Raw genomic sequence first — 132,112 nt, forward strand, 5'->3', positions numbered from 1 at the left:
AAACCACCTTTACTTGCATAAAATTCTGATGAAATAGATGGTTCACCAGCCCTTTCCTATATAGAAGAGTAAAATTTTTCGCCTTTTCTGTTATATTATTACAGTCAATTGTAACACCTTTTTGTAACAGTCTTGTACCCACAAAAAACAGCATTTTCTGTACGAGAAACACATGGATCCCGTAGGCGATGCAAAGTTTTCACTGCCATGTGTGCAGCTACAGCTGATCAAATTTCAGATTCCATTTTCTTGAAATATCTCATCGTAGATTCATTGATTCTGTAATGGTGGACCACAGCAGCAACTGACTTACTTTAGCCAAGCATAGTTAATATATTTAATTTTTCTCATCAAGTTTTCTTTTTTTCGGCTTTTCAAAACATTATCAGTAGCACTAGAAAAATGAGCCATCCAAATGCACAACTCAAATTTTGTAAACAAAACACGTGAATGACAATTGTTGTGTTGCCAGAAAAAATTTCCAATAAAGGGGAAAAAAACCACGCAGGCCGACTGCACTTTTAAGCTGATAAATACTTTGGTGAATTGATTGCATCAAACTTAACATTAGGGAAGTGCAAAAAATTCACAATTATTTCACTGTTTCACAGGATATATTGGACATTATCAGCCAAATTTCTTTTTATGACAATTTTTTATACTTTAAAAACAATTTCACTGCTAATTTATGGTGAAGAAATTATGTAAATGTTTTAAAAATTTTATGGAATACTATATCTAGTACTATTTTGATTTTCATAACACACTGAAAAGGGCATTTGCGTAACTGGACGCAAGGTAAGTATTATTTGGTTTGTTCTAGATATGAGCAGTTCTACTGCATCACTACACTGCTGAAAAAGAGAGGAAAAAGATAACATAACAAAAAAATGAGACGATGTGGGGGGGGGGGATTAAGGAACATGATCATTATAACACGCACAGGATTCAAGGTTACTTATGTTTACTGTATGCATGTATATATTTCCACACATATATAACAGTTTAACATGCTCTCATCAACTTCCTACATCACTCTAATAACTTACTTTACATAAAAATCAATAAATATTCTGGTTCACATAACATACTTTTTCTTTCAATAAACAAATTTATCAAAACAATAATAAAAATACTGGCAACAGAAATATATAATTTTTTTACAGAAAAAAAAAAAACTGAATAAAATAAAAGATTACTCAAGGCATCTATTTCCTGAAAAATACTTGAGTGCAATTTTTTATCAATGTACACGATACATGAGGGTATCTAGTCCACACACACACAAAAAAAAGAATGTGTATTGCCACAGACTCGAGTATTTGGTTAAACTAGCACAACTAAATTACAATGCTTGAAAAAAAACAATTCAAGCATGACTCGTCATGACCACATCATCTTCCGGCACTTTTATTTCATCTTTTTTTTCAGTATCTGATTCCTCTATATCAGTTTTTTGTCGCCTGATACGTTTTTCTAAGTAAAAAAAATGGAAAAAAAATTAGTCATGAAAGATTTGTGATGAAATTTTGATGAAAATGATTGGAAATAGTTAACTAGGATGAGAACCAAATCAGCATTTCAGATCTCAGTCTTTGGGTCAAAGACATGTACGCGAGCATGAAGCTAGAACCAATACAGTTCTAAAAACAATATTTTAAAAAAACTGCCTAAAAACACCACTTCAAAAAACTTCTGAAATGAATTCAACAGCGCAACGAACAATACTAACATAAAACACATTTTGAATTCATTAATATCTTATAAAATATGATGAGGCATTCTACAATAATAATGTGCTGATTTCAATATCCTTGCATCACCTAACAAATAGGCTGAGCAATTTCTCTACAAAGTAATCCACCCCAATCAACATGAAGTGTGTCTGCAAATCCAATGTGTCTGTAGCCAAAAGAATGTTATGCTAAATAAAAAAAACAATAAAAAAACATCTTGGATTTTCATGTTTATTATTGCCTTGTAAATAACATATACAAAGTTCAATATTAAAATTTGTATTGTATATTAAGATATATTGTATTCATCACTATCTTTCTGGATTTCATTTATAAATTCCAAAATATGGCCAACATTTCATGGAGATCCACTAAATTTATAATGTGTACAAATTAATGCAAAGTAGAGGAGATTGCACGCATCCAAGACTAAATAATGATTAAATTTTTCTACAAATTTCTACCAAAGTGTAAGGAAAAATTCAGATTTATTAAGTTCCATAAATAAAAATGTGAAATAATATTTTACTTTACTACGACAATAATACACGAATACTCTGGTTTTTTAAAGAGGCAAATTTATAAATAAAATGTGATTTTTGACATTAGGAAAAATTAGGTGCAATTTTCCATTTATTATTTTTTTAGAATGTTTTTCATTACCATAGAGACACACAACTTTTCTTTCTTTATAAAACACACAGTAGAGTGATATGCTGCGTAGAGACATTGCAGCCTCCATCAACTTGCGCATGTCGTAAAGAAAATTGTGTCAGTGGTTGAAGGTGCTTTCTCTACAAGATAGATTATAATGCATTGTGAAGCAGGGGTCAACAACTGAACTTGACCAGTCCGTAACTATACCAAAGATAGACGCCAATAAAGAGAGTCCCTGCTATTTCACTTTCTCATGTATCATCACTAAATCTGCAAAAACATTACCCTGTCTTTCAACCCTTAAAGTAGCACAGCAGAAATCACTAATGACCCCCCCCCCCCCTTCAATAAGGCAAAACGTTTTTAATAGGGTATGTTTTGTTCTGATTTTCAGCAGGTGTATGCTAAGGAGTATAGGGAAAAGTCTTCCATCGAGAAATCCACTTTATAAAATATCTCAGGGGTGGAAAGTGACCAAGTCCATTTTGGAGCAGCAAAATATGGGATTCGGAGCAGATATTTATAAATTGGAGCAGTGAAATTGACAAGAATATTTTCGTTAACCCTCAACCCTTTTCAAAATAAAACTGCACTGCCTTTTGTTATCAAACATCTTTTTGTCAGCTTGATTTTTGTTTTTGGTGTTTTAGGCTTTTGACACCTTGTTTGAAAGAGCGGCTATCATAAAACTTTTTGCACCCATTCATTTAAGATGATTTTTGCTTACTGAGGGCACTATCTGCTGCCTTGAACAGCAGCACTTCAAATGAGCTAAAATAAGTTTTCAATGGAAAGAAACTTGGAAAGAAATTGTTGCAAAATGGGAGAGAAATCCGAAGAATCAACTCTATGTTTGTTGATTCAGCACTCATTATCTGGCGAGATTGGCGATCTGACGCTCGCTATTTGGCAAGATTGACAATTTAACGCTCGCTATTTGGCGAGATTGACGATTTAATGCTCGTTATTGGGCAACATTGGCGATTTAACGCTCGTTATTCGGCAAAGTTTCTAAACTAACATTCGTAATTCGGCGGACATGCGCTTTTTACTACCGGAATGAAAATTTTTTTCACGAAACATCGGGATTTAACACAATCACAATCAACTACAGTAATTTTTGCTGCTTCCAGTGACGACTTTTTTTTAAAAACGAAAACACTCGAATTTGCACTTTAAAGATGAAAGGCATTGCAAACCATCTTCAGTTCCACGATCACGGACAATATCGGGGTTTCGCGATGGAAAGCCCGATCAGGGGCCGATAGTTTAAGTATAGTGGAATAAAATAAGCTCTTCTCGTAAAGAAACGTTTCGTGGCTAGCAGGAACAAAAATTTTTTGGCGCCCTTTCTGAAATTCCGGGCATACTGAAGCAAAATTCGCTATTTGGAGCAGAAAAATGCGAAAATACGCTATTGGAGCAGGATGGCGCAAGATATTAGTTTTGGCGCAGTGCGGCGCAATTGCCGCAGAGTTCCCACCCCTGAATATCTGGACTTGTCATTGCTAAAATAACAGGCTTTTAAGGAGATATCTCATCAATTTTCACTTAAAGAGTTAAATGAACTAGTAGAACTGATGCTCTGTTTTATAATTTGCGCTTTTATAAACTTTCATAGCATAGATTTTTAAGGAAAAAATCAACAGGAAAAAATAGTCAATAAATTGAAATATTGGTTGCTGATCAATGTTATAGAAGTTCCTTACAGCATATCATGAACTATTTGCCACTGCTATTTATTACTAATACTTGTAGAACCACTGCAATATCTCACAAAATACAGTACAGAAGAAAGGCTTTGACTTGACTGTAGTCGTGCTTCATGAAGTGTTTTTTTTTCCTCAAATAATTATATATATGGCTCTTCATTAAGTTGGTGTGAAATTGTAAATTAAATAAAAAAAATTTCAGAGAAGAAATCTTTCAAAAATTTTCAAAATGAACAGCTATGTTATCTCTGCGTAATGCAGGAAGAAATATCAGGCTAGCCCTGATGGGGACAACAAACAGGTCATATAATCAATTTTTAATCAAGTACAGTCAAAACTGCCCATACTCGGGACAACTTTGAACTTCGCACTTAAAAATCAACCCTTCCATTGAAATTAAAAAAACACATTCTGAAGGGTGTCTAGGCCCTTTTGCACTGATAATTTGAACATTTTAGGTGTACATTTAGAATCTAAAAAAATATGGCATTTGTCTCAAGTTAGACATGGGTACCCATGCCTAACTTGGGACAATACAGTTTTTGTGTTTTGTCTTATTAAGTGCCTTAGTTTCAACTTTGGATCTGTTAAATCTTTTTAGAAAGAAGTCCTAAGACAACACCAGACTGAAAAAAGTTCAGAAATAATTTTATTCATAAAAAAATAACATCACAGCTTTTACGACAAAATCAGAGTGGTAATTCATCTCTAGTAAGAAAATATCAGACATCACCGCACAGATTTAAAAAAAATGAACTTAGGAAGTAAAAACCTCAAGAACTAGAAAAACTAAGTTGTGTAGCAACTTTGGCATACATTGAAGAACAAAGAACAAAACATTCAGATGTCTGAAAAGCTAGAGGACAAAAGTGTAGCCTCCGCGGCCGCTAAGAGGTTTCACAATCCTCTTTTATCTCATTTACTTCATCACTGTCATCAACCTCACAAAATGAGAACACATTTGTTTTACGCATGTAAGTTTTCATAAAACAGATTGTGAACAGCTGCTATGAACATTCCTATGTAATTTGTGATTCCATGTAATGTGCCTAACATGAGGACAGTACCCCAAGTTTAGACAAGCTTGACTTTTTTTCTACTGAAGTCAGGCTGTAGCTAACAATAATGATAATAAAAAAAAAGATTGAACCAGCATTTTATAGGGGAGACTTTACCTAACATTGCCGTAAATGAAGAGAAACAACGAAACTCTAAACTGCAACTTTGGAGAAGTTCATTTAAAAACTTAAGAATTTCAGGAAAACACATAAAAAACTTTTTCTCAACCAAAACACGTTCTACACTACTGAAACTATCATGAAATGTTAATACAACAACAAACAGATGTGATGACAGACTATAAATGTAATCTGCAACAACTGTCAAGGCTACCAACATGTTAAAACAAAAAGCCCCGAATCATCCCAAGTTAGGCCACTGTTTCACTTGACTGGTGTGTGCCAGTAGTCCTTCATTTGGAATAGTACCTTTACAAAATAATACATTTAGAGATTTTATATCTGCTCATTCCGCTAGATTGACCATTCAACAACTCAGTTCAGAAAAATTACTGATGTTAATTATCAGAAAAATGGCAAAAGTATGATGTCCCAAACCAATAACAGGATTATTCACGCTATCTAACAAAGAGGCTTGCATGACTACAGAAATATTTCAGACATGAGTGTATAAAAAAATTTTCACAATGCTAATTCGGAAGTTTTTAATGTTTATAGATATGAAATATCAAAAAGAATGAGTTTAAATTATTTCTTAACAGATGATTATGAATTGTCTTCATAAAGCAGGCATTAAGCATAGTCAAGAAATTGTACAATGATGATGATTTTAGACAGTATTAGCATGTTTTACCCAAATTCTGGGTGTATTTCCTGTGAAAATGTCCGGCCATTGAATTCAAGCATAATCTGTGTGTCACTGGATTGTTGCTAGATGTATTGTGACAATTATATAAGAGTGAAGAAATTTTCAGTTTATCAGAATCATCATCTATGTCCCATTGAGTATACTGTGACCATGGAAAGATGATTGTATAACCTTCATGAGGAAAAAAGAGGGTTCATTCTTCAGTAGGGGGAAAAATAAAATAAACCATCCTCCAATGTGTGTGTGTTTCAGCTAGAGTTCTTTTCCCTCCATTTCTTCACTAATGAAGAATAAACCCTCCCTTTTCGTGATGAAGGTCATACAAGGTAAGATGCCATCTTTCTGTGATCACACTATGTAAGTTCTGTTGGTGGCAAAAGGACCTATATCATATTAGGCAAGAAGTTGCAATATTCAATAGAGCATATCTTTATTATCATTAATCAAGTGGATGTTCCAAATAATAAGAGGTCAATTTTCCCACCACTTTGAATAAATTTGTAAAATGTAATGATATTTTTTTGAAGAAAAATCTTCTTAAAACCACTAAATTTTAAAATGCTGAGCTTTTTACTAGAAATGAAAATAAACTACTTCCATCCAAACAGTCAATTTTTCAAAACCATTTTATAACATTTTCTGCTTTTGAAATAAAATTTAAAAAAAAACTGGGACAAAAATAAAAAACAGCAAAATGTGATACGCATCACTATTTCATTCCAAGATTCATCTCATACATCATGTTTGAAAACTATAGCAAAAAATTATCACCTTTCCCGTTTTTTGGTGCATTGTTGCTACTGTTTGCATTCAATGGCTGGCTAATTGAGTTAGTCTTTTCCACATTTGTTGGTCTGCTAGCCTGTTGCTGTGAGTTTGTAGGCAAGGCTGGTAAAGACCTGGAAACTGCTGATCCCCCAGGCTGATTGCACAAATGAACTGCTGATGGTTCCCACACATTACCAATATTCTGCTGAATCAAAATCTCTGGCCCACCACCATATATGCTGTGAAGATATTTCCACATATCCTCTGACAGTGATACATAGTCAGAACCTGAGAAGTAAAAATTTTATGTGACAAAAAATAAACAATTTTCAACTTCATAATACAGTCAATTCTGAGTGAGTATAAAAAGAATGCATAATAACTGTATATAGAGAAGTCCAATGAGTCAAACTAACAGTAACTTGAAGATTTTAGTCACCCACTGAGCATTTGACTAATCAAGAATCAACTATATTTTAAAAACTTAAATATAGAAAAAAAATATTCAAGCATTTTAAATTTCCAATTCTTTAGAAACAAGTAAAATAAGTTTTAAGTCTCTTTGTGTAAAGTGTTTATGTTTTTGTTCATAAATAAGTGATACTAAGTAATTTAAGGACATTCAAGAAACTTTAAAACACAAATGTATGAAACACCACATCTGAAAGTAATCTAGTTCACTTTTTAGCTTGGAATACGGAAAAGTTTTTCATCACAATTTTTCTCCTTGCAAAATGCACATCTTCTTCAATCTACATTTCAGCTTCAATCTACATTTTGTGAGAATAACCCATGACATCATTCCTGATTCTTGCCCAACCAAATCCCAATTAAGCAATATATCGACCTTAAAATAAACAGATTCTACTGAAATTTCACTAAAATAAAACCAATTTATTAATGAAAATTTCAATGAGACACATAGGCCTGTAGCTATATCAGACTTACAAATATTTATTTCAAACTTCAATGATATTTTTAGAACTGTAAATCCTTGATAATAAAACCATGGCTTAACCCTTTCCCCAGCGTGGTGTCTCCATAGTGAGACCATCTGTTCACATTGTTTTTTCTGGGATTTGGAAAAATTGTCTGCCCTTCAAAGGGTTAACTAACTGAACAGCAAGATTTAAATTTAGCATACTCAAATTCATTTTCCTTTAAGACTAATTGTATATGACTATTAGGGTGGGTCACCGTTCTATGGAGATTTTTTTTAATTTCTATCCGGCACAGCATGAAAAGGGTGCCAAATGATGTCTTTATCTCAAATATAATTTTTTTTTAAATGGGTTATCTTCTACCTCAGGATTGCCTTTATAAAATACATATTTTGAAAAAAAGTTTTTGATGAATTGTTACAGTAAGGTTGTAAAAAAGTTTTAAACTGTGTGTGTATAAAACAAACACAAATTGCATGAATATCATTTATTTATTACAAGAAAAATTTTACAAAAAGGGTATTCATATCATTTAAAATAGTGAGAAAATTCTTCTTGCTATCAAATCTTGGCATAGCTTTTCGAGGCTGTTTGGTTTATTATGAAGCCTTCTCTCAGATTTTCTGCTCAAAGTGGCTGAAGCTTCTATCAGTCTTGACTGCCCTTTCGACAGCTTGTGTGTGACATGGCAGGCGTAGTAAAGGCAGTTGTCTTTTTGCTTTTTTGGGCAACAAACAGTTGGATGTCTTCCTCAGGTATGGATTTCAATATTGGTGGATCAAATATATATTCTTCTTCTACCAGTAAATGAGATCTATGTAAGATGATGCATAAAATTTTACAATAGGAAATTGAAACAGTCAGAGTCTATTTTTCTGAATGCTGTGGGCTTTCAAAACGTGACAGGATGCCAGTTCACTGATGTGCCGTTCAGAGTCAGTCAGCATTGCAATCAATAAACTTTCAGAGTGTGCAAAGTAACTGTTTCTTTGAGAATTACAGGATATATTTTGCCTTTCAGTTCGGTGGGCAAATACCTAGTTGTAACGATGAGTTTGAACAGGCAATGTGCTCCATCTTTGCAGGAAGGGCCAATTTTGATAGCAAACCAGGTTGGAGCATAAACCTTGATGACATACGTTGCAAGAATTACTAAGTCTGTGAGTGAGGAAATTCCATCGAAATATACAAACATAGAATTCGATTAGCACAAGTTAGCCATCGAGAATGAGACATTTTGCCTGCCAATTTATTTGCTTACATCCTTAGGAAATATGCCTGTTGAAACCGTTGTAATACGGGAAACTTGGGTAACTGTTGAAATACGTTGAAACAAAACAACCAGCCTTTTTTCACACATTTCTAGATCTTTGCCAATTCTCCCTGAAAATATTTTGGGTCCCGATGTGCTGCCCTCAATGTGTAGAAACAAGTGTTGGTACGGTAATTCATTCACATGCACTAGGCAGAATCCACTTTAATGGCTAATCTAACCTTTTTTCAAGCAGACGTATGACACCTCCAGATTTACAAACGTTCACATTATTTCCATCACACCCAACTGCCACTAAAGACTCCATAGATATTTCTAATTCCATGAAGAAATCAAAGATTGCTTGTTCTATGCATTTACATGTGCCAAACAGCTGGCATCTTTTTCTCATATAATTAAAGTTTTATCTTTCAGTTTGTCTAAGTATAAAGAAGGTGTGCTTTCTTTTGAGGCTCAAACTGTGATTTTTGCCTTAACATTTTTTCTTTTCAAAGTGTCCATTATTTTATTCATTGTAACAATATCTATGGTTCCGATCACCATTCTTCTAGTAGTTTGTTGATCTACAAGTAAGCTTTTTCTGTCTGACAGGCAATTTTTTGTGTCTGGGACAAATGCTCTCACCGATGTTCTTACACTTGCAAGATGAAATGTCAAACAATAATTTACTGGTACGGCGAAACTCTAACTTCTTCTTCAGTATTTTAGGGTGTGATTTTAAAGGATTTTTGCATTTCAGATGAGATACGCCTTCAACACCACTTTCAATCCTTTACGTTGGACAGTAGGAATGAAAGCTCTTCACCATATTTCTTCAATTTTTACCATGATAATGTCCTCCATCTTTTTGCACGTGGGTTCTGTATTAGTTGAATTATCACATTTTATCTTATGACAGTTCCACTCACAGAACTTCATAACATCTTCGTAGGTTGGTAACATATAGCATTTAATGTCACTTGAATCACCAAATAACGGACATTTCCACTTTGAACAAGTATGGTCCAGGATAAAAAATTGCACAAGAGCACAACACAACCTTGCCTCATTGCACTCGGAGTTATACTAGAAACATGGGCATGACACACACGCATAGACTCTCCTCCCACCTGTCCACCTCTTACCCCTAAAACATGATGTGGCTATGTTTGAAGAAAGTAACGTCAATTGGTCGGAACCCAAACTGAAACTTGCCTCGAAAAAAAAAAAGTCTATATTGATCCAGAGCCAGTTACACTTATCGGAATATTAAAAAGAATCATGTGTTATTTTCAGACCATTTAGGCACCTTTTTATTACTGTGCTTCTTAAAAAAGTAGAATTTTATTTTTTTTGACCCACCCTAATGACTATATACTTAAGGCTAGAAGATTATTTTCATTGATAACTTCATTGTTTCATCAAGGAAAAAGACTTTCAGGTCTGGCGAAGTTGAGAGAGAAAGAGAGAGAAAAACATCTCTCTCAAAACTTCATTGAAAAGAATTACCAATAGACACCAAAATAAGAAAACAGCCAAACTTACTGATTAAAAAATTAAATATTTACCTCGTTTTAGTATTGGTTGATTTCCTTTGATATAACATATCTGAGAACTGTCAATTGGACCTGGCGGTTCTGAATACAAGATTTAAAAAAAATTAACAATCTGAAAAGCAAAAATTGTTCAAGATATTCTGGTTATAGATAATTTAAGAAATAAGATTTGAAAACTTGACTTTTTTTCCAGTTAATATGAAATATGTTTAGTGATAAAATATAAATTAATCATTTCAAGCAGTGTTGTTTGGTTTTAGCCAAGTGGTTTTTTTTCAAAAAAATCAAAGTGGCCTAAAAATATTTTTTTTCTTTGAAAAATATCATATTGGTTCATTTGTTAGCCAAAATTTTTCATTTTTACCATATTTTATATCTTTGAGATACATTCTGATGGAATATATTGATGGGTATAAGATGCTATAAATGGTTTTTTTTCCCAAAAAGTCTCATAAAAGACTAATATATATTTTTTCATATAAAGTATCTTAATTATTTGAAGTTATATACAAAAGTTAAAATTTCTCATTTTCAACACATTTTCTAACCTTTGGCTACAATATGATGCTCTATATCTTTAGAAAATTCATGAATAATAATTATCTCACTGAGTTTCTCTTTTTGTTTTTAGCCTTCACAAAAAAGCAGCAATAGTAGTGATACCATCATGCTAGGGGCAAACACACACAGATGGTCTTATAATCCCATAAAGACTCCAGCTGCCCCTAAAGGACAAAGACCAGTGTACTAGTAGTTACTACATTTTACCCCATAGACATTTTTATTTTCTCTCCCATAAGTAGCAGCACATCTCATGGTGTATATCACCCAGTGTTAATATTCAATATTTCTTTTTATCCTTTCACCATTAAGCCCAATTAAGGTTCTACTGCATAGTAGTAAGTGATTTATGAAAAATAATCAGCTATATACAGAGTGATTATAATTAAAGTTTTGATTCCAAAACTATATAATAACTACTGGTCAGAATGACTTGAAAATTTGCATGGATACTTCAGAAGCAATGGAAATTTCTTTGGCAAAAGAAAAAAAGCGCGAGTAGATGATGCTGTACTTGGACCAATCTATTCTGTGCAACCACATCATTTCGGCACTTTCACAGCATCAGTGTGTGGATAGAACTTCTATCAAGATGCACATTGCAATATCAACAAAGCAGCTGCTGAAGACCCATTTTGACAGGATGCACCTTAACCCTTGCAACTACTGGCTGTGGGGGGTACCTCATAATGTTATGAACAGTGGTTCAATTGCAAACTTTGGTGAACTGAAAGCACATTCACGTCATTAACATGACATACCCTGATCTGTTGTTGAAAAAACATTTTTGTGCTTCCTCCTCATAGCCAGAACACGGTGGACAACATATTTAACATTTCTTAAGTTGTAGTTATTTGTTCAATTACTTTATTTTTGTGATGTTTCCATGAATTATGAAATCATGCAATGCTAATTAAGTTATAATTTTGCTCTGACAGGCCATCGTTTCCATTCTGCGAGCAAATTTCCCACGTGTTGAATGAGTACGGTGTTGTAAATTTTACATTTTAAAGTATTTTTTTCCCCTTTGCCAAGTAAAATTCCATTGCTTCAGAAATTTTCATGCAAATTTTGAAGTCATTCTGACAACGGTTCTTTTTTTATATATATAATCACACTGTATATCGTAAATCATCGCTAATTAATTGATATTATTTATGCTCCATATACATTATATTCACCTAATTTTTATCATAGTTTTTGCAAAATAGCTTCCTAATTAAGTGTAATGAAAAATAACTGGAGAAAACACCTTTATATCACATATGGTTAATAATAACATTAAGAGAGAATTTTCAAAAACAAAGTAATTCATTGAGTTAAACAAAAAATAATTAAATTGCAAAAGTTCATTTTTGTTGAAATGTAAGAAATATTTATAGATTAATTAATATAGGAATTGCAGGGGTGGGAAGGGATGAAGTCCATTTTGGAGCAATTTTCGGAGCAGCAAATATAGGATTTGGAGCAGTTTTAGAGCAAGAATGTATAAATTGGAGCAACAAAATTTCTGCTTAAAGTAAGGATGGGGGCGATTATTGATTCGGCCAAATACCGAATACTCGACTAATGCTTTGGCCGAATATCAATTTTCTTAAAATTCATCACAATTATAAATAAAATTGTTTTTTTAATTAAAAATGAAATTTGTAAGTGCCAATTAACTGACTTGAAAAATCTGTAATTTATCACGTGATGACACATTCCGCATCAAAGAAAACATGTCAAACAAATAAAAGGGAAGAACAAGGAATTTTTTTTTTAATTGCGACAGTGACCATATATAAATCCAGTTTTTCTGGAACACATTTTTTCCTGTCATGATATTTTTAGAAATAATTACCCAATTTGCTTACTTTAACCATCATATTTGGTGCAATTACCGATTTTTCTTACTTGAAATCCTGATTCCCATATTTTTCCTGAGAAAATGGAGTCAGCCTGAAATTGCAAGGACTGAAAGAGTATTTTTAGGGATTTTCTATTCAAACATAGCTCAATTTGATAAGACTTTTAGAGATTTTTCTATTTTCTATGAAGATACAAAAAATTGGAGGAATTAGATTTCCGACCGGAAGATTTTAATAAGACTGAAAAATCTGAAGGCTTCCGGGTAAATCAGAAGCATTGGCATCTATGTATTAGTTATTTCAAATGATTGATAAACTTTAATTATGAAATTATTTAAATAAATATTAAAAAATGCTAATTGAGGAATTTTTATTGCCATGATACTGACAATCAAATTTAATGATGATATGTTGTATTTCAATATTACTTACAGAATCAATTTTTTTTTATAAAAATGTTACAATTTGACATCTGATTAAGAAAAAATGTCACCAAATAATAACTCTCAACAAGTAATGCATTAAATTACGCATGCACCATATTTTCTTATTTTTCCCTTTTTAGATATTTCCCCTTTTTGCCTTTTTCTGTAGCTCAAAAAAAATCTTGTCTAGGTTATTCAGTTATAGTTATTCAGTTAGTGAACTTGTGTAATTTATGCTCACTTCCAACTTATATTGTAATATGACTCTTTTTCAGTTTCATGTTTTCACTGTCCTTAGAAATTCCCCCGACAACCTTTTCATAGGAAAGAATATGCACCACACAAAATGAAATATAATCAGTAAATTTTAAATTTGTGGAGAAAACTCAAATTAACATATTTTTTTAATTACTTTGATGTACTTAGATTTGTACAGATATTCAGCCGAACCAAATATTCAGCAAAAAGGCCAAATACAGAATAGTAGCAGAATATTCGTCCCGTCTCTTACTTACAAGAAAACAGCAATGAATTAAAGCAGTTTTTCCCATGGTGGGAGGGGAACAATAGAAGCTACAAGTATAACACAGGATCCTATGGGTTCACTTGAGTTAGGGGGCTATGAGAGAGAAAAATTCTGAAGGAGGGAAAAGTGGAACAAAAAGTTTGGGAAACTATGAATTAAAGCAACAATATTTGGGAAGAGCAGCAAAAATGAGGGGAAAAATATTTATTTAAAAGAAAGCAGCCATATTTTCTTGAATTCCAAACACCAATCCATTTAAGATAGCACACTTTTTGCTTACTGAGGGCACTATTTGCTATCTAGAACAGCAGTTTAAATGGGCTGAAAATTTTTCTATAAGTTTTCAATTTTTTTTATACTCAGAAAGAAATTTTTGTAAAATGGGAGAAAATTTTGAAAGAATCAACACAATGTTTGGCGATCTAGCACTTGTTATTTAGCTAGATTGGCGATTTATCACCCGCTTTCAGCAAAGTTGCTAAATTAGAATTTGTAATTTGGTGGACTCTCTCTTTTACACGCGGACTGAAAATTTATTTTTTCACAAAACCCCAGGATTTGATGCAATGACGACCAACTGTCGTAATTTATACTGCTTGCAGTGGCGACTTTTTTCTCTTTTTTTTGGAAACGGAAACTCTCACATTTGTGCTTTAAAGTTGAAAGACCATCGCAAACCATCTCCAGCAGTACAATTACAGATATTATCTGAGTTTCGCAATGGAAATCCCAATGAGAGGCTGCTAGTTTAAATAAGGGACCGCGGTTATCCCAATCAGATTTTCGAGGACAAAGTCGAGTGCAGAAATTTGCCGGAAAAATTCAAAAGTTGATTTTTTAAAAAATCGGCGGCATTCTAATTTCCAAATTTTTCTAGGCATTCAGCAACTCTTTCACCAAAAGATCAGATGGATTATTGGTTGGTATGTTAGTAGCTTTAAAAATTAAATATTTTTTGATTGAAAATGTTTGCTCAAATGTAAAAAATACCTCCGTAGTACTTGCAAAACGTAAAAAGCACACATGGCTAGTCCACAAGTTTTCCCCATACCTTCCCTGTACTTTGCAGTGTAGTCCAACTTCTTTCAAACAGCTACCTATTTATTTTCAAGGTCACGAGACAGTGCGACTACAGAACATGAGAAGAGGATAAGTAGTGCTGAAAAGTACAGACAAATAAAATACGCTCTTCTCGGAAAGAACCGTTTTGCGGCATGCAAAAAAAAAAATCGTTTCACATCTTTTTCCGAAATTCTGGGCATACTGAGGCAAAGTTCACTATTTTGGCTATTTGACGCAGAAAAATACAAAGATACACTATTGGAGCAGGATGGCGCCAGATGTTAATTTAAGATTTGTGTACGGTGCAAAGTTCCCACACCTGGAATTGTGTTAATTACATTAACAAACATTGTTTTAATTATTAGAAGTCAATGATTTCTCAAAAATTGTATTGTTTTAATGTTAATGCTATTTAAACCAGTTTTTTGGAATCAGGGTTTTTTTACCAACCCTGATTCCAATTAAGTTGCTAATTTATTTTTATAAGCATGACAACCCATAAATAATAAACTGATTAAATATCAATCAGCATACATTAAATTCCCACTGAGTGATAAAAATATTTTCAAGCATAAATACATACCTATATGAAAATACAGAAAAATTGTGAAAATATGAAAAACTTCATATAGTACCATTGTCTTTTCCTCGCACAAAATTTTCCCATAATTTGAACCATGCAGCACTGATTACATAAACGACTGTAGTTTTGTCTTGATTTTGAAATTCATTATTCATCTGTGATATAAATAAAAAGATATATTTAATATATATATTATTAATTATAGATAAAACAATTGATATGATTCAGTTACACTATATTTCATGAGAAATATTTCTCATTACTGCTAGTATTACTCACCATAACAAAAGTATCATGTTCAGTTTTACGGCGTTGGTTTAACGCATCTTGCTCTGCCTGACAAATCGGACAAAAATACAAGTGAGTGCAGGATGGACCACCACCAAAGCTGAAAAAAATTAAAATTCTCGAATATTTTTACAAATCTTAAAAGCAAGACATCACCAAAGCACAAGTAAAAGCAGACAATTAAATACAGAGAAATTAATTTTAAAATTACAACAAATCGGTCAAAGATGATGGAGCAGCACCTGGGCACCAGTTGCGACTGGGAATTCCAAATATCGCGCAGTATATACGTGTGGACTTACTCTCAACCAATGTGATCATAAAATACACCCATGTCCATAAATTAAGGATAATGCTCCGGCAAATAAAGGTTCAGAAACAAAACAAACGTTACTTATTCATAAAGCCCATTTATTAAACAAAAGATAAAGAACAAAAACGATGGTGTATGTATGATACCATTCATAAAAACTACGATTTTTGCTCCCTGGAGCAATTGTAAAAAATATCTCCTTTACAAAAACTTACTAGTACATGGTTGGTATGATGGTTAATACATTGTATGTCTCCCATGCGATGGAATACAGTCCGTACAACGCCTAGGCATGCTGAGTATCAAATTATCGATCTGATCTTGGGGAAGATCACTCCATTCAGCAAGCAATGATCTTCGAAGTTGCGGTACACATGTAGGAGATGGTTGACGGGCTGCAACTCGTCGGCCAAGCGTGTCCCACACATGCTCTATCGGATTCAAGTCAGGTGAGAATGCTGGCCATTCCATACGGGTTATATCCTCAGATTCAAGGCATTTGTTTACGATGTTTGCTAGGTGAGGACGGGCGTTGTCATCCATAAACACAAATTCTGCACCCATGGCACCCCTAAACATGTACATGTTGTTCCAGAATGATGTCCCGATAAATTTGGGCTTTCATGGTTCCGGTTTGAACATACAGATCTGTTCTGGAACCCAGTATAATTCCACCCCAAACGAGCAATGCTGCACCACCGTAACGGTGTCGTTCAATGATGTTGTCTTGGTGGTAACGGGTACCTGGCGTTCTCCATATGAAAGTCTGAAGTGAATCAGACTGCAAGCTAAAACCTGGACTTTTTTTGTATAAATTAAAACCAGGCAAAGTTTCTCATTTTTGTGATAAACCTGGACTCGTCGGAAAACATCACACAAGCCCACTGTGACGATGTCCACATTGCATGTTCTCTACTCCAGGCTAATAGCTGCAGACAGTGAGTTGCCGTGAGCGGAACACATCTGACAGGCCTGCGAGCATATAGACCAATATCTCCCAAATGTCTGTACACGGTTTGCCTTGAAACTGTGGTACCCGTGGCTGCAGATAGCTGACGAGACAGGTCGGATGCTGTGCTCCGTCTGCTTCTTTTGGCAGTTACTGCCAAATACCGGTCTTCATTCGGCGTTGTAACTCGGGGGCGACCTGCACTGTAACGTCTACTGACATTTCCGTTATCTTGGAATCGTTGCCAAAGCCTAGAGATGACACTTTGGGCAATTCCAAGTTCCTCGGATACTTCCATCTGAGTACACCCACATTCCAGGTGGCCGATAATTCTACCACGTAAAAAATCATCCACATGCGTCCTCTGTGTCATAACTATTTGCTTATGGCACTGAGCACCTTACAGAACTCTTGTGAACAATTTTACTTCTTTGCCACCATTCCTTATATACCCCCCTCTTACACTCTCGTCATTGTGACGTACTATCGGCATCATCTGGTGGCTTCCTGAAATTTGCATATCATTCTTGCAGATGCGTGTGATAATTCTACAGGTGAAATTTTTACTTTAGATTTCGATTTCCCATGTGATTCTCAATTATTTTTAATTTATGGACATGAGTGTACTTTTCAATAATAATGTCCTTATTAAAACACAATTATTATTCTTTAAATATTTGGGAGGGTCATTGAAATAGAGAGAAGAGAGAGAGAAACACTGCACACACTTCTGCAGAAAAGAAGGGATGATGATTAAAATCAACTTTGTTTGGATTCCAGCAAAATTCCTATAAGGCCGGCCGGTATTACACTATAAAAGTTTGATAAAATGTCCTATTATAAAACTTGAAAAATGCAGCCAATAAAGTCAACGGTTGCATTTTCTAGAATGTAACCAATAACCTTATTGATTAGATTTTTCAAGTTTTATAAAATGGATTTTATCAAACTTTTATAATGTAATACCGGCCTAAATCAGATATTGCACCTCTACTTGACCAAGAACTTGGCACGCCAAGCACCATTTAATCAAATAACCATATATACCTAGGAAATCAGCAAATATACAGTGAAAGTTCTTTAGTTCAATTCTGACAGACCACTGGAAACCAATCCAGACAAATGTATAAATACAGGCTCTGTCCAACATCAAATTAGTACTGAACATGCCACAGCTCAAACAAAAATTAGAGTGAAACCAAAATATGATCAGCCCAAGAATCTTTTATCTGGTTAACAAAAGCCTTACACGTTACAAATTTGTAAATTGTTCCTTCATTAGTCAAAATATCTACGTAGGTACTTGTGCATTATACATGCACACCTCTTTTCTGCCGAATAGTTATAAGTGATAATAAAAAACTTCAAGAAAAAAATCAAGGAACAACTTACGTGTCATGCAAATACTCCCACACAGCTTGAGGTAAAACTATACATAATTCTTCCACATATTGTGCTCGGTTAGGTGGAACACCTGGAAAAAAATCGTTAGGGCTTTTTTTTTATTATTCCTATTTAGCTTTTTCACTAAAAACAACTTAAATCTTGAAAACTTAAAACTATGCACAATAAAAAAAAATTATCCCAGAGGTTATCCTCTCAGCACATCTGTCATTTAACTATTTAAAAAAAGAAAATATGCACACAGAGCATTTGCATGTGAACAGCCCTCGAAATAATAAACACTAGCAAGGTGCTAAACATATACTGAAGTCAATTTTAAGTGAAATGTAAAAAGAATATTATAGTTGTTTCAAAATATGTTTAAAAAATATTTATGGAAGAACTTCAATGAGGGTTTAATATAAAGGATATAATAGGACCAAGAGGATTTTCACATTAGATTAAAGGAAATTCCACGCACACACACAAAAGATTTGAAAAATATCACTGTAGAGAAATTTATCATTGTATCAAGGACCTTGTACAGCTCACAATTGTTTCACAGTGTATCTGTGATGTAGTTAAAGACAATATAGGCTATATTTCCTCTCTATGAGGGATCAGCTTAAAAAATGCCATGTTCAGGGGTGCAAGCGCCCCTCATTCTATTTTGGAGCAGAAACTTTCATTTTTGGAGCAGAAATTTTGAAAATGGAGCAGAACTAAAAACTAACTGTATCTGCAATATAAGGAGTAATTTTTCCGTGAAATGCCAAAAGTTGTGGCAAAAATGGTTGGAACGAATAAATTCTTTATAAATTTCCTTCACAAATTAAAGCCTATTTAAATTTTTTCTGAAGTATCTTATCTGTCACTACTAAAACATGAATTACAGAAATGACGAATAAAAATTATTAGATTCTTTTCAAATTAAGCACCATGCATACTAAAAACCTATGCAGCAAGAATTTCTGCTGCTTGAACACCAAAATCTTAATCATCCTGATATGGCAAAAAAAAAAGTGCATGTAGAATATAATAAGGGTTTTCATGAAAAAAGTTAGCTTCTCACAGAATTTAAAGAAATGATTAAATTTAAAAGCGAAATGCAAAAAATGAGAAAAATATAAATACCTTATTTGCTTAAACAATTTCTCAACATAATAGCATGTTAATAAATTAAAAATGTTTTTTTCTGCTGTTTTTCTCAGCCTGAAGCCTGTTACAATATTTTCTATACGAATCACGAGTCGCTTTCAGAAGTTCAACATCTTAACACCAATTTTTTTCGAATTTTTCATGCCCTTGAACATAAGATTTTGTGTGTCTTATTCTTTTAAAGCATTGGAACGACAGATTTTTCGCTGTTCAAACAGACTTTGGTTAACACTGAACTCTCTTTCACTGTCTGCATTACCATGTGCTAAAGATAAAAAAAGCCTTCATCAAAACTGGCAAAATTTTGAACTTTGTGCTGCTTTCAAGGTTACAAAGTTTGAATATGTCTGCCCAATATCTATCTCTCTATTCTCTGAACTGATTTTACTTCTTGTAATTCTTTGCATTGTGGTGCAACCCATTCATCACTCATAATTGATAATTCTGTTGAACAGAAGCAAGAAAAATGACCCTATGAAGGTCAAACTTTGACATGGCCACAATAGCATCAACCCTATGCATGGACATGCAGAAGACAGAAGGACAAACCTAAAGACACACTACGGCAAAAGCACAGACAATTGTTTACTTTCCTGCACATACATGCATAACATTATCAAACTAACATGATGTCTCCTTAAAATCTTGATAGATATTGAAAATACTTTTCAGAAAATAATTATTTCAAAGCATACCTCCATGGGTGCAAAGAAAATCTGTATTTGTGATTGGACCTGGCTCAGCAAAGTTATTGAATTTGTTGATCCACTGCTTAGATATGTGAAACTGCAACAACCCCTGCTATAGAAATAAATATTTCAGAGGATATTTAGTTAGCATTTAAAATTTAATTACTCGCATATGGAAAATTCAGAAGAGCTTATGAGCATAGCAATCTACTGAACTGGAGTATAAAGAATTGAATGTTGTTGGGTGCCATTCACTACTGCAAAGGAAAAATAAAAAAATTTTTAAAAAAAAGGAAAGAAAAACATGACTCATAAAAAAAATTATGAATAAGAGCATGAAAACAGAGATTGATTTTAATGAACAAAAAAAGCTGTCAATCTTGAAAAAATAAAATCTAATAATGAAATTTTCCAATTCAAAAACAAGAAAGATTTAAAAACTGGAAATACTCACTGTAATTTCCTGCCTATAATCTGTAACTGCAAATTTAGCTGACTTGAGGCATAAAAGACTTCCTATAATCTGACTCCATATACTAATGTGTTAAACAAAAACATCACTAACCTTTTAATTTGAATGCACATAAAGCATGGTGAGATTTTCATTAGGTCTTGGGGTTGACATTCTAATAATGATCTGTATAGTCCATATTTCCAGAAAAAAATTACCCCAATTCATATAAACATTTAACCTTTCTTAATAAACTTGGAAAATATGAACTTCCCCCAAAAAATGTGTGGTATAACCAAATATGACAATTGGAAATAATAATTCTATCTTGTAAAATACAGGTGAAATAATCACCCTGACACTAATGCAATCTTGAGAATGAAAGGCGGTTGTTGGTGATATTTTTCTTTAAAAAGGTCTGTCCCTCTATTTGCCTTAGTTTAAGTCCTCCATTATTTAAAAAAAATGTTTTACACAATGGTTTTTAATATAGTAAACTCGCTGTATAGTAGATTGCCTGTCTGTGCATAGAAAAGTTGATATTATTTAATGGGTCTTTTTCACTATCTTCCAATAACCCACGATTTTTGATAATCCACCATAACCCTATAGTCTGATATGTGCTGAATTAGTGAGACTGCTATAATTATTCAGACAATAGTCTATAATTTGCACTAAGTGTGTCTGATTTTGTTTAACATATAATTTGCTGATTATAGACAGGAAATTATAGTAATTGGTTTACTATTCAGAAAATCGTCAATGAATAAGGAAAATACCAGGAAATAATAAAAAATTCCTAAGGTATTTCGAAACGGTACGAGTGTCGTCTTCAGAGGAGAGTATCACGCTGATCAAGTTTCCCACTTGGATTGAGTACCAAATCTTCAATCTCGGTTGCTCAGCGAAACGGAAAAACAATACGTCTGTTCAAGTCAAATGTTGTGGCAAGAATAAAGCGAAGCACCTGCGTGTAAGTCTTTTGCATGCATCTTTTTCTTGATTGGCTGCTTGCAAAATGGAGCTATCCGATCGGTCTATTCAAATTTTCTTTAAATTTCTGCTTCTAATGACATTCTAATGAATTTAAGCCATGGTGATGCAATTGGTGGTGTTGATTTACTGTTTGCTAATTTATTTTTGAAGGTCCGGATGTATGTGCCTTTGTAGAAGTCTAAATCGGTCGTGGATTTCACTTTGTGAAAAACTTTCGCTTCCTGAAATTTGAATCTATGGCTCTCTTGCCAGGAGTGAGCGGTGATGGTTGATTTTTTACAGTGAAATCCACGGCCGATTTAGACTTTTACGAAGACACATACAACCGGGCCTTCAAAAATAAATTAGTAGACAACAGTAAATCAACACCACCGATCGCATCGCCATGGTTTAAACTCATTATGAGTGGGAATTTAAAGAAAATCGGATAGTTCCATTTCGCAAGCAGCCAATCAGGTTGTTACAAAAGACTTACACTCAGGCACTTCGCTTCATTCTTGCCACAACATTTGACTTGAACAGATATCTTGTTTTTCCGTTCCGCTGAGCAACCGAGATTGAAGATTTGGTACTCAATCCAAGTAGAAAACTAGGTCAGCATGATACTCTTATCCTCTGAAGACGACACCCATAGCGTGTCCAAATGCATTAGGAATTTTTTAATATTTCCTGGTATTTGCCTTATTCATTGACGATTTTTTGAGTATTATTATGTAAAGACATCTGCTCTTCCAAGTTGTTTTTCTATTAACATACATACTTCATTTTTACTACGCTCCAACAATTCAACAGCTCTCTGCCTTTTTTTTACGATTTCTTCAGTTGATTTCCTGTAAATATTGTTTAAATATTTCATGTATAGATAAGTACATTATGTATAAAATAAAACTTAATTCATAACCATTTTTTTAATCAATCATTTTTTTAATTAATATTTAATTATCTACAGTGTTATTTATGACTTGCAACTTTAGTTCAATATTTAACCAAATAAAAGTTTAATATTCTGTTCAACACCAACAATGTTCTCCAGAACCTTGGCTTGATGAATTGATTTATATTGTATATAACAAATCACGTTAATGCATTTAAAGTTGTTTACTGGATAGTCTTGAAAACATTTTCCCATTTGGAAAAGTACTAAGCAGAATTTCAAATACAATGCATAAAAACTATTGAAATTATTTTACAGAAAAATATTATACAAATTCATGAGATAACATTGTGCTCTTCATTATGTCTGCAGCATGCATGTGTGCATGCAACATTTTCTCAAAACAGAAGTAAAGATTTATAGATGATACAAACTCATCAAATATAAACACAACAGTTTGATAAAAAAATAATGATAATGGTCACAAGAAATAAAAAACTTCTGTTTCCCATTAATGATAAGAATATCTTATCAATAACTGTGTAAAATGAATTATGCTGAATTATTACACTAGCTATACCTGGTGCTGCCCAGGTTTTCTATTACTGGGAGGACTAAAAAAAGTGACAAACCATTATATATGAAGGGATGAACTGTTATACATAATACTGGCAGCATTAAAGAAGTGAAAAACCACTGTAAAGGCATATGCATGTCTGAAAAACATTTTTGGGAACCACAGTGAACATTCCGAAAGTGATTGTTGGGGAAACCATTGTTGCACTACAGTTTCTTTGCCCATTTCGGCATTTGCCCAGCTATGTCAAACTTTAAAGTAGCCTATCGTTCAATCTGGGTCATGTTTGATATATATATGCAAAATTTGGCAACAATAGATCTAAAATTGTAGATTTGTATGGAGAACTTAAACACACAGAAAATTAATTTTGTATATATATAGAGTTAAGAACATTCCAAAATTATGTACATAGGTGTCATATCACATACAATTCATGTTACATGCCACTATACAGCATTGCTTAAACATCCAAAGTTGAAAACTCATCTTGGTGACCATGCACAGTTATGACAAACATCAAACAATTTATTGAAGGGGCAAACAACGTTACAAAGCAGAAGCTGCACACATGGCTTCTGATCATCAAAAGTGATTAATAGTAGTTTTTGTTGCACCATGCAAACTAATAAATATACAGTAAAAAATACCACAGTTTTTGTTGTTTTTTTCTGCAAAAAATGTCTCGTTTTCATCAGTTGCCTTGGATTTTGTCGCTGCGCCCACGTTACCTCGATGCTAATTTTCATTCTCCTGCTCAGTGTGACATTGTTTCTCATTGTATGAACATCACCCTGCGCATCTAGTCAAACAATTCTATGGGACGAAAGAATGTTTCCAGAGCCAGCAGCCCTTCGAAGAAAGCGGCCAGGAAAAGTTATTCTGAACAACTCTTTGAACAGCTTTCTTGTGACATGGGTCCACTGACTCTGAAGCTAGTTCTAGTGCCAAAAGAACAAGAAGGGAAGTGACTCCAGATAGTTCCTTGAAACCTAAGGTCCTTATGGAGGGGGATTCCAAAGCCTCCTAGATACAACTAGTACATCTATACCTATATAATCTATCTAGGAAGCTTTGGGGATTCCTCTTCCAAACAATAATATCAGCACCTCTCTCTCCCCCTCGCCATCTTCCATATGCAAAGAAGTCTTCAGAAAGGTATAAAAATTTAAATTCCATGTTAAATGTTCATTTATTCTTTATATCAGTCTTTTATATCCATTTTATATTAATTTCTTATTGTTTTCAGCATTAAAAACTATATTTATTCTCTATAAAATGTTTTTTGGTATTATTTTGGAGAGTCTATAACGAATTAATTGGACTTACATTGATTCATATGGAAATAAAATTGCATTAGTTTTCAACAGTTTCGGATTTCGCCAATTGTTTTTCGGACGGGTTATCAAAGAAAACCAAGGTATCACTGTATATTAATAAATTTCTATCTCTGGTACTGTTAGAATTTTGCTTAAAAAATTGTAATTTTTATCTAATAAACTGACTCCTCCGTCACCTGTCAAAACATTTTCTATATCTATGGATACCAACTCAACTTAAAATTATATGCTAACTTTTCTTCATAGCATTTTCTTTATTCTCTTTAAAAAGAGAAAATTAAAAAGAAAAATTGATCATGGACATAAATTGTACAAAACAAAATGCTCATATACCTGTAAAATAATACATAAGCTTCACAGTTTTGAACAACTTGTGGATCTACAGCAGTCACATATTGGTCATCAAATTCATACCACTGTTCATTGAGGCAGTTCAAAGCATATGCTGTATAATGACCAGCTAAGAAAAATAAAAGATGATAATAAAAAACATTTGCATACCAATAAAATTATGAACTGACATAACTTGCATGCTAATGAACAATAAATAGCATAATGTTCATTAATTTACAAGTTGAAAAATTATGTTTGAAAGTGTAGAAAAATAATGTATAAATTTTTTTAGAAGTTATTTATATTTGTATAAGATAAATTATTAACTCTTATTGTGGTCTTACTAAAGGTCAAATGACATAATTTAGCACAGTGGTTCCCAACCAGCAGTGTGGGAGAGCATTTTTGAACATAATATTTTGACTCATCTTCTGACTTCTGCTGACAAAAATGTCATACGAATTTTGTGTTGTAAAAGTTTCTTTCTCAATTAGCAATCACACTTGAAAAATACAATTATTTACTTCAACTATTTCATGGTTTGTTTACATTTGTACCTCACATTATAAGCATGTTGTGCTTAGATTTGAAACCGTCGTGTGTGAACACACGACTTAGGAAAAATGTCAAAAAATTCAGTCAAGTGTCAAAGAAACATTAATTTATAGTTGTGGCTAGAATCAATAAATGAAGAACTATTTTTAATGAATATTTGTTTACAAATCTCAAAAAATGTTAAGAAATAGTAACTTTCTTTAGTTTCGTTTTTTAATTAGCCAGAGTTTTGAATTTTAAAGCCAGAGTTAAATATTAGCCATTGCGGAAAAGGCATTAAACAATAAGTAAAAGGATTCATAGAAATTATTGATAATTAATGTAATCAATTGCAGAAAAAACCAATTTTCTAACAAATAAAAAATGTATTATCCAAGGGGGTGTGGAAATGTAAGTTGCATTGCTCTGGGAGTGTGGGAAGAAAAAAGGTTGGGAACCACTGGTTTTTAGCACAAATCAAAAAAAATAAACATTCTCTACCGATTTTTATTTTTGGGTAGATTTTTATTTCTAACTCTCACATATCAAACTAATTTCAACCACAAACTATTTTTATTTTCTATATCAGTATCACATGATACAGAAAAAAAAAATTTGTTACAAATATTTGGCGTTGGGTAGGGGAAAAGTGACAAAATTTTTTGAAAAAAATTGAACATTCATATGAGAAAAACTGTGAAAGAATTCAAACATTTAACACCATCTGTTCTACAGCAGACTATTTGATATTCATACATTGCAAGGCAGCTATCAAAATCAAAGAATATATTTTTAAGAAAAAAAAAAAGACAATTTAAATATATAAAGATATAAGAATCTAATTTGTTTTATTAAAAAGTTGATATTAAAAACATGGATGAAACAAAATATTAAAGAAATTATGAATATAGTATGTGACATGGTCATACATCATATAACCTTTCTTTCTTCTCTTAAAATTATCTAATATAAGGCGATACCTCAAGAACTAATTTTTTTTCATTGTTATACAGCAAATGGTTAGCCACTATTATAACCATGAATCAATCAAAAAACATTTACCACCAGAAACGTCCATTTCATATAAATTTAGTAGATATGACAAAAGGTATGGAAATCATCTTTATTTATAATGGTTTTTCTGTGTGTGTTCAACAGTGATGACTCATAGGAGCAGCAACAATGTACAACAAACCCCCTCAGAATAGTTTTTTCATTGAAAATATACCAACCACTCCCCTGGCCCCCAACCAGTGAATGCAATAAATGAGAAACAGAATTAAGTGACATACCATAAAGTTTTTCAGAAGAACCAAGGTCATGACCTGTAAAGAGAAGTTTTCGAGAAATAGATGGAGTTATGAAGATATGGTTATTTTTCCCTTAGGTACTCTGGAATTGACTTACGTAAAATGGAGTTCAGCAATTTAATTTTGTATCAGAGAAAACTTACACCAATACAATGTTGACATTATAGGGTGAAAACTTATAATGTACCACATAGGGATTTAATACTAGAGAATGAGTAACACAAATGTATCAACTTTTTTCATCCTGTTTAAATCCAATTTCCCAATGTCAACTTTGCGTAACCCCGAGTAGTCTATATATTTTATTTTGACAACAATATCAAAAATTCTTCAAGCACAAGCATGTGGTATGTAACAGCCCGTGTCCTTAAAAAATAGAAATGCTGATGGTCTTAGCATGGTCTCCCTGAAACAAAGCCTATCTGAAAAAACACTCATATTTATCAAGCAGTGAAATATACAGTGCAAGACATAATTATAAGACACTCTTAAATTTTAGTGAAATCACAAGAAGGAGCAAAGTAAAAAATATCAAAACTTTCAAGCTGTTTTATGATGGCAAAAAATAACTTTATACCGAATATTGAAATTTAGAATAAATATTTTCACATTATTTTATCGAAAAACAGAAAATGTAGTATGGACAGAATTATAAGACACCTACTGATTCTTGAGGGAAAAGTAAAATAAAATTCAAACAAATCACATATAAATTTACCAAAATGAATATTTTGTACAACCACCTGTTGTTAATGTAAAAACCATTTTACATTAGCATGCATTATCATGCCAAAGCAAAAATGCGATTTGGCATGAATTCAACCAAATCAATGAGTGTCACAAGAGACATCATTCCAAGCCTGTGATAGGGCGGCTTTTAGATGTTCGATGGAAGAAAATTGTCTCCTACCTGCGTATAGTGATCTGCAAAGGATGCCCCACAAGTTTTCCATGGGCTTGAGGTGAAGGGAATGAGCCGGTAATGCAAGAACATTGATGTTTTCTTTCTTAACCACTACTTTGTGTGACCTGACATGTGAATTTGGCACATTATCTTGTTGGAATATGCAATATTCACCTCAAAGAACTTCTTTATACTGTATATACCAAGTTGCTCCTGCAAAAGTTTTACGTAACTTTTTGAATTCATCCTTGAGGGCGGAAAAACTACATCGGTCTTTCCTTGGGCAGAAAATGCTTCCCCAAACCATCACTGAACTACCACCCATTTGACGGCTTATTAACTGAAGCATGGCAGACCTCAAAACATGCCAATATGAATAGAAACCATTTGGATCATCAAGATTGATTTTTTTTTCATTGGAGAACAGAGTAGAATACAACTGATGAGCCCAAGGCATGGTATGTTTTGCGAGAGTCAAATGATCCTTTTTGTGTTTCAAAGTTAATGGAGGTTTTTTCTTGACTTTCATTAATTTGATGTTACTTGTTACTTGACCTTAAAACTCTAGAAATTGTTCTCTGCAAGTACTGAAGTTGTAAGGAAGATTTTATATTTCTGGATGACATTTTGCTCCTTAATGCTAGAGCACAAACATTGCTCTTTGATGAGGTAGACAAGCATGGGGGACGCCCAGATTGTTTTTCTATAAAATCACATATTCGACGGTTTAAACAATTTGTGACGGCACATCGAGAGCATCCATTTCATTTGCTATATACACTGCTGGCCACCCAAATTGCAACACCAAGAAAGACAAGAGATATCGCAACAATATTTATTTTGTAGATAACATGTTGACCAAGCATCAAATGATTAAATTTATAGACTTCTGTGAAGTGTGGTTCCTGCCAAAATCAGTAGCCAGAGTAGCCGCCATTGTTGGAGATCACCGCTGCCACACGCCTCGGCATTGATTCAAAGAGACTTTGGATGTGTTCTTGGGGTACAGCAGACCAAGCAGCTTCCACGCGTTGCCAAAGTTGATCTGGTGTGGCAGCTGGGGATGTAATCTGGGTCAATAGTTGAGCAACCATGGACCACATGTTTTCTATCGGCGAAAGATCCGGAGAGCGAGCTGGCCAGGGAAGCAATTCAATCTGGCGATTGACGAAGAACCTTTGGACAATGCGTGCCACATGTGGTCGCGCATTATCCGGTTGAAATATGGCTGTGGGCAAGCCCTGAAGGTAAGGAAGGACAACTGGCTCCCTCCAACACCTCGGAGATGTAGCGCTGGATTTTTAAAGTACCGGCAATGCGTACTAGAGGAGTGCGAGAGTGATATCCAATACCGCCCCATACCATAATACCCGGTGCAGGACCAGTGTGGCGGTGCATAACGCAGCTGTTCAGCATCCTCTCTCCACAGTGTCTCCAGACTCGAATCCGACTATCGGGGTGTTGCAGACAGAAGCGTGACTCGTCAGTAAAGACAATTTCATTCCATTGTGCTGTCCACATCCTTCTTTCATCACACCATTGGCGGCGGAGACGTCTGTGGTTCTGCGTCAAGGGTAGACGAAGCAATGGACGTCTTGCGGACAGACCACTCTGCTGTAAACGGCATCGAATGGTACGCGCAGACACTGGATGATGCGGTACAGACTGAATGTGCTGTGCTATGGTTCGTGATGTGGCTTAGCGATCCGTCACTGCCATACGCACAATACGCCTGTCATCACGTGAAGTGGTGCACTGAGGTGGATGCGATCGAACACGTCGGTCCGTCGTACCCTCCTGCATCCAACAATCACATATCCGCATTACAGTTGTTTGGTTTCGTCCAACACGACTACCGATTTTCCTGAAAGATAATCCACAATCTCGGTAGGCCACTATCCTTCCTCTGTCGAACTCGGATACTTGATCAAAAGATGATCGCTGTTTTCTACAAGGCATAATTGATCGTTTTTTTGAAAAAACCACAAGAAAAACACAATTGCCGTACTTCAAATCGTCGAAATCTCCAAGCCTTAAATAGCGCTTTGAAGTGGCGCCACAGGCGCGCGTGATGTGCGTCTGCGCTGAAATTCTAATCATTTGCATATCTCACCTCCACTAATGCATGTTGTAAATTTCATATTATTTGCATGCTTCCTTCAGGGTGTTGCATTTACGGTGGCCAGCAGTGTATGTTTTAGAAAAACCAGTGACACGCAATAGACAAATTTCATGAATTTCACTTTTTTGCTGCACTGTACCATGTGGCATTTTTTGTACTGATGAGGTACTTGCAAAGAGGAAATATTTTCATTAGTTTGTTATCTAGTAATGTAGAAAAATGATTTGCATAAAGTGACGCAATGCTACACTATTTTAAAATGATGAAAATGAAAATGTCTTATATTTTTGTCCCACTAATTTCTTACTGGAATTCACAAAAATATTAAAATATCAAAAACTATTTCTCGGACATCCTTGTAATTTCACTCACAATTGTAAACAACATGACAGATACATGTACTTAGGTTTCATTATTGTGGGGGGAAATATTCTTTGTTTTTTTCACAAATATTTGTAGTGTCTTATAATTATGTCTCTCACTGTAGTACAACTAATAAAAAAAAAATGTGAGTGAATTAAACTTACAGCCAGCTGTTCCGTGATGGCATATAACTGCAGCAAGATCATAATTGGTAACAGAAGAAGGGCAAGCTGAGAAAGAAGAACTATTTGTGATTGAAATATTAAAACATTCAAAACTATTTGTGAATATTTCAGTCTAAAATAAACAGACAAATGGTGTGTTATGCATATTTTTTTAAAAAGTTGTTAGAAAATTTAAACTGAATTTGTGTGAAAAGTCATTCTAAATCACTCTACAGGTTGCAAAACTTTTTTTTCCTTCATAATAATTCAAAATTATAATCCCCAACTAAAATGAACAAAAGCAATCACTCCTCTTTCAAACATTTTACTAACAAATTATCTCTTTAATTTCATAGACATAAAGGATAATGGGCAACCACAGGAGATTGCTCTTTTAGACCAAAACACAAACATTATGACATCCTCAAAATTTCAAATTCTGTATACCTCTGTATTCCGCCTATTGCTGGGATATAAAAAAAAAACAACAGAGCTTCCTTTCTTGGATGTTTTAGTTAGCCCTTTGCAGTTTCCTGCCTCCAACAGGTTTTCCCACCTCCCTGCACAGAAATTAATGCTTTTATATCTAGAGGCATTAAGATCTCCCCCAGCAATGTCAGGTAAAATCTGAAGCTGCTTGATTTTGTTTTTCAAAAAATATATTCATTAACAAGTTAAAACATAAATAGACAAATACAGAATTTTTTTTTAAATCTTTGAATACAAAGTAAAATTTCTTAACATTAGAAAAAAATCTTACATTTGTGAAGAAATGGTGACATGTCAAGCCCTTCCAATGGAAAAGACACATAACTGCCTATTTTAGAAGAGAACATCACTTCATGGCGAAATCGTTTCAGGTGTATACATAGAACCTATAAGATGTGATAATATTCATTTATATGTATAATGAATTATTTGAAAATTATTAAATTAATGCAGAGGTTTATGATCATTTGTAACGCAGAACTAATTTTGAGAAAAACACAAAAGATAATAAAAAAAACAAAACCTATAGTTTATAGCAAATCCTGAAAATCCATTCTCCCATGCCAAAAGGTTGGAGCGTTAACCACTTGGAACGGAAACATTTTTTTTTCAGGCACCCGTATCTTGTACGGTTATCTTGGCATCCTCTCCCGCACCGAAGTGAAATTACACCTTTAATCAGGCAAGGCAAGGCAAGGGTGGCACCAGTTTCAAAATCATGAAATCTCCCGATGTCATTAGGTACAGTAATCAAATGTCTTATTGACCAGGATTATACAGTATTCTAGGTTGTTTTTAAAAGAACATTAGTGTCCTAGAAACAAACATTATAGATTCAATCTCAGTAAGTATACTTCACAATTCTGTGGTGTTTGGTCAGAACATAACTCCAAAATCACAGTTTTGAGATATAAGCATTTTTAATTTCATTCTCATTTTAAAAATCAGAAATCAAGTATACATACAAATACAAATGAAAATATCATACATTAGCATGTTTAGCCATATGCTCGTATCTGTGCATTTATCTCATTTCTAATTAGTTGTAATTAGCAAGAAATGGAGATATCTTGTTCTGACCAAATGTTGTGATGTGGTCAGAACATGATAACTCCAAGAATTTTTATTTTCAATCTTTGTTCTAAGTCACAATATTAACAAATAAACTTATTATATTACTAAATAACGCAATATTAACAACTAACAAATGAACATATTAAATATCAAAGTAAGACAAGTCATCAACACACACACATACATTTCAAATTTAAATTATGTTTATTCCTCTAAGAAAGGGTTATTATGCCAAAACTTTTTAAATTTCTCACCTTCCTCCTAAATAACAAGTGTTTTGCTTTATCATGTAGATTCTTCTTTGTTCGATGTCACTAACGTAAACAGAGGCATCCTCAGATGAATGAAGTTTTTGTTAGAATGTATGGTATAGAGCAGGGGTTCTCAACCGGTGGTGCTCCATGCTAAATAAATAAAAGAGGCCTACAAGGTTCTGTCATAAAAATTATGTACAAAAAAAAGCTCTTTGAGTCACACAGGGCTCCGCCATAAAAATTATATACTGGATAGGGCTCCGTGAGAGAGAAACAAGGTTGAGAACAGCAGGTATAGGGAATCAACAAATTGCAACAAAGAAAGAATGTCGTCATACTACTTCTTTTGAATTTTTACTGGTTCCTCATAAGCAATATGCAAACATACGTTATTTGCAGACAGTCTCGTCCTCTTCTCTTAATACTGCAAGTTCTGAAAAGTTCCCCATCCTTTAGTGAACATTTAAATTGGAATTCCCCAAAATTCTTGGTGACATGAATTCAGAAAATATTGTGCCAAATAATTGGTAGTTTCTCTATGTCCACCATTCTTCTCATGAAAAATTCTTCATAAGACTCGAAAATGAAAAGAAATCATTGTTTCATTTGGATCACAAAATGCTTTGCTGACATTCTGAAAGGCACCATCCAATCTTGAGGATTCATATGTGAAGGCGGTCACACTTTCTGTATGTGTCAATATGAGGCTTGTAGTGACCCTTTTTCAACTGTTTATTATACAAATACAAATACAACGCCACAACAGGCAAATTGCCCAACGAGGTGGCTGAGTTAAGAACATCATGGATCCCAAGCCCCTACCTACTACTGCTACCCACACATGCACCCCCCCCCCCGCCGCGGAACCCCTCAACGAATCGGTACATGCGGGAATGTGCGTGTACGTGTAGTGCTATCTGACGTAAAGTTTTTGTTTCTGTGTAATGCTTGTTATGTGTAGTGCTGTCATCTGCCCCCAGTTTTACAAACTATGAGTGAAGTGTTATGGTTGAATGATTTACCGTTGTAGGACTGTTGCTCTCTGTGGCGAGACTTTTTAACGGGGAGATCGGCTCGCATTTGCGCCTTGAAGTTGGGAACCACAGAAAACCAACTTCAGCCGACCACCACTGTGGGGTTCGAACCCGGATCCTCGCATCACGAGTCCGGCACTATAACCACTCGACCATCATTCTTTTTTATTGTTATTATTATTTATGTCAGTGTGGCAACATGTGTATTTTTATGTAGTCAAAGCTGACTATCACTATCGTTTTTTTTTCCATTCGGCTTCTCCGTACGTCTGCCACACGCTCCTGCTATTAAAGTTATAATGGTTGTATAAATTGTAAATAAAACATGTAAATAATTAACAATCGCTATATTCTACTTGTGAGCTAGCCTACCGAACGACGTCGCGCTTCCAACAGCGTAACAGTGGTGACCTGTTTTTTTTTTTGAACATGTGAGATGCAAGTTGCTGTTTCCCTTTCCCGACCACGTTGTTTGTGCTACGACCGTGAACTTGTGTTTTCGGCTACCGGCGTTTTACGGTTTCCGATGAAAACAGATGCTGTCATCACCTTCTGAAGATGTTGTCAAGCATACGGTAGGCTCTTTTTGAACTTCTCTTGATTTGTGTGTCGCAAACGCCACGATGTCAACGACTCAACCCGAATCGATGGAAATCAACCCAGTCGCAGTAAAAATGCCTCCGTTCTGGCGAAATCGCCCGGAATTGTGGTTCAAACAGAAAGAATCGCAATTTTTGCTCTCCAAAATTAGCGCTGACTCGACGAAATTCAACAATGTAATTACTAGTTTAGGTTTTTACTAGTTTTTTTTACTAGTAATTTACTAGTTTAGCAGGAACTCTCGGTCATTTTGGATATCTTAATGAATCCACCGGCTCAAAATAGCTATGATGCCCTGAAAGAGCGGTTGATATCCCAGTATGCCGATTCCGAATCTTCTAAGTTAAAGGCTCTTTTGCAAGGCCTAGTTTTGGGTGACAAGCGCCCGTCACGTTTGCTATTGGAGATGCGCGATTTAGCTGGCAAGCATTTTGATGATAAAGTTTTGAAAACCTTCGGTTACAACAATTGCCAGTAGCTGTTCAGCAGATATTAGCCATAAGCACTGACGACTTCCCGAAGCTTGCGGAGATAGCAGACGGCATATTGGGCGTTACCAAGCCCACTGAAGCCAGTTCAGTCCAGCCGTGTCCAATCGATACCAGATTAGATGAGATCTGCACTCACCTGTCTAGATTAGAAACTAAACCTCATGGTCAGCGTTTTCGTTATCGTTCGCGATCTAGGTCTCGCCAATCTCTCTCAGCGGGACAGACATCTCAAATTTACTGGTACCACAGGAAATTCAGAGAAAAAGCGCACAAAGGCACAGCGCCCTGCTCTTACAAGCACTCAAAAAACGAGTAGAGCATTCGTTGGGGGCGCACAGCGAAAATGCTAATATTGCATGTCGCCTATTTGTGTATGATCATAAAAACGGATTGTACTTCCTTGTTGATACTGGAGCATCGGTATCTGTGTTACCCGCTGAAAAATCTGAATTGTCAAACAAAACCAATTCCTTTCAGTTAACTGCTGCTAATGGCACTCAGATTCCTACATTTGGTACTAAGATACTGAACTTGGACTTTGGTCTGCATAAGAATTTTGTTTGGAAATTTGTTGTGGCCTCAATCAATAAGCCAATCCTAGGCGCTGATTTTCTTAGTCGATACAGCTTTTTGGTTGACATGAACAAATGTCGATTAGTTTCACAAGATTCAAAATTGTCCATATCCGGATCCAGGGCAGAAGTACCCTCCACAGGTGTGACATTTACTATGCATGATACTACTGATTATCATAAGCTGTTATCCAAATTTCCCGAATTGACTAAGATAAATTTCTCGACCAAGTCCGTTAAACATTACGTTACTCATTTTATCGAGACGACAGGGCCACCTGTGTTTGCCAAGGCCAGACGTTTGGCGCAGGACAAGCTTACTATCGCTAAACGTGAATTCGCTTACATGGAAAGTCAAGGTTGGTGTCTGCCCTCCAAAAGCAATTAGGCCAGCCCTTTGCACATGGTTGCGAAAGCAGATGGAGGATGGTGTTGTTGCGGGGATTATCGCATGTTAAATGCCAGAACGAAACCCGACCGCTACCCAATTCCACACGTGCATGACTTTGCTAATTTTCTCGCTGGAAAAACAATATTCAGTACCCTTGATTTGGTTAAAGCATACTACCAGATTCTGGTACAACCAGCACACATTGAGAAGACGGCAGTCATAACACCATTCGGACTATACGAGTTTCTTTACATGCCTTTCGGTTTGTGCAATGCCGGTCAAACACTGCAAAGATTCATGGACTCTGTACTTCAAGAATTTGACTTTTGTTTTCCTTACTTGGATGATGTACTTATCGCTTCGACGTCTCCAGAGGAACATCTCGTTCACTTAAGATGCATTTTCGAGAAATTCTCCGAATTCGGAATTGTCTTGAATATTGATAAGTGCATTTTCGGAAAATCTGAAATAGCATTTTTAGAACATACTGTGAGTGAGCATGGTATCAAACCATTGGAAAAGAACGTTGAAGCTATTCTGAACTATCCACAACCGCAGACCATTCAAGAGCTGTGCCGATTTCTCGGGATGCTTAATTTTTACAGACGCTTCATCCCAAACGGCGCGAAAAAGCAAATTTTGCTCAACGCGTATCTTAAAGATAGCAAAAGGCACGATAAACGTCTCATCCAATGGACTGAAGAATCCAAAAACACCTTTGAAAATTGCAAGACTGATTTGGCTAATATAACCCTTTTGTCATATCCACAACAAAATTCTGCGTTGGCACTGATGGTCGATGGATCCGACTTGGCGATTGGAGGTGCCCTACAACAACGAGTTGGAAATGACTGGCAACCCATCGCATTTTTCTCTCGTAAATTGTCAAAATCTGAGCAGAACTACAGTGCTTTCGACAGAGAACTATTAGCCATATACGCTGCTATAAAGCGTTTTTTATACCTATTAGAAGGATGGCACTTTATAATTTTTAGTGACCATAAACCATTGTCCTATGCCTTCAATCACATCAGTAAGAACAACTCAGCCAGGCAGATAAGGTATCTGGACTTTATATCGCAATACTCCACTGATATTCGTCATATATCTGGTGTTGAAAATGTTGTTGCTGACGCTTTTTCCCGTATCAGTTCGATCAAATTTCCTTCTCCTCTCGATTATAAGGAAATTGCCAAAGCTCAAAGGGAAGATGAAGAGTTGGAACAACTTCGCACTTCTACTAGCTTAGAGTTCAAACCCATGCTGATCAACAGCGAAATTGAAATTTTATGCGACGTTTTAACTGGAAAGGTTAGATCTTACATTCCTGAACCATTCAGACTTAAAGCATTCAGCACTGTTCACAACTTGAATCATCCTGGCAAACGAGCAACTGAAAACTTGCTCTGCAGTCGTTTTGTTTGGAAAGATATGAAAAAAGACTGTGCAGAATGGTGCAAGACTTGTCTTGTATGCCAAAAATCTAAAATCATCAAACACACCAAAGCGTCACTTGGAAAATTTCCGTTGTGTGATAAACGTTTTTGGACATGTGCACATAGACATTGTGGGACCACTCCCACCATCCCGTGGATTCCAGTACTGCCTAACAGTAGTGGATCGTTTCACTCGATGGCCGGAAGTTATTCCCATGGAGGACATGACAGCAGAAACTGTTGCAAGATGTTTCTTTTCAGGTTGGATCAGCCGTTTTGGTACCCCTGAAACCATCACTAGTGATCAAGGTCGACAGTTTGAAAGTTCCTTGTTTCGAGCCCTTGCTACAATTATTGGTATTAAAAGAATTCGTACTACACCATATCATCCGGCCGCAAATGGTTGTGTTGAACGTTTTCATCGTGACCTGAAGACAGTGTTACGCTGCCTCGAAACTGACCACTGGACCAACATGCTTCCTAGCGTTCTTCTAGGTATCCGCTCATGTGTAAAGGAGGACATCGGAGCTTCATCAGCAGAACTCGTCTATGGGACGCCACTTCGCTTACCTGGGGAGTTTTTCCAGCTCTCCAACGATGTTCCGCCCGATGAATTTGTGGAAACACTCCGCAACACTGTGTCGCAAATTCGTCCAGTTACTACAACCATACATGGCTCGCACAAAATCTTCTGGCATCCAGCTCTAGATGACTGTTCTCACGTTTTTGTGCGATGTGACGCAGTTAAACCCACTTCGCGGCCGCCTTATGATGGCCCTTACGCAGTCATCAGCAGAGGTGATAGACATTTCACATTGCAGTTCCTGGACCGCGTCACTACTATAAGTGTTGACAGACTGAAACCTGCCTTCTTAATGAAGCCAAAGGACATAATTTCGATCCCATGGAAGACTGTACCCTCAGGCCAAAAAGAAATGGAACTGCGTTCCGGAAAGAAAGTGTGTTTCAACTTATAATTCGTCGAGAGCCTATGATCCTCACGACTGGGAGGGGGTCATGTAGTGACCCTTTTTCAACTGTTTATTATCATTCTTTTTTATTGTTATTATTATTTATGTCAGTGTGGCAACATGTGTATTTTTATGTAGTCAAAGCCGACTATCATTATTGTTTTTTTTCCATTCGGCTTCTCCGTACGTCTGCCACACGCTCCTGCTATTAAAGTTATAATGGTTGTATAAATTGTAAATAAAACATGTAAATAATTAACAATCGCTATATTCTACTTGTGAGCTAGCCTACCGAACGACGTCGCGCTTCCAACAGCGTAACAGTGGTGACCTGTTTTTTTTTTTGAACATGTGAGATGCAAGTTGCTGTTTCCCTTTCCCGACCACGTTGTTTGTGCTACGACCGTGAACTTGTGTTTTCGGCTACCGGCGTTTTACGGTTTCCGATGAAAACAGATGCTGTCATCACCTTCTGAAGATGTTGTCAAGCATACGGTAGGCTCTTTTTGAACTTCTCTTGATTTGTGTGTCGCAAACGCCACGATGTCAACGACTCAACCCGAATCGATGGAAATCAACCCAGTCGCAGTAAAAATGCCTCCGTTCTGGCGAAATCGCCCGGAATTGTGGTTCAAACAGAACGAATCGCAATTTTTGCCTACCGAACGACGTCGCGCCTCCAACAGCATAACAGGTTTCTTAAATTTAAGGTTACATTCTAAAAATACCTTTTTATAAACTGATTTACTAACTAGAGGTGATTTGCCTTCAGTTTCCAATTTGTTCTTGTACAAATCATACATTTTCTCCAGATTGAGATCATTGCCAAGGTAGAGTTCAGATGAGTGTCTTCGACAATAGTGGCTCTCATAAGCCGGGAAACTCTAAGATATGCTGACGCACGTAAGTGATATCTGCTTCAGAACGTTTAATAGCAGGGGGATGGTTCCCACACTGATCTTTAAGTATGATTCCACTGAAAGATGCCTTCTTCTGTTTCACTAATTCATTTAGAAAACGTTGTGTTTCTCCAAATATGGCAAGAAAACATTTCTTATACACATACTCCAATTCTGGACCCATTTTCTTCTACATTATATTGAACTGTGATTTCCCTTTTGGATGTGTTACTTGTCTTTGTTCTTGATTTCATCTTTATTTCTAGAAGGCCTCCAATATAGCTTCTTCGCTCATATCGAGAAAGGAGTTTCCTGTATTCTGTATAAATTTCTTCTCTTATGTTCAAATTAATTTTATCCTTCCATTTGTTTTTGCACCCTTCTAATTCTCATAGGCCTTGCTGGATGGACCTTGCCAGCAGATGTAGTAAATTCTTCTCCTGTAACCAATCTTCTGTGCTCGTCTCAACTTTCTTTGCATTGGTCCAAACCCTTTTTTTCGTTTCTTAAAGGCAGCTAAGTCAAGCATTCTGCCACCCTCTATTTCTATCATGGTCTCTTGAGATGTGATAGAACAGACCCTATTCTCTCAGTATCGTAAGCTTGTGACAATACATTACTGGCTTTTTACGTCTTCTTCTTGCACTTTTTAATTATTTCAAAATAGTCTTCAGAGGTATCATCAGCGCTTGGTTGAAACGTTATGTAACGTTTGAAACGTTATGTAATTATCGTCACTTACTTCACCATCTGAATCCAAGAACAATGACGGAAGTATTTTTGCATTACTTGTGTTTGCACAAGAGCGAACAGCTCTATTTACTTCTCTATGTTTTTCATTTTGCAGGAACTGTTTTTGTCTGGACTCCTAGAAAATAAAAAGTACATAAATAATAGAGCATTCTCCTGTTTCTAATGTTATAGGCCTATTAGAATAATAAAGTACTGGTCTAAAATTATTACATAATAATAATAATTATTATTATTATTACTATTAGTAGTAATTAATTTGGTTTTTAATATTATTTCTGATTAACTGCGAACAGAATATTAAGCTATTTATCCACTTAGAAATGTGTAATCTTTAATATGAAAACGGAATGTGATTCTGTTTTGTTATTTTTAATATTAGTAATGAAAGAAAACAGAAACTTACCGATTGTTGCTTTGTGGTTTTTTTTTCAATGTAGTTACTACCATTCTTTTACCACAAGAAAGGAAACTCATTGTTAATGTTAAAACTGACTACAACATTTACCACTAAAAACCACTGTTATGATCAACGAACCTGCCGCTATTAAATGAAAACGCACGGTTTAAAAATAATACAAAACAGTTTATTTAAACATGAGTACGCTCGTGCAGAGCACACAAGGAAAAGACAGACTTCAGCAACACTAATTCTGGCGACATTGGCATTAACTTCATAAAATTATTGAAAAAAAAATCATTGGCATTAACTTTAATGCAAGTGAGTGTGTGTGTCAATGTTGCCAAGAATTATTTTCATTTGAATTTTTGTAGCACTGCATCAATGTATCAAACAAAGGTTTTGAACTTATATTTTATATGGTTCAAACATAACTCCCTATTATTGTCTTCACTCGAATAATACTATATAGAAAATGATTTGGTCAGTACATGACAAGTGCACATGTCACGTTCTGACCAAATCTAAGATAGCAGGTTCAGATCACTGCTATAGAGAAGGCTGTGTAGTGTTAGATATATCATAAATATACCAAACGAAAGAGGAATTTTTTTATATAGTGTGGTACTTTTAGCTCAAAAAGTAATTTTTTGGAGTTATCATGTTCTGACGAAACACCACAGCATTGCTGATATTTGTGATCCAAATCATAACTCATGTTTCCATTACATTAAAAATATTTTTTTTCACATGGTAGAGACATGTAAGAATAGTTTGACTGTGAAAAATAATTTATTATCAGTATCTTAGAATCAATGCTCCCACTCAAAAATTAGAAAAAGTTAGACTGAGAGATCCTTAGACAACATAATCATAGCATAATTTAAAAAAAAAAAAAAAATCACTAAAAAAATTATCTTTTTATAGAGTTATTTCAGTATCCTATAAGATTGACCAGAGCCAAAGCAAAATGACAGAAAGAACTTCATAACAAAAACAATTTTTGGCCAGAACAGTGTACTAGCAACCACACATAATTCTTTTCTGTCTCTCCTCACACAAAATATATTACATTCTTTTTTGAAGTCTTTTACAGTCCAGTGTGTCAACTCTCTTCGACAATGCACAGCAAATTATGAAGACCTGCAAGTTTTTCAAGAATGATGCTCTTTCGAGACCACTTTCAAAAGCACAGTGCACAATGTGTAAATTACAAGGGCGAAAGTAAATAAGTCAAGGTGAACAGGATGGTTTTACTGAGTTATCCATTCTTTATTTAAAGGGATTTACATTTTACTGTTCAATGCCAGTGTAATCATTTTTGACAAATGAAGCACTTTCATTACTAGCTATTTACAGAGCTTTGTAAATATTGTTTATGTCCCTGCATGCCCTAAAAATGCCGAAGATAATTGAGTGTTATTGGGTAGCATCAGAATCACAAAACCTAGAATAAGTCTATGAATCCAACTGCTTTGTTTGCAAACTGTTGTTTTGCCTATACACAAAATGTGCACCACAAATGTGATGAATGTTAGTTACTTTCCTTACCATGAAGTAGTAAATACAAAGTTATTTTTTCCCTCCAGGAGACATGTTTCTAATGACTACTCTACTTGTTGAACCCTCAAACTAAGCAAAAGAAAAATTAATAAACCAAAAGGTTCACATACAATCCCCAAATAACCTGAAAAATGATATAATTTGTTTTAGTAGAATCATTAACTACAATCTACTACTTTTGTATTATTTGGCAATATAACGATGATTCCCTCCTCAATAAAAATCTATTCACAAATTTTTTGACAGAATTGGGTAGAAAAGTAGGACAAACACTAGAAATAAAGATAAAAGTAAGACAAGCAATTTGGGAAATTTGCCTGTTGTGGCGTTGTGTTTGTATTTGTGAGCCATGCAAAATCAGTTTGAAACACTTTAGAATTTTTTGCCGGAGCTGTCGCTGATTAATACAAATACAACAAATACAAATACAACGCCACAACAGGCAAATTGCCCAACAAGGTGGCTGACTTAAGAACATCATGGATCCCCAAGCCATTTTTTGGAGGCCCTACCTACTACTGCTACACCACACATGCACCCCCCCCCCCCCGCGGAACCCCCAAACGAACCCCTAACGAATCGGTACACGCGGGAATGTGCGTGTACGTGTAGTGCAACCTGACGTAACGTTTTGTTTCTGTGTAATGCTTGTTATGTGTAGTGCTGTCATCCGCCCCCAGTTTTTCTAACTATGAGTGAAGTGTTATGGTTGAATGATTTACCGTTGTAGGACTGTTGCTCTCTGTGGCGAGACTTTTTAACGGGGAGATCGGCTTGCATTTGCGCCTTGAAGTTGGGAACCACAGAAAACCAACTTCAGCCGACCACCACTGTGGGGTTCGAACCTGGATCCTCGCATCACGAGTCCGGCACTATAACCACTCGACCCCCACAGCGGCACAATCCGCGATTTTATCATATTCATATAACTAAGATATTCACCTTCAACTCGTTGCTCGCGAGCAACACAGTGCTCCATGAAGGACCCAGAGTGGTTGACGCTTGTGTCAAATTTTGTGCTCGCGAGCACTTGATCAACGTTCCAGTTAAACAACTATGGTTATACATTAGTTACATTAGTTAAATACATTAGTTACTGAGTGATGAAATTAATAATAATTCACAAATCTGACCTCTGGCAATTCAAGAACTTTGGAAAATTTTATTCCATTGCGCAGCTTCTTGCATTTCTCACAACTGTACATGTTATCACCTTTCAATTCATCAGCAGAAAAAAAAGCTGCAAGACAGTCTTGGAGACTCACTGCTGGACCCAAAAACCAGCTACTCGATCATCAAAATTTAAAGAAATAACAGAACATTTAAAAACATAAAACATCAATAACAAACTAAAATTTCAATATGCAAAAAAAGAACAATCAACAAAAGGGATTTTAAACTAAATCTTTCATTTGATCTCAAAAGTATTGCAGAAACTTCAACCAATAACAAAAAAAACTCAAACTTAAGTTTCTCCTATCATGCAAGATTTCCTATGTACAATCTGCAGATACAAATTGTTCTATTTTGAAGGGAAAAAATTTATAAAACTGCAACAGCATAAAATCTGCATATGCAAGTTTCATTCACTAATGATGAAAACTTAAGAAATGAGAGGGGTTATTTTTCATGTTTTTATAGAAAAAAAATATCAATTTTTCTCTCTCTCTACTCAAATCTCTGAAACATTATATTTTAGTAATTAAATTTTTCAATATTTATTCCATACCAACAACTAAAGGATGAAAAAACTGCATATAATGCACGGCAATGTATAATACACATTCTGATGCCATATAATTTCCCGATTATATGCAAGAAAATATAATACAGTCACAATGCTCGTTATAACGACCCCACATTATAGCGACCATTCCATTGCAATGACCGGTAGGATAAGTCCCAAATGTTTTCATATAATGACTATCGTGTATGTTTTTCTTTCAATTCAATGACCCTTCCAATGTAACAGTTTTTGATGAGACTGGGGGGGTCGTTATATCAAGCGGCAACTGTAGTTTGTGAAAAAAAGCAGAAACAACTTCATTCTTTTGAGGTCTTTCTCTCTCCCAGAACTTCTCATCTCTTTTCTTCAACTTAATTACTATAAGTATAATCAGAGGGCATGACATAATGTGTATGGTATCCATAGTCAATGTGGATCATATGTTAAATTCCCTTCCATTATATAGATATATTACAGCTAACATAATAACTATATCACATCATAATTATTCTATCCAATAAATCTTGATGGGTTTGGCAGTAAAAGGCTTGTGATTTTCACCAATAACGTTATTTTCCAATTTTTGAAGATCTTTGTTAGAAAGTCTAGCAGTTGATCAACACCCTCAAATCCAAGAAATTTTGCTGTAATAGATTGAGTTGGCAAGCTCACTGCCATGTTCAAAATTACTGGAATCAGAAACTCCAGGCCAAATTTTCTTCCAGAGTCCCTTCGTATAGAACTTTTTAACTTCTCCCCTTGCCTTTCTAATTTTGTCAGCAACAACTTTTACATTATAGAATAGTTCCTTGAAAATTCTTGCACTAAAATTTAAACTTTGCACTCACTAGCCTTAAGAATGTTCTGTGGAGAAAACAATGTTTTAAAGTCGCAATAACACAGACATAATGAGAGATGTTGTGTTTGGTGGTAATAATTAGTTAAAGTAAAACTAGTTACTAAATTTTTTTAACCAGCTCTCTGAATTTTTTTTAAATAATTTTTTTTAAGATTACATGGCAAAAATAAGCAAAAATTAAAAAGGCACTTGTATGTGCTTTTTAAATGTGCTTGATGAATTAGACATTACTAATAGTATTGACAGTCAATCTACTATTTTTTTTAACCATCACATGTAAATTAATATATAAATGAACAAAATTTTTTTACATGAAAAATCCACCTAAAAACGAGATTAAAAAAAAATCAATACTTATAAATGGCCAAACCTGAACATCCAGTTGAAGAGCCAACTAAACCAACCCTGATTACTATAAACATCTGTACAGGTGGCACTGCCAATTCCCTTCTGTTGATTTCCTTGTGAAGCATGCAGCATATGCAAATGGTCTCTCGTAGGAATAGGAAGAGACAAATCCTGGAATGTTTCCTTTGTCATAGAAACCTTTGATGGATAAATTTTAATTTCAATGATTTAAAAAAAACAGATGATAAAAGAAAGTTATTTTTTATCAGTGCTACATGAACACACAGTTTAAATTAAAATATAGTTAGCACTTGTTTTACCAAACTTTTACGAGCTGGAACAATCAGTTATTACATGGAAAAGACGTTCACAGAAATACAGGGCTCCCATTATTCAAAAAATTGGAAAAAGCAGGACTAAAAAGTAAGGATGGGAAGGGTAACCCCCCCCCCCCTCCGTAGACAACATATAGCATAATTTAAAGGAAAAAATTCATTAAAAAAATTTTATTTAAAAAAAAAATTTAAGTACATTTTTTTTCATAGCACTATTTCAATATCCTATAAGATTGACTCAAGTTAAAGCAAAATGACCGAAATGACGGCAACAAAAACAATTTTTGGCCAAAATCGCAAACTGGCAACCAAAGAACAAAGAATTCTCTCTCTCCTCACAATGTATATTACATTCCTTTTTTGGATCTTCCACAGTCCAGTCTGTCAACTCTCTTCGACAATATACAGAAAATTATGAAGACCTACATTTTTTAAGAATGATGCTCTCTTACAGACCACTTTTAAAATCACAGTGCAAAATGTGTAAATTACAAGATCCAATGTAAATAAGTCAAAATGAGCCAGATGGTTTTACTGTGTTATCATCCCTTTTTTAAAGAGGTTCTGTTTACATTTTACTGTTCAATACCAGCGTAATCATTTTTGAAAAATGAAACTTTGCTTCCTGATCTTTGCTGAGTATTGTAAACCTTCAAGGAAACAGTAATTTTCCGGATATTATGCTGAGGTGAGCTCGGAAAGAAAAGTCATCGGCGGAGACGTGATGACTTTTCTTTCCGAGCTCACCTCAGCATAATATCCGGAAAATTACTGTTTCCTTGATATCTCTGGCTGAGAAAAAAGCCATCTACATTGTAAACATTGTTTATGACTCTGCATGCCCTAAAATACAGAAGACAAGTGAATGCTATTGGGTAGAATCACAATCACCAAACCTATAATAGGCCTATGTATCCAACTTCTTTGTAATGCAAACTGTTGTTTCCCCTACACACAGAATGTGCAACATAATTTTGAGCTATGAATGTTAGTTACTGTCCGAGATCATAAAAAAAGTATATAAATGCAAAGTTATTTTTTCCAAAATGTACAACCAGAAGCACTTTTTAAAAACAATACAATTAAAAGATAAACATGAGAATAAAAAAAACAGTCTGAATTAAGGTGTTTTATAGAGATATCCACATTAGCTACAAATTTCAAGGTGTTTTGAATTCTAGCAAATGTTTTCATTGCTTTCAGTAAAACAGCGAGTATGTGCTTAGATGGAATGAAGGAATATATGAGTCAGTAAGTAGGAACTAATTTTTTAAATTATCGTCATCACTTTTATTTATTTTTATCATCTGCTCCTTCCAAGATGGCTATTAAAACAAAGTATATTAAAACAAAAAATATCAAGTCCTTTAAACAAACAACTTTAACACAAGAAATGTTAAACATGTTATCCACCGTAATCTGGCTGAGAGGTGTAAAATGCTTATTCAACTACGAATCAAAGTATGTTATGGTAATGATGTGTGGATGTGCTTTCAATTCACCAAAGTTTGTAATCTGACCACTGCACATGACATTTTGGGGTAACCTTGAAGCCAAAAGTTGCAAGGGTTATATGTGTAGTAGCGTATTCACATTGTATTCAGGTGAACATGGCAGCCAGGTATTGTATTATATTGTTGTTGTCAAAATGGTTCTTTAGCAGCTGCTTCATTGGTGTTGCAATGTGCATCTTGATGAAAGGTGTGCTAACCACTAAATTAAAAAAAAAATTTAGGTGCCAGCCAAATTTGTTAAGAGCGAAGCACGTTTACCCCAAGAAAAACAATACTGAGGAATGTGTCCCCCTGGGACGACTTTATGACCAATTCTCATGTTGGAAGACACATTATTACGAAATCAAAAAAACTAATTGTCTCATACTTGCATCATTTCAGCAATGATGCATATAAAATTTTAGGTGCCAAAACTGATTTTCTAGTCACTCTGGCATATGCGATTTGTCCAGGCCTGCTATTCACACACTGATGCTGTTGAAGTGCCAAAATGATATGGTTGCGCAAAATAGATTATACCGCTGGCCAAGTACAGCATGATCTACTTGTATATTTTGAAGGTTTTTTTTTCTTTTGCGAAAGAAAATTCCATTGCTTCATGCAATGGATCCATGCAAATTTTCAAGCCATTCTGACCAGCAGTTCTTATTTGTGTTGTAGAATCAGAAGTTTAATTATAATCACCCAGCATATAACTGATTATTTTTCATAAATCACTTACTACTGTACATCCGAACCAACGGTGACCCAGTCCATATTCCAAGGAATTTCTAACTGAAAATGTTTTGGACAGGGATCACCAGCCACTTCACGAACAGCCCAATTTTTGGCTTTTACTACTGTACAGTAGAACCTTGATTAACTTAGTAAGGTAGGGGTAGTGTCGAAAATAAGTAAAAAATTATAATGCAATATTAAGCCTGTTGGTGATACACAGTACGAGATGTGCTGCTTCCTATGGAAAGAACATTAAAATGTCTGTGAGGTAATGTAACCACTAGTACACTGGTTATCCTTTTCACCTGCCTTTAGCATGACAGTGAAGTCACTACTATTGCTGCTTCTTTGTGAAGGGGGGAAAAAAGCCTGTAAAATAATACCACCACCACCACATGTATGATGCAATTCTCATTCATGAATTTGTTCAAGATAGAGCATCGGAATATAGCGCAAAGTTAGAAAATTCAGTAAGAATGAGAAATTTTGATACTGTATATAATTTTCAACTGAGATACTTAATATGAAAGAAAATTTATATTCAGATCACTTTTATGAGATTTTTTGAAAAAAACCACTTGTATCATCTTACACCATTTAAGGATATACCATCAGAATGTACCTCAAGAATAGAAAATGAGGTAAGAATTAAACATTTTGGCTAATAATGAACCAATACGATATTTTTCAGGGGAAAAAATTATATTTAGCCCATTTTTATGTGGGTTTTTTTAAAAAACCCCACTTGATTAAAACCAGCATGGTTTAAACCAAACAACCGATTTGCTGGATACACTTTTTTTTTATCCCTATAAAACAATGACAACTGACAAATCCCAGGCAGCATGATGATGCTGCCAAAAATAGATGCTGGTGCTTATAATGAAACTTTCTACATGTGGTTACTAAATTGGTTTCTGAGGGCAACAAAAAATTCTCAGACTTTACATCAACGTGTGTACCAACATAAAAAAAAAGTCAATAAGCCCTGGAAAAAAAAATTATTTTGTGCCATTTTCCTCAAGAAAATTTCTTTGGCTCCTAAAAGATCTGGCTGGTGCCTAAATTGTTTTCAATCATCAAGCCTTTCTGTAAAACATGACAACAAATAAGCATTTTTTTGAGTGTTCAAATCTGCTCATACATGACATTCAATTTTACAAGTTACTACTTGCAATACAGTAGAATAATCAGACAAATTATTATATCAATGAACTTTAACAAAAAACTGCAATATCTAACAGTCGAAACATGTGAGAAATATGGAAATATTGCTTCAGAATCATTACAATGGAAATGATAGCAGTTTCAACTAATTGAATTCCCATATATAAAACATTTACATCATAGGCAAGAAGATTCGGATGAGCTGTAACTACCTTCAGATACAAAATCTTGAACCAGGAAAGAAATAATGTTGCAATTATCTTACTGTTTTATAACTTATGCGTAATCAAGTTTGTTGCATTACTTGGATATGTGTGTTTGCCAAACATGGAATCTCATAGACGCTCTTGTATATGCACGTTAAATGGAGTTAACATAAGTAGTGGATTGAAAATTAGTTTCATGTGAAAATTTATACATATCGATAAAAATTGATATACTTGAAAACTTTTGAATTTTCACAGGTGTCACACTTACTCCATTGCATATTTTTATAAAGGGTAAGTGTGGCACCCCAGTTTATTTCCTTAATAAAAATTTAAAAAATGAAACCAATCATATACTAGTATATAGATAAAATTGAACAGTATTTTTTTTTTTTTGGTATAATAATTTTTTTTTTAATGAAAAATATTAGAATTTGAATAAGCAAACTCTGAATTAGAACATTAAATTATTTGGTAGTATCATTTTGGTGTAACAAAAATGAATATGCTTATATGACATGATGTCGCTCTTTACTTGTAATGCAATATATACAGAAAGCTGGATGTTGTGAAGATATTTTTTACTATGTTGATTTTTTAAGGAAAGGAAAAAACTCATCTCTGGCCTCTACCGGGAGTCGAACCCGGGTCCCTTGTTTGCCAGACAAGTGCTCTCACCACTAAGCTACTAGAGTCTATGAGCTATTAGTTGATCGTGTCAGACTGTCCATTGCATGGTCCCGTTTGGCATATATACGCTCCAATGAAGGAAAATCTCTATCTCCTCTGTAGCTTAGCGGTGAGAGCACTCATATGGCACACGAGGGACCCAGGTTCAACTCCCGGTAGAGGCAGAGATGAGTTTTTTTCCTTCCTTAAAAAATCAACATCTCAAAAAATAAACATCTTGACAACATCCAGCTTTCTGTATATCTTGCATGAATATGTTTAATTGTGCCACTTTTATTGTACCACATAAAGACTTTAAAACTTACGAAAAAGTGAAATATGTTTGATACCTAGCTACAACACATTATTTTATCATTATTTCCCAATTAATATTTTCCATCGAATATTACAAACCTCAACAATCATTAACATTCACATAAAAACTTGTATTATGAAATATTTTGGGCTATTAAAATACAGCGGAACTTTGGTTAACAAGCAATTTGCATAATGAGCAAAAATTGTGAACAAATTTTGACTTGGTTAACGAGTGATTGTTTGCATTTGAGCAAAAATTTTGAGTTTATTTATTTTCACATCACAACGGAGCTGATGGTTTTTGCTTTCGCCCACACATGTTATGGAATTCGAGGTATAATATTCTCCCCTACGGCCTCCGGTAAGTGTGCCTCAACTGGAAAATTAACACACGTGCAGTATGAATATTTACGATATGAGACTAGATGTAACATAGCAGCAATGCGGGGAAGACCATGGACTGGAGGTGCATGAGGATGGCATTCAAGAACTACTTGTGAAAAATGTCTAGAAGTTGACAGTAGATGAATTTATGGATCTCTTTTTCATGCACCAGCAAGAGTTTATGGACAGTATCTCGCCTGAGGAAGAGAGAAGTAAGGAGGAGTCCCTCACATAAAATGAAATTATAGAGATGTGTAGTGTGTTTGAATCTTTGCAAAACTCTGCAGAGAAGAACCACCCAAATAAAACTCTGTAGCAATGTGCAAGCTCTCCAACAAACACTGCAATTTACCATTTCCCAGAAATCCTAAAACAGAGGCAAAAGTAAGACTCATTGGATAAGGTTCTTTTTAAAAGTCATACAAAAAGAATAAGTGCACAAAACAGTGAGCCTTTTATTTTGTTTATGATATTAATATTAAAGTTATCACACTTCATGGAAATTACGTTAGCACAAAGTAATTGTTATTCTAATACAAAACACAAACTCTGATTTACGTGGAAGGACTCAAAAGTGTGGGTGAAAGCAAAAACCATCAGCTCTGTTGTGATAACGTGAAAATAAATTTAAAAAAGCACAAATTTTTGCTCATAATGAAAACACCCCCTTAAACTCATCCTATACGATAGTCCTTCCCTCTCTCTCATCGTTTAGAACAAGTTAATTTGTAAACATTTATCCTATCGTATGTTTATTGATGGTGTTGTTTGCATAATATATATTTTATTGCATTATGTATAATTATTGATTGAATGCCGTTTTTGTTAGCCATTCTTATGTGAATGATTAATTGCAGAATGAATTATCCATGTTTCCATTATTTCCTATAGGGAAGTTTAACTCGCATAACGAGCTATTGACGAGCACGTTGGCGGAACAAATTAAGCTCGTTAACTGAAGTTCTACTGTATGATCAAAATATGCTGTATCGTGGTTGTGTATCACATTAAAAACAATTTATCAAATACCCCAGATCTATGTTATGCTATGAGAAAATAATTTTTTTTTTTTAATTTTCATTTTTATTAACATTCATACAAAGATTATAAAATAGTAATTATACACTATACTTACTGTATCACAGGTAAGGCATTGCACCGAGCTGAGAATTTTCCCATCAAATGTATCTGATATTATGCTACGGTATTGGAGCGGTTTCTTTCGCCTTGTAGATGAGTATGAACCAACAATGCTATGAGGCGATATATTCTGCCTTTGCATTTGTGAAATGCATTGTCTTCCGGTAAAACTATTGTGGTTGCACTTTGCACAGTCAGACGAGTAATTTTCAAAGCTACATAATGTCCCAGATGGTGACTTTCTATCTGATGAACCATCGGTGAAAACTGATGAATGATTATAAGGTAAGCCAGAATCAGAACCACCACTATATATTGGAGGTCCACCTTCAGCAGCTACCAGAGCCTGCCTTTGAGCAAAGTTACTGCACTCTTTCATCTCTTTGTCCATTTCGGAAGTTTTTGGTCGATTGTTACTCTGGAATGACTGATGTTCAGCACAGTGATTTCCAGCATGAAAGCTATTTTTCATGGCTTCGTCTTGAAAACAAAACGATTCTGGAATATCATTAGAATCGCCTATACATGAGCTTTTTTCACTGCTTAACCCAGAATCACAAGTCTCAAATTCTGCATCAGACTGACTAGAATCTTCAGATATTCCAATAGCTGCTTCTCCATGGCAAGTGTCATATTCATTGTGGCTCTCTGATAACGGAGAGGATACCCCGGGAATTTCAACAACTGTCTCTTTCAACTCTTCATGAAGCTGGTCCATGAAGCATCGCAAAAACTCCTGAGCATCCTTGAAAAAGAAAAGAAAAAAGACACTACTAAAAAATATTGACATCACATTGAGAATGATAATAACTATCAAAAGCATAGGGTATACAATGCTCATCTACTAAAATTTCATCAAAAAAAAATCAACATAGTGATCCACAACATGATACTGTAGACCAGTGGTTCTCAACTGGTGCTCTGCGGAGCCTTTGTGGTTTCATGCGCACTTCTTAGAGGCTCCATGGTCGCTTGAGCAAAACAAATCAGTAAATTTTATAAATTAAAAAAGTAGGCCTATGGGGCTTCTGTTACGATATAAAAGTGAAGGTTTTATAATAGCCGGTTATGCCAAAAGCATGAAGAAAATTGTAGTTGACTTCTTGGCAACATGTTTAGAAGAATGGTTCCTATAAATATAATTGATGTCGAAGCACTTGTGTTTCCTTATGTGAAGCGTGTCATTTAGAATCGATGTATCCAGTCCACCCACCATGTTGTTTTGCAACACGTTATCAGCATGGAGGCTCTTGGATAACGTTCCATCGGTAAGTGGAAGTACATAGATAACTGAAATCCTAGTTTCACGAAGGATCCAAGGAAATTTTACACGCGTGCAACTAAACCTAATATAGATGAAGGAATTGAAGATTCCAAAGCTCTGTGGGGGACAATTACAACCCGTGGAGTATATGACGTGCGCTGCACTGGTGCAGAAAGACTGCTGGGATGCCAGAGAACCCGGATATGGACCAGAACTGAGGGAGGACGAGAGGAAAACAAATGAAAGGGCCCTCACGTTTCTGTTTTTAGTGTTAGGTGATTTTTTAATGATATCATAAACTGTGCAAGAGCAAGGGGCACTTGGGCATCCCTGAGGGACATTCGCATGAAGTTTGGATTATTACACATGCTTCAGCTTCTCAGAGAGTTTTTTGTTGTTTCGGTGAAGCCTGACGAATGCGTTAAGTGCATATTCAAGGAAATCGATAAACTTGCATCGAAAGGTGCAGTCCTGTGGATATGGTTTTACCGACTGGGAAGTCTTTCTTGTGATGTTAATGGGTCTGCCCAAAGAGTATGAAGGTATAATATTGAACTTGGAGTGTGATGAGAACGAACTGTCCACAAAAATGGTAAAATCGCATCTAATTGTGGAAGAGAAAAAGTTACTGTGTGGTTATACACAAATGAATCGCGTTGATAGAGCTCTTAAAACTGACAATATATAAAAAACTTGCGTACAATCAAGGAGATACTCCAGAAACAATGAGAGAAGAATTTGATGCTTTTTCTGTGGTGTTTGGGGAGACACAGCCAGAAACTGCCTTTCGAAGAAAATGCCCCATCAGGCTGAGGTGGTTTCGCAGAGCACGAATTGAGTACTCACTGCCAACGCTGGTAACAAGAAGCCTAGCCACGATTGGTATCTAGACAGTGGTGCAAAGGAGCACGTGTTCACAAAAATATGTTTCTCAACTCGACAACTGTAAAGTCTGAAGTAGAAATAGCTAATTCCAAGAAAACGGAAGTATTTGGAAAAGGTAATGTTATTTTGAAGCCAGTTAAATCCTATGGTAGAGAAACAGTCTATCTAGTCGACATTCTGTGAATGTACCAGAACTCACAGTAACCTCCTTTCAAAAAGGAAGAATCAAGGAGATAGGAATGACTGTTTCATTTCAAGGAGGCAAGGCCATCATCAAGGATCCTAAGAAAAAAACAGAGTAATCCTTACCGTATATAGAAGTGGAAGACTTTATAAGGTTGAAGAAATGAGGACTTATAAAGCACATATCTCAAGGCATGAAGAGCTTATCCACCAATGCTTGGGACATTTTCATTTGAATGCAGTGAAGAAGCTCATGAAGGAAGATGTCACTGTCAATAGTTATGCAGAAGCAATGGAAGGTGAAAGTATTTGTTCTATGTGTGTGTCCTTGGAAAGATAAGAAAAATTCCTTTCCTTAAAGGAGGGACCAAACATGCATCAAGGCCACTTCAGCTCATTCATAGTGATGTCACAGGACCTTTCATGCCTACATCTAAAGGAGGGTCAAGGTATATTGTAACCTTTATTGATGACTATTCAAGGTATGCTGTAGTTAAGCCTATGAAATCTGAATGTCAATTCTTTGAAAAATTCATTGAGTTCAAAATGACTGCTGAGAATTTCCATGGAGTTAAAGTCGCCACTCTACAAAGTGACAAAAGAGGAGAATATATCAGTCGTGAATTTGATTATTTTTTAATCAAGAATGGAATATTGAGGCAGTTCATGGTCCCTAGAACTCCAGAGCAGAATGGGGTTAGCTGAGAAAATGAATCACCATGTTCGACATGGCCAGATGCCTTCTCCTGGACTCAAAGATCCCAAACAACTTCTGGGCAGATGCTGTTGCTACTACCTGTTATTTGCGGAATAAATGTCCATCTGATACTACACAGGGAAGTATATCCAAAGAACTTTGGACCAAAAGACCTGTCGAAACTAGTCATCTTATAGTTTTTGGTTGCAAAGCATACGCTTAAATCAATATATATGCAAGTGAAGGAAAAGTTAGGAAAGCGCTCACAAGAATGCATTTTCAGTGGATATCCTGAAGGGGTCAAGGAATACAAGTTGTGGAATGTAAAGATGAAGACATATTTTTTGCCAGTAGGTATGTGACATTTGATGAGGCTGTTTTTCCATTCAGGAGGAGTTAAACAGGTTGTCAATTGAAAAGAAGTGAATTAATAATCAATCTAAATGACCAAGAAGTACAAGTGACACCTCCTGGAACCTCTCTAAGGAATGCATTACCAGACTTGAAGCATGCAGAGCAAATAGTTGGAAATTTAAAACAGCCAACAACTGCTGCAAACTCACCTCCTGATGTTAGAAGAAACGAGAGAGAAAGACCTGCAAGTTTTTATAGGAATCCAGTGTCATGCAAAGCTATCAATGAAGCACAGTCTAATGCTGACATTCCAATCGAGGATCCCACCACCGTCAAAGAATCAATGAAATCATCTAATGCAAAAATGTGAAAAGCAGCTGTAAAGAAAGAAGCAGAACAAGTGGCTCTTGAAGAAGCTGACAAGGTCAGAGATGCTGCCATCGAAGAGAAACTGGCAACCAGGAAACAGTTGGTCAATTAAATCAGCTAAGAAGACGACTGATAAAAATAACGCTGGTTGGAAAAGGCACAGGAGACCTGCTGAAGCAGCTGCCAAGGAAGGTGACCAAGATAATGATGTCGACAAGTATGGTACCACCGTTGTGAACGCTAGTCTGAAAAAATACAAGCCAAAAACAGAAAAAAGACATAGAAATGGTATTGGAGAGAAAGAAGAGGATGAACTTTTGTTGTCAAAGAAACGCTGTGATAGTCAGCAAGGTAAGAAGTTGAAGAACGATGAGTCAGCTGTCAATAATAGTGCCAAAGATGACAAGAAGGAAGAGAATGAGCCAAAGTCCAGCAGCAGCAAACCAGCTGTAGGCAAGAAGGATTAAGTGCATCAATGTTATTTTTCTTTTCATCATGCTTTGGCAAGGAAGAGTGTTACGATATAAAAGTGAAGGTTTTATAATGGCTGGTTATGCCAAAAAGCATATGAAGAGAATTATAATTGACCTCTTGGCAACATGTTTAGAATAATGGCTCTTGTAAATGAAACTGTGATGTCAAAGGACATGCGTTTTCCTTGTGTGAAGAGTGGCTTTCATTTATAATCGATATCTCCAGTCCACTCACCCCATTGTTTCGCAACAGCTTCACCATACAAATTATATACTAAAAAAAGCTCAGCGAGTTAATGAAGTGCCGATGTAGACTATAGTTTCCTAAACATTTTTGTTCATCCTCCACTACTAAGATTTTTTTCCTCATCCCCTCCCTTCCTAAGCAATCTATAACATTTTGTACTTCGCTGTATAACCTCTACTTCACTTACTCTCATCTCCAACAATATGATAGGGGATTTTTAATCTTTCCAACAATAAAGTTGGACTTCAAAAAAAAAATTATATAACATCTAAAAGCAATTTTTATCATTAATACCTGCTGCATGAACCCTCTAAAAACTGGAAAAACCATTTTGATGCCATATGCAATACCAGATGGAACAACATAACTAGGTCTGGAAGGGAAAACAGTAAGAAACTGTGAGAATACTGTTACACATTCATTCAAATACATAGACAAAACTCATCTGAAAATAAACAAATATACAATACTCATTATCTGGCACTGATCTGTTATAAAGACAATCAAATTTTGTTGACACCTTCAATGGCTGCCACCTAGTCACAAATTCCCTTGAAACTAAAGTTGAATTTGGCAGTAAACCCATAATTTGATAGCCAGATCCATTATTTGTGAATGAATGGAGAAATTGTGTAAAATAAGTAAACGTTTCTTCTCACTGGAAAAATTTCAATCTAGCTTTCTCTGAAAATTATCTTGAAATTTCAGATTTCATCTACACTTATTCGTTGTTTTCTTAGTCTACAGGTAGTTTTCAGTAGGATGAGTAAGTAACATCACTCCAAAGTGTAAGTGGGGAATCTTTACAAACATCATAAAAAATTATGAAACAAAAACTTTTTGTCTGCATGAGAGAAATTTTGTGAAATCTTTCAAACTAGCCAATGCACAGCAATGTCTGAAAATTGTGATTTGTCTCTGGCATGTTGCCCATTATCCTAGATCTGAAATATATTTCATGTAATTTGAAAAAGTGAATAACTGTGTATGTGGATTACTCTGATGGATTACCAAATCACTTGAGCATCAAGTACTCAAGTTTAGCAAACTTAGGGTGACCATACATCCCAAATTTCCTGGTACACAGTCCCGGTTTTCTTTTTTTTTCTAGCCGTCCCAACTTTTTGGCAGAAGTGTCCCGGTTTTTACATGACGCCTACTTGGATTTTTATTCTTCAATGAAGTCGAATATTGAAAATATTTTTGAACTCATAGATTATATTACGATAATTACAACTACAAATAGCCATATTTGCCTCAGTGAACGTTTTATTTCGTGGAATCCATTGCAATTTGCAGTAATGCTTCGTTTCCAGCCATTGTGATTTTTCTATAATTTCAGCAATATTTGGCAACATTGTTCACTTTTGGCAATAATTGGCGATGTCTCGTATTTTCCTGTATTTGGAATCCCAATTTCTTGTATTTCTCTCAAGGAAATATGGTCAGCCTAAGCAAACTGGAACTAAAGATATATAAAATACCTTTTCTATCCAATTTAGCCAAACACGCTATCCCAATATACTTGATCATTCCATCATTTTTGTCGCACTACAGTCATTTTCTACACACAAGAGCTAACTAAATCGGGACTTATTTTATTGCTGATTCTGAATGGCAGAATTTGACATTTTGCCTTTTTTATACTCAATGAGAGATTGGTGCATTAGTGTCTCTGTGTGGGATTTCCTGCTGTAGCAACCATTTTTATATCAATCAGTTCAAATGTTTTCAGTGCTAAAGAAATAAAGACATGCATCAAACATACAAGAGCAAAATCTCAAAATGATACGATTCATTTTTGAACGGGCAAAAAGAACTCACTGAGACATTTCAAATGACTAGCACCGCGATTTTATTATTAGCCTACATAGTATGAAAATATGTCACCTCCTTTTATGCCACATTTCTCGAATCAGTCTCATGTAACTTTTTGACAATCCTGGTTTCTTGTCTGATCGAACAAATGCTTCGCATTCCAGGAAAAAATAAGAGAGTTGAGGGCTGAGAAAAAAAAAATCAAAAATATTTCACCATATAATTTTGCACATTATATCAGTGACATTGCTGTAAAAGCTTAAAGGCATGGTGGCTATTGATCAGAAACTTCATAAACAACAGGTTCATAGTCACTGCTAGGAAAGAATGAAGCAACTGAACATCAAAGTTTAATTTGCAGTACGTGTAGTGATAATATTTTTCAAGCAATTAAACTACTTTCAACTGAGTATGGTTTTTCATTCCTGATTTCAAGATAAAAGATCTTTGAAGTACAAGTTTTAAATTGGTATAACAAATCAGCAAATTTACAAGTTTCATTAAAAATGGACATATTCTATCAAATAAATGTGAACTATTTTTACCGATTATTTCAAGATCAAACAACTATTTGTCAAAATAATAAAAAAAAAAATTCATCTGTTCATTATTAACTTAAAAAGTTTTCAAGTCGTGCATCAATTTGAGTGATTGCTATATGTATTTTTCAATTCTAAAGATATTATATTGAAAAGTTGCCATTTATGACATAGTATCATCCACATTTTAGTGGAGTGCATTATCTCTTTCTCTCACACACACACACACACACTAGTACTTTTTTATACAGAAAACTTATGTGATATGGATTTAGTTGAATTACTTTGTTCATACAAATTTAGTGAGCAACAAGTTCAAATCAATAGTTAAAGGTAAATCAATAAATACACTGTCTCACAAGTGTTGTATAAAATTTGAAAAGCTTCGTTAGGCAGTCTTACAAAATCACAAAACATAAGAAGTGATATACAAACCAATTTGATAATGCTTGTATTGCTGAATTCATATAGCATGTATTGCCCAAATTTTGTAAGCCAGTTAATCCTGTAAAAATAGAATAGATACCCACAAAACAGAAACATGTCAATTAGAAAATAAAATGCTATAAGGCCTATTATTTGCTCTAATAATAAAATTGTATAAGTTGCATAGAATATTAGAGCATATAATGAGTCAATTTCTAAATACAAAATGGTACAGTATAATACATACAATTTGTTTTGTTCATGCTTTTAGTTCCTACCTCTTGGTTTAAGATTTTCATCCCCAATTTCAGGATCATCCTCAGATTCTGATTCGTGACTATGCATCTTATTTAGTTTGTGATGAGTGGTGATCATTCCTGCTAAAGGTGGATCGTTATTTTCCAAAAACACTTCACAAGCACACAATAAGCAAAACACCCTCAAGGTGGTGAGATTCAAATACAGGCAATGTTCACTAGCCTCCTGTCAGGGGTATAAGAGATGATAGAACATTTAATTCAAAGAAATAGACAAAAGAAAACTCAACATTTAACATATTGGGCATTGTATGTTGCGAAATGAATCCCACGTCAGTTATCTTACATTTTTGACAAACAATAGATCTTGATGTATCACAGACTCGAATACACCATATGAACCATACTACTTTATTGAAATATTAAGAACCATTTTTATACATCCTGTGATATTGCAGTTAGATTATTATTATGCAGGGTCAAAAGATGCCAATAAGTATGTTTACCATCTTCAATGACTTGGAAATGAAAAACGTTTTCCGTCATTTCTCGAGGGCAAATGTTACTTTCATGGATTGTTGATCAATATATTGATTTTATATACATACAGAATATATATATATATGAATTTAATTCATCAGGCCTGATGAAGTAAAGCACCTTATTAATTTGCTGAGAAAATTTTTTTCACTTTATTTCATTTCGCGAGTCTATTAAAGACTCCAGTGAAAAATGAAAGGTGTATCCACATGATTGAAATATATTTTCTAAAGGTAGCAGGGGTGGGAAGTGACAAAGTCCATTTCAGAGCAGCTTTGGAGCAGCAAAATTCAGGACTAGGAGCAGATATTTATAAATTGGAGCAGTGAAATTAACAAGAATATTTTCGTTAACCCCCACCCCTTTTCAAAATAAAACAACTGCACTGTCTTTTGTTATCAAACATCTTTTCATCAGCTTGTTTTTTGTTTTTGGTGTTTCAGGTTTTTAACACCTTGTTTGAAAGAGCAGCTGTCATAAAATTTTTCGCACCAGTCTATTTAAGATGAATTTGGTTACTCAGGGCACTATTTGCTGTCTGGAATAGCAGCCCTTCAAATGGGCTGAAAATTTTTTAGTCTTTATAGAAATTATAAATTTTCTATATCAAGTTTTCAATTTATTTATACTCAGAAAGAAATTGTTGCAAAATGAGAGAGAATTTCGGAAGAATCAACATGATGGTTGGCGATTCAGCACTCATTATTTGGCGAGATTGGCAATCTGACAACGTTATTTGGCGATTTAACACTCATTATTCTGCAACATTGGCGATTTAACGCTCGTTATAAGGCGGACATGCTATTTTCACTCCCAGATTATTTTTTTTTCACGAAACATCGGGATTTGACGCAATGACAATCGACTACAGTAATTTCTGCTGCTTCCAGTGGCTACTTTTTTTTTTTTAACACGGAAACTGACTCACATTTGCGCTTTAAAGCTGAAAGATCATTGCAAACCATCCTCAGTTGCACGATCACAGATATTATTAGAGTTTCGCAATGGAAAGCCCGATGATGGGCCGATAGTTTAAATACGGCGATAGTTGAAGTACAGTGGAATAAAACACGCTCTTTTCGGAAAGAATCGTTTCGCGGCAAGCAGAAACAAAAATTTTTTTATGTCCTTTCCGAAATTCCGGGCATACTGAAGCAAAATTTGCTATTTGGCGCAGAAAAATACGAAAGTACCCTATTGGAGCAGGATGACACAAGATGTTAATTTTGGCACAGTACGGCGCAGAGTTCCCAAACTGAGGTAGGTCATATGTTTATATGGACATCCACTAAGGCCCAAAGTAGCCTAAACTCATACATATTCGTTTATCACCAGCCCAGATCATTTTGGACGTTACTAGTTTGTTTGGGGAAATTTCTGACACCAACCTATTTATGTAATAAGTCTAATTGAAAGTCATGAAAAAGTTAACACATCAGTTTATACATACGTTCTCATAATAATTATTTCTATTAGCTATACTGCAAAAAAATAAGGAATTGATTAACTCTTTTTTTTTTTGTTTACCTCAAAATGTCGAAGCCGATGGTTGATAGACGACTCGCCACAGGCCGTGTACAGACAATCTCTATGAAGGCAGACCCAAAGATATGGACCTTTGTTCTCACATGAATCACATTTTGATATCTAAGAATCAATTTTGAACAACTTATATCAGTCATAATATTTTAGCACTAAGGATATAAAAAGTGGTTTTTTAAATGGAAATCTTCAAATTAAATTTTTTTTTTCTTTTTAGATTTTAAATACGATATTAAAGTTATTACTAAATTTATTTACCATGAGTAGCAACAATCATACAACAGGAAAAGATACAACCAGAAAAAAGTACTTCGTAAGTTAGCAATGAATGATGTTATTTGTGGCAGAATGCATAATCATGAGTATTCCAACTCGTTTTGATTTTTGTGTTACCTTGTATCAAACACAGGGTTGGTAAAAAAACCGGGTTTTTTTGGTTTAAACCAGGTTTTTGTTTTAAATAGTATTAACATTAAAAACAATGAAATTTCTGAAAAATCATTCAAACTTCCAATAATTAACAAAAATAAAATGTTTATTAATGTAATTAACCCTATTCCCATACTTATTAATCAATAAATATTTATTAAATTTTAACAAAAACCAACTTTTGCCATTTAATTATTTTTTGCTTAACTCAATGGATTACTGTGTGTTTGAAAATTCTTTTAATGTTATTATTAATCATATAATATATAAAGGTTTTTCTCCAGTTACTTTCAGTATACTTAATTAGGAAGCTATTTTGCAAAAAGTAATAAAAATTAGGTGAATATAGTGCATTTAATGATGCATAAATAATGCAGATTAATTAACGATGATTTACGATATACAGGGTGATTATAACTAAGGTTCTGATTTCAAAACACTAAAAAAAGAGCGATTGTCAGAATGACTTGAAAATTGACATGAATATTCCTGAAAAAATTCAATTTTATTTGATAAAGGTGAAAAAAATACTTAAAAATGTAAAATTAATGACATCATCCAACATGTGGGAAATTTGCTCGCAGAATGGAAACGATAGCCAGTCAAGGCAAAATTATAACTTAATTATAGCATTGCACGAGTCCATAATTCACGGAAACATCACAAAAAAAATGAAGTAATTGAACAAATAACTACAACTTACTCAAAAAATGTTAAATATGTTGTCCACCGCGTGTTCTGGCTATGAGGTTGAAAGCACAAAAATTCTTGTTCAACAGCAGAATCGGAATATGCCATGGTCATAATGTGGATGTCCTTGCAATTCAGCTTTATTAAACCAAACGCGCCCCCTTTCCCCCGTTCATATTCCTGAGGAATGAGGAACTTCTAACATATAGGGAATGTGCTGGAAATTACAATTCATCAAAGTTTGCAATCTGACCACTGTTTATAACATTTTGAGGTACCCCCACAGCCAGTAGTTGCAAGGGTTAAGGTGCATCCTGTCAAAATGGGTCTTCAGCAGCTGCTTTGTTGATATTGCAATGTGCATCTTGATAGAAGTTCTATCCACACACTGATGCTGTGAAAGTGCCGAAATGATGTGGTTGCACAAAATAGATTATACTGCTGGCCAAGTACAGCATCATCTACTTGCACATTTTACACTTTTTTTCTTTTGCGAAAGAAACATCCATTGCTTCAGGAGTATCCATGCAAATTTTCAGGTCATTCCGATCAGTACTTATTGTATAGTTTTGGAATCAAAACTTAAATTATAATCACCCTGTATATAGCTGATTATTTTTTTATAAATCTGTTACTACTATACAGTAGAACCTTGATTAACTGGGCACAGTGTGTGTGTGAAAGTATAAAAAAACAACTATTGAATATTAAGACTGGGAGATATACAGTAGGAGATGTGCTACTTCTTATGGGAATGAAAATGTGAGGTAATGTAACAACTAGTACACTAGTCTTTGTCCTTTAAGGACAGCTGGTGTCTTTATTGGATTATAGGACCACCTGCCCCTAGCATGATGGTGTCACTACTGTAGCTGCTTCTTTGTGAAGGGAAAAAAAACCCCTGTGAGATAATACACCACTACATTTAGATGTGTGATGCAATCCTTATTCATGAATTTGCTAAAGATAGAGCATCAGAATGTAGCCAAAGGTTAGAAAATGTTGTAAGAATGAGAAGTTTTGACTTTTATATATAACTTTAAATGACTAAGATACTTCATATGAAAAATATATATATATTCTGGCCACTTTTATGAGACTTTTTGAAAAAAACCACTCATAAAATCTTACGTCATTTAAAGATATACCGTCAGAATGTACCCCAAGGATATAAAATGAGGTAAAAATTAAACATTTTGGCTAATAATGAACAAATATGATATTTTTCAGGGAAAAAAAATTATATTTAGGCCACTTTTATCTGATTTTTTGAAAAAAACCAAAGTGGTTTTTTTAAAAAAACCAGTTGGTTAAAACCAAGGTTTAAACCAAACAACCCTGAATTCAAACATGAAATAAAATTAAGTGGGTGACAGACACGAAGAATTTTTACCTCTCGTTTCTTTATGATATCCTCTTTCGTATAATCACCAACAACTGTTATGTGTGGACATTTTGAAATCTGTGAATTCATTCTATACATTCTTGATGCATAGAAGCGTCATGATCTGAAAAAAAAAAAAAAAAAAAAAAAAAAAAAAACATGTTTAAAATATTACTTTAGACAGAGATGCCGCTGTACTCTAAGTTTTTTTGAGTCCCTCTCAAAAAAAAATTTATCTTCAAAAAATTATGCCTTCTGCCCCCCCCCCCCCCCATAATTCACTGGTATTTCTATGAATTTTCTTCCAGCATCAGGGTTTAAGCTACGGTCGCATTTTGTAAAATCGTAGAATGCAAAAGAAGTAGTAGCCACTTTCGCAAAAATGCATACAGGAGGTACGAAACGAGTAAACATCCAACCATCAATCATTGCATTAGCATTGTAGCATTTTGCTAAAGCTTTTCCCCCTCATTTTCGCTTTTTTGCGAAAGGAATTTTTCATCCATTAAACCCTGTCCAGTATGCCCCAGGTCTTTGATCACCTGCTTATATTTCTTCGTTGAGACAACTGTGGGTCATGTTCTGGGTAGGAGAAGATATCTGTGAATCAAATATTTTATATCTAAAAACATGTTCTATCCAAAGGTTTATTTAATTTCATTGTAGGAAAAGCTTGCAAAGAAGCTCATTCAAGGGCATAGCGGGGGGGGGGGGGGGGGGGTAACCAAAAAGAGGGAAAAAGATGGACAAATCTACTGTTCTATCACTTTCATTCCCTCAAACGAAATTTCTGGATACACCCCTGAACTCATTAGCTCTGAGAATTTAACGTATGGAATTCCTCACATGTAATAAATCAAAAACAAATATACAGTTGATCCTGCTTATAACGTTTCTCCCATTTAGAACGTTTTTCCACTTAATACAACTTATTTTCGTGGTCCTAACAATAAGTAATTCTCATTACGACTTCCCATTTATTGTTTTCCTATTTACGTTTTTATGACAGTTTTTTGAAAAATGTTATAAGTAGGATCCCCTTTAATTAACAGTTGGAGGCACACATTTATACATATATTTACTAATAAATCAATCTATAAATTTCCTTCTGATTGATTTTATATTTCGTTAAAAAAATCCTAGCACTTCCAATATCTTCTGATCAAATTTAAAGCAAATTTGATTCTTTCTGTCTCTCTCAGACACTTATCTTCTGATTCCCTATTCATACTTTGATTTTCCTGGTAAAATGGTTTTATTTTCTTTCCCTAATGGGGTCCACTACTCTGATCTGTCGCCATTTAACTGCCACATATTTTCACACCTGAATATGGGAACTATGTCAGATTTGTGTTGGAGAAACTTAACAGTGTGCTTATGTGTGTGTGCCCAGCACTTGGCATGTTTTGTGTTAAATAAGTGGTGCCATCTATCTGGCCCTGCAACTAGATACTTTCTCAAATGGGGCAAGCACACATTCTGGCACACCCATATAATGTAGTTATAAAGGGTTAATTTGGGGCCCATCCCCCAGTCCAGAGCCCGGGACACTAGACTCGCCTGTCCCTCCACCCTCCCAGTCACGGCCCTGCATCTATCCTCCAAACTGGTAATGTGCACATTTGAAGTTTAATGTATACATATCTGCGTTGTAGGTCTTTGTGATCGCCGTGGCAACCAGAAGTTTCAAAGGAATAGCCAACTCAAATTTTGAAAACCTAATAGAAAATCACATTTTTAGCCAATTACTATTGCGCAATCGCAGGTTCCAAACTCGGATTTTCACCAAAAGCAAAATTTGGGGATGGGTTACATTCCCCCCCCCCCCAAGATCAAAAATTAAAAATATTTTTGTAGAGAATTAAAATATTGCAATAAAATAATCTTTCACACTATCGGTTAATTTTAAATTCTTTTCCAGTCTTAGTGACCTAAACTTTCTGTGAAGAATTAGATCCTTGTGCCCCTTCAAAAGCTGATTCTGCGTACACACACCCGTGATTTTCGCAATGCGAAACGGTGACTACCACATAGCAGCTAGATGACAAAACTGGATATTCAAGGACGAGTTTTTACAGATTCGATTTTTTTTTTCCACGATCTAGGGAAAGTTTTACAATTTGAACAGGCGTTCCAATCCTTTATGATTAAAAAAAAATTAGATTCGCAATATTACAGGAACAAGGCGAATTTACGCCACATAGACGCTATCTCCGAATGCTTCAAATAGCCCAAAAGTACTGTAATTTCTGGTATGTGACCGGAAGGAAGAATATCTGCAGGAGAATAAAAACTCCCAAAATTTGACAACTACATAACTCCTAATTCAGGAAAGCAATTAGATATCCCTCATCTTACTTGTCAACAACTCGCATGTATATCAATACATAGTGTACAATGTACTAAAACTACTTTTTCAAGGTCATGTGATCATGATACATGGTAAAAAGGGGAAAGTTGGGGATGTTTTTCTCTTTTTTCTTTTTCTTAAAACTAGAAAAGAACGCGTCCTCTGGGACACGTGATAACAATTTTTATGCGTCCTTTTCCGAAATTACAGGCATTTGACGCATTATAGCACGTTAATGGCATCTCTGACTTTGTTATGTGAAAGTTGATATTTTGTGAAAGAATACTATTAAAATTATGATTATTACTTGATTTGGTAGTTAACTGAATTTTAAGTCATCAAGTAATCTAAAATCTGTCCCAATGCAAGCAATCAAGTAGTGAATTATAATTAGATAATATAGATCATTTTTTGCACCGTGGTCATTTTCTGCATTTCTGCACACAAGAGCTCATTAGACTGGGACCTAAAATTTCTTGCCAATTCTGAACAGCAGCCTTTTTCATACTCACCAAGAAGTTGGTGCGCTAACCCCTTGGTGTAGGACTCCTTGCAATAGCAATCTTTTTCTGAGGTCATGTCGCAGTTTCTGATGTAACCCTGCATCAGGAGTTTCTGACAAGGACGAACTCAGTATCAATCTCACGACACCTCTAAACATCATTTGGTATTTTAAGAGAGTATCTTATCAACTTGGGCTAATGTGCCCCCAAAAAAATAGACTGGATCTTATTCTACTTAATCCCTAAATCACTTACCAACATAACCCGTGTAAACGGGCATTTACGGTGACATAAATTTTAAAGTACAGTGAAATCTTGATATGAAGATACTCTGCAGACAAGGGAAAAAGATTATCATCATTATGGGGGAGGCAGCAGCTTCACATCAGACTATAGGCGTTTGCAAACAAGACTTGAAAAAATATCATTGTAGCTAAGTTTCACTGTACTTGGCAAATTAAAATTTAGTTAACTACTGAATCACTTAATTTGTCTAAACATGCCTTAAGCGATATTCGCTTCAGATGGTAGACAGTGTTTTCACACCATTGACAGATTATTATGACTAGATGTTTGATCGACCGAGCAAGAAGTAGGTCACATTTTCTCCCCCCGCCCTTGTGATGTTGAAAGAAAAGGTTAAAGGGTGAAATTTGAGCCCCCGGTCCAGCTCACACCTGCCTGTTCCCCCTTCTAGTTGCGGCCCTGTTCACATTCTTGCATTCTATGCCATTCTTTTGGTCATTTATATTCTTGCACATGCTCTAGGTCACTTTTTTTTTGTTCATTCACAAAACCTATTCCTCCTCCTCTCTCTCTCTCTCTAGGTCACTCACATGCTTGTACATCGTTATGGCCACTCACAAATTCTTTAGGTCTCTCTTTTGCTTGCTCATTGGCCTGGTCTCTTGCTTTCTAGATCATTCGCTGATCTAGTTTCTCACCCTCTAGGTAGAGGTGGATTTCTCATGTTTAACTTGTCCTGACTATGACTTTCGACTTGAACAGATGTCTTTTTTTTTCTGTTGAGCAATCAGAAGTTAAGATTTGATATCTCCAACCCCCAAGTGGGATACCAAGTCAGCGTCAATAGTGATAATATTATATTTGTCCTCTGAAGACAGCACCCATAGTGTGCTGGAATGCATTAGGGTAATTTCATATTTTTCTAAGTATTTGCCTACTTTGTTGATCTTGTTTTATGATTATATCAAACAATGGATTATGCTTCGATAGAAGTGGATTTATGGTATAATTATGCACTTATGGGATGTATTAATTGGAACAGCTATAGTATATAATCCCTTTTTACTTTGGTGATTTTCACTCAAGCATGTTAGTGATTTAATTTCCTGGTCTGCGATATATAGGTCTATCATTTTTTTCTGTATACGTTTTTTATATGTCTGCTATTATCATTATTGGGGATTCCCTTTTATACTGATGGTCCCCAAAGCAGAATATTTTGCTATGTTCTGCAACGAGCCCTCAGCTGACTGAAAATGTTCTGCGGTAAAAGTTTGAATATACATAATAGAGTTTTTCTATACTTTTCTTAAAATTCTTCCAAATTGTTCTGCAACAGCACTGGTTGTTCTGCAACGTACGTTGCACATTTCGGCATATTCTGCTTTGGGGCTGTTGGTTATCATCTAAAGATAACATCACCCCCCCCCCACTTCGATAGAAATAATAGTATAAATTGAGGTCGCTAGAAATAATAGGCTTTTGAAAAAAAGATTGCACATTTGAATTAAGTCTGTTAGCATTTTTATAGCTTTTTATTGTTCATTTGTAGTATCATTTGTGTATATACTAGGGGATTTGGAACTTTTTCCACCTGCAGCGCTCCTTACCCTAGGGGGTCGTTCAAGTATTACGTCATCATCGATGGGAGGTTTCCAATTTGCTGACTTTTGATGACAAGGGGAGAGGGGTGTTTGGATAATGCTTATGTCATCAACAAATCTTTATAAAAATATGAAATATTTTTAATGGCATCTTACTCGGTGCGCCAAAACTGAGAAAAACCTTCTGATAGTTTTTGGGCAATTGAAGCAACATTCCCCCCATTGATAAGTGCCCTACACAGCCACTTTAGTGATCTCTAAATGTTTTGCGGATCTAAGTGATCTGGGAATGTGTCTGGGCCACTTAAGTGCTCTGGAACTGTGCCACACATCACTTAAATATGAGAATATCAGGGATCACTTAAGTGTTCTGGAACTGTGTCCCGGGTCATTTAAGTGAACTGAAAATATGCCACAGCCGCTTGAATGTTCTGGAATTGTACCACAGGACACTTAAGCGATCTGTAAATATGTGCCACTTGGTTCATTTTTACAAAATTGTTTGAAGAGGGCAGGCCACATCAGATAACCACCAGGGCCATATTCAATCTGTGGGCCAAGGGTCTTTATGCAATTTATCATTATATGGCTTAGAGGGTGGGTTACAATGAATTTATTAAAGATAAATTTTGAGTTCATAGCCTTCAAATAACATTGAAATTAACAGAAATTGATTATATTGACATATAAAGGTATTTTCTTCCGAAATTTCGATTAAAAAAATAAATTTTTGATCGTGGGAGAAGGGCACAAGCCTCCCTATGGGCCCCCCCCCGATCCCACCAATATGCGTTATCTGTGTATGATAATGCATATGTCATATCATATGTCTTTAACCCTACCAATATGCATTAGGATTCAGAGGAGCAGAGCTGATGACAAAATTTTGCTGAGGGGGGGGGGGGGGGGATCAGCGTTTTGCTTACTTTTGCTGACATAGGGGGAAGGGGTCAAAAATGGCTAAAAATTTGCTTAAGTAATACTTGAACGGCCGCTAATCAAAATTTAATAAAGAATCTTTTTAAAAAGTCGTCGTTGGGCCGCCGCAGTACAGTTTGAGAACCTCTGATATATACCGTTTTTCCAGCACGTCACTTTGAAATACTTAAACTTCCTGTTGGAATATCTTACTTTGGATCGGCTGTAACATGACGGCCTCCGGGTCATGTTTTTCCTTAATTATAATATCAAGAGAGTGCTTACCTTTAGACCCCAGGGACCGCTTAGCCACCGGAAACCACCAAAGGTCTCGCTAGCATACCGGTATGGGCTAGTTCGTCCGCTTAGTCTTTCAGCTGGAGTCTTCCAGTCGTTTAACGAAGATGAGACTGCAGGTCGGGCAGCTAATGTCCCACCTAAATTAATCTCTCAGCGATATTATTTTCATTAGTTCGTAATCTGTTGGTGTCTCCCAGGAGAGATGTCGCCTAGTCTCATTGGAGGTTGTGTCCCTTTGTATGTTTTAAGTTTCATGTTAATTTAAATATTTTGTTTGCTGGCGGATGGCCACAGACCTCCGTTGGTAAACTTTCTCGATTGTCGTTGGTCGTGTTGGGTGAACCTGGCCAGTTCACCAGACATGTTTCCAAACGATAATTTAATGTTACACTAATATTCCGAAACTATATGTAAATTATGTCAAATTTTTCTTGTTGTGACGTAATAGTCTTATTGTTGTGACGGAGTATTTCCGCGGTCCAAGTGGACCAAGAATATTTGTTTCCTGATTAGTATATATACAGATTGTGGTTATCGAACATTCGCATTGCATTCCTTTTCACCTCACTCGTTTAACGAGTTTGGTGGTCCGATTTTGTAACACAGTGGTGCTAGTTTTTCACTAGTCAGATTTAACGTAACGTAACCTTAACCCATCTAGCCTTAGGCTTGGAAACGTATCCTGTGATATTTTTCTAATTTGCATTTGTGGCTCGGCAGGTCCGAACTTACTTTTAATAGTAGCTTTACATATGAGCGATGGCTTGGCTCTTCTAACACTAGCTACGTGACTTAAAGGTCTCTACACCTAGAGCACCTGGTCTAGTTGGTATCACCAACTATGTGAAATAGACGGGTCGACTACGGCTGTTCTCAACGTCTGCCTCATTGCGGCCTGATTCCCGATCTCCTGCAGTTCTATCCCTTTGGCAGCCTCTGGGCTGACGTCTGATGATCGTCTCGCCTACAGATTTGCGTCACTTGCTTGGCCAGATTGCTCATGGTTCCGATGTTGTGCTAATTCTAGACAGTGCATCTTGAAATAAGAAAGAGTTCCCAGCTGGCTTCATCCATCTCGAGGCCAGTGAGAATGGCCTCTGTCGGGTCTACGTCACAGCGGACGTCCACTTCAAAACCGGACTTGGTGCCTCACCTCTAGTCGCATGCCAAAGTTCCGGACCACCTTCACATAAGTGCAATACTGAAAAAGTCTCTGATATATTTAAATGGTTTTTTTTTATTTAACGTTAAACTAAATTTTTAATGTCATTAGTAAATTCTTGAATTAATATTGTAACAATGTCTGGCTTTTGGTAATTGAATAAATGTCTTGATTTGAATTCTGGTATTGATTTATTTCCTTCTGCTGTCAAAAAACTTGACGAAAAAAATACAATCTGGGAGTACACGTTGCACGGCTTTATCAATTTGTACATTTCATATTTCCATTTTTGCATACTAGTCATTATGATTTGCAATTGTTTTCATTGAACCAAGATACTGTTTTTGACCAAACCCAGGGAGCATATATTTCAGAAGTGAAGTGAGTGAAATATAATGACTGAATGTGTACTGTTTGTAGGCCTGTTGCTTGCTGTGGCGAGACTTTTTAAAAGGGAGATTGGCTCACATTTGCTTCTTGAAGTTGGGTACCACAAAAAACCAACTTCAGCCGACCACCACTGTGGTGATGGTGGGGCTCGAACCCAAGTCCCCATGACACACGTCCTTCACTATGACCACTTGACCACGACAGTGGCAGACCTAAAAAGTCTATGAAAGGCTATGAATTGTTTATGCCATTTATTTTAGCAGCCATAGCGATATTATTTAGCAGCCATCCCTTTATAGCGATGTGTTAGGGATTTTTTCCTTTCGCAAGAAAGATGTTGAAAAGCATGAGTTTTTTCCCTTGGCAGCTTTTTTGCCCTGCTTTTGTGGCGTTTTTCTCTCCAAAGAAGAAAATAAACACATCGCCAAAATTGATTATACCAAGGCTGGGCAAATCTCAGGCACCACATTGCAGTGGCAAATAAAAAATTTTAAGAAGCATTATTTTGGACCTTTTTCTTCAGGTAAAAAAATTTTTGCCACCTAGATTGTTTTGCGATACATCCAGCCCTGGATTATAACATAGCTGTTCCTGTAAATTTTGCCAACTCTTCTCTATTAATCTTCTCAGCCGACCGTTCCTCAAAACTGTCACCCCTCCGAACTTACCTTCCTGGGCTAAAGTACACTCTGTAAGTACATCTGTTTATAACTATGTCCCAGATAAAATTAAAAACCCATACTTGAACAGCCATAGGTTTGGCGATATAAATGATTAGTCTGTTAAGACTCATGCATGCCAAGTCTCAAAACTAATAGCTAATTATTATCATTTTTAAATACAGACCCAGGGACACAGGACAATCTCTCGAAATAATAATCAATCCCTTCGCAAACATTATACATACACAGGAGGATAACCTTTCCTAGTAGATCTTAAAATGCGCCTTAAACATACAATGTCACTGACCAGAGCTTCCCACATCAAAACCAGACGATAATTGTTGACAGACATGGAAGAAAATAAACTCTTATTTTTAAAACTCACCATGATCATGGATGGGAATGAATTTTTTTGTCAACAAGCCGCTTGCGAATCCATTCAATTGTGGTCAAGGCTATTTGGATTGTCTGTATCATCTTTGGACTATTCGGCTGCTCGCATACATGATCCTAGCAGTTCTGGTTTTTTTTTTCAGAAAGTCGGAGTGAAAAAATTCATATATTGGAGACATCGCTTTTAATAATTTTTTTCAACGAACGTATTTCTGAAATCCCAAAAAATAATTTTCTTCGCAAAAGTCAGAAAATTATGGTATATGTCTTCGAACACCGAAAATAACTTTTGGTGTCGCACTTCCGCACTTCTACATGAAAAATCTACCGATTCCGTTCGGAAAACACTACCGATTTGGACACGTTTTCCAAGAGCTTGGACCATAAATATATTGCTGGCCATATTTTATCGAAAAAAATACGAAAAACGAAGATTTTAATCTTTACAATGACCTCAAAGCTAACCCCCCCTCAGCTTTGTGTACGCTAATATGCTCTTCTCTATAAAACTTTTATTTCGGCCGAAATATTGCGTTGTGATTTTTCTGATGGAACATGTTTTCCATCTCCACAACCTGCCAGATCAACCACCAGTTGGCGGAATCAGCTCTTGTTCAAAGTTTGATAACCGAAAAATGAGACATTTTTTTTTTCTTTCCCATCAAGATAGTATAGTAATATTGCGACAGTATTTATATAATGGAAAAAGCCAAAGTATTTCTTTCTCGGTTTTCCTGTATTACTTTCGGAGTTGGGGGGACAAGAATTTATAGTCACAGATACAGTAGTTTTGATCCAGGCTCACGCACATGCGCAATATGAGAGGAGCTACTTTTCTTCGAGTTTAAAGTGTGCCTTTGGCTGTTCGTGTGGCAATTTATCACCAAACACCAAGGTTCATTAACGATTTCGATTTTATTTTGTCATGACTGCTCACGCGATATAGTATTACCATGACATATAATTTAATATAACATATAATGATAACATAGGCGTACGCAAAATTTTCTCAAGGATGGGATTCAATTTTTTTTCCTTCTCAAGGTGGAGGGGAGGGTTTTTTCTTGCAAAATAACACTATAATCTTCTCTTGAGGGGAGGTTAGAACCCCAAACCCTCCCCCCCTTCTTTACGTACGCTAATGAATGATCATAATAATATATAATACCACGACGCAAACGTTAACGTTTCCGTTAACGTATCAGTAAATACATCTGTAGGCGGCGTCGCCACCCGGCCATTACCTCCTAGAGATAATGGCCGGATGTATCTCTAGGAGGTAATGGCTCGGCCCCCTTGCTACGCTCGGATAGTCGCTTCGCTCTTCAGGGCCGATAAAGGGGCCCCTGCCCCGGAAATATCGACACGGTTTTCACCACAACCAGAAACATGGCAAAACAATGTTCCAAAAACCGGCGGTGGGTAATACCATACCACGGCCGGAAATGTTCCAATTTTTACTAGAAAGATTCTGATCTGAAGTTTAATTATTCGAATAATTAAACTTAATTTAAGAGATCAAGAAATGAAGATAGAAGGGAGAGAAAAAAGTAACAGTTAACCTAAGTGGGATTCGAATCCTTACAGTAATCCCTACACCAATGACGACTACCGCTTTCAGGTGGAATTAATTATATTGTTGACGTTGAATAAATCTATTGTTAAACGTTGCCAAGAAATATGTTAGCGCTAATCAATTCATGGAAGAAAGAATAACCTCCTTGCTAATCAATAGTCGCCAGAAAGAAGCAAGCAGTAATATAAGTAATAAATAAAATTGTGCGCAGGCGCGCGAGATAGGAGCAAGTAATGATGTTGCCAGTACGCGTGCGCGGCATTACAAATCATAAATACTGTTCCTCTGGCTATGTGCTACAGCTGGACGGCAGCACTATCAGCTGCAAAATATCTGGGGAAAAATTAAAAAAAAAAAAAAAAGTTTTCGCAAAAGGTTTAGTGATTTTCTCTGTCAGTTTTTATGCAGATCAATAAAATAGTAAAATTATAGGGTTAAATGTGGAAAAATACTGGGAAGGGGCGCATTGCTAACTGTTCCCTAAAAAAAAAAGCTGCTAAACGTGGAAAACGATGCTTATCATTCGGTTTGAAGATTGTGAAAATAGTCGTTGTTCAGTCAACAATCAGTCAGTGTTATATTACGACTCTAGTGAATATATACGCTCTAGTGAAGGAAAATCTCTATCTCCTCTGTAGCTTAGTGGTCAGAGCACTCGTCCGGCAATCGAGGGACCCGGGTTCGACTCCCGGTAGAGGCAGAGATGAGTTTTTTCCTTCCTTAAAAAAATTAACATCTCAAATAATAAATATCTTCACAACATCCAGTCTTCTGCATATCTTGTATTAACAAGTGGAGAGCGACATTCATGTCATATATATAGCCCTCTGGTGGCTCGTCGTCCATGAGCTATTAGCTGATCGGTTTCACCGTCCATTGCACGGTTCCGTTCGGCATATATACGCTCTAGTGAAGGAAAATCTCTATCTCCTCTGTAGCTTAGTGGTCAGAGCACTCGTCCGGCAATCGAGGGACCCGGTAGAGGCAGAGATGAGTTTTTTCCTTCCTTAAAAAAATTAACATCTCAAATAATAAATATCTTCACAACATCCAGTCTTCTGCATATCTTGCAGTGTTATATTATTTGGTTGGTGATACTACTTGGTTTGTGGTACAAAAACCAATAATTTTTTGCATCAACATGTATCAGAAGCAACTAGGGGTACTGGGATGGATAAGATGGACCATGAGTTTATTAGTTCGCCGTCAATCGACTGCTTTTACAAGGGGACACCAGTATTGATTGGTAAAGGATAATTCTAGGTTATGGTGTCACAGGGAATTTTTCTGTAATAGGGTTGTTAATAAATGTAATAGCTTACTCCCGGGGGTAGTAAATTCTAATACAATTGACACGTTTAAAAGAAATATGATAACATGTTAGGGTAAATAGAGAAGATATCCATACTTAGAGAGAGAGAATAAGACAACCATAAATACATTATGGGCATTGTATAATATTTTGTCATGTATATATATATTGTTTATAATTTTTTTGATTGTGCATTTTCAATTGGGTGCTGTATTTTAGTAATATATGTCATCCATACTTGTTATGGGAATCTTTTTCTCAGCCACCTCGTTGGGCATTTTGCCTGTTGTGGCCTTGGACCGCTGTGGTCACAGTGACGGACTCGAATCACGAGGATCCGGGTTCGAACCTCACTGGCGCCACAGTGGTGGTTGGCTGAACTTGGTTTTCTGTGGTTTCCAACTTCAAGGCGCAAATGCGAGCCGATCTCCCCGTTAAAAAGTCTCGCCACACAGAGAAACAGGCCTACTTTACAAATATTCAATCATTACACTTCACTCACAATTTGAAGTTTAGATGACAGCACTGAAATATCAAACACAACACTAGCTAAACACATCAGACTGTTAGGTGCACTCACTTTGTCCCAGACTCTGCCACGAAGCTGGGCTGGAAGAGATCTTGGCAACGGGATAAGTCTGGTGGCAGAGCCCCTGGCGTTCGTTCATTCATGTTGTGGCCTTGTATTTGTTAGATACACAGCACATTCCAACATGCACCAAGTCATCAGAAGTTCCTAAGAGGAATATTTACGAGGCACATGTGCAGTCTTTCCTGAGCTTGTGTTGTAGTTAGTGGCATTTTAAAAAAAGAGGATCGGAATCAAACAAGGGTTCCTAAACTGTACTCCTACATATCCCTCTAATGAATTGGTCATTGATCATTTTTGTCACACCACAGTTATTTTCTGCACACGAGGGCTAATTAGACCAGGACCTACAATTTATTGCCAATTCCGAACAGCAGGCTTGTTTATTATACTCAGAGGTTCGTGCGCTAACCCCTCGATGGGGGGACTCCCTGCGGTAGCAATTCTTTGCTGCGGTCAAGTAACCGTTTTTTTTTGTACCCCTGCTAATGAATTGGCGCATGCTGAAAAATGGTGAGAGTATTTCTTGATGCAGATATGAATGTTTACAGGTGTGCAAGTTATGTAGTTAAAGTGCAACTACCTATCTTCTCAATGACAAATCTGCATGTGATTAATTGTATAAATGCACAAATTTATATGTTGTGGGCCTGATTGCTCCTAGTAGAAAAACATTTTGTAGAGATTTTAACATCTCATAAAAATCTGTGCTCTAATTATTTTCAGTGAACACAATAACAGCCACAAGTTTTTCAGAGAGAAAAATAAATTGTACATTTTTATTTCTGGGTATGTGTGAAATCTATTTTCAAATACTCTTGAAACAAATACAAATTTTCATGAGAAATGGTAAATTATATTCACATGCAATAATATGTATATACATATATATTTATGATTTATCCTGTCATCTTTCTTCGTCATCATCATCTGCACTCAAAACTCCCTACAAAAAGAAAAGAAAAATTTAGGGAAAAAATGTAACGATTGAACAAGAAAACAAGAGGAAAATAACTTCAGGTAACCTCTACTCCAACGTGAAAACTGATAAGTCATGATATATCTTCAAAATTATCTAAAGGAAAGCTGGAATGAGTAGATAAAATGGACAAACACTTCCATGTGACAAAATTTTAAGGATAAAAAAGCATCCCCCTTCCCAAGCATTTTTGTCAGTGCATGTAAATAAATTTATTAATAATTTTCAACGAAAATGCAATCAGAATGAACACTGCCCATCTCAGATGAATGCATTTAGATGACTTGTTATTGCACTAGAAATATAGTACTCATTCACAGCTATAATGGGTGTTCTGTAAGAGACCAATCATGAGTATATCTGCGTTAGACTATGAGTCAATCATTTATCTAAAGTTCTGTGAATTTGACCATTAACCTAATTAACTCATATGATGTGACATTGATATCCTTTTGTGTTCACTATCTTGGAAGTTACATGAAGATATATGACTTTATACATGGCATGCGATATTCATGTCAACAGAATTAAAGACCCAGTTGCAAAAGGACATGAATGTCACGTCATAGGAGTTAATTGGGTAAAATCTGAGCACACACAGGGTATTTAAATCAGAGCTGATTAGGTTAAGCTTGCCAAGTATGACAAAATTATACAAAAATATAACTTTTACTACAAATACTTTCCATGCTTATACGTGATGCTGGTGGAAAAGCAGCTGGTTATTAAAAAGAAAAAGAAAGCAAAATTGATTGAAGCAATTTGCATTGGGTTTGAAAACATTAAACTGAAAACAAGCATTTTTTAGTGTGCTTTCCACCCAAAGCAGTATCTACAAATCTGATTTTTCTATTATTATTGTATGAGCATAAGGAAGGAGACAAAAAAAAATCATCTCTCCACTTCACTAGTATAACTTCTTGTCTGACATCCACTTACAAAGTAGGTGGGACTGTAATTTTAATTGATAGGATAAGTTAAAAATTTTTCTCAAAAAAATTTGAACCACTAAATAATTTTTTAATGACTGCAACAACCAGATATTAGCAATATTTCATCAGATTTTTCCTTCTCTGTTTTTCATATGAAGTTTACTAAATTTTGTTCAACGTGAAACTTGAATAAAAATTGTGTATAAACTCACATTTTTCCACCATGAGCTGTTCCATCTCACACATCTTGTCCTAGTATTTATAAACTGTGGTTGAGTTAGCTGATTATATTCATCGTCATCATCATCATCTGATATTTTTTCCTGCTTGATTTTCATTCTCTTCCTACATATTTATTATACATACACACATTGAGATTATACATACATATATATATATATATATTATCATTTAAACACTAACTAATATAATAATAACTTGGAGTCAAGTCATCAAATAATAATTAAAAAAAAAAGGAACATGGAAAACCCTCAATTAAACATAGTAAAGCAATATTACCTGAGGTAGCCTATATTTCTCTTTCAGCTGCCTTTCCTCCCAAACATTGTTCATTATTAATTTTTTGAACATTGAAGACATCTTTGTTAGCTGAAGTGTTACTGTATTTTGTTTTTTGAGTGGAAATATAGATTATCCTGTATAGAGGGTAATATCAAACTTCGTTTTGGTTGCTTGATTCAACAAATTGAAATTCAAGAGCCAACAAATATTGATCAAAGTATAGAGGGGGCATACAGACACACACAAATATGGAGACGATATATAAGAAATACAGGAAAGAAACCTTTAGATACCCTGCCATGAGGCTTGAGCACTTTGTCATATGCTTACAAAAAAAAAATTATAATAATCAATTAAATAGAAATCCCATCCTCAATCAATGAATATCAGAACCTGAATAATTTTCATCTTTCTCATCGTGCACAAAGGTATTTTTTTAATATTAGAACCAGGGTTGGCAGGTTTTTGACACATGGCAGTTTATGATGGTCAAAAACCTTTGTCAAAAACTTCAAATATTGCTTTTTGATATAAAAATTCCCATTGGAAATGCACACATTAATTGCATGTAATGTTTAAAGTGACTATGTTATACAAAGAATAAATAGTTAATATGATTCTAAAATAATTTTCTACTCTTGACAAAATTATTTTGGACAATATATATGGTTTTTTTCTCTTATAAAATTTGAAAGATGATTCTTGACCTTTCAAAATTTCTTCAACTGCTTATATATGTTTGATTTGATATAAACCGTCTGCTGTCCTCTTTTTACAGCAGATAAGTGTTTAAAAAAGTTTATTATATCATGTATGTAATGTTGATTTCTGTTATTATTAAATTATCTAGATAACCACTTATACTTAAAATGATACTCTTATTGCGCATAACATTGAAATATATCTAGCAATAAAAATACTAAATTGTAGGACTAAAATGTCATTTAATTTGGCAATGCTAGCTTGTATATGTCAGCTAGTATTCTTACTTTTGCACTATGATATGGTACATTTACTAGCATTTATAATGCAATGGTTTTCCAATTGAAGCTGTATTCAAACGTGCAAAACAAATGCTTTGGGTATCAAGTTTTGTCAGCTCTGCTTTGGTTGAAAATACTCTTTAAAGCTCTGTGAATTTATATACCCTGATCTAAGAAATTTTTTGGTGAAAATAAGTGAGTTTAATTAGTGCATTAACAGATGCTGTGTGAGAATTTTTACATGGAATAAAATTTTGGGCAGATCAGAAAATTTAAAATATTGAAATAGATATTTTTCCTCAGTAATTATCATTCTGAATATAAAACCCTTTAATCTAAATAAAAGTAAGTGTTCTGTTATTTAACATATCTATCAAGTTAACAAAAACTATATGACATCATTGACAGTAAAATTTTGATAGTTTTAATACCGAGTTAGTTTCTGGGGTCAAAAACCTAACCCTGATACCCTATCATACATACTTTAAATAAGCAGCTTTATTCCACTTAACAAATTGACACGGTAATAAGTAGCTTAGATAAATAAACCATAAAATTATATTTTATATGTTCTAGGCTCTTATGTTGAAGAATTCAAAATTGCAAATTTTTGTAATAAATTAATGTTTAAAAATAAAACATTGTAATATGCAAAAAAGTTAAGTTTTTCATCATGTTGTATACCTATTGTGTTCAAAACATTATCAAAAGGCATTCATTTAGGTTTTTGACGGTTTTCGACAGTTCTTGATGGTTTAAAGCAGTTTTTGACGCTTGTCAAGTCAAAAACCCAACCCTGATTAGAACCTATTTATTTTAATCTAGAATTTCTTTCTCATCCTTTCAGTAGTAATTCCCAATATTTTTTAGTTTTTTGATGAATAGTTACATCTACATACAGCTCAAAACAGTAGAAATTTAATTATCTACACTTTATGCATGAATTGCATTGAAGAGAAGAAGATTTAGATCAATTTTAAGAAAAGAAAATCAAAATCTGCACTAACCTTTTTTTCCTTTTAACTGTTGTTCTAGGCTGATTCAAATATTCCTTCTTGCCTTCTGTAAAATCATGGAAAAGGGTATTTGTTTGCTTTTGAGACAAAGGAACATGAGTAAGCACAAATGGCAACAGGTATACAGAAACAAAGCGTTTTCTTAGGAATAATAATCTATCTCTTAGCAGCTTTATCTTATCACAGCTGCATCCTTGAGATTCTTCTTCCTGCACTGACTCCTAAATTCAAAATTAAAAAAAAGATTATAAGCAAAAACTTTTGCAGCAATCAGATTTTTTAAAATTAGTGATATGTAAAATTTAGAAATAAAGCAGTTAATAAAAGTTTATAGTTGATTCTTGTTGGATTACAAGTGATTATACATTGATATACTTATATAAGTTAGTAATTAATTTGTCCCCTCCTTCATTACCATTATAATTATCTTTTATAATTGTTCCAAATTTCCTGTTAATATACATTATTTTAAAACTCTGTGATTGTTGGTAAGAACCAAGTGGGCTTCTTGGCAATTTTTTTTCTCTCTGGATAATATAGTACTTTCTTTATGAAGTATATTATGAATATAGTTCTTTTATGAATAAAATTATGTTGATAATGATTAAAATTAAAAAATATATATATTTCCCTTGGGAGATAATAATAGCAGCATATGAGTGATTATTTTACTAAAATTCCAATACGCACCTCAGTTCGACCTTTCAAGCAGTCCATACATTTGCGATGAACTTTGTTATCTGCCGTGATGGCCTTCACATTTGCCATATAGCCACAGTTTGTCAATGTATTGACATCTTCTTTTACCTTCCTCTTATTCACCAAACAGAGAAGTGTTGAAGTTAAAGTTGCATCATTTGGACTTACAATCGGGTAAAATTTTTCATCAGACTTTGGCATGACAAAAAGTCTAAGCATATGCGGGATTGATTTTCTTAGGTCAATATCACCAGCTTTTCTAACTTTGCATGGCTCATTATCTTCTACTTCTCTGCTTATATTGACTTTAAAATCCTGAAATCCAAAATAAACTTTCTGTAGAAATACTGAACATATTTAGGCACATGGTTCAATAAAATATTATCTTTGAAAAGAAAAAAAACTCAAATTTACTACCATTTTATCCCAGAAGAGGTGAGTTGCATGAGAATTGGGTTAGCATGCCTACAACAGTTTGTGTTGTAGCATTGTGGGTATGTTACGTGATCAGTAGGTGCATAGGCATATGCAAAGTGGGAATTTGGTTTTAACCCCCTCGCAGAGGAGAGATTATGGCGTGTTTCTGGAGTAAAAAATGAAAGCCCTCAAGAAGGGAAAAAAATTGGACATCCCCCAAGAAAATCCTGCATACACTACTGACTATGTGCATTCATCAATCATTCAAATTCGTATGGTATTGGGGTCAATAAAGGGGACAACTATCCTAAATAACAAATTTTATGGGAAATTTAAAAACTTTAAAAAAAAATCATAGACTTTAAAAGTGAAGGAAGTGGCACTATGTTTGCAACTTCTGAAATGTTGGCTTTTTCTACATGCATTATAGTATGGAAAATAAACAACACTACAGGGCAATCAGTTGGAATGTTTTTCATAGTCGTTGTCAATTGAAAGAGTTTCTCAGGACATAGGGCTGACATCTGTACAAGTTTTTTCTTCTTAATGTTTCCTCTCTAACAGTAGGGAAATATTGAGAAGAAAATTAACTTGTATAGACAATGGCCCTATGCCATTAGTTAAATTTTAAATATAACTTGGAATAGTATTTGCAGATTTACTTTGATCAGTACAGACAAGCGTGTAAATATTTGATAGGCCTAGACAGAATCAAGTGCATACCTTAAAGACGATCTTCTTCACAATATCATTTTGCACAAAATCTTTACCAGCAGTATCTGCATGGAATGATAGTATACAGTTAGCAGAGTCATGTAACAAAATAAATCATCAAATTAATGTAATTATATTTATATAAACATTATATGGCATATAAATAATATGTAAAAATTAAAAAAAAATGAAGGTTTAATTAAAACAGCAAAACCACAGTTCTGCGAGTCTTCAAGTAATTTCTGTTGGCCATTACCAAGTTCAAATAATTAAAATCATATAAATTTATACAACATGTAACTGACTGTAAGATGAGTTGTAGCCAAAAACTGAAGTACCACAGTGAAACTTTGCTACAACAATACTTGATATAATGACAAATCCCTCTACAACAATATTTTCTCAAATCTTGTTTGGAAATGCATAGTCTAATGCTAAACTGCTGCCTCTCAATATAACGTGATAATCCCTTTGCAACAATATTTTTTCTTTGTCAGCAGAGTATCGTTATATCAAGGTTTCACTGATATAATATATATTATGATAAAATTAGTTTTGATCAGATAGCACACCTTGCTATTTCACAAATTAATATACTGGTATCTTTTAAATAATGGTGACTAACATTATACAGAGGTCTTATTGTGCAATGAATGAAAGTAGATTCAAAGAGCGTAATGAAAACATAAGGCCTGTGATACACGTGCTGATGAATGTGTGTAAAAACTATACCTAAGGGAAACTTCTACCAGAACCTTAACGAAAATAGTGTCTAAGACCACATCTGAGAATGACTATTATATAAAGATTTAAAAAATTCATATTGTAAATAAATTTCTCCTAAAGAATGCTTATTTGGGTCACAAAAACCAGGGTGACCAATAAGTGGTGATGCCAGATATGGGAATAATTGAGTATTCACACTATCTTGCAGAATGAGGTTGCGACATTTTAAGACATAGGGTTTGCCTTTAAAATGTCCATTTACTATGTTTCGAATTTTGAATATTTATTTTAAACAAAAAAAATCATAATTGTTATTTAATTATTAAAACAGCATTGTAACTTCAACATACTATTAGGGGCCATTCAAGTATTACGTAAGCAGATTTTTAGCCATTTTTGACCCCCCCCCCCCCCCCCCCCGCTTGTCAGCAGCTTAGAATATTTCATATCTTCAAAAAGGGTAGTTGATGACGTAAGCAACCTTCAACCCCCCCCCCCCGTCATCAAAAGTCAGCAAAACCGAACCCCCCCCCCACCTTTGATGCTGATGTAATACTTGAATGACCCCTTCTTACCAGTAAAGGGTAAATTAACATTCTTTATATCCAATGTTATGCATATTATTTATTAAGAGAAGAGCTAATCTACTAATATGTAACCTAATTAGTTATTTGGCCATATTTTAATGATTTAAGACTATGAATCGAACTCAGTGGTTATCAAACTTTTGTCACCCACAGCTTGCCTAATTTGTGGCTCATCTGCAGCTTCTCAGAATATTTTAGTAAACATTTTCACTTATAAAAGAACCACTTCGAAGCATAAATAGGCACATTAAAAGTAAGATTCTGTTTAAAAACTCATTTTCATTCTCATTTAGCTCTTTTCATTTCTCAAGAACAGTAAAATTATCTACATATACATTCAACATTCAAACTGTTCCTGCTTGATTTCTATCTTGATTCCTACGATCAAGGCTTGACAAATTTTTAAAAAAATTAAGTTTGCCGCTGTGGTGGTCACGTGGTTATAGTGACAGACTCGCGGTTCTGGGACTCGAGGATCTGGGTTCGAACCCCACAGTGGTGGTCGGCTGAAGTTGGTTTTCTGTGGTTCCCAACTTCAAGGCGCAAATGCGAGCCAATCTCCCCGTTAAAAAGTCTTGCCACAGAGAGCAACAGTCCTACAACGATAAATCATTCAATCATAATACTTCACTCATAGTTAGAAAAACTGGTGGCAGATGGCAGCACTACACATAACAAGCATTACAGAGAAACAAAAAAACTTCACGTCAGGTTTTACTACACGTACATTCCCGCATGTACCGATTCGTTGGGGGTTCTGCGGGGGGGGGGGGGGTGTAGCAGTAGTAGGTAGGGCCTCCAAAAAAATAACTCGGGGATCCATGATGTTCTTAAGTCAGTCACCTCGTTGGGCAATTTGCCTGTTGTGGCATTGTATTTGTATTTATAAATTTTTTAAGAGTCAAGCATTTTTTCGCAAGAAAAAGAATGTTAAATAATATTTTTAATGTTAATAAAATTTTTCCAGAATCTTATAGAATTTGTAGCCCTTTTTGATGCTCTTAGACACACTGATATAAATTTTTTATTGTCTTCAAACTCCAATTTATTGATATGACAGAAAATTTTAAGTACCAGTAGCAATTTTTCAGTTGCCATGGTGATATGGTGCCAAGATTTGTAAAACCTTGCTTTAGATTAATAACAATATCAAGTGATACTTACAGGTGACATGTTTTTGGAAAGAATTTGGTTTTCTGAACCCAGCAGCAATTGCTGGTGCATACAGAAGGTCCAGTTTTCGAACCACTTCTTCTTTTGCTTCCTTACTCTCTTTGATAGTCTCTTCTTCCACTTCCGAAACAAATTCAAAATCACTATCAGTTTCTGATACTTCAGCACGATCACTAGCTAGATAGAAATCATCATCTTCATCATCATTTGAATCAGAATACTCTCGTTTCGCTGCTGATTTTCTTCTCACTTCACCATAGTCATAATCTGGCTTAACAGATACCAAATGCTGTCTATGAGGGCAATTTTCATAAATATGGTTCCGAAAGCTTTTCAAAAACTTTACACTTGGAATGATTAAGCCATCTTTAGTACGCTGAAAAATAATAAGTTTATTAACACTATGTTAAAAAATTTCATTAGACTATTTTTATACTTACAGAAAGTAAAATAATAAAAAAGTACAGAATAATCAGTTTTATTACATGTGTTTCAACTCAGAATGGAACTGATAATGACAAAATGAAATTTAAATACATAATACTTATATTAAATACATAAATTTTGTTGAAAACAAAATGAAAATAAAAATCTAATGCCTTTGAGGATATTATATTGTCTTTCACATCATAAAAAAACTAACATTAAAAATTTATACAAAAATTGCCACGTTTTCAAGACAAATAAATTCAATTGGTCGAATGGTTGACGCGTTTCGGCTCTTCAATGGAGAGCCGTCATCAGGACCTCGTGGTCAGAATTCACACAAATGAGTCGTGGAGGGGTGATGTTTACGTCTGGTCGTCCGAAGAGTCCGCCTTTGTATTTGCTGCGTCCGAGTGGTCTTTGGATGGGAATTGGGGAGCCATCTGTTGCAAAGTGCAATTGCTCCCCAATCATGGATAATATCGGGATTTCGCGATAGAAAGCCCGATGCAGGGGCTGATAGTTTAAATAAGGCGATGGTTCAAGTACAGTGGAATAAAACACACTCTTCTCGGAAAGAATCGTTTCGCGACAAGCAGGAACAAAAAATTTTTGGCGTCCTTACCGAAATTCCGGGCATACTGAAGCAAAATTCGCTATTTGACGCAGAAAAATACGAAATTACACTATTGGAGCAGAATGGCGCAAGATGTTAATTTTGGCACAGTGCGGCGCAATTGGCGTAGAGTTCTCACTCCTGCAAATACCGTTATAGCGAAAATCTCGTTTTAACAAACATTTTTCTAATCCACCAGATAAGTTTATATAGGAACAATGCGAAAACCTGAAATTCCTTTATAACAAAATTTTGTTATAACGAAGTGATTTCTCCGGTTTCTTGGAGTCCGTTATAATGGGATTCGACTGTATATTTAAATCTATTTGATCAGTAATTTTCATTTTATGTGTTCTTTAATCCTTTAAATGCATGTTGTTATTATTATTTTTTTTTTTTAGCTTATGTTTTCATAGTTACTGACATGTATAGAATACCGAAAGAAACCATTTTAAAAAATTTATTTCTAATTGTACTGCTTATACAGGGCCTTATTGAAGACATGCACAGCTGTAAAAGTCACACATATAACGGTCAGGGCTAACCAATCCCGTAAATGTAGGTGGCGCACGAGATTCGCTCTTGTGGGCAGAGTAGTTGAGAGTGTTTGAGAATAGAAGTTGTTGTCATGGCATCCACGCCGTGCTGTTGTTTTGTAGGCACTGTTACCTCTACGATATTTGTTTTTTGCTTAAATAAATTACGTTCCAAACAGCGTGTGGCTACAATTTGGCACCCAATGTGAACAATGACATTTTTTTAACCCAAGGGGAATCGTCAGCGTTCAGCCTGAATGTACCTACCAATTGGCAAGTGAAACTTCCATCTCAGATGTTCATTTCCAACCTGAAAGGAATTCATTGCATCAGTTGTTTCAAAATTCGTGAAAATGTTTGTCTGATGTTCATTTTATTTTTTATGTCCCTCCGCATGTCCCAAAAGTGTTGATTTTTTTATTGTTATTGAAATGTTGGTTTATATATGTTGTAGTACTTAGCAAAAAGAAACTTAATTTTGAACTTTGAAGGAAAAACTGCTCCTGAGTTTCAGAGTTCAAAAGGACAACATATTGTTTCTATCCCTCACTGAAAGGCAACTCAAATTGACGAAGGTCTCTGAAGAGTTTTGGGTATCCCACCTCATCATAGTTCTGCTGAGTAGTGTAACATCGCTTATCGCATGAGAACCTGAAGATAACTCATATGATTATCAACATGTAAAAAAAGTCCTCCTGAAATGTTTCAGATTATCTGCGGAAAAATTCCGTGAAATGTTTGCTACTCACAAGAAATTGAAATACAGTATTTGGCATGACTACTATTTGGAGCTTAGGTCATTCTTTGAGAACTGGTTAACTGAATCGAACATCACGACTTTCCATGGCTTAAAGGACTTGATAATCACAGACCAGATGAGAAAGAAAGTCCCTCCTGAATGCAAAGAGCATCTAATGGATGAGTGGACAGAAGTAATCTCATCTGCTATTGTTGCTGATAAACCGGATGCCTACGATAATATCAAAAGTGTTTTCAACCACAACAATTCTTCGAATGAACCCGAACAATTTCGTTAAACTGTGCAACCCCAAAAACCTGTACCTTTCCATGACAAATCGTCTATCATTTGCTATGGATGTCATGCCAGGGTTCATCAAAGCAAAATTGCTTTCCATCGACTGTGACAGCTGTGAAATCTCCAAACAAAGCTATTTTGTACAGCTGTCAACCCACAGACGCTCAGGTATCACAACTGCTGATGGAAATACAAGTATGTCAAGATTGTGGTCTCGTATGCATCAACACAGGTGTGATACACTCGGCTGCAGGGGAACTGTTATACAAGCATTTCCTAAGTAAAAATTTACCAATGAACAGTACCAACATGACTATTTCTGTGGCTGATGGTACCCGGGCTATAAGAGAGCAGGGTCTATGAAGTCAAAATAACTGAACACGTTTGGAATAGAACTGTTGATACCATCTTCTCTTGGTTGCCAGAAACAAAGGGTAATTGATCACTGCTGGGATTGGACTTCCTGATGGCAGCAGGTATCGCTGTGGATCTGAAGAGGAAATGTTCATTTTTCAGTGACACTCCTCATTCCCAATTCTCATTCCCACAGGTTGAGTGCTGTACTTAGCACCCAGCTAATGAAAGATCAGCATGTCCTCAAACCAGGGGAGAGCCTACTCCAGTCATTCAGTACCACGAGTCTGCCCCGGCGTGGAAATCCCAAACCAGAGAGCAAGGGGACGCAAAGAGGCTGAGGCCATGATGGAAAGGACAGCTATGCCACAAAAAGACGATGCGAAGAAACAAGGGTCTAGCTCTAAACCTCAGTTGAATGTGGACTCACTCCAGAATGTTAGCACCGAATCTCGCGAAGGACAGGAAGTCTGAAGGGGTTGTTTGCAGCTCGCTGATGAACATCTTTGACCAGATCACCGATGAAGAGAGACATGCCGAGGCTACGAAGTGGAAAAGTGACAAGCTGTCATTGAAAGAGCTCGTCCAAAACTCCAGGTACGACAAGCATCACACCCTTTTGGCAACGATGGTCACCTTTGCTGACTATATGAAAATGCACAGATTGAAGGATGTCTCGGAAACCGAGATGAGGTACGTCACCAAGACCAGGAACACAGTTGACTAATAGCCCTTCGAGTGGAATGAGGACGAGAAAGTGTTCTTCAAATGCAACGTCTGCAACAAGATGGTCTCAGATAAGCAGCATATGGTGAGCTATAAGCTTGAACACTCTACACCAGTCAGTGGATAAAAATAAAGGTTCACAGCGAATCCTCAGTTTGATACCAGAAACTCATTCAGATGTCATGTCTGCCAGTTCGTTTTGACCCAGAAAAGTCAGTTTCAGAGGCACATTGATGAGCAACACTCAAGGAGCCATTCCATATCCACAAAGACACAACTTCAAGCATCAGCAAGGTTATGTCTGCCAGTCACTCGCAGGCTGCCTACGCTTGTGGAATCTGCCAGCCCACATTCAGCTGGAAATTGCAGATGATAAAGCACGTCATGACCCACGTGAACAAGGCACATGGCGAGGAAAGGACAGCTTCATTGCCAGAATCACGGCAGCCAATTTGTGTCCAGGTGATCGTCTCTCAGTACTGAGAGATGACCTTTGAGAACGAATCCATCTTTCAGAAGCACATAGAGTTCCACAAGATAAAAGAGAAAGACAAAAACTGTAGACGCTCATTTCCAAGGCTCCAAAAGTCTGAGATGTCCCAGAGATCCCCATGCTGTGGCCAAGCCATCCCAACCTCAAGTACCGCTTCGAGTTTATCATATCAGTACTTTGACCTTGCAACAACATTGCAGAAACACATATGATGCCTATGCATTGGAGAGGACGCCCTCCGAAAAAAGGCACAGATTGATCTATCCACAAGCCATTGTGCTAGTGAAGAATGGACATTTTTTTTGAATATGTGTGAAATTTTTTTCTCAGTTTATTGCATTCCATTATTGAAATGTGTTCGTCAGATATTTGATTATTGTTTATATGTAATGTATTTTCATGATTGCATCATACACAGCTTTGTTTATGTTTGAAGATAGTTCCTGGTTTCATACCGAGACGGTATATGAAACCAGAGGGGAAGTCTATAATGGTCGGGCCGACCACCCCTGTACCTGTAGGTGGAACCTGATATTCACTCTTTTGGGCAGAGTAGTGGAGTGTGTTTGAGAAGAGAAGTTGCTGTCATGGCGTCCACACTGTGTTGTTGTTTTTTAGGCGCTGTTATCTCTCCGATGTAATTTGTGTTTTGCTTAAATAAATTATGTTCCAAACAGCGTGTGGCTACACACATAAAATAAATTGGAGTAATATTATTTTCCAAATATATAAATACTTTCTTTATGATTCAAACTATAGTAAGGAAAAAAAATGGTTTTGTGCAACCATGGTAAAAAAGCTGTTGCTATTATAACTCTTGTGAATATAGTAATTGTGAAACTAAATGTACAAAACAATTTTGAAAACAGATATATTATAATAAATCTCACAGGCAAATTATCAATATCTTCGATTCCTGTCAATTCTTTATAGACTGACACATATTTTTCCACTGCTTGCCTCCTCAAACATTTACGACTTTCATTGTGATTATCTCTTACTTTCGATGGAGCAAACTGTGTTTTAGGATATCGTGGGTCCTTTGGAGTCAGAGGATTAACTCTATCCTGTTGAAAGAGATGACGTCAATAAAAATCATATATTTTTACTGTCTGAAACACTGAAAACATCACCTATTTCAACGAACTTACGCTGGTTTTGATAAAAAATTGAGCAGTTAAAGAATTATCAAATTAAAAATATTTTTCAACCATGTATTGCTACATGAATAATGCCACCTTTATTTATTTTTTTTTTCTATTAAAGATATTCATAACCATAGTTTTGGTTTTGTTAAACTAATAATCAATTTCCTTGATGTTTGAGTTATTGTGGATTCCTATTCATTTCAACATATATTTTTTTACTAGTATCTTTTGACTTCAAATTCTAGCAATATCTGCCGCTGGCAAAAATATGGTGAAAAGTATTTTTGCCAGAATGGTTTTTTCCCATGGTTTTACCACACGCAAAAATCGTAATTGTACTAATCCTACAATGCAGTGAAACTTGATTATAAAGTAGAATGTTCTTTGAAATTTTGTCGTTAAAACCAAAATGGATATTTCCAATGTGAAAAATATACTCAAATGCAATAAAATACAAACAAAATTAAGTTATTTCACTATGATTAGGGCGACCATATTTTATCGAGCAAAATATAGGAAATTGGGGTCATCACCTTTTTTGCAAAAATGTTGCCAATTTTTGGCAAAATTGCCAGTTACTGCTCATAAATAAACATTTTTCTGGGAACAAATTGCTGCAAGTCTGCAAGGAATTAAAAAATATTTTACGGGAGAAAATTCTTATAATTTATAAATTATGCAAATTACTGCCATCACTGATCATGTACATGCAATGTCAATTAAAACAAACTCTACTGAGAAAATGAGACATTTTTATAGGAACTTATCAGTAAATTTTTAGGAAATGGAAGCAAAGTGCCAAAAACTTTGTCGTTATATATCTGAGACCTTTGCGTTTTTCATCAATGTTATAACCAAGGTGTGAATACAACTGAGATCATTATATCAAAGTTGACTGACTTACTAACCAATATGGGGCGCTCCAGTCCATATAACTAAGTTTGACTGAATGTAATAGTAAGATCACTTAAAACAGGAGTGTACAACCTTCCGGCTGTGGACCAAATGCAGCTTACAAAAAGGTTCCAGCTGGTCTCCAAAATAATATGTTCCTGAAAGGTATGTGAATACACACAACACAATAAATACATTTTTCTGGTCCAGCAGACCAAAAAGGTTGTGCACCCAACTTACAACATTAAGCAAAGCATTGAATTTTTATAGGCTAAATTGGGGAGCGATTCAGAGTAAGGAGGCCAGAATGAGAGACTTTACTTACATTGGATTAGATTTAAGGGCACATATAGTTATTCTTATTTTACATGCACATAGGGTATGACGATCAGTGCCTGACAAATCCCAGGCCTCCCCATGGAGACTAGAAAATCGGCATTGGCACCAAACATTCTTTGCATGTGATAACTAGATTGGAATCTTTGGCCAATAAAAAACTTCAGTTTCATTGCAGTGTGTCTTTAAACATAAGAAAGGGTCAGCGAAAAGTCTAAAAAACGTTATTTAAAACCATTTTTCTTGAGTAGAAACCATGTGATAAAACAGTACAAATTCAGAACTCTGTACCATTCAATATATTGAAATTAAAATCTCAACAGTATGCTCTATAGCATTTTCTTAGCAGTTCTACAGCTAAGAAGTAAGGTGCACAATAGATTTCAGTAAATATGATAATATATCTATATGCCATAGGCAGGGTTCCCACTCAAAAAATGAGAAAAAGTAGGAAAACGCAGGACTAAAAAGTAGGATGGGGGAGGGTAACCCCCTTAGACAACATAATCATAGCATAATGGAAAAAAATTCCTAAAAAAATTTTTTTTTTGCAAAAAAAAAAAAAAAATTAATTTTGAATTAACTTTTTTTTCCCCTAGCACTATTTCAGTCAAGCCAAAACAAAATGACAAATGACTTGGTTACAAAACCAATTTTTGGCCAAAACAGTGCACTAGCAACCACAGATAATTCTTTGCTGTCTCTCCTCATATATATTACAATTCTTTTTTGGAGTCTTCCAAAGTGAAGAGCTTGTCAACTCTCTTCGACAAGGCACAGCAAATTTCGAAGACATAAGTTTTTTAAGAATGAGGCACCTTTGAGACCACTTTCGAAAGCACAATGCAAAATGTGTAAATTACAAGATCCAATGTAAATAAGGCAAGGTGAACCAGATAGTTTTACTGCGTTGTTTATCATTTTTAAATTTTACTGTTTTGTTCACATTTTACTGTTCAATGCCCGTGTAATCATTTTTGACAAATAAAGCACTTCTATTTCTAGCTCTTTGCTGAGCATTGTAGATATTGTTTATGCCTCTTCATGCCTTAAAAATACAGAAGACAACTTAATGCTTTTGGGTAGCATCAGAATCACCAAACCTAGAATACGCCTATGTATCCAACTGCTTTGAAATGTAAACTGTTGTTTCACCATCTTTGCACCATAATTTTGAATGATGAAAGTTACTGTCCAAGACCATGAAGTAATAAATACAAAATCATTTTTCCATCCAAACAGAAGTTTTTAATGACTACTATACTTGTTGAACCCTCAAACTAAGCAAATGAAAAATTAATCAATCAAATGGTCCACATACAACCCCCCCCCCCTCCTCCAAATTACCTTAAAAATGATACAATTTCTGCTTTGGCAGAATCATTAATTGCATTCTCCAACATTTGTAATATTTGGCAATATATAAATAGTTTCCTGCTCAATTAAAATCAATTACACAAATTTTTTCGATAGGATTTTGTAAAAAAGTAGGATATTTTACCAAAAAGTAGGAAAAGTAGGATAAGTGGGAGCCCTGCATAGGTAAAAACATGTCACAAAAGAGAATTTTACAGATGAGTTATTTAAGGATTTTCTTGGGTACGTTTTTTTATGGAGCTTGCTTGTTTTATAAAATGAATATCTGTTATTTATTGAACTTGGACTTAGTGTCTTATACCTACGTGTAGTATAACAAAAGTAATGCAACTTAATAGCATTATCCCAATGTTGACAAAAATGGACATAGTGCTATTTACCTCTGGCATACAGATATATAAATATTGAAACATCTGTAGTAAGAGGAAAAAACACACCAAGTCAAAATTTACAGACATCTAAACTGCAGATATAGGCTATATACACAAGGTTACAGTGATTAAACTTTGCTGTAAAATGTTGTTGAATGTTGATCACAGTAAGTGACCCATAAATGTTAAGAATATTGGGTTAAGAAAATGTTTTTGTTCAGTTTTGGTTATTTCATATATTCTTTTTAGTGTTTTGCCAAAAAAAACTACAAGTTTAGTTTTTTTACTTATTCCTTTTCTGCAAACTATAAATAGTCTATATATAAATTTTAATGTCATTTCTGTTAAGTTTGTGAGTGCTCAGTGAATATAAATAGGCCAAGTTTAATGATGCCCACCTTGTGTATCTAAAGTCTAAAGCAAAAAAAAAAAAGACGGTATTGTAGCTTACTGTCAATGCCTTATACAATTTCATGTCATGTCTTTTGAGAATTAGAGCTCGAGTATTACACATGCTGTCTGTTCTATTATGAACAGCTTTACAAATCTTTGACCATTTTCCTATAAAAGAATATTCTAAATCAGCAGAAAATTCTCCTACATATAAACAAAATAGTTAATTAATAATTAACTTAAATAGTTAATATATGAAAATAAATTTTATTAATTTTTATCAATTCATTCACATATGTATCTACAAGGGGCATTTCAAAAGTAAAGGCTGTGATTAGTTATAAAAAGGAACCAATAAATAGAAAAAAATTAAGGTTCCAGCATATAAGGTTCCTCACTATTTTTCTACACAGTCATTATTTTCCTTATACATTTTTATACCCGTCTAATGAGTAAAACAGTTAAATTCTTAAGCTAAACTTAGAACTCATTTCTGGATTGCCTTTCTAAATAATGTTAATTTATTTTTACAATTAAAAGACTTTCGCAGCAAATGCAATGTTACGGCTCATTATTTAGATATATAAGTAAATTTCGCAAAATATTTTCAAACCAAAAATTTTGTATTCATTTGCAAAAACAAAAGAAATCAATGACTCATTTTTCTTTGTAACATCCTTGGAATTTGTTAAATCTTGTCCCAGCTAACTTTTCTTTTTCACACTCATAAGTTGTCCTTATAAGGCAAAACACATTCAACAAAATGTGACAACAGTTTTGAACAGCATTCCAAAAAAAAAAAAAACTGTTCTGGAGCATTAAAGAAATTATATGAACATTACAAAACATGTATAGGGAGACAAAGTCTACATTTAACATCAAAATAAACATTACCAAATAAATGCAAAATTCAATTTCTTATAGGGACTGTCTCTGAGATCTTTGAACATACTCATATAATAATTTTTAACATACTGTAGTGTATTTTTCTGCACATAATCTGTGAATTATAGGTTTAAAAACACCTTAAATTCATAACGCACATTATATACTGTTGCATTTTTTTCTGCAGCTTCTTATCTGAGAGGTTGGAATAGAAATAAATATTCATAAAAATAAATTTTAAAAAGATTTATAGATTGCATACAGATACAAGTAGAAAAAAAAATTACAAAAAACTCTTTACATTCCTATAGATTCTATTATCAGTAAATTATATACTAACATATTTCTCAAAGTAGCACAAATATACCTTCTCCATGAATGGAAATCTGTTTCATAAGTTCTAGATCTTCTTTCAGATCCCAGTTGCCAGTGACAATATCAGTGTCTAAAAAATTTGAATACCTAGAAAGTTTAAAAAACACATCAAACATGAAATGGATTCACTGGAAACTCAAATTTTACACAGAATTGCATTAAAAATATTGATTATTAATCCAATTGGATTTGGTAAAAAATTGTTGAAAAATCTTGTCAAATTATTTTGACAATAGAAATTTGTCACTAAATTTTTTTCCCACACAGACTGGCTACCACTGATATAACTTAATAGATGTAACAAAATGTAAGAACACAGAAGAATATGAAAATACAAAACATTACCTCTCCCTAATGCTACAAGTTGAACGCCATGGTATGAATTCACTAATTTTCTTCCAATTTTTCTTATACTTTTCAACAGCAGCAATAACAAGCTAAAATGTAGTGAAACTTTTATAGTGAAAAAATTGCAAAAAATTTGCGACAGCACAAATGTGAGGGTTATTTTTTCTCACTGTATATGTAGCCACCCTGATTATGGTTGCTTTACATTGGAAAAAAAAATCAGGCTAAACTCCCTGAGGGGAAAAAAATATATCTACAGCGAGAAAAGAAGCCAGCACATTTGTGTGTACCAGGTCTGATAGTTTAGCGTTGTAAGAAAAAAAAAAGGTTACCCTTGACAAGGTCTGATAGTTTTGAACAATCAATATGAAAACAATTTAGCTCTACTAAAACTAAGTCTACTAACAAATAAATTATCATGATGGTATGAGGAAATTTGTTCAAGACACATTTGTTTATTCTTTCTCGACTAAAAACTACTTCAGAGATTACTGGCATTTTCTGGCGCGTGCGGGTGTGTGTTTTTTTTTTCATTCCCAGAGCTTAGGAGAGAAATTTCTGATGTTATTTACTCTTTCTTCATAAATCAACTACTAAGCCATACATGCATCTAGTAAATATCCCAAACAAAGGGGGAATTTCTAATGAGTTGAAGGTTTATGAAAGGTTTGTATAATGATGGGCCCTAACGTATATATGACTGTGTGCAAGAAGTGCTGTTATTATCTTCTACACTGGAGGTGGAAGTGACAAATGGATTCTCATGGTGAAGGCCTGCTCTCTGTCGAGGAGATGTGCAAGACAATTGCAACTCACATATATGCTTTTCGTTTTACATTTAATTTATTGGTTGTACTTTGAACTATCACTTCCTGTAAACCAGTCTTAAAAATGTATTTGTCTCACATCTCCACCCACTTCTCAGTAAGAAAAAAATGTTCTCAATACTCCCTTCTCCTAAGTCAATCATAGGATTCAATATTGTATATCACCACCTTATAATGAAAACTTTGTACATCAATTTTTTTTTCAGAAATGACTGTTTTAGTTTTAGATTGAGAAAATCATATCTCACCTATTATAGCTTTTGAAGGAAAAAAAAAATCGGCAACGAGCTGCTTTCTATAGAGAAAAAAAATTAACCCCTTTTGTGTGTTATTCAATGGGACATCCCATACTTTTTGCTCTTCCTGTAAAGTTGGAAATTTTTGCTGTACAAGCTTTTTAAGGTGACGATATGTGGCCTCTACTGCCCTGTTAAGTAGTGATATCATCCATTTTGGGGAAAAAGTGCTTTAAGTGCTGATATTAATCAGTAGGAAAAGGTTGTTGCTGAGATTATTCAATGGAATATGTAAAATAAACTCCAGTGGATCACCAGGAAATGGCAGCATTTTTTATTTTATTTTTATATGCACTGTTACATTTTCCTTTTGGTAGAAGCCATTATATGAGAGAGTTTGAAGACAATTTTAAAACTAAAAATTTAATGGTTAATTCAAAGCTTTTACACACAATTATTTCCATGATAGCACGCACGCACACACACACACACGCACACGCATCTACCATTTTTGCAAATTAATCACATACCTGCTTCATACCTTATGTTCAATACTATTGCTAGTTAAAAAATGTGATGCTCATTAATGATTATTTATATGGTCTGGCAAGTTAAATTTCATGAGTTAACTAAAATTTATATGTATGTGAATGCAAAACTGTACTCAGACTTACATGAATTCAACTTATACAGTTACAGTCAGTCTCACCAATTATGTAATTTTGAGATATTGTTGTAATTGAATATAACATCAGTGCAAGAAATGCATTAACTTTTCAGCACGCAAAAGGAGTCTGGTGAACAAGCATTTGAACTTAAATACCTATTTGATATGCTGAACATAAGAGTTATTGAGTTTAATGACCATTCTAAATATTTAATAGGTTTTTTTGAAAGTCACTATAATGGATTTCTAGCAATTTCCAAATATTTTAAGGTAAATGTATGCAAACAATAAATAGGATTAAAAAAAACACACACACACACAATGAATTACACATGCATAGAACTTCATAAAACTACAAAATAACTTTGAACATACACCATCTTCATCAATACAGTATGGTCCTGCTAGCAGCCAAGGTGCGAGATTCCTGTTCCATCTGTTGGTAACTTGCATTCGTGACCGACCATATACATGATTCATAACTGAAACAAATAGTATAAAACAAACATGTTTTTCATGTTTCTATTTGAAGCATTCATATACCAAGAAAAACATTTAGACACATGTAAATTGTTTGCTCATAATAAGCATAATCAATTTTAAAAAAATCCTTTAAAAAATTCAAAAATGAAAACAAATTATTTGATTACAAGAAGATTATCAGATTTCATCTGCATAAGTTTTCTTTAGATGGAAAGCACTTCTATCACAATGTTCAAATTCATCTATTTCAAAATTCTCATAAGGATTGCAATAAAACAACTGATTTCACAAAAGTACAATATTGATTTTTATTTTGTTTACCATGTTATGGTAAAAAATATCATGGAATATTTTCCTGAGATCCCTTCTTCAAAAAAAAGCCTACAGGTTTTCTTCAAAAAGAAACCTATTTAACACACTTACTATTAACAAAAATAAAAATGTTGAAACTTTAAGCCTTTTTTTTTTTTTTAATCCTTAAGGCAAGACTTTTTCCTCCCCACTTATACTGCAATATGTCACATTCATACATGACTAACCTTTATGCCAGGGTATATAATCCCCCATACTCAATTCATTCACAATGTCCTTCAAATTCTCATCTTCTTCTTTTGTCCAATATCTAAAGAGAAAAAAACTCTAATTAATCAATTATTATCTTACCTTTGAAACTAATAAAAATAAATTCTTTAATGTCTTGAAAAAAAAAATTTAAGTTGTTCCCTGTTTAATTTCATGTGAAAATTTTTGAAACAGTTCAAAATTGTAGATTTGTATTGAGAAAAAACATTAAAAACAACAATTAGAAATATATCGTCCCCCTCATGCCAGAAGCATGAGTGTGTAATGTCTCATTCATGCTTCAAATTTCACATGAATGTGAAAAATAAAGAATGTGAGAAAATAATGTTTGAATGTTTACTTTATGGAAGTTATTTTCCTAAAATGTTTTGTCGCATGTGTTTCAAAATAGTGATATACATTCGCGTTTCAGGAAAACCTAGAAAACATAAGATGTGAACAAAAATATGACACAATAAGATATCCACCCAGCTGATAAAAAAAAGGGAAAATTTGCACATTCGTGCTTCTGGCATGCGGGGATGATATAGTGAAATCTCGCAACAACAATACCCAGTACATAATAAATCTCTATATAAGAATATTTTTCAAATCTTTTTTAGAATTATATTCAATTGATGTTAAATTCCTCTCAATTAACACTATGCAATTAAAAAAAACTATTTTCTGAGGAGATTTTAAAACTGCTCTACACATTGATATTTTTTTATATCTCCCTTCAAAATCATCTTTCAAGTACAGTGAAACTTTGATTAATAAGCTTAATTAGTTCTGCCAATGTGCTCATTATCCGAATCGCTAGTTATTCAAATCAAACTTCCCAATAGGAAATGATGTACACCAGGATGATTTTTTTCACAACTATTCATTCACATAAAATATCCCCTTATAAAGTTTCGTGGGCCCCTTTCTTCAGAAATGTTTTCTCTCATTGTCCTCCAACACAAGCTAACCTATAGGATCCTAAGTTATACCCGCAGCTTCTGCTGCCCCTCTGGAAAATTCCATCGTCCCCCCAGGGACGTTAATGCCCATGCTCAGAAACACTGGTTTAGGATGATTTATGGACTCTGTTGTTTGCAAACTTATTTTTGCATAACTTTGAACCTATCCAATGACACTTGCTTTTGCTTCATTTTCAGGATTTTTTTGAAATCGAATCGTTCATTGGACAGATTCATTGATTACTTTGCTACAGATTTATTTGAATGGTTTTTTTTCCCACAAAATTTTTCACAGATTCCCACACATTCCATACATCTTTTTAATCTGATTTGAAAAAAGCGAGGGACCTCTCCTCACTTCTCTCTTTCTCAGACAACATATGGTTCATAAACTCTTGCTGTTGCATGCAAAGGAGATCTATCTATGGTCAACTCCCGGCGATGTTCTACCACTAATTCTTGAATGTCATCCTCGTGTACCTCTAAACCAAGTCTTCCCCAAGGAACACAATCTCTTCGACAACTGTTGCCTTATGATCATAAGCTAGTCCCTCAAAGTCATGTTCAATAATCCAATCAGCCCACAGTTTTCTCCAAGCGGACTTTTAAAAAAGTTCAAGTGCATATATGCATGGTTACAATGCTACATCTAGTTTTGTATCATAAACAGTCACGTTTGCATGTGCATTCATTTTTCAGAGACATGCTGACTGGAAACCGAAGGGGAGAATATTACCCACAATTCTACAGTACGTGTGGAAGAAAGCGAAAAAACATCAGTTCAGTTCTGATAACGTGGTAATAAATAAACAAAGCCCAAATTTTTTACTCGCAAATCATTGATCACTAACCAAGTCAAAACTTGCTAAAAAATTTTGCCCATTATACGAATTGATTATTAAACAAATTTCTCATTAACCGAAGTTCCACTGTGCTTTCAAACACCTTGTAGGTTTTGTTTTTCCAAGGGCATATAGAGATATCAATATTTTGCACCACCTGACCCTGAAAGTGTTAATAGAATTGCAGTGGTTTCCCCGAAAGACCCAAAAGTATGGTGCGGTGTACTCCCACTTTTACACCTAAGTTATTTCATTAATTATAACTTCGCATGGTCAATAAATGCTTGTAAGTATATTTTCTGGTGTGATTCTAACAACATTGATTTAGATGTAAAACACAGTATAAATTTAATGGTTCCTAATGATGATCCTGCTACTTGATATAATGATTATTCTACAGTGATATTCTTTGGTCTAAAGAATATTGTTGTATTGAGATTTCACTGCTTACAGGATAATGTAATACATTCATTAGTTCACATTAATTAAAAAATCAGTATTTTTATGAAAACTTTTACAAAAGACCAAATGACACTTACATATTTGAAATCCTGGAATTAAGTGCATGCTGATACCTTTCCAAACATTGGATAGCAGTACGCCCAGTCTATAAAATACAAATATAAGTATCATAGACCACAATTTATAAATATTTCAAGAAGGTGGTCCAAATCTAGAAAAGTGGAAAACTGCCAATACCAAATATATGGGTTGTCATTCAACCTCATATACAAAACCCCTAACCCAAGAAAATTTAAAATATTCTGAGCTACAGAAAATAAAAAAATACTACCTATATTTTCATGGGGTAGTGTTTTTATTTGTGCTGCAATGATTGATCTCATTATTTTTAAATCCCTTTCATGTGATGGATTCCAATTTAGAATCCTGGAAGTAACCTGTTTCACATATTCCCAACTGTATATTGACAAAAAAAAACCACTACCCGCCACAAACTGAAAGCATTCTCAACCTTTTTTTATCTAAGATTATGTTTCCAAAAATGATGCCGCCACACACTTTGCTTTTTTAGATCAAGTTGTTAAACAGAAAATTTTAAATATTGCTAAAATATTGTTAATATTTTAAATATTGTATAAGTTGTTAAACAGACTAAAGTTGAAAATTTTGTTTTTCTCTACTCTTTTTGTTCAATAACTTAATGCTCATTTTAACATTGTTTAGCTGGAGAGCATAGACACTGTGTATCATTTAATACCAATTTTTTTTTTCAACCAAGAGATCAAGGTGTACCCTTCAAAATCTGAATCTTTTTGTCATCATTAAGAGTATGGAAAGTATCAGATAGTTCAGATTTGTAATTCGTTAATGAAAGTATAGTTGTTTCCCAAAGTGGGCGATGGAATGAATCTTGGGGGTGGGGGGGAAGAATAGAAGCTACGTGTATGACATAGGATCCTATGGGTACGCTTGAGTTGGGGGGGGGGATGCGAGAAAAAAATTTCTGAAGAAGGGGGCAATGGAACAAAAAGTTTGGGAAACTATGGTATAGTTCTTTGATAGCATAAAATAACGCAAAATAAGCAAAATGTGAGAAACGGATTCATAATGGATGATCATGAACTATTTCGGTAGATCAGGCTTTGAACATGGTCAAGAAATTCTGTAGTGATACTGACTTCAGAACTGTGGAATAATATAAGAGTTAAGATCTGTTATTATAATAGAAAATTATTAAAAATTGGGAAACAGTTTTGTAACTGATAAAATTTTGATAATTCTTATCCTACGTGAATGTTGATGATTAAATTGCAATTTGTAGTCATTTTATAGAGGTCCATGATACATTATTGGATAATTCAAATTTTGGATAATTAGAACTTTTGCAGTGACTTCGAATTAACCAAGTTCGACTGTATATCAGACCAGATGCTGGCATTACACAACTCATTTGAAAGAAAAAAAAATTTACACCACAATAGAAAACAAATACCAATAAAGGCTGATACAATAATCAAATACATTATAATTTTTGACAAACATATGTTAATTAATAAGTGATAAGTTTTCAATTATTCTTAACGACTTCAAACAAGCTATCTTCCATTGAAAGAACTAAACTTTGCAGGAGTTGTGGTTCCACATTATACTATTTAGCTTCCATGGCATGTTTCAAGGTGTTCATTGAGTTGAAATGTCACAATCGGAGTAGACTTAATGAATCATGATGCTCCACACCCTTTCTATTTGGCTGACTGCATGAAGCTACTACAGACTGCAATGACACTACATGAAAGTGAAAGAATTTAAAAAACAGCTTACGCCTAGTCGAGATGCAGTTAATTCCCAATTTCTTTCTTCGTGTTCACTTGATATTTCTTTCAACAATGCATCTTCATCTTTGGTAAATGGTTGTCGATTCACACTAGGACTAAGATAATTTTCCCACATGGCTTGGCAATCTTCTGCTTTCCTACTTCCAGAAAGCTGAGAAAATTAAAAGAAAACTGAATAAATAAATGTAGCCTTTTAAAGATAATTTGAGGGGTTTTTTTTTTGGTAATTCAAGGTGGCTTCTATGCCATCCACCTCTGATTATCCAGACTCTGTTGTATTACTTGAAATTGTTTCAAATGGGCATGTTTTGGCTGCCAAAGACTTTGGTGTCTGATATTGGTGTATTGTGGAATTATATAGAGCCAGCACCAATTATTTTCCCTTTTGCTATCATCAATTATGCCATTAACAATTTTATGCAATCTTTTTCAACTGAGAGAATTTTTCTGTGCAAATTAAAAATAGCCCTGTTTCCCCCCCCCCCCATCCTTTCTTGCCTCTTTTTTTTCTTTCTGCATACACCCAGAACAGAACAGATAGACAGATAGTCTGCTACAGTCCCCCATTTGAGAAATCAGCAACATTGACAATAAGGGTTTAGTGAAACTGTATGTACAGTTGAATCCCATTATAACGAACTCCAACAAACTGGAGAAATCACTTCATTATAATGAAATTTCATTATAAAGGAATTCCAGGTTTTTGCATTGTTTATATGTAAACTTATGTGGGGATTAGGAAAGTGTTCATTAAAATGAGATTTTTGTTATAACAGTATTCATTAAAATAGGATTTGACTTTCATTCTTCTGAAAAATTTGGAATTTTAAGCTATATTGTATTTTTTTTTTTTATTAGTGTTAATGCATGCTGTATTTTAACACCTCACGCGTTTCACCCAAACTGAATTTGAGTTACTGAAAAGTGCATTATTTGTGATTAGAGACAATTTTCTTAAATGAGAAATATTTGTTTCTTTTCATGGTCTAAACTAAATTATTAATAATTAACCTAATAATTAATAATCACCTAAAATTTTATACCAGTTAAAAAATATTTATATGTACGTGTTTGACGAATAGAGTCGTTGCTATTCTCACCTATCGTGTAACTTCTGGGTATTACTATATGCATATCTTTTTTTGTCTTCATTCTATTCACAAACATTACAAAAACTTTGGATAAAGAATAATGAAACTGAATGATGGCAAGTATTTATTTGGCAAGTATTCAGACCAAAATGGTTTTGTCCTTCACACCTCCACCAGTGACATAAAGTTTGTTGAATTTTGCAAACTTTATTTATAAAACTAAAAAATCATATCACGACAGCTCAACCCAATACTGAACTAACTGAAGTTGGTGACTCTGCATTTTTGTGGTTATATTATATTATTTTATACTCCTCTGCATCCAGCAGAAAATCATGTCAATCGCAAATAAATAGCAAAGCAATAAGCTGAAGTGACTGATAATGATCAATCACTTCAGCTCTGTTGAAATTTGAGATGAAACAATTAAGAACATATATACTTAATTCAATATTGCTACATCATTATACTTCTCAAAATACTCACATAAGTTGAAGAAATAGTGAGCCAATCTATTTCATTTTTATGTGTTTCAGCTAAGGTATCTGTTGGCGCTTTTCTGAAAAGGAAAAATAAACAGAGAAAAATTAAGTTAAATTATGGATTGAAGGCTGAAAATCACACTGCAAAATAAACTTTGAATCAGGAAAAACTAAAAATATTCATGAAAATCCACTGAAAACTTTATCCTCTAAATGAAACTAAATAATTAATAACTTTAATATTAAATATAATAACTTAATATAACATTAATTATTAACATGGTTCGTACTCTTCCAACGAAAAAAAATTCAAGGACTATTCAAGCACTTTTCAAGGTAAAACTTAAAAATTCAAGGACTTTTTTTACAAACGCATATTTTTCACATGAACAGGCGCATATTTAATTTTGATTAAAACTTTCAGAGATTACATTTCTACCTACATTATTTCACATTATCCGTAATGAATAAAGGAGGCCACATACACATATATATCATACAAAACACATGACACATTGAATAACACAGTTCGTGCCTGTCAATTTCCCCATTGAAACGTAGTTTAGTCTCTAAATATTGCAATTAATTTTCTTTTAAAGACTTAAAAAAAAAGAACTCTTCTAAAGATAGAAAAAGAAAAATTATTTCTTTCATTAATTCTGAATTTATTTCATCAATTCTGGAATTATTTCTTTCATCAATTCTGGAATTATTTCTTTCATCAATTCTGGAATTATTTCTTTCATCAATTCTGGAATTATTTCTTTCATCAATTCTGGAATTATTTCTTTCATCAATTCTGGAATTATTTCTTTCATCAATTCTGGACTTGTTTCTTTCGCTAATGCTGAAATTCTTTCTTTTATTAATTCTAAAATTATTTCATTAATTCTAAAATTATTGCTTTATCAATTTTGGAATTATTTCTTTTATCAATGCTGAAGTTGTCTTTCATTAATTTTGGAATTATCTTTCATTAATTCCGTAATTTTTTCTTTCATTAATTCTGGAACTATATCTTTCATTAATTCTGGAACTGTCTCTTTCATTAATTCTGGAACTATCTCTTTCATTAATTTTGGAATTATGTCTCATTAATTTTAGAATCATATCATCGATACTGAAATTATTTCTTTCATTTATTGTTTTAAACAACTATGGATGCCATTAGAAAATAACGGAGATGCAGCGACATTCAACACGTCACGTGATCTTCCAAGGAATGATGTAGGCCACCGACGTCATACCAGCACCGGTACTACAGGGCATCATCATCATCGTGCCCCCCCCCAGACTTCCAAGTCAATCTCTGCCTATGATTGACAGTAATCAGAGGAAGCTTCACTCAGTTACGGACCGAAAGGCTGAAATTATTTTGGCAAAAATTAGGAGACTTTTTTTTCTAAGATATTGATTTCTCAAGTCCTCCAGAAAAAATACCTAGTACAAAAGTCTAATGGCTTCCAATGACTCCAAATACGTCTACATACGATTGCAGAATACATGCTACCATAAAGCCGGGTTTTCCTAGAAGTGGGTTGTTGGGGGCCAGAGCGTGCCGAGCTGAAGAAAAAAAACAGCGATCGGAAGTTCATTTTGAACACTAGCTTTTATTCCATAAAAGTTGCAAGGAAAAAAACAAGATCATTTACGATCATAAAAAAAATAAAAACGGCCAACAAATAACAACCGGCAATCTCAGGGAGAAAAAAAACAATCCCGACATACATGTGGAAAAAAACCAGTCAACAGTATAAAACCGAGCTCCCGTGAGGGTGAGAGCACGCCGCCCGCGATTTACATATTGCGTCGGGCCCAGCGGTTCCACGTGCACAGAGAATAAAAAGGGAAAAAACATTCCAACATAGGTTTTTGGCCCCGCATGAACCGAACTGGATCATTTCGCGTCGACAGAAACGTGTTACATAATCACACTACGCGTTTGTGTATTTCTACCGTGGCGCATCAGCTACTCTGTCATTTGCATACTCCGGCTTGATGAGAAGCATCGAGCTCGATGAAGGGAAGTGAAAGAAAACAAAAATGAAGAGAAGATCGGTAAAACGAGTGGCGCACAACACATTTGACTCATCCAGAAGCAGTCGGCCAATCACACCCGACGTAAAACACTGCCGTGAGGCTTGTTGCGCTCTCTAGGAAAACAGTCGAACTTGTATTATTGGTGAGTGGACGGCGTGTCACGCTGGGCGATTCACTTTGCACGCAGCACAGATAACCTGCTTCTACGAAAACCCGGCTTAAGAATAATGGGAAAAAACTTGCTTTAAATCCAATTATCCAGGGTTATTGGCTGCTAAGGCTTTTTCCCTGTGCTTTGCACAGGGAAAAAGCCTTATAGGACGTCACTTATGGAGTAAAAAAAAAAAGTGGCAAAAACTATTTCGGAAAAAACAAATTTTTCAAAGACTCACAGAATTCTTAAAAAAAATTTCTTTTTCAAGGACTCATCGATTTTCAAGTACTTTCAAGGCCTTGAAAATGAACTTTTTTTTTTCAAGGACCGTACGAACCATGATTAATAACTTTACATGATTAATAAATTTTACAGGTGTGAAAAGTGGTGTCCCTAAAGGAAGTGTCCTTGGCTCCATACTTTTTATTCATATTTAATTGATAAACTTAATCACGGGTATCAATGGAAGGGATTGTTAGCAGATTCGCAGATGACTTGAAGCTAACGAGGATGGTTGGGAGTCCAAGCAATAAGGAGATGCCCCAGATGTACTTTGAATGTGACTGCAACATGGGCTAATAAATGGAGCAACCTTTACTGTTGATAAATGCATGGCCACTCATTTTGGTTTGAACAATCCACGTTTCACTTATGAGTTGAATGGTATTACCATCCCAGATGCAACTAAAGTCACCAATTTGAGAATTCTCATTGACGAGCAGCTTAGGTTTTCTGAACATTGTTTGGCCGTGGTAAAAAAATCAAATTAAATGCTCAGTTCCATTCTTAAGAAGGTCTCTTCGCATTCTTATAAAGTGATTCTCATGCTTTTCCGAGGTTTAGTTCGTCCCGGACTGGAGTATGTCGTAAGGTTTGGAGCTCATACAGTTGCGGATATTGTCTCAACGTCCTTGAAATGAACAGAGGACATTAGAGGTAAATTAGAGTCCAGTGGCATCTCTGTACACACATATCCCAACATGTACCAATTTGTTCGAAATTCTGCACTGGAATATGGATGAGGTGCATGTATGGTGTAGTAGTAATAGTCCATTCTGGTGTGCCAGGAAAAGCAAGGTTTAATAAAGAATCACAGAAAATACACTCAAAAAACTAATATAAATTTTTATTAAGTAGTGTGTGCAGTAAATGTGTTTTGCCCAGGAATTGGAAAATGATAAAAATTCAGCATCTCTTATCGATTTAATTTAATCATACTCAACCTAATACAAAACATAGATATCAAGCAGGTTTCTTGCATGTTCAGAGATTATATAATTAAGCTTTTTTATTACATCACGCTTTGTCGTCCAATTCTTTAATTTTTCATTCTGCTTAATATATTCTTATATGATCAAGAAATACAAAAATGCTTTGTAATCCACCTTATGTTTCCATTCAACTCATTCTAATCTAAACAAAAAATGCACTTAGCACCCAAAATTTTAATAAATCAAGATGTGAGATAGAGAAACACAGAGCACTGATACGGTTCAAAGCAGCCAGTTTCACTGTTAGAGTGCTATTGGATCTATATTAAAGAATCACCCTGCATCTGGCACACAAATTTTCTTCCTGTAAGCACTTAATTTTTGGAATTTAATTTTAAAACAACTATAAGGACTGTGACAGAGATTCATGAACATTTTTAGTGATCTTTGAGGTTCTTGTTAAACATGGACAGTCCTACTGTACCAATATTTTAAAATTAATATTAACCTTAAGATAAAAGGGACAAGGTCCTTTGTATAAAAAATAATACATATTTCCAGACTGTGAGCTGTTTTATAAAAGGTTACAGTAAATTAAAATGTGGAAGAGTAGGCAAACTTTGCCTAATAATACTCAGAAAAATAACCAATGAAAAGGGCAAATACATGGAAAATACGAAACTCCTAATGCATTTCAAATTTTTTATTTTCCCTGTATTTGCCTTTTTCGTTGGTAATTTTTCTGAAAATTAAAATGTTCCTAGAATGAGACAAATTGTGATAAAACTAATTAGCACTGACTTTATATTTTCAATTTCTTCCTTGTAATCTTCAATGGAATCCAACATTCTCTGTTGGTCTTCATCAGAATATATATCTCTTACTAACTTGTGCTCTATTGTTGCTATTCTGAAGAAAGATGTATATCATTCAAACAGCATTATAAAAAACAGTCATGGTTTTATACACATATCACTTGTAAAAATTTTCCTTAAAAAAAAACTTTGCCTTTTGTTTACATTAATTATAAGCAGCTTTGCTCACTTCATTTACAAGTATCAGAGAGAGGAAAAACGTGACCAAAATTTTTTTTTTTTAATACTTTTTTTTTTTTCATGATATCAGATTTTCAAGGATTATGATAATCGTGGGGGAGGGGGGCAAAATGTGCTTTCTTCTTCTTTATAATGTAATAATACTTTCAAGTAATGACGGCTCTTACAGAGAAAAAAAAAGATGGCAGGAACACTATTTTTCAAAAACATTGTTTTTTAAGAACCATTGAAACCATGTAGGAATGAGAATTGAGTTAGAAAAGAATTTCAAATTTTTTTGGGAATACAGTAGAACCTCATTATTAGACCCTATTAGAACCGATGTGACACTAGTAACTGACAGTTTAAAAGAATTTTAATAACAATAAAGGTACTTATTTTTATCTGATGAGATAAAATAAGCATTTTAATTTCCTAGCAAGCAATTAAACATCGATCCTTCCATTGTTTTGCATAAACTTGGAAGCACTGCATGACTCATATTATTCAACAGCTAGAAAAATTATGATTAATGCAGTGTATACGTACAACATCGTTTTCAATTTAACCTATGTTGAAGTTTTTTTTTTCTTTCTTTTTAATACACAACAAACACTTTTATAGCTACCATACTTTCATTGATGTACTTGCATTACACCCTAGAAATCAGAATTATTTGTAATGAACTGAACTGTAATTAAAACAGACAACCTTCAGTTCCTATTAGTCTGTTGGGGGCCGTTCAAGTATTACGCAAGCAAATTTTTTGCCATTTTTGACCCCCTTTCCTCCCCCCTGTCAGCAAAAGTCAGCAAAACGGAACCCCCCCCCCCCCATCGATGATGGCGTAATACTTGAACGGCCCCTTATGAGGTTCTACTGTACTTAAATGAAAAACGAAACAAAACTGAAGGGAATTAGAACTTTGGAATTTTCACGGCAAAGTTAATCCAATAATTTACCTTTTTCATAAAAATAGAAAATTGGCAAAACTTTCAAAATTCAACAAATGATATGAACACACTTAATATGCAAGTTTGTTTTGGTAAGTATGAGTGATATTAAGATATTAGTATTAAACTTTTAACTTGTCATTAAAAATTAATTATTTGGTGAATGAAGACTGTTTTCCATTTATTTTGCAAGCTAAATCGAATGAATTAATTCATGAAAAAGTAAACACAAATTTAAATAATTTCTATTTAAACTATAACATATCGACCGTAAATAATGTAATTAGTTAAATTTGTGCTTGTTGTTTATCATATCATATATGTTTTTATATGTGGTATAAACGTAAACAAAATAGGCTACATAGATTCACTGAATTTGAAATGAAAAAAAACATACTTGTTTTTCAGAGGAGCTATTAAACGCTGCCGAATGTTATCATAAACACCATTCTTCAGACGAATGTATTCTCTTTTTGTCCCTGTGTAAAATTAAGAGTGTAAAAATTATGATAGAACCTTTAACAGTTGCGCTATAGCTGAAATGCATAACAATTACAAAGCTCTTTATAATTAACTCCAAAAATATTAATACTTGTTCTTAAAATATAACGAGCATGGCACAACATAATGTATTTATTCTATGAAGAAAAAATATAGTACCGCATCCCCCCCCCCCTCCCCGCATTAGCTAGCGTGCTGGGAATACCCATATTTTTCAGTATGCTAGGAAATTCCAGTCACAAATTCTGAAAAATTCTTAAATATATTTCCTTTAAAAAATCCACTGAATTGGCTGAATGCATATTGTGATCCCAATTAAACCTCACTCTTTTCCTGACATGCCAGAAATGGAACAGACCCCCCCCCCTAAAAAAACATTCAAAAAGCTGGTGTCCTAAGAGCTTTGCAATGATTAATACAGAGGAATATGGTATATTAATACAATACAACATGTCACCACTGTGTTTGACTCAAAGTACACACAAAAGGTTTCTTATATTAAATAACTAGCTGATACCCGGCGACGTTGCCCGCCCCGTAAAAAATTTATATATGTATAGCTTATTAATTATTTCTTAATCAAAAAAATTTATTTCTGCATCAAGTAAGAGAAAAATGCTTTTATTTTTAAATATTTTAATTAAAATCTCCAGGCAATCGCTTGTGGATACACAATATTTTTTCTTTTTCCATGTGGTGTGTAGATGTACAAATTTTTGCTATTACCAACACGCGAACAGGTGACGAAAAGGTGTCCGTGTGAAAAACAGGGCTCAAGTAGGTTGATACCTGCCATTACTAACAACTGGCCTTGCGCTTTGTTGATTGTCATGGTAAAAGCTAAATGAATAGGGAACTAATCGCTTGAAAGTGAATGGCATTTCTTCAGTGATAATTGGGATACGTGGAATGAAGACGTCTTCTCCTCCAGCACATTCAGTTAGAATCGTTGCTTCAATGATGTAATTGTGCAATTTCTTCACGCAGAGTCTGTTGCTATTGCAGAGTATCGGTGTCGACAAATTTCTCAAAAGCATTACAGGTGCTCCGACTTTGAGGGTCAAGTTGTGTGGTGGCATACCCGGAATATCCACAGATACAGCACTGTCTGCGCTGTGTCTGTGACAGTGTCAACCGATTTGTAAGATGTGGAGTCTCCCGGAATAATTTTTAGGATTTTTTCGTTGATTTTGTTCACACTGTCATTTTTCGGTGCCAGAATCGCTCTCTCACAAAGCCACTCATGGTTTCGGTGATTTTGTTGAATGTTTGGGAAGACTTTGTCTGCAAGTTCTTGAACTGAATTTTAAAAAAATAATTATATTTTCATTGTTTGAAACTTTTTTTTTTGAAAAAATATTAACTTTAATTGCACTACAAATAAACATACATGGCCTTAAAGGTCCCAAATATGCATCAACTTGTTTGTTTTTCTCTTTCTCAATTGTGTCTTCATTTTTCTCTGGGACCTGAAATAGCAGAAAGAACAAAGAAAATGTCTGACTGCACTTATATGTTATTTATTAAAAAAGTGTCAACTAAATTAATATTTTAAAAATAAAATATAAATGAAAAAAAACCCCAATTACTTTGCTTTGTGAAAATTGTTTTGGTAATAAAAAATTCAATACCACATATCCCTTTGCAATTTTTTTTTTGGTTTCAATCCTTTTTTTTTCCAGTCAAAATGTCTTGTAATCAACTAGTGAAAATTTCAGACAATTAATAACACTAAAAACAACAAAAACATACAAATCCTTTGACGTCCCGAAAGTATGGAGCTGAAAACAAAGTTATAGGCTTCCTGTGGCATTTTGCAGAATTTTGATATTTAATTTCTCGCTTCCTGGCAAATGAAGTCATAGCATTGTGCTACAAAAATAATAAAGTCAATTAATTACAAATAAAAAAAAGGTTTCAATAATTTTTTTTCCTTCAAAAATTCAATACATAACAAAAAATGTAATACAGTTGTACATACATAAAAAATACAATCAAATTCTGATTTAACAAATCTTCCCCCCCCCCCCCCCCACTCACTACAAAAATTGTGTTATTGGCACAGGCAGAAAAGAGGGCATCAGGTGGTGGCCAATCCCTTCCCTGTTCGAAGAACTGCATATCTGCTTATGATATGGGACGGGAGAGTGGGGTGTTTTTACAAAGTTTGAGTAGAAATTTAATGTATTTCAACCCGAATGTTGTAGTGCTTGCAGAGCATTAAATACAACTTTTCTCTCTTGAATAATATACAGGTTATGCACAGGAAATTACAATATGTACAAAAACTAGGATTTTAAATAATTTAGTTCATTGTAAAAACTACCTGTTTCATTAGATTGCCACGGCGAGCTTTCTCAAGTTCATCAATATATGCTTGTATTTCAATTTGATAGTCCTGATTACATCTGAGAATGTCACTAATTTCTTTCATTGTTTCCATCCCCGATCCAGAATCGAAACCACCTTCATCACCCTGTGAATAGTATGATGAAAGTTCATAAAAAATGGAATTTAGTCAATGAAAAAAAAATTTATATCTTGTAATAATAATCTATTTATATAAGTGAAAGATGAAAAACTGATATTAAATAAGCAGAAGTTATGTTAGACAGTAATATTATCACCACATGATTACAACTAAAAAGCTGATTATTCCCTTTCTCCCACTGCTGGCAAGGCTACCTTAACGAGTTAAGGATCCAGGATGAAATATTTTTCACAGGGCTCCTTTTTATTTTAATGACAGAGAAAACTCAAATAGGCTATATTGTAAGCACATGTGTATTAATGAAACCCTTCAATACTTAAAAGGACATGATTTAGGCCCCATTTGTTAAGACGCCACTGACTGAGAGAGTGGCATTTACAGCCACCCATGGAATACTGTCTCATTCTCTCAATGGGTGTTAATGCAAGAGTGGATTCCAAACTAAAACCTTCTGATCTTCTGTATCATTCCGGAAATACTGGAACCTTCAATATAAAATAAGTAAAATTATGCTAATTTAGAATAAATCAACCCACATTTTTCCTTTAAAAAGGATTGTGGCTGGCATGAGGGAGACAGTCGTCAAATGAATTGTTTGAGCTTGCATTGTTTCCATTATGAGAAAGTTTGATTTGATATATGCATTTCAGATTACAAGCACATTCATACAACCAATTATGCTCATAAACCTAAGTTCAACAATACAGTATCATTCACACAATATCTATATATATAAAATTGCCTGCCTGCGCGTGCGTGTGTGTTCCCTATACAACTCTACAATTTTAGATCCATCGTCGCCAAATTTTGCATATATACCAAATCGTAGACGGTCAATTTGTCACACTCAACTTGTCGCGCTCAACTCGTCGCGGTACAAGTTCGTCGCAGTGTCAATTTGTCGCAGTGTCAATTCGCCGAGATACAAATTTGTCTGTGTCAATTCGTCGCAATACGAATTTGCCGCAGTGTCAATTCGTCGCGATACAAATTCGTCGCAGCTCCAATTCGTAGCTGTACAAGTTTGCCGCCGTGTCAATTCGTCGTGACGTCAATTTATGTATTACAGCGCAGAATCAATTCGTCGAACCGTCGATTCTTCACTGTACATGTTCCACGCGAGCTTGTATGTAGGTTTTTGTCTTACACGTGAAATAAAAACATGAACAAAAGTGTACACGCAGTTAACTGAAATAATTAATATTTGTCAATGCAGAAAGGTCATCAAAATTAAAATTACAATATCAATTACATTTAAAAATTTAACTACATATAAAAGTTTAATTATATTTGAAAATTCGGTTATAAAAATTTGAAATGTTAAATAATTGATTTTTTCTGTGATAAAATTTCAATATCATGTGGAAAAATTTTGGTTTGTATGATATTCCCCAAATTACAGTGAGCCTATCTTTAACGGTAAATTTCTATCTGCCCCAATACAGTATCTCCATAAGAACCTGAAATATTTAATTAATTAATAATTCAATTAAATTAATATTTAATTTTCACCGTATAAGCAGCACTTCCCGCTTTTGTTGGGATTTCTATTTCTCACGGTGAAGGGAGTTGGGCGCAGATAAAGGGTAGAAATGTACAGTGCTTTTTATGAATGACGATTCAATGAAGTTTTCATAATGCCCGCAGGATCAGAACCGACAAAGGCAATGTAATCACCAATAAAAAAGATGACTATGGGTCAGTCGCATAGATATAATATAACCATTAATCTTATGTTTATAATCAGCCGCATATCTTTGGGTGGCTTGTTTGAATATTTTCACATAGATTTCATTAGCGTCTAAGCTTTCGGTACAAGGTTGGTGTGCTCGGTCTACATATTTCTGTTGGCATAAACATCGAATATTGCAAAACCGAAGGAGGAAATGATATGTTGGTTTACGTGTGTGTTTAAAAGTTTTTCCCCCATAATTCATGTTCCAAAATTAGAAAAACTTTTAATGCAATTCAATGAATTAGCCTATTATTAATTTTCTTTAATTGAGTTTTTTGTTGTATCTTAAAGAGAGATACAGGTTATACGGATGACAAAAAATAATGTAGTACTTTTTAAAATTAAATAGTTTGAATTCAATTTAAATTGCAATAAATTGAAATCTTCTACGTATCTTTAAAACAAAAGAAAAAAATTATGGTAGTTCAAAATACCATCAATTATTATTCTATAAATGATCATCGGGTTTTTACTGCGATATTCAGGTTATATAAGTGTTTAAATAAAATGATACTCAAAGCACTGAAAATAAGTAAATAAAGGTTTAGATATTGTGGAATGTTTATATGTACGATACGAATTGTTTTTAAAATTAAAATTATCCTAATAAATGTAGGCTATAATCACAGGCGGATTTATAGTTTCGACACCTGTGGGCTATTCAAACCTTGCCTTCCTTCTTCCTTTCTAATTCATGCTCTTGATCACCAATTACTTAATTTTGGTCACGCCCTTTCACTTGAACTTGTCATCTTGGGATAAAGCCCGCATACCCCCTCCCCACCAAGGAAATATACCTCTGAACATAATCTTACATTGTCTGTTAATGTTAATTCACTTGTATTGTAAGTAGAAATTTTTACTAATCGTTGACTGGAGCCGTAGACCATGCACACCAACCTTGTACCAAAAGCTTAGACACTAATGAAAACTATGTGAAAATATTCAAACAAGCCAGTCAAAGATATGTGACTGACCATAAACATAAGATTAATGGTTATATTATATCTATGCGACTGACCCGTAGTCATCTTTCTTATTGGTGTTTATATGGTCTTTGTCGGTGCTCATCCTGTGGGCATTATGAAAACTTCATCGAATCGTCATTCATAAGCACTGTACATTTCCACCCTTGATCTGCGCCCAACTCCCTTCGCTGTGAGGAATAGAAATCCCAACAAAAGCGAGAAGTGCGGCTTACACTGTGAAAATTAAATATTAATTTAATTGTATTAATTAATTAAATAATTCAGGTTCTTATGGAGATACTGTGATGGTAAATGTTGGTAACTCTCGAAGGGGGGGGGGGAACTCTCGAGCCCATGGGGGCAGATAGAAATTTACCGTTAAAGTTAAAGATAGGCTCACTGTAATTTGGTGAATATCATACAAACCGAAATTTTTCCACATGATATTGGAATTTTATCACAGCGAAAATCAATAATTTAACATTTCAAATTTTTATAACCGAATTTCCAAATATAATTAAACTTTTATATGCAGTTAAATTTTTAAATGTAATTGATATTGTAATTTTAATTTCAAGTGTCATGTACATGAAGTTACATAAAATGGGCTAATTAAAAGTTTGATTTCATTCTTTTTACTCGAGAGTTGTTACTTTAGAGTTGAAAAAAAAAAATCAAAAATCGATTGGCATTTGCAGTGGTGTCACAGACGGATGCTGTGGATGTCCAGGGTACTTTATGGAATGGGTATGAGCACCCAGAGAAATGATTCAGAAATCAAAATTTCCTACTTCAAGATCAAGACAAGAACCCACAAGTTCCAAACACTTCAGGCATCCTTGGTCAGTCAAAGGTGCCGACACGAAGGAAACATTGAGGAGGTGGGGGGGGGGCTGAAAATCGCCATTCATTCCGTTTATAAGAGACTCAAACCCGTACTCAGGAGGCGAAATGGTGCATTGCATTGTATATTCATGAGTTATTGGAGTTTGGGGGGGGGGGGCTCAAATAGCATAAGCCCCCAGTTCTGGTGACTATGGTCGGAGTGTTTGAATATTATTTCGGTGTGATAATACAAAGTGATTTGAAATGTGCATTGCATTGCAAAAAAATAATTTGAAAATAAGACTTTTCGCAGCTGTTACACATAAAACTTAGATACATTGTCATAAAAAATTCCTGAAAGATATATTCTCTGCATGGATACATTTAATAGTGAATTGCAGAAGTCATGCAGGTGGGGGGGGGGGGGGGTTGCAATGTGCCCCCCCCCAACGCCCCTCGCTGCAAGAAATGGAAATACAAAAAGCGGGAAGTGCGGCTTATACGATGGAAACTAAATTTTCAAAATTTATTTGATCCCAATTTATTATTTGGGTGAGCTGACAACGCCCCTCACTACAAGAAATGGAAATCCCGACAAAAAGTGGGAAATGCGGTTTATATGGTGGAAATTAAAAATTTATTTGATCTCAATTTTTTATTTGGGCGAGCTCTTCAACATCCCTCACTGCGAGAAATGGAAATCCCGACAGAAATGTAGTTTATATGGTAAAAATTTAATGACTTCAATGAAAAGTAGCCTGTGCCATATTTTCAGATCACATAAATGACCCGAGACACAGTTCCAGAACACTTAAGTGATCCGTAACACATTTAGGGATCCTTTGAGTGACATGTGACGTAGTTTTAGAGCACTTAACTGGCCCCCCCAGTGCGGATCTACATCACTCAAATTACCCGCGGCACATTCTTAGATTATTTAAGTGAAGTGTGGCTCAGTTCCAAGGCACTTAAGCGGCCCGGCACATTTCCAGATCACTTGGATCCGCGAAACATTGAGATCACTACAGTGGCTCTGTAGGGCATTTATCAATAGGGGGATGTTACTGCAATTGTGTGCTCACAAAATATCGAAAGGTTTTTCTCGTTTTTGGCGCACAGAGTAAGATGCCATTAAAAATATTTCATATTTTTATAAAAGGTGGTTGATGATGTAAGCATTATCCAACCCCCCCCCCCTCCTCATCAAAAGTCAGCAAATCGGAACACCCCCCCCCCCATCGATGATGACGTAATACTTGAACAGCAGTAATCGTAAAGCCTGAACAATCAATGCAACTATTAAAATTTAACAAGCAATAGTTGAATGAATATAAAGATTTATTTTTTTAATAATAACAGTGCCATTTTCGAATATTGTATAGGTAAAAAATATCAAACTACTGAATATGAAAAAATCAGAAAAAATGAATTACTACAATGCCCAATTATTAAATGAAAATTAGAATATTAAAAAACACATGGACGTATGTATTACCAGTATAAACATTCACACAATATCTGTATAAATTGAACTTACAAATAAAGGAGAGGAAATGGGGAAAACATTTTTTGTGGAGAAAAATCGTTTCCCCATTAAAAAATTCAATGGTTTTTGATTGCCTCTAAATTTAATTAACATTTGAAAACAGTCTTGCATGAATGGCCTTTTTTTAAGATTGTTGATGCAGCATTTGTGGGAAAGTCTTACAACAAACTTTTTCCTTGAGATCTGGATTTCTTTCCATTTCATCGATTAAATTTGAAAGAAAAAAATAACAAATTTTAAGTTTTCAACTTTTTCTTTAAAAATTTAAAAACACAATTAAAATTTGTACTGATGTTTGAACACGAAATATACACTCGCAACTGGACGAAAGCGAAATGGCGATTTCAAGAAGACCAGATATGCAACAAATAATTTGCAGGCGTAGATGACCAAATTCATTGTCATTGGTCACTGTTTATAAAAAACTAAAGTAAAAAGGCAAGGGATAGAAAGAATTTCTTTAAATTATGCACACACATACAGCACCTTTAATTCCTAACTGGGAGACCAAAAGAAATTTTTTTAAATTTATCTCATACCCCAAAACTTAATGGAAAATTTTAACACTAAAATAATGTTGAAAATTCTGGAACATGCAGAAAACTTTGACTTAAACACATATCCAAGTTATCAGAATCCAACTTAGCAAGAATTGACTGTATATTTCTTTTTTTCAAAAACTTTTCTGAACATACATAAATATCAACAAATAGGCCCATACGAAATCTGTTAAATTAATTTCAAAGTTGACAGGAATTGAAAAAAAAGAAGTTGAAGAGATGAATTTTATCCATTATAGTGAAACTGGGGATAATGTAAGGTTTAACATGAAAGTACTCCAGGTTAATTGACCCAAAATTATTAAAGAGGAAAACACTTACCAAACCATAATATAAGCCACACGCTCTGGAAATTTCTGTAAACGTAGTTAAAAAATTAATACATAATACATATTTCATATAAATGTGAGTACACAGAATAAAATGAAACTGCACTTCAGTCATCATACATTTTTAATACACATGCATCATTCATATGATCAAAAAATTTGATGAGCACAATTATAGGTCATGTGCAAATGTGATCACTTTCATCATATAATCATGGAGGGCAGTTACTATCATGATGAATATGTAATCATCCTCACAGATGAAAGTTCCATACAAGTGGAATAAGCGAGAATCTCTTATATTAGCATATCTGCAACATGAAAGAGGGTCACTATGCCCTGAAAAAGTAAAAAGAAACATTATTTTGGGCCTAATTATTTAAGTTAAAATTTCTTTTCTGCCGCATAGATTTCTTTTGCGATTAGTCCAGCCCTGCTATACCAGGGGTCTTCAACCGGTGACCCACCAACCATTTTGAGAAAATAGCTATTTAAGATCAGGAAACGATTACATTACAAAATAAAATTGTTAAAGAGCATTGGCCACTGAAATATGTATGGCTATTTTTAGTACCGAGACATACTTTCCATTTCCAATTGTAATGCTGCGTATTTGGTATATTGAAAGGGCCATCCTAACAAATTCTGGAGACCTACAGCCAAAACACTTTTCAAGACCCATGACTTCACATATTCCAAGAGTGAAAATTTGGTATCCAAAAGGTATACATATAACTACAGAGTTTACAAAAAAACACAACCGTTTAAAGGCCGAACTATGAACAAAGTCATTTATTGTTTTGAAATTTGGGGTCCTTTTGCACGCCTATACATAGATCAACTTTGAAATTTGAAGAAAAACATTTTTTTCTTTGTTTTTCACGATGTTCCATAAATGGAACATTGGCACTTGGGGAGAGGTGAAAGTGGTATCGCCTATATTCTCACGATTATTTATTTCTGGAGTAGTTATCACGCAAATTTTTTATTTTCTACAACAAATTCAAATTCATAACACATACTGGCTTTTTTAACATAAAAATATGTGTGTGAGTGCAGAAAATTCAAATTTTTTCTAATGTCAGTGATGAAAGAAAGAAAACATATATTTGATGGACCCGTTTGTCATATTGGTAGCATTTATACACATTTTTGGCAAACCGCATACCGTCCTCGCATCGCAGACACAATATAATGGCCATCAAATGACCTGACATCTTTTTTTCAGTTAACAAAGTGGACCTGGATAAATAATTAACCTCTCCTTCGTTCGTAGAATGGTTAATTGTCACTTCTCTTCGGAATTCCAAATGTGAAATACGATCCGCTTCTCTCAACTCTGAATAAACTGTCCAACGTTCTATAATGGTCATATGGCAAATTTTTTCCAATTGAATTCAGAGCCGAGGTTTCGATCGGATTCTTTATCTGGGTTGACAGGTTTTTGACACATGGCAATTTTTGACGGTTTAAACTGGTTACGTCAAAAACCTCAAATACAGTAAAACCTCAATAAGTTGTCACCTCAAGTTATCGAAAAATTATGACGGCTTAAGCAGAGTTCCATCAGTTTTAATGTGCAATGTTATGAAAATCATATAAAATTTAAAGTAATATGACATTTATTAAAGTATGAATCAAAATAACATTAATAAAATTTATAGATTGCGAAAGAAAAAATTATAGCAATTTTTTTATCTCTTATTACTTAAATTATTGTGGTGAAATGTACTGTACACTTTGATTTATACTAGTAATTTTTAATTTAGACTAACAGTTGCTCTGTTAGTCTAAAGCTGTAAGTAGCTTTTCTTCATAACAGAACTCTCTCATTAATTTACATATACTCTCGCATATACTCTTACATTTACTCTCGCATATACTCTTACATTTACTCTCGCATATACTCTTACATTTACTCTCGCACATTAATTTTACATATACATCAAATTTAATTTTAGTGTTAGAATTCATCAGTAGTTCATGATGCAACTGCAAAGTAATCTCGAACACTTTTGACTTGGTGGCGGGGCCCTGGGCAGGGAAAGTAAACAGAAGACCTCAACTTGGGAAAGAATGTCTAATTTTTTTCAACAAAGATATTTTGTTAAATTTCAAGCCCAAAATTAATAGAGTCCATGCTTTCTATGATAATTTATTATCCATGCTGTTGCACTTTGACTTTAACTTGATTAATTTGATTCTTCGATTTACATAATTTTTTATTTCCTTGCACTATATGTAATCTTCGACATATCAATAAATTTTGGTTTTGCCAGAGATGCCCCCTCCCCACTAGAAGTGCTTACGTTGCTTCTTGCGACAGAGCTTGGATGTCTCGCGGTTTGTCCAATTTCTCCTATGGAGCCCAGGCAGAAATGAGATCTAGCTTGAACAGTCCCCAACATTTCAAAAACCTTAGTCAGCAAATGAACTTCCCCAGCATAACTTTCATTACTTAAACTGTTCCGTCTGGGTATATAGGCCTAGGATTTTATGGTGACTTTTAAGCATATGGCAATGCTGTTAACACAAGCTCTTTTTTTAACGGGAACCATAAAAATAGTTTGTTCCTCTTTCTCAAACTTTTTCATAGTGACGACTTGACCGAAATTACCGACGAGTAAACAAGGGTTTAATAACATTGTGGTCTATGAGAGCTGGAAGGGTCTGAAGAAAAATGACGACTTACCGGAGTGACGACTTAACGAGGTTTTACTGTATCAGAGAGAGAGAGTTTTTTCTCAGCTCAAGATATCAAGGAAACAGTTATTCTCCGGATTTGGTATGTTGAGGTGAACTCGGAAAGAAAAGTCATCACGTCTCCACCAAGACTCGAACCCTGCAAGAACTCGGCCGGGACTTGAACGGTATGTAAGAGGGTCTGGGTTCACCTCAAATATTGCTTTTCAATATAAAAATACACACATCGATTGCATGTAATGTTTAAAGAATAAATGCTTAATATGATTGTAAAATAATTTTCTGCTCTCTACAAAATTATTTTGGACAATATATGTGTATTTTTTATGTAAAATATACTATTTCAATAGCGCATAACAAAAACGCAAAAGGAAAAAAATAGAACTAATTAATGTTTGTCAATTCGAGATCAATCTTGACCTTCCACGATTTCTTTAACTGCTTATACAGTATATGTGTATTCATATAAACCATCTGCTGTACTTTTTTCATAAGAGGTAGGTGTTTAAAAAGTTTTTACACCATATATGTAATGTTGATTTCTATTATTTTCTAGGTTATCACTGATACTTAAAATGATACCTTATTGTGCATAACATTAGAATATAGCTAGCAATAAAAATACTAGATTGGACTAAAATGTCCTTTAATTTAGTAGTGCTGATTGCATATGATGCTTACGGAAAGCTCCTATAACTTATTCTAAGTTTAAAAGTAATAACGACAATACTGACATGTTTTTGACTGTTTTAATACTGAGTAAGTTTTTAAGGGCAAAAAACCTAATCCTGTGATCTCCTATCACACATATTTGAACAAACAGTTCTATTTCGCTTAGGAAATTGACTAATTAATGAAAAATAATTTCAGAATTAACAAAACAAAACATTGGGGTAACAAAAAATTTCAGAATTAACAAAAGGAATAAAATTAATAGAAAAAGATCAGAATCTGTAAAGAATTTTTTTTCGAAATAAAAATTTAAATGAAAGAAATGATTTCAAATTTCAGAGTAAATAAAAGAGTTCAATAATTTCGGAAAATCTGTTTAATAACAGGGAATACCATGGTATGACTTGGTGGTCTGCAGGCTTCACAGAAAGTTTTAATTTGGCCTGCAATGTCTGAAAGATTGAAGACCATACAGTGAGACTTTGGATTATGAATACCTTGGTTTATACGAGTGTTTCACAAGCCATGCAAAATTTAAAAATACATTTTGACTCTATAAACAAGATATGACTCAAAATACAAGAAAAAATTCTGGCCATCTATGAAGCAACGATCGAGCTACAGTTTGACGATATTCTAGCCTGCAACGATGTGGCTTATAGCTTTTCTTGTGTTTTTATAGTCAGTAACTCCTCCCCCCCCCCCCAACCCAACTTTTCACTTTTTCGTAAAAAATATGTTTTTCTTACCGAATAAATTGATTTCTTTGAAAAGTTGTGAAAGTCAGGGCTACACATTCTCTCTCCTGGAAAAACGGCCAAGAGATGGCCTGGAGTCGGGCCGTTTTCAAAACATCATGGACCCCCGGGCAAATTGATTTTGCTCAGCTCTCTATCCAGACTGCGAATGCCTCCTTACCAATTCACATGCTTAATCTCGCAAATCTTAACCATATCTCATTTTTTATCCCTACCCCGCCCTTCATTCAAGGCCTTCGTGACGTGCCCGGGTTGGCCCATGCATCAAGACGGCACTGCCTCAAATTGTGCATAGGTGCCTACGAAATTTGGTACAATGATTTTAAAAATTAGGTATAGGTCCCAGACCAGATTTTTCACAGTCTATATAGTAAACAAAAATTTAAGTACTCTTCTGGGTTCTCTTGAGGGTTTTTGCTTTTTCACGCTATAAATTCATCATGAAGGGGCCCCGTGAAAGTCTGCTCAGGGGCACGCAAAAGATCAGAGCCTAGGGCCCTGCTTCAGGATGTGGGGCCTTGGATATATTACTTTCCTTATACTACATTGGGTATATTATAACCGACCGGCCGCGGTATCATAAAGGTTGAAAACCACTGATCTAGAGCCTATGGCAGTTTCTCAAGTTTTTGTGTTATGGCCCCTTCAATTATTGGGTGACAAAGGCATTATGGTTGAAAGTTCTGGCTTTCCATAGTTGGCCGAAACGCCCTCCACCCTTTCTGCCTTGTCAGGAAGAAAACACAACATGAGGTTGGGGACTGAAATGAAAAAGAAAAACTTTTTTGCTCGCACAAGCAAAGAAAAATAAAGGAAAATAGGGAAAAATTAGCCATGAACACAATTTTGGAAAAACCACCCAAGAAACCGCCACCCGCCAAAGCCAAAAATTTCCCGCCGAACCGTTTTCAAACCAGCCCAATTTGGCGGGAAAACCGCCAATCTGGCAACTCTGATATGCAGTGAAGCCAGTATAAAACAGAAAGTCAAGAGACAAATTATTTTCCGTTCCAGACAGGTTTCTGTTTTATAGAGATGCACATAAAAATATATGCGGTGATTTGTTTCTATCGTTTACAAAACTTAAGTTTTGAGAATATCACCCTAGCTTCTATAAACCAACGAGTGTTAAACATAGATATGCATATTACATTATTCTGAATTTTTATATGGTTTGCTGTTTTAAATAACTACAATTGAAATTTCAAAACAATGCGATAAAACTAAACTTCAATGTAAAACGTTCTCTTGAATAGCAATAGAATGAACACTTTTGCTAAAAATTAAAATTTTTTAATATAGTGAAAAACCTCAACAAAACAATATTCTGCGGACCAAGAAAAAATATCGTTGTAGAGGGATTATCGTCGCATTGAGAGGCAAAATTATCCTTACATGTGATCAAATTTATGCTGTTGTCATCTTTACTACATTGACACCATTAATACCATCAGAAAATGTGCTTTTATGTACTTATTCACTGCAAAAAATTGTATTTGATTAATTTATTATAAAAATTCACTAAGATGCAATGCCAAGACACCAAAATGTGCGCAATACACCAAAATGTATCGCTAAATTGTGAACAATAATTTGGTCTCCCTTGCATATACTCTCCAGAAATTATCAAACTTTTCCGAAGAAATAAATTTGTTTTCTAACGAGTCATCATTTCCTTCACAAATGAAATGCTAAACACAAGCTTTTATTACATTTTGAATAGTAAATTTGCTTCCTCTCAAGCCCCACCTCCAGAATCAATTCAAATCAGGGTTTAAGCTATGGTCACATTTTTCGTAAAATGCGAAAGAAAACCATAGAATGCAAAAAAAGTAGCAACAACTTTCGCAAAAATGCGTACAGGAGGTACGCAACGAGTAGACGTCCAACCGTCAATCATTACATTAGCATTCAGGGGCGTAGCCAGAAAATTCGTTCGGGGGGGGGGGGGGGACCAAAGTGATAGAACAATAGATTTGGCCATCTTTTTCCTTTTTCGGCCATTTTTTCACATTTCGGGGGGGGGGGGGACCAGACCCCCCCAAGTCCCCCCCCCTTTCCTACGCCCGTTAGGATTGCAGCATTTTGCTTTAAAGCTTTTCCACCCATTTTCGCTTTTTTGCGAAAGGAATTTTTTTATCCAGCTTATATAATATATAATAAGCATGACTCAACTTTTCTCGTTGACATTTTTTTTTCTTTATAGCCCCTTTTGGTGCTTTTTCCCTTTTCTGTCAGCTACCACAGTTGACGCTCCTTATAATGACCCTACATTTTAGCAACCATTACATTGCAATGACAAGTAGGATAAATCCCAAATGTTTTCACAGAATGACTATCATATACATTTTACACTTTCAATGCTTTTCGTTTTTTTCTTTTAAACTGAGCACAACTCAGGTCTATCACCATGTATGGGCGATTTACTACCTTGTGAGTTGCGCCGGAAGTGTAACTGTGTGTACCTAACAGTCTGAGTGCATATGTGGTGTTGTGTTTGATTTCTGCTGCCATCTATATTTCAGAATGGAAGTGAGTGATGTGTTATGATTGAATTACATTTACACTGTATGTAGGTCTGTTGCTCTCTGTGGCGAGACTATTTAAAGGGGAGATCGACTCGCATTCACGCATTGAAGTTGGGAACCACAGAAAACCAACTTCAGCCGACCACCACTATAGCGACGGTGGGGTCGAATCCTGGTCCTCGTGATGCGAGTCCGTCACTATGACCACTCGCGACCACCATAGCGGCTACTTTCAATGCATTTCATTCCGTGCACCGCCCAGGCTCTATCGACCATTGTCAATTTTAGCCATTGCCCGGATGAGGGGCTGGGCGATACTTTCAATGCAATGACCATCCAAATATAACGTTCGTTTTTGATTGGACGGGGGTCATTACATCGAGCATTGACTGTATTATGATTATTTCCTTTGGCTCTGTAGGTGTACCATTTTTTTTACTGTTGGCCTGTTTTGTTATATGAAGGTGAAGTCACTAATAATAATAGGCTTTTGTGTTAAAGAGCCCAATGTTCAAATCTGTTACGATTTCGAAGCTTATTTTCTTTTTCGTTATAACGTTCATACAGTATGTTATCTTTGTAATTCATGTCTGAATATCTCATTTAGGAATTTGTTTTCTTTCAGGTTGACATTTCATACTTTCATTTTTGTTACTTTTTTTTTGCATATTAGCCAATTAGTTGAGTTTTAATCTCGCAATCATGTATTTAAAACCAGAGAATTATAGTCCCACTTCGAGTCAAGAAGAACTGTTGTAATATAATTATCATCACTGTGTAATTTATAAGTGAGAGAATCCTGGTGCTTTTATTCTAGAGAATCATATCTTTAATTATCTAAAGTTAAAAAAAAAATACTTAATATTTTTTAAATCTTTATTTTAATGTTTTTCATCTTAACTTAGAGATTTCGTTTTAGTCTCACATTATATTTTTTAATATTGATCCCTCATTTAGTGTGAAGTGATGTTTTATTTCAAATCTCACATTTAGTCTAAGAATGTTATACAGTAAAACCTGTCTTCAAGGGAATTGCAGGGGGACCAAGATTTTTTCCAGTTGAACACAGGTTTCTGCTTAATATAAAAGGTTCAATTGATATGAGTAAAATTATGTAACAACCTTGTTGTGTAATTCAAATAAAATAAAAATAAATTAACTGAAGATAAAGTAAATAATTTAAAAATAGACAAAATAAATAATTAATTTAAAAATAGACAAAATAATTAATCTATAATTACTAAATACTGCATTTATGTTTTTACAGCATCTGCATAAAATTCCAACTTACAGTTTTTCTTCTAAAATAATGATATTTAAATTCCTTTTAATTCCCTTAAAAATGTTCAATTAGGGGTCCTCGGCATCAGGGACGTAACTAGGAATTTTGTGAGGGAAAGAGAGAAACATGATTTTGCCATTAAACATTAGATGACTATAACAGTGTTTTTATTCCCACCTCTAAATTTTTCCGCCAGGGCAGTTGCTTCCTTTCCTCTAATTAATTCCAGCTCTGCTAAGTCTTGCGATCTTTTATTTTGACATTGAAATCATGGGACCACAATTTTCTTTTTTTTTCATGAAGACAGGTTTCCACTTGATACAGGTTCTGTTAACGACAGGTTTCACAGTATTCGTTTCTGGCACTGTTAATCATAATTTTTTTCATTTTATTCTTTGGTGGTTTGTTGAGTGTTTTACTCTGAAACTTTTCATCATGCTTTTGAATGGCAAAAAAAGGATAAGAACAGCTATACTACCACCTTTTTCTTTGACGACAGCTTTTTGGAGATTTCGTTTCTAGCCCATTGGCGCTTTTCTTCCTGGTTAGCAATGGTTTGCCATTTTCTTCCATCTGCTATTATTATTTCCTTAGGCTTCTAGATAGCCATTCCCTTTTTACTGTTGGTTATTCTCTGAAGGTGACATCACACCATAGTGGTGACAATTGGCTTTTTATAGACCACAGCATTTGAATTAATCGATTATCGTTAGCATTTCGGAGCTCTTTTGTTCATAAAAAAAAAATTGTATCGTATATGTTACTGTCAAAGCCTGAATATGGCACTTCGCAAATCTGCCAGTCTGAGTTTTAGAAAAAATTCAGGCTTTAGCTGGAGATCCCTGGCCAAAGTTTGATGAGCTGATGTAAGACAGTCTGATAAGTGCCAAATCTACAAATCTATTTTTTTTGCGTGCGATACATTGCTATATATAATAGCTGCATTGGATTAGTCCCCTCCATGTGACGAGGAAAAAAAAAAATTTGAGACAAAAATATGGAAATAATAACATGGACAGTTTTAGTTACATATATAACGTTAGTTATAGACAGTTACATATATAGTTTTTGCAAAATTTTGGAGAAAAAATCATTACTGCAATCATGACTATAGTTTGATAGATTGCCATAGCTAACGTGGATAATTATCATGAAAAAAATCAGCCAACTTGGCAACCCAAATCATGCGTTTTGTTATCAGACTTTGGCCAGGCATCTCCAGTCACTTTGCAAACTGACTGGCCTAAACCAGAAATTCAGACACACATTGGCCAGATCGATTTACAATGAAATTGACCAATTCACAAACCAGCCAATTTCGGGCTTTGACAGCAACATATATACATACCCAGTATGTTACTTTTTTTTTTTTAAGGGAATAATTTAGAATTCATTAGGATTGCATTTGGATTCTCTCAAGAGTTGTGTTTTTCATATTTCCATTTTAATTAACTTGTTGCACACTAGTCCTTATAATTTTAATCCCGCAATTGTTTTATTGAATTCAGAGACGTTTTTTTATCCCCACACCATTGTATTATTTAAAAGAGTCAGTTTTTACTTATATTCCGGAGAATTTATATATCAGGAGGGACTATGTGGTATTATTTGAAAGAAAGTGTCCTGGTTTTTATTATTTTCAATTCTGTATCTGGTCTAAGGATGTTATATATTTTAATCTCAATCCCTTACTTAGTCCAAGAATGTTTTGTTTGTCATTGTTATCATTTTCTCATTTCAACAGTCATACTATTATCCCTTTTTAGCAATGTGTTACTCATTTTTTTTCTTCTTGACCAGACAGACATCCGAAACCACGACTCCATTTAACTCTTGGCAACTTCTCATCACGCTTTCCCTCTCTCGCCAAAGGAAAAAAATCACCAAAAACGGATTATGCTATAGTCGTTCCTAGGTCGGTGTTGGATTTGCAGTAGGTATTCGCTATCAAAATGCAATGATTCTGTCAATCTCGTTTCCACACGTGTAGCGAAGGGGACAAAATCTTGGTGCCATAAAAGAAAGGGATTACGCTCTGGCTGTTGCAAAAATGATGATTGCGGGTGAAACTATTCGAGTTCTTATATGGGAAATAAACATTTCTTATGGGAAAGTTTACTTTGATACACGAGTGGTTTCGATTGCCAGCACTTTTATGGAACAAAATCATGCTCATAAACCGAAGTTCCACTGTACATGTGAACAATAAAGCAGTGCTCATTGCCTATGGAATAACCTACCTATAGTCATGGTCCCCCACCCCGGAACGATTTTAATTTTCTTTACACAACAAATTCACTGTAAAGGGACCCGGGAAAAGATGTCTGAGGGCCCACCAAAGATCCCTGCTGCAGGATATGAGGGAAGGACATGGTTATGGGAGTACATGTCACCTACGTAACTGAACAAGTTTTAGATACATATTTTTTTTATGCAAATGTATTTAATACGTATTTCAATCGAATACAAGAAAATTTCCTCGAAGACACCATTAAAAATGCTCTTCAATGTCTAAAAAAATGAATACAAGGGTCTCTCACAAGAGGAACCAGTTTCCATATCGAAATTTGATTCAAACTTAGAAAGTAAAATTAGAAGGCACAAACAAACCTTCGTTTTTCGTCATTTTGTGTGCAATATATCAATACGTCTCTTTCTCATTCTACATTTAGTTTCATCGCAATAACTTCTCTACAAAAAAAAAAAAAAAATAGGTTTCCCTTTCAAAACTTTGGAGTCGAAAGTCGTATGCCACTCGATTCAAAACCCACAACCACAACAACTACGTTCTTACAAAGTTTAGTTGATTGAAGTTACATGGGTCATTTCACCTATATCCAATTTTTAAAGAAAATTTTCCGAAATAGATTTTTTTTTTTTTTTTTTGACAGTATTTCAAGTTACGAAATTCCTTATTTGATTAAATTAATTCCATTGATCTACATCAAAAATAAAAAGTTTCCAGTAGAAAATCTTATTCGACATCGTTTTTAAATCGATGTCCCGTTTTTATTTTGATAAGTATGGTCTTAGAAGAGAAATAAAGAAAAATCTGGTGCGTAAACACATCATGGAGCGAGATGACCATATTTTCTTGAGAAATATTACCAATTATCGCCAAAAGTAAACAAAGTTGCTAAATATTGAAATTACGGAAGAATCAGCGGAAAATGAAGCATTACTGCAAATTGCAGTGGATTAAAATGATCCAGGGCTCTGTGCAAAGTGCCTTCTTGAAAGGGTTCCCCCATTTTGCAGATTATTTCAAACAAGTAACTTTTCTTAAGGGCCCCCCACCCAGCTTAAAGGGCTAGTAAAAATCTCTTCACGATCACTCCTCTTGTGGCCAAATAATAATCTCCCTTGTATAATAAAAGCATGCATTTAAAACCGCTGATTAACTATACTCACTGAGCTATAAGTAATAGTTTACTTATAGCTCAGTGACCATGGAGGAATGAATAACAGGAGGTGACGCGACCAGCGCCTCCGTTGAGAAAGCATGGGGAATCTGGGTTGCCAGATGAAGCCAGTGATCGCTCTATTAAAGGGACCAAGTAAGCCCAAACAAACCGTGGCTTCCCATGCTTTCCTATGAGAAACATCCCCGTTTTTAAAAATCATTTAAAAATTTACTATTCACTTTAGGAACTCGATTTTTTTTTCTCAAATTCTTTGGATATATTTATACAATTGAACGAGAGCTTTTACAATTTTAGTTGTTATTTGTTTTCGAATATCAACTTCTACAACATGGAACCTTTTGCAAAAATAACCAAAATTTACCCATATCTTGTGCCACAAAATTTCTTCTTGGCATTTTAATTTCAAAAATATTATGCCAAAACATGTAATACCTCAGTGCTGAGAGAAATACAATGTTTAAAGACACTTGAACAAGCGGTGTTTGAAAAAAAATCTGCCTTTTTTTGCGAAAAACATATTATATATGCAAAACATCAGCATATATAACGCTTTTCAGCTGTTTATATTAAAATATTGTAGAAATATTTCTCCATTCCAGGCAAAAACTCGACGAACACAGACACAATTTTAGATTTCAATTTAGAATTCAATTCGAAACTTTTTTGTCAAATTTTCGTACACGTACCACTTTAAAAGCAAAGTAATTGGTACAAAATGAAGAGGGAAAAAAAAAGCCCAGATTATTTTTATAAACACTATAGGCCAGAGAGATGACTTATCGCGGCTCGTAAAAAAAAGTTTTTTATTTTTTAATATTTTTTTCTCAATACATCTACATACCGGAAAGTTCGGATGGGTGGCATATATTTCCAGTAATACGTATTCAAGAATATGAGACTGGAACGGAAGAAGGGTGGCGAAATTCGTACAGCCTACAGGCAGCAAAACCATAAATACACAGTGGCGGAGGACGCTCGAGCACTTCCAGTACTTTGAGGCCATAGGCGGAGATTGACTTGGAAGTCTGGGGGGGGGCAAGGTCATTATTGCTGGGGGGGGGCACGATGATGATGATGTCAGCTCATATATACATTAGATCAGTCGACTCCACCTTTGCCCCCCCCCCCGTATCTCCGCCCATGTTTGAGGCACGGGGGCGGCAAAATGCTCTTTGCCCCGGGTGCCAAAAATCCTAGCTACGGCCCTGTCAGAAGGTGCTCGAGCACCTCAGGATTGATTCAGAAATCAAAATTCTTCATGTAAAGCTTAAGACGAGCGCCCACGGGCCTCAAACACTTTCGAAATGTCCCGGATCTATCATAATGATGAACGAAACAAAAAGGCAAAATAAACAGTTAAAAGAAAAAAATTATGAAATTGCATTTTATTGCAGCTTCATATTATTTTAATTAATCATATTCCCATAGACATTAATGTCATACATCGAATTTTTAAAATAAATTGAAGCACTGAACTAAAAACTTATGACGAGTCGAGAGTGAAAAGTGATCTTCCCCTTTTTCAAAAATAAATTAAAAATATAACAACCACTTATATAAGGATAAGATTTTATTTTTCCCCTTTATTAGATCATGTAGATTACCTGAAGACGCATTAAATGGTCATGGTGCTTAAATTTATTTAGATATTAATATTTTAAGAGAATTCGATCCGGCAAAACACATGTTAAGTATAGGGAAAAAAGCGGTTTGTTTGGGCTTACTCGTCAGCCCATAGGGTTGCCACAACGGCTTCAATTTTCGTTCCTGATGTCACCTCCTGTTATTCATTCCTCCATGCTCAGTGACTATAACCTCTTTTACGGACAGTGATGGCAACTCGTGGGAAAAACTAGTCATGGGAAACTTCTAACCGTTTTTGGGAAAATTTAAGAGTTCATCAAACAAAATTTTTGTTGAGAAAATATAAATGCAAAACAATGCTTTTCTAGTGTAAAATACCTGACTACATATTTCCACCGATAGATGGCAATACAATTTTCGGAATATGTGGGAAAAATTTAGCCAAAAGGGAAATTTTTTGCTTAACGAGGTTACTATCACTGCTCACCAAAGCCGCTTGAAAGGTTACTGTTAATGCAGCTTTGCTGCTCACGGACAAAAACCATTTACAATGGCTTTGTTTTTGTCACAAATTCATAGCACCCCAAATACACGGACCAGTTCGCTGTAAATTTGGATATTTTCATATCAACAGCACGTGCGTTGAATTGACGAAAATCAGAGTTAGTCATGACTTAGTTTTTTTTGGTCGATTTGTTACGGAGTAAAACATTAAACAAAGCATTCCTTTTCGAATTTGTGATCGTTTTTCTCTCTCATCTACATATTTTTCTATATCTAGAAAAAATTTCAAATGTAGCCTATGGCGTAATGCTTCCAAGATGCATTTTTTATTTCCGGTAGTGTTGATTATTTGCATCTGGGACTATTTTTCAGATGATGTCATTTTGCTATTCTATTAGGTTTTTAATTTAGCTTTAGGTTGTGTGCCACATTAGGTTGGTGATTAAAATTTAGAGCAACAAGATTCATTTATAAAAAATATTTGAGATATTTGTGAAATTACTGGGCTCATGTCATCATTACCTAAAAAGAGGACACTTTTAAATTAGGCACCAATACCAGTGAAATAGTTGATAATGCTCCAATTTTGTAAGGTTATTTGTTTAAATGAACTGGGGCGCTATGTTTATTATTTCATTTGCATTGTAATTATGTTCAGTTTTTGAAATTTCTCCTTCAAAATCTTAAATTTACATGAGAATGCAGAAAAGAAATTTTACTGCTCCTGAAAAGCAGTAAAGACAAAATTTTGATGAAACTGGAATTTTTTAAAAAGATCAGAACAAATATATAATGCAATAGTATGTTGATGGAAATTTATTTGTGAGATGACAAAAATTAAACAAATGAAAAAAAAATTGATATGCAACAAATTCAAAATAAACAATCTGCATAAATTATAACAAGTCATACGTATATTAACAAAGGTATAAATGACTAACAATAAAAACAAACCATTAAAAATCTAAGGATTTGGAACAACAAACCTTACTAGGACAAAAAAAAAATAAGAAAAAACAAACAGCAACTTTCAGGCTCTTGACGTATATGTTTTTAAATGTACAGTATATGTACGTCTCAATTAATTAAAATTACTTGAGAACGTAACTGTAAACTTTTGTTCCATGTAACAGACCAACTCTTTAGCTTAGAAGCTAAGGTTTATTAGAAAATTTTATATATTTTTAAATTAGGATAGACTAGAAAATACTTATAAGTTACAAAGACAAGTGATTAAAAATGGTACGAAAAAAAGGTTACATAAATACAGTAGAAGTGATATCCATATTTGGATACTGTGGAAACCATTATGTTCCTTTAATTTATTTCATACAAGAAAATCAACTCTTATGTGACCCATTGATCAAGTTACACCACAGCGGTAAATTATGCTCAGCGCCGCAACTACCGCAAAAGGCAGCAAGCAATTAATTTAATTTTTTTATGTTGTTGAAGCAGTGTTTGGTCTGTTACACACAAAAACCCAACATACAGTCAATGCTCCATTTTACGAACTTCCAGTTTATGAATTGCATGTTTTTACGTACTAATCTTATGGTCCCAAACACTATTTGTGCTTGTTTATACTATTCATTCAAAACCGACGTTCCCATTTATGAATTTTTGATTTTACAAACTAGTTACAGGTTACAAACTTGTCTGTACAGGTTAGTAAAAATGAGCATCAACTGTACTTAGATATTAGAGGTCTAAATAGATCAAATGTAGTTTCAAGTGACATATACTCGCACTGTCATGGATCCATGAATAACTGTTACAAATAAATATAGTAAAAAATACTTTGAACCAGTCGTTTCCAAACTTTTTCAATTCACAACATTCTCGATTTATCAAAATGTTTTTCACAATCAGGTTCTCAATCTGAACATTGGTCTACCTGATAGTATGGTCAAATTGGTTAAGTAAAAACAGTAATTCAAATTCACAAATAACATATGTTCAAAGGAGGAAATAATGTATATAAATGGATGGCGATGAAAAATATTTCTTTGATTTATAAAGCACCACACCATTAAATTTGTAAATCTATTTAGAACGACATGTTACAACACTCCTCACAAGATAGTCGTGGAACACAGTTTGGGAACTACTGTTGTGGGTTC

The 132,112-nt window shown here is 34.7% G+C and overlaps 2 protein-coding genes across 5 annotated transcripts; both read right to left on the reverse strand.

Moving 5' to 3' along the window:
- Nucleotides 1-367: 367 nt before the first annotated feature.
- On the reverse strand, nucleotides 368-71,273 carry Usp20-33 (Ubiquitin specific protease 20/33). 4 transcript variants are annotated; one of them, XM_089249441.1, is made up of 22 exons: nucleotides 71,189-71,273; nucleotides 62,678-62,792; nucleotides 60,151-60,270; nucleotides 58,105-58,309; nucleotides 57,836-57,905; nucleotides 56,934-57,047; nucleotides 55,338-55,416; nucleotides 50,567-51,316; nucleotides 44,144-44,319; nucleotides 42,322-42,472; nucleotides 31,025-31,139; nucleotides 30,265-30,330; nucleotides 26,694-26,726; nucleotides 24,868-24,994; nucleotides 22,504-22,573; nucleotides 20,303-20,405; nucleotides 18,459-18,540; nucleotides 15,796-15,904; nucleotides 15,569-15,671; nucleotides 10,522-10,590; nucleotides 6,764-7,048; nucleotides 1,223-1,476 (listed from the first exon to the last, which is right to left on the reverse strand). In XM_089249441.1, the coding sequence occupies exons 2-22, from the start codon at nucleotides 62,765-62,767 to the stop codon at nucleotides 1,370-1,372; spliced, it is 3,024 nt and encodes a 1,007-aa protein (XP_089105567.1). In that variant the 5' UTR covers nucleotides 62,768-62,792; nucleotides 71,189-71,273; the 3' UTR covers nucleotides 1,223-1,369. The 4 variants fall into 4 exon arrangements, with proteins under 4 accessions (XP_089105568.1, XP_089105569.1, XP_089105567.1 ...); XM_089249440.1 differs by having other exon boundaries at nucleotides 20,303-20,408; XM_089249442.1 differs by lacking the exon at nucleotides 26,694-26,726 and having other exon boundaries at nucleotides 368-1,476; nucleotides 20,303-20,408.
- A 4,153-nt stretch (nucleotides 71,274-75,426) lies between these two features.
- Pbp95 (proximal sequence element A Pbp95) lies at nucleotides 75,427-127,327 on the reverse strand. The gene is made up of 22 exons (XM_089249423.1): nucleotides 127,087-127,327; nucleotides 116,526-116,560; nucleotides 110,406-110,555; nucleotides 109,832-109,951; nucleotides 109,470-109,548; nucleotides 107,976-108,057; nucleotides 106,393-106,500; nucleotides 102,191-102,263; nucleotides 100,600-100,764; nucleotides 98,856-98,923; nucleotides 96,488-96,570; nucleotides 95,841-95,947; nucleotides 93,733-93,824; nucleotides 93,380-93,474; nucleotides 92,186-92,295; nucleotides 88,499-88,675; nucleotides 83,413-83,797; nucleotides 80,945-81,000; nucleotides 79,796-80,119; nucleotides 79,097-79,326; nucleotides 76,797-76,929; nucleotides 75,427-75,619 (listed from the first exon to the last, which is right to left on the reverse strand). The coding sequence occupies exons 1-22, from the start codon at nucleotides 127,100-127,102 to the stop codon at nucleotides 75,581-75,583; spliced, it is 2,727 nt and encodes a 908-aa protein (XP_089105549.1). The 5' UTR covers nucleotides 127,103-127,327; the 3' UTR covers nucleotides 75,427-75,580.
- Between the last annotated feature and the right edge of the window lie 4,785 nt (nucleotides 127,328-132,112).

Source organism: Pholcus phalangioides, unplaced genomic scaffold, assembly GCF_987345545.1.
Source record: "Pholcus phalangioides strain wild (caught in Gottingen) unplaced genomic scaffold, Ppha-v1.0 ptg000022l_1, whole genome shotgun sequence".
NCBI classification, from domain to species: domain Eukaryota; kingdom Metazoa; phylum Arthropoda; class Arachnida; order Araneae; family Pholcidae; genus Pholcus; species Pholcus phalangioides.

Coding starts and splice junctions, on each gene's coding strand:
- Pbp95 (XM_089249423.1), bottom strand. Junction 109,952..110,405: donor GTGGCAATCTAATGAAACAG/GTAGTTTTTACA, acceptor TTATTTTTGTAG/CACAATGCTATGACTTCATT. Junction 96,571..98,855: donor AATTCCAGGATTTCAAATAT/GTAAGTGTCATT, acceptor TTTTCTCTTTAG/ATATTGGACAAAAGAAGAAG.
- Usp20-33 (XM_089249440.1), bottom strand. CDS start 62,767: ATGTATAGAATGAATTCACAGATTTCAAAATGTCCACACATAACAGTT. Junction 55,417..56,933: donor GAAATGTGGCATAAAAGGAG/GTGACATATTTT, acceptor TTTCCCTTCCAG/ACCTAGTTATGTTGTTCCAT. Junction 18,541..20,302: donor TTTTCTTTGCACCCATGGAG/GTATGCTTTGAA, acceptor ATTTTTTTCCAG/GTGTTCCACCTAACCGAGCA.